Source organism: Schistocerca americana, chromosome 7, assembly GCF_021461395.2.
Source record: "Schistocerca americana isolate TAMUIC-IGC-003095 chromosome 7, iqSchAmer2.1, whole genome shotgun sequence".
NCBI classification, from domain to species: domain Eukaryota; kingdom Metazoa; phylum Arthropoda; class Insecta; order Orthoptera; family Acrididae; genus Schistocerca; species Schistocerca americana.
Window position 1 is genome coordinate 396,790,906 of NC_060125.1, and position 144,179 is coordinate 396,935,084.

The 144,179-nt window shown below is 41.1% G+C and overlaps 1 protein-coding gene across 1 annotated transcript; it reads left to right on the top strand.

Moving 5' to 3' along the window:
* The first annotated feature begins 10,058 nt into the window (after positions 1–10,058).
* Positions 10,059–102,310, top strand: LOC124622547 (myrosinase 1-like). The gene is made up of 11 exons (XM_047148284.1): positions 10,059–10,194; positions 19,453–19,586; positions 33,186–33,320; positions 44,824–44,946; positions 45,027–45,207; positions 58,090–58,184; positions 59,684–59,831; positions 66,499–66,614; positions 90,508–90,642; positions 90,745–90,851; positions 101,981–102,310. Exons 1-11 carry the CDS (start codon positions 10,059–10,061, stop codon positions 102,099–102,101), a joined length of 1,431 nt encoding a protein of 476 aa, XP_047004240.1. The 3' UTR covers positions 102,102–102,310.
* The last annotated feature ends 41,869 nt before the right edge of the window (positions 102,311–144,179 follow it).

The window sequence follows — 144,179 nt, forward strand, 5'->3', positions numbered from 1 at the left end:
TGAGTATCGTGTGGTCATTTCGCAAGTTCAGTTGTTACTTATATGGTCATCATGTAAGAATATTATGCGACCACAAAACGTTGAGTTTTCTCCTATCATTCAATTTGGTTCACCAGGTATTAACCAGATGGTGTCTTACATTGCAAGAACACGATTTTCAGATTGTTTACATTAAGGGTAGTGAAAATATCATAGGAGATGTACTCTCCAGGTTGCCACAAGGACTTCCTGAATTCACCAAGTGTGTAGAACAGGCGAACAATTGCAATATCTATTTAATGAAAGACGTTTGCAAATCGCAAGTACTATCTCGAGATGTGTACAATCATTTGCAGATTGCTAATTGCAGATGAAATGAAGTGAAGCAAATCATTCCAAATCAGCCTACACATAAGATTGCAAAATTTTCATGATTATATAATAATGTTTTACTCCATAGAATTAGTTCCGAGTCTCATGGATGCATGTTTGTATATCGCAGGCGTGTGAAGAAAACCTAATTTGGTATATGCACACTTAGCGTGGGGACATGTGGGAGTAGAAAAGTGCGAACAGAAGACTGCTACGTACCAAGCCTGCACAGACGTGTGCATCAGTTATTAAGAACTCACTACATCTCACAGAGAGTAAATTAGATAAACTCCTCCACAAAGATGACACTGCACCCCATTATAACATGAGGGTGGAGATACCACAGCACTGGAAATTGCAAACCATATCGTCAATTCAAAGGAAGTATCGAGTATATTGTAGCGGTACATAAGATATTTACCAAACATGTACGGCTGTACAGTGCTAAGTCAACAAAAGCAGCACCGATTGTGAAGGGATTACGGGATCATTATTTTCCACGTTTCGGTAAATCAAAAACGGTCCTATCTGATAATGCTGCAAATTTCATAGGTAGAACGCGGCTTAATATCTCATTTCCATTCCGAAGAAATTTAGAGAGTTTAACCAGTTTATAGATACGTACTTACAAAATAGACAGACTAGACGGGTAGAATTTGTAACCCTTTTTGTACAGATTATGAATAGTTTGCCACACCTTTTCACAGGATTCAGTGCAGACGAGCTTATGTTAGGCAAAGAAACAAAATGAATGGGTGAATGCGCTTCCTCAGATTGGAAACAATAGCGTTTCACTACAAGAAAGAATACGTCAAGCAACCGCTTCCTTAAAAAAATGTGCCCAGGGCAGAAAGAATACTTAAGTAGCAAGGCCTCCCTAGAAAATATTCAGTTAGAGCTTTTATTTTGCTCAGCAGCCATCCAAAACTGTCTTTGTTTAAACGCTAAAACCAGAAATGGCAAACAATGTTTAACGGTCCAGTCAAAATTGTCAAAATACCTCATGAATGATTATATTGGCTGGCATGTTCAAGCACAAACAAGATCTACGGATTGTACCACCACCACGATTTGAAAAGATTTATCTAGTAAATATATATGTTCACGCGTTTTGAAAGATCTGTCAGTAACCAGTTCTTGCACAATTATTTTTCATGTATGTATGTGAATATTTTTTTTTGTCCTATACTATTCCGTGTTGTCATAGATTGGCAAGACAGTATTATCTGTAATAGAGCAAATAAATAGTACGTTTTTGTAAATTGTAAATATCGGAGTTTCACGACACGAAGTAATGCAAGGGCGGGACTAAATTCTCTGCAAAAAACTGTGAAAGTGAAATTGCGCGGACTAAACAGCCGTGAAAAACTTACCTTCGAGGTGCAGAACAAACTTTCAGTGAGACTTACATGTGACCGTCTGCTACAGAAGTGTAAACAGTGCAATACTACCTTCGCCAAGCAGTAACGCGAAGAGACAAAAGGATGAAACAGTAAACAGAGTATCCAGATATCGACGAACTGCAGAAAATATAGACACGATTCACAAAACACTCGCCCGTATGCAAACATAATGCTCCCGTAAACGTTCGCCAGTCAATTCTGCCGCCGTCATTACAGAGTGCTACAGAGACTAATAGGTAGCGTGCGGTGTTGAGTGCGTGCTTTAAATTTAAAACTGTTACCGTGTGTGAGTGACCAAACGAACTCTTAACAAGATACTCGTGTGTGCACTGTAAATATTAGGTTAGTGCAACGTATGAACTGTAAACAACGAACTCCTATGGCAGTGAACAAACATCGGTTCGTTCTATGTGGTCTAACTAGCCACAGACATATCCCTCAATAACTTTTGACAAATAAACAATACAAGGTTACTCAAACCTCTAAATAGTAATCGATAAACTAACTTTGAGTGCACATTACCAAGATAAACAGTCAGTCACCAACTACAGTGTTTGCAGGTTAGCGGTTTGTGGTAGGTATCAAACAATTGATATTGATATTTTATCTTTTCCGTAAATAATCTCGGACGCTGGTGGACGAGTTGGCGACATTGTAACTGCTTGTTTCTCGCCAAGGCTGCCGCGAGAGTCAGATGTCACAGCAAACTGACAGCTGAGCTAGTCACGTGTTGGCGAGATGCAGATGTAAACATTCCATTTGAAGGGGGCGAGGCGCCTGCCGCGCCTTAAAGACATGCACAAATACGTGGTCACGGAGCGGTAAAACACAACAGCAGACTTTTATAATTTCTTCTAACAGCGGAACAACGAGTCGACATAGCCCTATATAAATTCACATCGTCGAAATTCTACTGCTGTACATCTACAATCGTCAAACACTAAGACAACAACAAACCTTTATAATTTACAAATCATGGATCACAGCAATCAGTTGTCCTTTTTTACAGGTTTTATTTGGTAAATCTAGATCTCGGCTAGTGCCTAGCCATTAGCAACACACTGTATCATAGTATCAGTACATGTCAGATCCCTGTTGTTCGGGCGCCTGTCACAGTTCTTTTAGGACAACTATATCTACCAGCAGAACGAGTTAACACAGTATTGTATAAATTCATATCGTCGAAATTCTCTGGCTTAACATCTACCAGCAGAATAACGACTTAACACAGCATTGTATAAATTCATGACGTCGAAATTCTCTGGCTTCACCCCTACAATGATACATCTACAAGACATCACCAAAGCTTTGTATTTTTTTCCTTTTTCCTTTTTTGGAAATTCGTGGAAAGTTCCTATGGGGTCAAACTACTGAGGACATTGGTCCCTAGGCTCACACACTACTTAGTCTAACTTAACCTAACTTACGCTAAGGATAACACACACACCCATGTCTCTGCCCGTTGATGGGTATTTGTGCTGTCCCCATCATTTCATCGTCATCATCATTCGTGATAGTACATAGTTTAGACTGCAAAAAAATAGCTCTGCGACAAAATTGGGACTTTGTAGAGGCGCTGATGACATTGCAGTTGAGCACCCCACAAACCAAACATCATCTCACACACACACTCATGCCCGACGGAGGACTTGAACTTCCGACGTGGTGCAAGACGCCCTAGACCGGGCGACTACCCTGCGTGAGAGCTTTCTATATCCATCTCATAACGACAACGAGTCTACAAGCATTGTATTAAATGAAAACCATTGAAGTCTACAGAAAGAGACAATAATCAAACAACAAAATTCTGTAAAACATACCAGTTTATGTAAAACCCTGATCCTGTACCATATATTCAATGTACTCTGATTTACTGAATTCCAATATGCATAATTAATATAATGTTTTATTTACCGGTACCTATATATACACTCCTGGAAATTGAAATAAGAACACCGAGAATTCATTGTCCCAGGAAGGGGAAACTTTATTGACACATTCCTGGGGTCAGATACATCACATGATCACACTGACAGAACCACAGGCACATAGACACAGGCAACAGAGCATGCACAATGTCGGCACTAGTACAGTGTATATCCACCTTTCGTAGCAATGCAGGCTGCTATTCTCCCATGGAGACGATCGTAGAGATGCTGGATGTGGTCCTGTGGAACGGCTTGCCATGCCATTTCCACCTGGCGCCTCAGTTGGACCAGCGTTCGTGCTGGACGTGCAGACCGCGTGAGACGACGCTTCATCCAGTCCCAAACATGCTCAATGGGGGACAGATCCGGAGATCTTGCTGGCCAGGGTAGTTGACTTACACCTTCTAGAGCACGTTGGGTGGCACGGGATACATGCGGACGTGCATTGTCCTGTTGGAACAGCAAGTTCCCTTGCCGGTCTAGGAATGGTAGAACGATGGGTTCGATGACGGTTTGGATGTACCGTGCACTATTCAGTGTCCCCTCGACGATCACCAGTGGTGTACGGCCAGTGTAGGAGATCGCTCCCCACACCATGATGCCGGGTGTTGGCCCTGTGTACCTCGGTCGTATGCAGTCCTGATTGTGGCGCTCACCTGCACGGCGCCAAACACGCATACGACCATCATTGGCACCAAGGCAGAAGCGACTCTCATCGCTGAAGACGACACGTCTCCATTCGTCCCTCCATTCACGCCTGTCGCGACACCACTGGAGGCGGGCTGCACGATGTTGGGGCGTGAGCGGAAGACGGCCTAACGGTGTGCGGGACCGTAGCCCAGCTTCATGGAGACGGTTGCGAATGGTCCTCGCCGATACCCCAGCAGCAACAGTGTCCCTACTTTGCTGGGAAGTGGCGATGCGGTCCCCTACGGCACTGCGTAGGATCCTACGGTCTTGGCGTGCATCCGTGCGTCGCTGCGGTCCGGTCCCAGGTCGACGGGCACGTGCACCTTCCGCCGACCACTGGCGACAACATCGATGTACTGTGGAGACCTCACGCCCCACGTGTTGAGCAATTCGGCGGTACGTCCACCCGGCCTCCCGCATGCCCACTATACGCCCTCGCTCAAAGTCCGTCAACTGCACATACGGTTCACGTCCACGCTGTCGCGGCATGCTACCAGTGTTAAAGACTGCGATGGAGCTCCGTATGCCACGGCAAACTGGCTGACACTGACGGCGGCGGTGCACAAATGCTGCGCAGCTAGCGCCATTCGACGGCCAACACCGCGGTTCCTGGTGTGTCCGCTGTGCCGTGCGTGTGATCATTGCTTGTACAGCCCTCTCGCAGTGTCCGGAGCAAGTATGGTGGGTCTGACACACCGGTGTCAATGTGTTCTTTTTTCCATTTCCAGGAGTGTATGTATATGTAAACACTTTTTTGATTGACATTTTTGTGAATGTATTGAAACAGCAGTTTGTGAATTCAAACAATTTTAATTACTGAAACATCTACGTCATGCTCTGCAAGCCACCTAATGGTGTGTGGCGGAGGGTATTTTCGGTACCACTACATGATTCCTCCAACCCTGTTCCACTCGCGAATAGTGCGTGGGAAGAATGATTGTCAGTAAGCCTCTGTATTGGCTTTAATTTCTCGAATTTTCTCCTCGTGGTCAATACGCGAGATGGATGTGGGGGGGGAAGTAATATTCTGTCCGACTTCTCCGGAAAAGTGCTGTCCCGAAGTTTCAATAGCAAATCTCTCCATGATGCACAACGCCTCTCCTGTAACGTCTCCCAGTGGAGTTTGTTTAGCAGATCCGTAACGCTCTCTTGCCAGCTAAACGATCCGGTGACGAAACGTGCCGCCCTTCGGTGGATCTTCTCTATCTCCTCCATCATTCCTACCTGATAGGGATCCAAAATAGATGAATAATTCTCAAGAATAGGGTTAACACGCGCCTTATAAGCCACTTCTTTCGTGGATGAGTTACATTTCCGTAATGCTCATCCGATGATTCTGAGTCTTGTGTGTGCTTTTCCCACTATCTGTATCACATGGTCATTCCACTTAAGGTCCCTCTGCGTAGTTATGCCTAGATATTTTACGACAGACGCTGTCGTCAGCTGTTTGTCATTAACAGTGTAGCTGTACAGTAGTGCATTTCTTTCCTTATATATGCGCAATATGTTAGGTTTATTTACGTTCTGTCTCAACTGCCAGAGCTTGCACCATTCATAAATTCTCTGCAGGTCGTTCTGCAAATTCTTACTATCTTCTGGCGTTTCTACTTTGGTATGGACAACTGCATCATCCGGGAATAGCCTTAAAGGGCATCCGCGCTTTCTACTAGATCATTCATATATAGAGTTAACGGCAACCATACAGTGCTATCCTCCAAACGTATGTTCTCAGAAATTTCTTCGTCAATTCAGACCTAAGATTGATATTAGCAGTCTACTGTTGGACAGAAACAGTCTTTATGACAATGCTAGTGAGTCTTTTATATCCTCCTTGCCGCGTCCGCCATGGGTTATTAGGGTGAATAATATATAATGCTGAATATGTAACAGAATTCCTAAACTGCATCTACTTCTTGACAGTAACGATAGCTATACCTAAAATTATAACGCAGATAGACATAAAATGACTAGGTAACTTTTTATCAACCTTCATTATACTGCATGTAGACACTGCACTTACAAGTTACGCCTTCGATTGCGATCTAAACATGTATGCATAGCTCAATGATATCAGAAGAACTACATGAATACCAATGGTGTCGCAAGGCACTGACTGTATTTTCTGAAAGGTAACAATCTCTTACTTTAACGCAGTACACCTATTTAGAATACAAGATAAAATATGAAAACCATAGTGCATTAATATGAACCAACTTGAGTATAACAACAATAAAAACTTAAGCCGTACAGAACACTTATTTGAAACTCATACCTCTATACCGTTGGTAACACGAGTTCTACGACACCCATGTCAATACCACATGCCGTGTTTCGTAGCGAAAAGTCATGTCTACTTGTATCACTGTTTTTCTACATATCTACGTATAAGTATTGATGTGTCCAAGGCTACATCAGAAATCCCATTTCTCTGTCGGAAGCCTGTTGCTCCGGCTTTCGAGAGATGTTTAGAAGGCAATGAAATTTCAAGTAAAATTTCAATAAATGATCACATACAAAATATTACTCTACGTTGCAGAAAAGTCAATTTTTTATACAGTTTTCATCTTGCATTTAGATTTTAGTCTTGTACTTGTGTTTCCTATACATCACGTAGACACTGCATGCGTTTTCATTCACATTAAACTAGTATTGAATTGTTATTATTGTCACCGACAGCGTTCAGTGCTTGCGATAATGATACTATGCTGTTTCCTAAGTTATGAAATTATTGAATATTTCGTCCCGACAGCGATGTTATTGGTATCCAGTCATATCTATCGATACTTGCTTACGTAAGGTATGTTTATAGGTCTCTGAATACCTGTGTGTGTGTGAGAGAGTGACGGGAGTAGCTGTCGGAGAATGATCCACTGCAAGTGCTGGTTCCGTGCTCTCAGATGATTCAACACATCTGACGGGATGGAGCTATGAACAGCAGATTCAAGGAAGCCGGAAGCAGCACACCTCCATAATTTTCAACACGCAAAAAACGAACCATGAGGTGACTGTGAAACATTTAAGTCGTATCCACATGGACCGAGCATTCCAACGTTGAGCGTGTTGAGCTTCTGACGTCATGGAGTGTAAGAAGCACGTTGGGAAGTATTTCCGAACCTGCCGGAGAATAACTAACACGATAGAGATTTTAAATGTGTGTTTGAACGTTCACCAATGAAATGAGAGAACCCCACCTGTATCACAGGCTCGTCATCCGAGGCATGCGAGAAAGACAGAACGCGGCGCGCACGTCACGAAGTCAGGCCTGAGCTCGCTCGCTCGCTCAACTCAGCAAACAAACTGCATTTCTACACCTGTTAACTAGTGACTAGGTGTGTACGTACAAACTGGAATCCGCCATTATGGAGTCTTACTGTTATTAGTCCTACAATGGTCGGAAGTCCAAAGACCTACTAATAATTTGCTACGACTGTGCTGGGATACAATACAGTTAAAACCAAGCCAAAATGATTGTCAGTTGCAAAAGCCAGCACTTCTTGTACGAAATGAAGACTATTGAGCAGAAGCGACTAAATAATATAAACAAGGCGATATAAAATTTTTATTGTCTAATGATCTTAAATTAAGTTTTGTTGTAGCACTGTTAATCAGTAAGATTTCATAACAGCAGATTGGTGTACAAGTTGCAGTTCTCGTTAGGACGTACACACACAGGTGCGAGTTAACAGGTTTAGGAGCGTATTTTGTCTGCTGAGCTGAGCGAGCGAACGAGTTCAGGCCTACCTTCGTGACGTACGTGCCGCGGCCTGTCTTTCTCGTAGTTCTCGATGCCATCTCTCTTCAGTACAGAGTCACGAGACGCCATATTGGATTTAAAAAAAATGGTTCAAATAGCTCTGAGCACTATGGGACTTAACTTCTAAGGCCATCAGTCCCCGAGAACTTAGAACTACTTAAACCTAACTAACCTAAGGACATCACACTCATCCATGCCCGAGGCAGGATTCGAACCTGCGACCGTAGCGGTCGCGCAGTTCCAGACTGTAGCGCCTAGAACCGCTCGGCTACCCCGGCCGGCACATTGGATTTCAGCTCGAGCCCGTATGTATATAAGCCGTTTATAAGCATCCGCAAATTGAAGATCTCTCGAAAACCCGTCGTTATTTGTGGGATTTGTTGTAATAAAATTTCTGGAAACGTCATATTGGTGATTAAAGAAGTATTGTAACTTGGGTATTGTGAAAGTATGCCGTTTGAAGGCAACGGCGCACTAAGCAAGGCAGTTTTCTTGGTGCAGTTTGTTATAATTGTCACACTACAATTAAAGCTTTCAGGAGATGGAGAGAAGCAAAGTACGGTCGCACAGGACTCCTGGTCCGTAAAGCGCAATGAGGAGCAACGAAAAAGCGCAAGGTAACGCATGGTGTGTTGCGGGTTCGCGCTTCACTGGATCCTAAAATTCTTTTTAGTAGCCTTCAAGTATTGTGATACGTTCTAATACTTTCTTATTAGTTTCGTTGTAGTGTATTCCGTAGTAATCGATGTTATGTGAATATAAGTGCGCTCTTTCTGAGGAGAGAGTTTGTTCGATTGACAGTGTTGGAACAAATATCTATAACTAGTGTCAAAAGAGTAACAGTGCTCCATAAAAATAAAGGTAAATATGATGAACAGCGTAAAGAAACATTACGCAATGTTAAACTGTGCTTATGTTTCGGAAATGAAGTGATAGTGCGACCTCAAGACTAGACGGGAGGAAACGCAGATGCCAATAAATTGTAAGTAATTACTTATTTTCATAAAACAACACTTCGTGAACTGTTTGATAATATAAAAGTAACACATATAATAACAAACTGTATCGTTCTAGAATCCACTGAAGATGCCTTAGAGTAAAAAAAGGGCGAAACGCGCAGCAAGAATAGGCGGTTTTATTTACAAAACAGAAATAATCAGTAAATATTTAATCAAAATGAATGCTAAGTATATTAAACCGATCACGTAGGATAATGGTGTTGTTTACAATTGATTGTTTAGAACTTAAAATAGGTTATTGTAACAAGCATATAAGAATACGCGAACAGTGGCCTCATATCAAATTAATAACCAACTACAGAATATTCTATGTAGCAAAGCAAAGTATGGTCTCGTAGAGCAAGCAGAGAGTTTACAGACACCAATAGAACGTATCAATTAAGTGAATATACCACAGTGATCTCTTCTGTCGAAAGGGCACGAAAATTCCGCTTTAAAAAATCATTTTGTTTCTAATGGGAAAGAAACAGACTTTTCCGTTGTCTCTGAGCGCTTCATGAAAGGCATGATGAGCAGTATTTTCATGGGATAACTCCTGCTGTATCCCTGAAAAAAATCAAAGGTTGAAAATATCTGCCAAACACCAAAACAAATGTGCATGTAGACTGTTGCTAGCGAAATGGGGCGGCAGTCTTACTCTATTCCAATTTTATCACCTATGAATTTTTTTTATCAGGCCCAAGAGCGTCAGGCAAGAGCAGAGTTTTCCAAACGATTTTATAATCACAGAAAACCAATCCGTCTATATCAACAAGGCGAAGTTCAGTACACATCTCATCAGTATTACCCGTTATCTCAGATGTTTCAAGACGAAAAGAAGTCGTTTACATTAGTAATTGCCTCAGTGACTCAGCAGTTCAGAGTACGTATATAAAGTACCTCAGAGACTGGTGAGCGATAAGTGCCCGTCGAAATGTTGGCAGCCATCTTCTTTGCAGCTTTGGTGGCTGTCGGCTCCACGCAATCGACAGATAACAAGTTCCCGGATGGCTTCTTTATGGGATGTGCAACGGCTTCCTACCAGATAGAGGGAGCGTGGAACGAAGATGGTGAGTGCCCATTTTAAAAGCGTAACTCCAACTTCATTAGCACAGCAGTCTGAAAACTTTAACGTAATGAAATGCGTAATGAAATGCACTCGTTTACTCTTTACGAAGAGAAAGTCCTTATTTCGAGAAGTAGCTTGTACACAGATAATTCTTGATAAAGGCGGAGTTTCTTTCCTGACGTCATCTGAAAATGAAAGTATAACTACTATATTTTTACAACAAAACATCGCAAAATAGGTAATGTATTCAATTTTAAGACTTGGCTGTGCTTTTAAACCATTTCAACATTTTCTACCAAAAGGAAACCTGAGACTGAATTTCAGAGAAATTCTCATATTCAAGTAACTCTGGTACGACACGTTTTCAGCACAACCAATAATTTTTGCAGGAGCCGTAAGTGATTAGCAGTTGATAATTCTTGGAGACGTTTCGGACATGATTGGACGGTCTGGCTGTCTGAAATTTCTGATTGTTAGTAACGGTTATAAATAAATCAGAGCTACTACAATTAACACGTACTTAAGTGACATGCAAGTGTACTCAACAGCGATCGCCATTATGTGGCTGGGAAGGTCACCTAATGCTTGGATCTTCCTGTTAAGATCTGTCAAAAGAACTGCAAACGAAACAGCAAGTTCTAGTAAACCTCTTCAAAGTCAATAGCGAAATGTAATCACTTGAATAATATGCAACACGGAAGTACAAGATTTCGGGGAACTGGTTGAATCTCTTCATTGCTATAAAAGTGACGCGAAGATGTGTGGAAACACATCCAGAAATATGGCCTACATGGAAAGATACCCTCTTATATAGAAAACTTTAGGTCCATGAAATCGTATAATAATTCTATCCGACTATGCCCACTAAGAGCACTGACTTAATTTCTTGAGTTTCTGAATGTTTATTTAATATCTAAGAGCCACAGTCCGTGCGTTTCCGTTGGCGTCGGAAAGTAATCCGATTTTGTGACATATTACAAGTTCCTTAACAAGGGTGGATTATGTAGTTTCACCGAGTGCTTTGGTTGTTAGGTTCTTGAATCTCTGTGTATTAATCTAATTTAATAGACACAGTTCCTGCGTTTTCGTCAGGGTCTACAATAGAGATCCGCAGCACGTGCCGATAGTCCGTTTATCTGCACAGTGGCTCCAGGAACACTATTCGCAGTTTAAACACCCTCGCTGGCCACCAAACTCCCCTGACATTAAAATTTTTGAGCATATCTGGGATGCCTGGCATCCCGCTGTGCAGAAGAGATCTTCATCCCCTCGTTCCAGCATTACTTCAAACATTATTCGAGTCAATGCCACCTCGTGTTGCGGCACTTCTGCGTGCTTGCGGCAGTCCTACACGATTTGAGGCAGGTGTAATAGTTCCTTTGGCTCTTCAGTGTATGATAGAATAAGAATGATGTATTATCGTATGTATATGGTAGAATGAAAGAAGAAGACAATCTTACTTTGCACAGTGTATTAGTAAGGGACATAAAATGGAAACAAGGCTGAACACCCTAAACGTATCATGTTCTGATAATCACGTGGCCTAACCTTTAACACGATGTGAGCATGTTTGACCCGGTCTGTCACCTAGACTTACTATTTAGAAACCTCAGAGTTAAAAGACACAAACGATTATATTACACATGACGTATTGAGGTGGTAGCCTTTTTTTGCAAAACCAAGGGGTGACTTTACTTCTATCCTGCAAACTCCAGCAAAGATTGTGAACGCAGCGTACAGCTTACGACGGTTATTTGGTACACCTACACAGGGTGGTCAGGAACAAGCTGAAAAGCTCGTAAGAGTACTGCAGGGCAGGTTGTACTAACTGTTAAGAAGAAAATTCTATATGTTGCACACTTTCCAAGATAATTAGTATTGAAGTAAGCCAATCAGGCTGGTGCGTGCGCAAATTGAAGCGGCCCGCCAGAGACAATGTCGCCAAATGTTTTTTAGTTTGGTGGCCTATATCTCAGCAAAATGGTTCGCTAGATACAATTAGCGTAGATTATAGCCCTGCACGAGGCCGCGCAGTATTTGGCTCGGGTTCGACCCTTACTACAGTCATCTCTAACTACAGTCCGGGTTCCCGGGTTAGATTCCCGGCGGGGTCAGGGATTTTCTCTGCCTCGTGATGACTGAGTGTTGTGTGATGTCCTTAGGTCAATTAGGTTTAAGTAGTTCTAAGTTCTAGGGGACTGATGACCATAGATGTTAAGTCCCATAGTACTCAGAGCCATTTGAACCATTAATGCCCAAAAAATCGGAAAAAATTTACCAAGAAACGAATCGCCAGAGCCTTCATTCCAATTTGAATGAATTTTGTATCATGCTTACAAACTTATGGGCAACGGCCTTGCCGCAGTGGTTACACCGGTTCAGGTGACATCACAGAAGTTAAGCGCTGTCGGCTGTGGTCGGCACTTGGATGGGTGACCATCCAGGCCGCCATGCTTTGTTGTCATTTTTCCGGCTGCACTCAACCTCGTGATGCCAATTGAGGAGCTACTCGACCGAATAGTAGCGGCTTCGGTCAACAATACATCTTACGACAGCGAGAGCGGTGTGCAGACCCACGCCCCTCCTATCCGCATACTCGATGAGGATGACACGGCGGTCGGATGGTCCCGGTAGGTCACTCGTGGCCTGAAGATGGAGTGAGTGCTTACAAACTTACGAGAAACTGAGTTTTTATATAGAAAATGGTTTGCATAGAAAGATTTCAGTGAATGCGTACTGTGCGAGACTGTTCGTTCATAGTCGACTTTTCGTCTGCTCCAGAAATGCATACGTAGAAGCTAACAACGTCGAAGGTATAGATGAAGCAGCAGTTTCATGCTAATCTAAAGCGAAGTGTGAAGGTAATGATGTCACATCATGCAATTCTATCAGTGGGAGTCGTGGCGTGCTCCTTTAACCCACTCTACTGGCACACCTCGTGTGGGAGTTTCTGAGGTTAGGAAAGCCGAACTCTCAAATCGTCAGGAAACCGAAGGAATGGAGTAATGATGATGCCTCGGCAAACCGAAGCCAATCATGTGTCTACGGAGTCAGTTCTCTTTCAGTTTACACTATCTGATCACGACTACCCGGACACGCCTATGTAATGCGGAAGTATTCACTAGATGTGGCACCTGCCAGTAAAAAAGTGGCGTGGGTACTGTATTTTTGGAAGACATACAAAAACGGCAAAATTAGACGGTTAGGAGAGCTCAGTGACTTCCGAATGTGACCAGTCACTGGATGAAAACTGAGTAAAAGTCCGCCAGAGATATTTTTGTTTTTTATTTTTTTATTTTTTTATTTGGCCTTTGAGTGTGTACTCAATTTAGCCATCGGCAACACATAGTGACAGTGTACACATAATAGAATAAACAAATACAGAAATGCATATTTACAAGAATAAAAAGCTTAACTATTACAGTTTTGTACATAATGTTTTAAAAAATTGAATTGAATTGAAATGGAAAATAATTAAATGTGTCTTGGCTTACAATTCACACGACTTCTGAAATATCTTCATCAGCAAGACATATTTATAATTTATGCACACCATTAAAACCTACAGATTATAACCAGTGCTCTTGATTAAGTTAACTATCACTTTATATAGACGAATGTCTTTAGTATACAAAAGAGAAGAAGCTGATTGAGGAAGATGGCAGCCCATACTCAGCAATGTCTTCAGAAACACCAACCGTTCACGGTCAAATTTGGGGCCCATAAATAAGATGTGGTTGACATCAGCTTCCGACTCAGGATCACACTGACATGCTGGTGAACTGTAAACGTTGATCCGACGTAGATGTTGTGGGAAAGAGGCATGATTGAAGCGGAGTCTTATGATGGTCAGAGATACTTTATCAATTTAAAGGTGCCATACCGATTGTTGGTTTTGTGACTGTGAAGTGGAATGTCGAAGAAACAACCACATTTAAACCAAGACCAGGGATACCTCATTTCACGACGGACAGGGAAGGTGAAGGACTGCGGAACGTTGTTGAGAAAAAAATTGGTTGAAGTCAGCCGAAGAAATCACACGTGAGGTCCAAAGCGCTACCGGAATTCAGCTAGCACAAATACAGTGCGCAGCGACTTAAATATATAGTGTGCAACTGTCGAGCAGCTCTTCATAAGACAAACGTATCTGTCGTCAGTGATAAGAGACGCTTGAGGTGGTGTAAAGAGGGACGCCTCTGGACAGCGGCTGATTGGATACGAATGATTGTGGGTGATGAATCACGTTATCGCAGTCCGGTGGAAGAGATTGGGTTGTCGAATGTCTGTAGAATGTTGCCTACCATCATGAGAAAGTGCCAATAGTGCCGCACGGAGGAGTTGGTGTTACCGTATGGCAATAATTATAGTGACCGCGGTGAGGTCCTCTTATTGCACTTAGGAAAGAACTAAATGCGGAAGGGTATGAACACATTTCACAGCATTGTGTCCTGCATACATAGAGGAACAGTGTGGAGAGGATAACCGATTTTATCAGTATGACAGTGTAGCGTGTCAGAAAGTAGCGTCTTTGAGGCAACGATTTGTGGTTAATAAGTTCCCTGAGAAGCACTGCCTGCACGGAGACCCGACTTGAGCCAAATGCAACACCTTTGAGATCAGGCCCCTACTGACGTTCATATTGATAGTGTCAGCAGCAGAGTAAATTCCGTTATAAAGACGAAGGAAGAATACCCCCAGTATTAGCCTCCACTATTACTTGTCCGGACACTTTCGTCCATATTGCATATTCGCTGATATCCAATCGACTACGAGCCCCCCCCCCCCCCCCCCCCCCACCTTCCCATGCCGCGCGGGGTAGCCGTGCGGTCTCAGGCGGCTTGTCACGTTTCGCCCGTCTCGCCCCGTCGGAGGTTCGAGTCCTCCCTCGGGCATGGGTATCTGCGTTGTCGTTAGCATGAGTTAGTTTGAGTTAGATTAAGTAGTGAGATAGCTTAGGGACCGAGGACCTCATCAGTTTGGTCTCATAGTCCTTACCACAAGTTTCCAATTACTACCAGCCCAAGTATTGCTAATCGTAGAAGCTAACTTTGTGGATGGTATTGATGGAGCAGCAGTTACACCCTCATCTGAAACAATGAGTGAGAACTATGACGTCAAGTGATATTGCCACTGTATTATCCACTGTAGTACTCGTACGCGGTAGATACAACAGTTAGTAAAATGTAATTCGAAATTTGGTTTCAACACGATAGTGATTTAGAAGGCATGGCTCTATTCGAGGTTGTTTCTTCCCGCCTTTGAAGTGATTTACCCTGCCAGTTACAGGGGGCACTACAGCTCAATGTGGACTCCGGAGCACGGTGCAAACCAAACTTTTTCATAATAATTATAATAATAATATACAGAAGAATGGAAAAGAAAATTGAGGATGCGCTAGATGACGAACAGTTTGGCTTTAGGGAAGGTAAAGGCACCAGAGAGGCAATTCTGACGTTGCGGCTAATAATGGGAGAAAGACTAAAGAAAAATCAAGACACGTTCATAGGATTTGACGATCCGGAAAAAGCGTTCGACAATGGGATATTGAGCAAGATTTTCGAAATTCTGAGAAAAATAGGGGTACGTTATAGGGAGAGACTGCCCATATACAATATGTACAAAAGCCAAGAGGGAACAATAAGAGTGGACGACCAAGAAAAAAGTGCTCGTATTAAAAAGGGTGTCAGACAAGGACGTAGTATTTCGCCCATACTGTTCTATCTCTACATCGAGGAAGCAATGATGGAAATAAAAAAAAAGGTTCAAGGTGAAATTAAAATTCAAGGTGAAACGATATCAGTGATACGATTCTTTAATGACATTCATATCCTGAGTGAAAGTGAAGAAGAATTACATCATCTGCTGAATGGAATGAATAGTCTAATGAGTACAGAGTGTGGATTGATAGTGAATCGAAGAAGGCGAAGGTAATGAGAAGTACTAGAAATGAGAACAGCGAGGAACTTAACCTCAGGATTGATGGTCACGAAGTAGATGAAGTTAAGGAATTCTGCTGCCTAGGCAGTAAAATTACGAGTGAAGGACGGAATAAGGAGGATATCAAAAGCAGACTAGCAATGGCAAAAGGGGCATTCCTGGCTAAGAGAAGTCTACTAATATCAAACATCGGCCTTAATGTGAGGAAGATATTTCTGAGAATGTACGTCTGTAGTACAGCGTTGTATAGTACTGAAACATGGACTGTGGGAAAACCGGAACAGAAGAGAAGCATTTGAGATGTGGTGCTACAGACGAATGTTGAAAATTAGGTGGACTGATAAGGTAAGCAATGAGGAGGTTCTGTGCAGAATCGGAGAGGAAAGTAATATGTGGAAAACACAGATAAGCAGAAGGGACAGGATGATACGGCATCTGCTACGACATGAGGGAATGACTTCCATAGTACTAGAGGGAGCTGTAGAGGGCGGAAACTGTAGAGGAAGACAGTGACTGGAATACATCCAGCAAATAACAGAGGGCGCAGATTGCAAGTGCTATTCTGAGATGAAGGGGTTATCACGGGAGAGGAAATCGTTGCGGGTCGCATCAAACCAGTGAGGAGACTGATGAGCTCGCCTCAAAAAGAAAAAAAAATCCAGAAGTGAATGAAGTGATAAGTGACAGAATATTATTTCTGGATCTACTGAGCATCGAGGACGAGACATAAGGAAGTTCAATCTGTCACTCCACTACTGAGACAGACAGCCATGCAATATCGTTTTTTTTTTTTTTAACTGATTTCTCTTCCTTCAAACTTGATGGTATTTTCAACTGTTGCAATGACTATGTCTTGCATGTTGCCAGTCTATGAGGCATGTTCGACACTGATCCCCAGGACGATTTTTTATAAATTTGGGTGGTGTTGGGTGTGATCAAAGAGGAACTTATTTGCTGCCACACTTTTTGAGTGCTACAAGTTACCTGGTGTTCATTCGAGATGTGTCGCTACCTTTTCTTGAGACTCTCGCCCTTGTTATCCTTGATAAGACGTCCTCTGGAAACAGTGATGCATCAGTGTTTGCTTCGTGCCCCCCACCCTCCCCTCCACCGCCTCGCCGGTGCCAGACTGAAGACATGACGATTGTGGCACCGTTTCCACAAGACGCATATATGCACATCACACTTCGTAGACCATTCAGAGTTTGCCAGTAACCAAGAAGATCTGGCACGACCTCACTAACGGTCACAGCGTTCTTCATTTGCGAGATTATTTGATGTTACTTCAGTGATTAAAAAGTCAAGTCAAATTTACAAGGAAGTTGGCAACAGCAAAAAAATGGCTCTGAGCACTATGGGACTCAACATCTTAGGTCATAAGTCCCCTAGAACTTAGAACTACTTAAACCTAACTAACCTAAGGACATCACACACACCCATGCCCGAGGCAGGATTCGAACCTGCGACCGTAGCAGCCTCGCGGTTCCGGACTGCAGCGCCAGAACCGCACGGCCACCGCGGCCGGCTGGCAACAGCAGCAGTCTGCTTATCCAGTATGATGTTACACCCCTGCTGGGCTTTATGCGTGCACTTTTTCAGTTGGGGAAGGTATCATAAGTGCATTATACCCCGTCTGAGGCATGATGGACCACAAGTGTTGCAACTGATCCTTGATATACTGGAGAGTCGTACTGGAATGGGGCTGACGTCTACGGTGGTCCCATGTATGTTCTATCAAGGGCGGATGTGAAGATCTTGCTGGCCACAGAAGTACCTCAAAATCACACATTCCAAGTGTGGACGAGCATTTTCCTATCGAAAAATGCCACCAAATTACTGTTGTATGAAAGATAATACATGAGGTCGCAGGATGTCTGTGTCGTACCGCTGTGCCTAAAGAGTTCACTACCAGCCATGACCTCAGTTCACACCCGTTGGTCAACCTTCGACGTTAGGAGACCCACAGCTCTGCCTCTCCCAAAACATTGGAAGAATGAGAGCTCTCCCCACGTCTCAGACAGCCTCGCCGACGATTATCATGGGTTACTCCTAACAGCAATTGATCGCTGAACACAATATGCCCCCATTAATCAGCAGTCCACGCTTCCCAGTAACGTCTTTACCCAAAACGATGCCGTTTGTGTTGTTGGTTAATGGCAGCCAATGCATGGTACTATGTTTTTCTGGCCTTGTTGTTGCTTGTCTCCGACCAATGGTGCAGGATGATACAGAATGGTGCAACTAGTCCACTTCTTTTCCATGGATGTTAGGAGCAGTTTCAAAGGGGCTTCATTGCACTTGCTGCAATCTGTTGATCCACTCTTGGGGTGGTCACATGCTTTGACGACGAGTATGACTGTCCACGTGTTCCCACGCTATCCAACACTGGAATACTGTTGCATCCAAATGTCCGCAAATCTGTGTAACTTGACCAGCGGGCCAAATGGAGACCCATATATAGCCCCCTCTTAAACTCTGTCAGTTGCTGATAACGCTATCTCACATTCGTATGTGGCCTCTCCAAGTCCTTAACAGTGATTATTCAATCACCGCCGCTATATGCGCCGCTTATATACTCTACCAGACTTGTTAACTGTTCTAACACGTGAACAACACTAACGCATTCTGATGGCCATCCTATCTGTCACATAAAATTGCAGGTCCTATAATTTTAATACCCACAGCTGGCGTATACATGTATGAAATTACACTGACAGCCGACCATTTCATAAAACTTTGACACATAGGTGACTAAAGTTTTGTGCAACTATTACCGTATCTACAGTATTACACTGATCTGAATCGCAGGTGGTCAAGAAGAAACGGGAATTGGATGTCTAGAGTGTGCAGATGTAGTTTATGAAAAGAGACAATGTATTTAAAAAAGACAACACAATCAGAAATGGTGCTATCGGAAATGAATGAAACACATGCAACGTAATAGAAAGATAGAATAAAGTAGGAGAATGTAAAGAGAACATATACAGAGATCTCATGCTGAAAAATTACTTGTAAACGTAAAGAAATACGAATCACAAGAACAGGACACATTGAAAAATTATGGAAAGTTCGGGCACCGTAATAGGGACTAAATGATCCAAATTAGGAAGAGAAGAAGAAGAGTCAAAGAAAATGTTACATGCTTTTCAGAAATAAAATGACTCAATGTCACTCTCATTTAATTCCGACCTTTTCATTTATTTAGCAGTTGGCTGATCACGTGATCTTCCTATAACTATTGCATGTCATACAACCTCTGAATGTAAATAATCTCTCTTGTGACTTGTAGCAATATTTAAGATGTTGCTTCTATGTTTCTAAGGCAAGGGAGAGAATATCTGGGACCACATGTTTCACGAGCATCCGGAATACGGAACAAACGGCGACAATGGGGACGTGGCCTGTGATTCTTACCACAAGTACAAGGAGGATGTGCAGATGCTGAAGGCTCTAAATGTGAGTAGACTCTGGGACATTTCACTTATTCTTATCCTTATTACATTTACATTTATACTTCACAAACCTCTTTATGGTGAGAAACGAAGAATATCTCTGTTACCACTATAATTTCCACTCATTTCTTTTTCATTCAATGATGGTTCTTTGGAAGAACGAATGTCACTAAATTTCCATATATGTTCTAACATTCCTGATTTTCCAGTCGTGGTCGATTCGTGATATGTTTGTGGAAGTAATACATTATCTGATTTTTCTTGGAACTAACACTCTCGAATTCAAATTGTAAAGCTCTCAGTTCCACGCAACCCACCTGTTGTAGCGCCTGCCTCTCAAGTTGGATCAGCATCTGTATAGCTCTCTAGCTAAAAGAGCCCAAAATGAAACGTGCCGTTATTCTTACAATCGTCGGTATCTACTCTGTCAATCCGAATTGGTAATTGGCCCCGAGTGTCTAGCGGTACTAACGTTCACACTCCGATTAATTATTGATACCTTTCCATTGTAATAGCTACATGCAAGATAAGTTAAGGATTATCCAAAGGGGCATAATAGCGCCGATATTATTCACGAAATTCAAAGTTGATATGGACGAAAGGTCAGTAGGTACTTGTTTTTGGAGGACGCAGTAGTATTTAGAATAGTCTCAATGCTGGAAAGTGTATCGGAATTCAGGAAGTTCTATACAACATTAACGTTTGGTGTAGGGGCTGCAGTTGACCCTCACCGTAAGCAAATATAACTTGTTAAATATGCTTGTACGCATATGTGAAAGAGGAGACAGTGTTCACGACACACAGCTATACCAAATAACGTCGAAAATAATTCGCTATTGCAAATTCTAAAATGGTTGAAATGGCTCTGAGCACTATGGGACTCAACTTCTTAGGTCATCAGTCCCCTAGAACTTAGAACTACTTAAACCTAACTAACCTAAGGACAGCACACAACACCCAGTCATCACGAGGCAGAGAAAATCCCTGACCCCGCCGGGAATCGAACCCGGGAACCCGGGCGTGGGAAGCGAGAACGCTACCGATTGCATGAATTAATACAGCGCACATGACAATTACAATTACGTTGCAAGAAAGGAAAGTAGGAAACCTATACACTGACAGAGTGACAGAGTGATGAAATTTCGGGAATAAATTTGTCTAGGCTACATATTTAAGTGATTAAAATTGCAAGATGACAGGCTTATGTAAGCACGAGATAAGCCATTACAAATGAGAAATATTGAGGCATAAAAAGTCGGTGTAAGCGTCAGAACGTAGAATGCAAACATGCAAACGTGCATGCATTGTATGGCACAGGTGGAGGAGTTAGGTTTGTGGGACAGAGTTCCCTGCCTGTAGCACTTGGTCGGTCAGTACAAGGACGGTTAATGCTGTTTGTGAATGGTGCTGGATTTGGCGTCCGATGATAATCTATATTTGCTCGATTGGAGACAGATCTGGTGGTCGAGTAGGCCATGAATACATGTCAACACTCTGTAGATCATGGTAGGTTACAACAGTGACATGTGGACGACCGTTATCCAGATGGAAAGTACCCCCTAGAATGCCATTCAGGGATGGCTTCATAACCGGCAGAATTAACAGACTGACGTATACATTTGCATTGAGTGGGCTTTGGAATGCCACGAGAATGCTGCTGCTGTCATACGAAATCGCATCCCAGACGATAACTGCAGTTGTAGGTTCAGTGTGTCTGGCACGCTGATTCGTTGGTCACAGGCCCTCAACTGGTCTCCTTGTAAACAACACACTGCCATCAGCTGACATCGAGACAGAACCAGCTTTCATCAGAAAACACAACAGAGCTCCACCCAGCCCTCCAGTGACCTCTCACTCGACACCACTGAAGTAGCAAATGGCGGCGGTTTGGGTTAAGTGGATTGCACGCTACAGGGCGTCTGGCTCGCAGCTGTCCTCGGAGTAACCTATTTGTAACAGTTCGTTGTTTCACTGTAGTGCCACCTGCTGCCCAGATTGCTGCTGAATATGCAGTGCGACACGCTTAAGGCAAACGCTGAACACGTTGCTCTTCCCTCTCGGCAGTGCCACGTGGCCGTACGGAGCCCTGTCTTCTTGCGACCGTACATCCCCGTGACCACCGCTGCCACCAATCATGTACAGTGCGCACTTTGCTGCCAAGTCTTTCTTCAGTATTGCAGTTGGAATGTTCAGCTTCTCGCAGCCCTAGTACACGACACCATTCAAACACAACGAGGTACTGACAATGGTGTCTTTGTCACCTTAATGACAATCTTGACTGACATCAGTTCTGCAAATCCAATCTCAAAGGTAACAAACACTCACGATTGTTACAGCGTGCATTTAAAGCAAACGTGATTCCTATTCTCATTGTGGCACTACTAGCGCCACTGTTATGCGACTAGTGCGACATTTGAACAGACAGCATCTTTCAGATGTAGGAACACTCCTAGAAACTTTCGTTCATGTCGCACAACTCTTTCCTGGTGTTGCGATTTTATTCTGTCATGATATGTGGAAGCAGAACATATGCTACCAAATGCAGCTCAGCAAGTGGTTTCGTAAGAGTGAGCTATATGGCCATATCTCTTTAACAAGAGTGAAAATCTGTATATGATAAATAAGTTTGATTTTTGAAAATGTATACATAGATAAACTAACACACAAACACATGAGACAAAGAAATCTGAAGAAGAACAACAGCCCACAGATGCTGCTTTGCTAGATTGTAAATCAACCTGAAAGGAACATGAATACTGACGACAGTGTACACCCATTTACTATATCCAATACAGCAAAAGACACTGTATGTACATGCGTGAAGCACATTGTAAAGGTATCTGAAAGCTGACTCCAAAAAAGATCATTTGTTTATTCAGATCCTTTGTGATACTTTCAGAGTAAGCTTCCACACAACAATCACAATGGAAACAATCTGCCAGTATTTTCTGGAAGGATTTCTAATATGGTTCAGTGTAATTTCGTAGATGAACAAAGATGCTAAAACATTCTACAGGATACATATGCTTTTGGATGAGGTCAGCCTTTAGCAAAATACAGTTTTGTTTTTTATCCCAAACACGTTTCACTGCAGTTTCAGAATCATCAGTGGGCTTTTATTTTATGGCTGACAAACGTAAAGAATGTTCTTCACTGTTTTTGTACATGTAAACATTAGTTTTGAAAATCGTTATTACAGATTTTTCAAGAACACAAAAAATTATGCATTCATACCTTTTTACCATTGGTGTGGTCTTCCTAATGTATTACGTTTTTATAGTGACTGTTCTCTTTTACAGTTTGTCATCTGCAACCATATACAACTTGATGTAGACAAATTATCTAAGCAAAAATTACAATTAATGAACTGTCATGGCTAAGCCTGAAATTAATTACTTCTGTGTGTGTGTGTTTGTGTGTATCTATTTACATTATGTTTCACTTACGTTTTCTTGTTTCCTCATCTTCTTCACTGTGAAGTTCTGTATATTGAACTGTCACTGTGACTGTTTCACTGTTTACCAGCTGTATTAACAAGATGGTGGAGCAAGAAGAGTTGAAGGTGTGACAACAAGGTGGGGGACAGCGGAACAGTTGAAGGTGTTCCTGGCAATTGTTTTGAATCTTTCAGAGGTGTATGTGCCCTTGTGTGAATGTGTGTGTGTGTGTGTGTGTGTGTGTGTGTGTGTGTGTGTGTGTGTGTGTGTGTGTGCGAGAGAGAGAGAGAGAGAGAGAGAGAGAGAGAGAGAAATGGAGAGAGAGAAAGAGAGACAGAGAGAGAGGGAGTGGGTTTGAGGATTTTTCATTATTATTATTATTATTTTGTTTGTTTATTTTTTTAGCTTTGTGTGTGTATATGTCTTTATGTGTATGTGTGTGGTGGTGGCGGTGGTAGGGAGGAGGGGTTCTATAAGTTGGTGTTATATAACAATTCTCTGAGTGCAGAGAACAGAGTTCCATTGCACACGGCTGTGTATTCATTGATTGCTTCTTTTCCTTCAACTATGGCTTTTTATATTTGTCTTCTGGATGAAACACCCAGTCGCATCCAACAACTCCACTAAACGAAGTCCACCCTAAATATAATTCACCATAGAGACATAAAAAGACAAAAGGTTAGATATCCTTGGCCACACAATATACCGACACAACAACCAACACCAATTCTACATGTTCAGGAAAGTGACCACGACTAGCACAGCCATTCACTAACATTCTAATCATCTGATTGCACACAAACTATCTGGTTTCCAGTATACTCGTATGTTACACAGACTGAACAAATCTCCACTCACGGAAAACAGTTATAACAATGAATTAGAGGCAATCTGACAAATAGCTGTAGAGAACGGATATGATGGAAGCACTATGAATAAGCTGAATCACAAAATTGAAACAAAGTTAAAAACAACAAGTGGCTTACTCTCACCACCAACAACAAAGCAGCCCACAGTATAGGCAATATACTCAAAGAACAATATCCCACAAGACTGACAACTCAACACAGAGAAAACTAAGGACAACCAACACAATCACAGACAAACACAACACATCTGGTATTTACCAACTAACTTGTCAGAACTGCAAATCAGTTTAAATAGGACAGACATGCTGAAACTTTGATACCAGATACACAGAACACAGAAGACCATTAAAAAGTAACAGCTGTCATTCCACATTTGCTGAATACCTTATGGACAAGAAATATAGCCCAACAGACATCGATACTGACTTGAAAATTCTCAAATGCTGCAAAAGCCTCCCCCACAAAACTAATAATTGAAGAATATTATCAAATATCAAACACCATAGTTGAAGGAAAATAAGTAATAAATGAATACACAACTCTGTGCAATGGAACTCTGTTTTATGCCAACAAAGAATTACTAGATAACACCAACCTGTCGTACGCCCCCCCCCCCTCCCCGCCAAAACATACTTATATATGCACACACAAAACTGAAAAAAATAATAAAATAATAGTAATAACAACGAAAGATCCTCGAACCTCCCACCTCCCTCTCTCTCTCCATTCTTCACACACACACACACACACACACACACACATACATACACACAAGGGCACATACACTTCTGAAAGATTCAAAACAGCTGCCAAGGACGCCTTAAATAGTTCCATTGTTCACCATCTTGCCTTTACAGATGGTAAACAGTGAAACAGTCACAGTGACAGCTCAATATACATAACTTCACAGTGAAGAAGATAAGAAAAACAGAAAATGTAAGTGATACATACTGTAAATACACACACACACACACACACACACACACACACACACACTTCCACACACGAGTAATTAATTTCAGGCATAGCCGTAACAGTTTCCAAATCGTAATTTTTGCTTAAATAATTTATCTACATTATGTAGTATATAGCTGCAGATAAAAAATTGTGAAAGGAAATAGTCACTATAAAAGCATAATACATCAGGAAAATCACACCAATGGTAAAAAGGTATGGATAGACATTTTTTTGGGTTCTTCAAAAATCTGTAATTACGATTTTTAAAACCAACATTTACATGTATACAAACGGTAAAGAACATTTTCTATGTTTCACAGGCATAAAACAAAAGCCCACTGATGATGCTGTAACTGCAGTGATACATGTTTTTAGTAAAAAACAAAATTGTGTTTTGCTAAAGGCTGACCCCATACAAAAGCATGTGTATAGATAAACGAAACACGGACAAAAGAGCTTCAACCTCAAGATGATTATTCTGCAGAATATTTACTGTAACAAAAACATGGAGTGAAAGGCAAAAACGCTAACATAGTGTCTTATAATTCAATTCCTTTTACATCACAATTTTGTAACATTACTGTGTAGTTGACTCTCAGCACTCGTGTTACTATAGCCCAATTCTATCTTACGTTGTGGCACTTACTGAAGTACAAAATACGGAATAAGCAAACTGCCTAAGTTTGTTCACTATGTACCAGGTATTTTTTGGTGGTGCAACCTCTGTTCTTCGTTAGATCCAAGATTCTTTTCTTCGGCCTCCTTCAGATCCGTATTGTGATTCTGAATTGCTTTCTTCACATATTTCTAATACACTTTGTAAAATGTGGAGCTCTTGCCTCCGTTTGTTCCACACTTCCAAAGCTTCTATGAATTCGATGTCAAGAAGCCGTCGTTGTATATTTTATTTAAGTCATTACAAACTATTCATTCCAAACTCATTCTCTGTTTGACAATTCATTAGTGTCTCCCAGAAGGACTACAAATCCAGTCGCTTCTAATTTGCAACGGCGAGCATGATTTGACATGAATCCTCTTCAGTTTTGGTACTCTGAATTATCCGTGCACGCTTCCCGGACAGCCCCAAACTTCCATATGGCTCGTAATACCTACATGCATTCGTTAGACTGTCTAATGAGTTCCTTAGACAGGATGAAATGGTTAACGTGGCCGAAGAGGTTAAGACGACCGCTTGCGATACGAAGGAAATCCAGATTCGAGTCCAGGTCCAGCACGATTTTTCGAAAGTCAGTGTTGGGTAACTGATTTATACCCAGCACACATGATGACCAGGAATACATAGTCAGCAAATTATTTTCGAAATAATTAAATATAAATAGGTGAAAAGACCCTGTATAGTAGACATTCCACGATTCGTCAAAAATTAGGAACTTACCTGCTCGTGTATGTAACGAGGAGCGCGCTTGCTTGCGAGAGAGGCATATGAGCGACACGCAGATGCAAGCAGCGGATTAACGGTCGTGGACTGGTACACCGGCCAGACTGACTTCTGGGCTGGTTCACAAATTTCACCTGAAAGAATACGATACACAAGCCGTTAAAATATAGCAGGCACAACGAAGTTTACACAGTTCACTCCCTTAGGTTACGTTCAAGAGTGTGGGCATTCGACACCGAAGCTAACTAATAAAATAAAATTTGGTAAGGGTTGGGAAGTTTGACCCTGCGCTATACGGTAGAAACACTATGGAAAATAAAGAAATAGTCTTCGGAGCTACATTAAAGTTATTATAGAGAAAGCATATGCCACACTGAGATTCCTTGGAAAAAACCCAAAGATATAAGCTGAAAGTAAAAACTTGTAGCACCAAGAAGGAATTTTGCGACATAAACTTAAGGTGGTAGACGTGTATCTACAAATCTACATCTGAAAGATGACGTCTATACAGATTTAGTGCCGGTAGCACTACTAGGAGGATTCAAGTAAGTTTTGCTTTAAATACACATTCTAACGGTAGTGAACATTAGTTATCTCTGAGATTGTGCGTGATTGGTGAGTTGACGCTAGTCCAGAATACGTTTAAGGAGACAAAGACCCCAATATCAACACATCACTGAGTTTCAACGACATCGTGAAGCAGGACTAGGAGAAGTCAGATGTTCGTTCTGCGATATTAAAGAAAGGCTTGGCGGGACTGTTACCACTGTGCATGATATGTGGCAGTGGTGATCAAGTGCAAGTACGTTCGCCATAAGACCGGGCTCCAGAAAGCCATGTGGCACAATCGAGAGGGGAGACCAGCGTGTTCGGTGTATTCCTCTTGAGCAGCGTACTACATTTGCAGAAGCAAACTGAGTAGCAGTTCGTATCTCATTGGACAACGATCTGTTACAAAGCGGTACTTTAAGGACAGCTCTGAGACAGACGCCCCCTGGTGCGCATTCCAATAAACCAAAACCACGTCCGTGAATGACATTCATTTGCGTATTCAGTGGTGTCGAACGGTAGTTCGTTGGAGGGCAGTATGGAGGTCTGTCGTGTTTCCTGACGAAAACTCGTTCTGTCTTGGTACCGTGTTGGTCGTGTGTTGATTAGAAGGAGCCCAGTTGAAGGCCTGCAACCAAATCGTCTGCGAGCTAGACACACAGGACCTACACTTGGAGTTATGTCTAGGATGCCATTTCATATGACAGCAGGAGCACTCTTGTAGTCACCTCACGCAAGCTGACTGCAAAATTGTACGTCAGCCTGTTGATTCAACCTGATGTGCTGCCATTCACGAACAACATTTCAATTGTGGTTTCCCAACAGAATAATGATCGCCCAAATACCGCTGTCGTAACCCAACAGGATCTACAGAGCGTCGACGTGTTGCCTTTGTATACTTGATCACCAGATCTGTCTCCAGTCGAGCATGTGTGGTACGTCACCTGTCACCAACTCCAGCACCTTCCCCAAACAGCGATAACTGTCCATGTATTGACCTACCAAGTCCAACAGGCATGGAACGCCGTCCCTCAAACTTACATCCGACATCTGTACAGCTCAATACATGGTACTTTTACACCTTTTCATTCAACATTCTGCCGGTTTTACCGGTTATTGAAGTACGAGCATTTTACATTGGCAATGGCTTTTCTTGCACTTAGATTAACCTGTGGTCTTGAGATACTAATTATTATACCTACAAGTTACCAAAACAAATGTATTCCCTAAATTTCGTTACCCTGTATTAATTGTTTTTTGGTATTGCGTTTTTTCCATTGGTGTATGAGTTATATGAAAGATATCTTCCTGGTCTCCAGTCTAAAGATTGGTTTGATGAAACTCTCCACGTAAGTCTACCTTCGGCAACTCTCTTCATGCAAGCACACTTATTGCACCGTAAGTCCATCTGAACCTGCTTACAGTACTCTAACTTTGGTCTCCGTTTCCAAAGGCCTCCCTGCCCACCTCACACGTACACACAAAGGGTGTACACGAGAAACCCCGAAACATCCGATTCTCAAATACCGTTCACCTGTCTAAGACCACAACTAGCGAAGATTAGTAGCTGAGAAAGAGATATCGAAGGAAGCGCGAAGAGTTTGGGCAGAGGTTCCTTTGCCCATGTCATGAAGTGCCAATATCGGACGGTACAGACGTTGTATACAACATAGAGCTTAACAGTTAAACGTTCTTGTGTTCATTCCAAGAAGGGGTAGGCTAAATATTTATTGTCTTTCACATACATTTTGCGAGAAAATAACAGTTGCTATTCCCGTGCTCAATTCGGCGACAGGAAAAAAGGAAAATGGTAGCGACAACGAAGAAGTGCAAGTTGGTTCAAATGGCTCTGAGCACTATGGGACTTAACATCTATGGTCATCAGTCCCCTAGAACTTAGAACTACTTAAACCTAACTAACCTAAGGACATCACACAACACCCAGCCATCACGAGGCAGAGAAAATCCCTGACCCCGCCGGGAATCGAACCCGGGAATCCGGGTGTGGGAAGCGAGAACGCTACCGCACGACCACGAGATGCGGGCGAAGTGCAAGTGTTGCGGGGTAAAGATGTAGGTGAACTTTCGAAGTTCATTTTTATGTAGTCCCCAGTTAAAGTAAAACTGAGACCAAACGTCATATTACGTATGTAACTGAACGAGACATCTCGGCCGCGCTGGGTAGCCGCGTGGTCTAAGGCGCTTTTCAAGGTTCGCGCAGCTGCCCCCGTCGGAGGCTCGAGTCCTCTCTCGGGCATTGCTGTATATGTTGTCTTTATCGTAAGTTTAAGTTAGGTTAAGTGGTGTCCAGGCCTAGGGGCCGATGACATCAGCAGCTTGGTCCCATAGTACCTTACCACAAATTTACAAACTTTTTTTGAGGCCTCACTATGTGAAGCGCAACTAAATAACAATATAACAGTATTAAGTATGACAATAGCCAGTTCACGTACATCATACACATGTATACCTATTAGTTCTAAGGATGAAGTTACTGCTCATTTTTTTACTTTCCTTCGAACACAAAAAGATAAGGAGTTTTCCTCTTTCTTCGGTGTTATTTGTTAACCGTGTGAATCGCTTGCTTAGTGTTAGCGACCTCTAGTACCACCTAAGTGTGTGGAATATGTAGACTATGCAAATGACCGGGTTATTGGTGTAAGGCTGAAAGGAGCACAAAAAGATTTACTGATTGTCCAGGTGTATATGCCAACTTCAGAACATGATGACCAAATTGTAGAGGAAACGTACAATGTAATAGAGAGAATAATGGACGGAAATAAAAAATGCTGCAAAATAGTAATGGGAGACTGGAACGCCATTGTGGGAGAAGGGAAAGAGGGAAACATAGTAGGCAGTCATGGTCTTGGAAAGAGAAATGACAGAGGTGAATGGTTAATTGACTTCTGCAGGGAAAGGCAGCTGATAGTGGCAAACAGATGGTTCAAGAACCATAAGAGGAGGCTCTACACTTGGAAATCACCAGGGGATAAATATAGAAACCAAATCGATTTTATACTGGTAGAAGAAAGATACAGGAATGGAATCAAGAAGGTGCACACATTACCAGGTGCAGATATTAATAGTGACCACAACTTACTTATGGCAGAAATAGAAATAAGAATGAAAAAACTGAAAAAGGCGACAATGGTGAAGAAATGGGATCTAGAGAAGATAAGGTCCAACAAAGAACAAATTACAGAAATGCTGTCTCGGGACTTTCTAAACACATTACGAGACAAAGAAGCACCTGATAATGCCAACGAGTACTGGAATATGCTGAAAGAAGGAATCATTAAAGCAGGACAGCAAAATATAGGATTTGTAAAAGGGAAAAGGTCAAAAAAACCATGGGTCACACAAGAAATGATTTCCAAGATGGAGGAGAGAAGAAAATTGAAAAACAAGAACACTAAAGATGCAAGAAAGATATACCGAAGGTTAAATAACGAACTGCGAAGAGAAACAGAGCAGGCTAGGAAAAAATGGCTGAAAGAGGAATGTGATGAAATTGAAGAACTGTACAGGAAAGGAAGATACGACTTACTATACAACAGAGTAAAGACTATGACATGGGTACAAAACAGAGCAGGAAGTGCTACTATGGAAATTTTGAGTAAAGACGAAGAGGTAGTGTATAAAGATCGTGACGATGTCCTCCAGAGATGGGAAGAATATATAAAAGAGCTATATGACACAAATAGCAATCCAGAAACTCTGGAACTTGAATCACACAACAGTGTAAGTGATGAAGAGAAAGGACCGACCATCATAATGGAAGAAGTAAAGTCTGCTATTGCTGCAATGAAAAATGGCAAAGCAGTAGGTACAGATACAATACCGGGAGAAATACTAAAATGCTTGAACCACAATGGAATAAGAGAAATATTGAGGTTATGTAATAAAATATATGACAGTGGTGAATGGCCTGAGGACTTTTTGACAACAGTAATGATTCCATTGCCGAAAAAACAAGGAACCAAGAAATGCAGCGAGCACAGGACAATCAGCCTCATTTCACATGCAGCCAAAGTGATGTTAAGAATAATTAATAAAAGACTTGAATAAGTAATAGAGGAGAATCTCGGCGAGGAGCAGTTTGGCTTTAGACGGAATACGGGCACCAGAGATGCAATAGGGCTCCTACGAATCTTAGGAGAAAGGTTTATTGAAAAAGGAAGAGACCTATATATGTGCTTCATCGATTTAGAAAAGGCATTTGACAATGTGGTTGGGACAAGCTGGCGACTATTATGAGGGAAAAGAGAGTGGACTGGAAAACCAGAAGACTTATAAACTCATTGTACCTTAACCAAAAAGTTTCAGTTAAAGTGAGAGGAGAAAGTACGAACTGGATCAGACTGGGGAAAGGAGTAAGACAAGGATGCTGTTTATCACCTACTCTTTTCAACCTGTACTTGGAAAATATGATTGACCAATGCTCATTAGATGACAAAGGAGTACAAATTGGAGGAAGAAGAGTAGGGTGCTTGAGATTTGCTGATGACATGGTCCTTCTAGCCACAGGGTAAAAAGATTTACAGGATTTGGTGGACACCATTGCAACTAACGGAAAAAAATATGGAATGAAAATTAACACAAATAAAACAAAAGTATTGGCAATAGGAGGAAATAAGGAACTAAAAATTGTGCTGAATGGAGAAAAACTAGAACAGGTGCAAAATTTTAAGTATCTTGGAAGCAGGATAGACACCGACTGGAAGTGCACCACAGAAATTAAAACAAGGATAGCAACGGCAAAAGAGGCATTTTATAAGAAAAGGAGAATCTTCTGCAGCGGTATGGACAGAGAACTCAGAAAGAGACTCATAAAATGTCTTGTATGGAGTGTTCTTCTATATGGCGCTGAAACATGGACTATGAGGAAAAAAGACAGAGAAAGGCTGGAGGCTTTTGAGATCTGGACATGGCGGAAGATGGAAGGAATAAGTTGGATGGACAGAGTAAAAAATGAAGAGGTACTGAGAAGAGTGGGAGAGAAAAGGCAGTTACTAGATGTAATAAAGAGAAGAAAAAGAAATTGGATTGGGCATATATTAAGAAAGAATGATGGACTGATAAAAACAGTTTTAGAAGGTTCTGTAGAAGGGAAAAGAAAGCGAGGAAGGAAGAGATTCCAGATACTGGATGACATGATGGACGGTACAACATACAGCAGCCTTAAGAAGGAAGCAATGGATCGCAGAAAATGGAGAGGCAAAGGACCTGCTAATATAGCAGATAACTGATGATGATTATGAGTACTGTGTCAGGGTGTTGTGAACTTCAGTTCAAACTGAAGAAACAGGGAGACTGACAGTGTCGGCACATAGTCCAGTTCTCTCATACGCAGCCTCACATCCGATGGATGGATGACCTTTAACTGTTTATTGCACTGCCTTGCACATCTGTTCAGTTTTAACCGAATTTTCTCTGCTGTCAGTCAGAAATTCAGATTGCAGATTACATTGCTGATATGAACTGGCGCAGATAGGTACTGGTAAATGTGACTATACACTCACAATTTTGAGGATCTGCAAAATTAGAGAAAAAAACACTTTCCAGAAAACCATTAGGTGAAACATCTTTAAACATTTTCCGATATTCCTTGTCCAATACTACACATAAACAAATTATTACTGGTCATTTGTAAAAAGGTGCGGAATAAGGGTTCATTGGTCCCCTGTTCTGCTCAACGAGACACTGAGAATCAATTTAGCCATATTTGAAAGTTAGCACATCGCCCTCCGTCAACTGCTCAATGGTGATAAATATTTCTCCTCCTCCCGTCAGAATTCGAAGCACTGTCCCCAAGGTGAAAGCAGCTTCCATGATATACATTTTTGCCTGGCAATGAAAGCGGTTAGCTTGAATCCTGAGGATGTAGAACAGTTTCATCGCCTTATTGTGATTGGCAGTGCACGTGAGACGGTAATGTACGTTTACCATGAGCAAACTTTAATGCAATGTCGTTCCACGAAATCGAAATTATTTGGTAGTGGCTACACAATATAAGGTGGCCCTTATGGACAACATATAACTCTCTGTACATCGGACCATACTCTGGGAGAAAACCTCTAACTATCTGTGGATCTCCTTCGATCTGCCGAATGACCGTAGCTTAATTTTTTACGGTAAGTGGTTCTGGAAAGTACTTTCTAATTAAGCTTTGTGGATTAGATGCCAAATGGGTCTCGTGTGGTATAGAAAACTATCTGTGAAAAACTGTTGTGTGTAAGAACATTATGGATATTTACCCGGATTTGGGGAAAATAGCCATCTTGACAAGAACTCGCAATGAAACAGTTGTGTCCGGCCCTCTCTGATTGTTGCTCAAGTGATGAACGTTCTTTATCTCAAACATTTCTTTATCTCAAACTGTTCTGAATCAGGTGGACGTGTACCGCTTCTCTATCTCCTGGCCTCGCATCTTGCCGACTGGAGATGTGGACATTATTAACCAGCCGGGCATCGACTACTACAATAACCTCATCAACGAACTCCTCGACAACGGCATCGAACCCATGGTAAGTGAAACAGCAGCTATTAATACTTTATCCAAACGCTATTGTGACCACTAAATGACAATCACTTTCCGAAAACATGAATTAAGAAAATATTCACTGGATTTGTTGAATCCCAACCTTTATTGAGAGTTTCAGGAAGACCGATTACATTTCACTAGACTATATCTTCTTTGTCAATGAAAGTGTAAGGAATTCGTTAATTTGGCTTCTTCACAAGACGACGAGGTTCTTATTTTCAAAATGACCATCCGTTTTTCGCAAGGGTACACCTTTTACGTGCATGCAGATAAAAATATGGGGAACTTTACACAATTACGTTGAGGAACGACATTTTCGTTTATCTTTAACAAATGGTCTGTCTGCCCTTACCAGAAGACAGTCAAAATCATACTAAAATTTCGCTAGATATTTGGAGTTATTGCACTGTTTGCAACTTCTAAAACCACCCAAAGTTGTGACAACGGTTCGTGCATTGCTAGAGGCTTTCAAAAACCGCTAAAAACCACGTAACAGGGGATCATGGAATCCTAGAGGCCAATGATTTAATGGGAGGCCTGTACACCCCTTACAGCCCATCAGTCATTGAGGCAACAGAGTGGTAAGGAATGCTCTTACATCCAGCTGACAGTACAGTGATATTTTATCTTGCTAATATTTGAATTTTTTGGCCTGTTCTCGCAAAATCAGATCTCCAAGTAATCGAGATGTGTGATTCAAACACACACTTTTCACGGAAAAAAAGACAATGGACCGTAGATCGTGTCTCGGAAATGACGCAAAACACATACAGCTTTACACCGACTCTCTCAAGCTCAATAATGTATGTGGCTTGTTTGTCCCATTGTCCCATATTCTCATATTGTGGCGGTTTACTTTATCTCTTAAATGGAAAGTAGCTTCCAATCTACCATGCACACATCCAAAAAGAGTTTATAAACCTCTACACGTTGTTAATTTTCCCTATTATCAAGGCCTACTAGTAATTAAATGCTGTACGTTTTGAAGAGTAGACGTCACCGCTCAAGACGGCAGACACGTGACTGGTGCGTAACAGCCGATTGACGCGACAAATAGTCTTCTGTGGAGTACAGACAACAGGAACTAAATACAGGAACTTCCATCGTCAAATGCTTTGCACTGTTTGCTTTGCAGTGCCGGACACTCGGTGAAAAACCCGCCGCGTATATGTAACCTTATTACATCTCTTGAAAACGAGAATGCTAAACGACTTTTATTGCCCCGTTATCACTTTGGCGCCGCTGAGACTCCACCGCCAACTACACGAACCTAGAGCTACACCTGGGTTCAAAGTAAACACTCAGTTGGGATGTATAGATTAAAATGTACCTCAAGCGGTGTCTCCATTCATGTGGAAGATACAAGTGCTCTGAAAGTAGGCTACCAGTATTTTTGTGAAAACCGAAATACCACTAAAGCATTTTGTCAGAATGGTAGAATTTGCTCCACATTTAATCTACGGTATACGAAGAAAATAATATGTGTACACCACTGGTTTGTCACTTATTGATCCGTGAATGCGATTGAATGAGGGACTACTGTATTAACAGTGATGCAAAACACGTTGTTCCGTATATCGGTGCTTGTCACAGCGAATTTTCGCAATCTTTCTGAATTCTGAAAGGGCCATGAATCACACTGACGGTAATTTTATACTTTGTACCATTAAACCTCCATTGATATTGATAGAGGCGAGATATAGATGAAATTAGCACGAGCATAGCAAAAAGGTTTGGATCATTGCGTGTCTAAAATCCCGAACTTTACAGTGCAATAAAATAATGTTACATGTTGAATATCAGTAGTTGGCGCAGTTGTTATACGCTACTAAAGCAGCCTCTACTTGTAAATGCACTGGGCTAAACTAGTTTTCACCTTGTCCCTCAGAAATGAGGAAGCTACAAATGGTTCAAATGGCTTTGAGCACTATGGGACTTAACTTCTGAGGTCACCAGTCCCCTAGAACTATTTAAACCTACCTAACCTAAGGACATCACACACATCCATGCCCGAGGCAGGATTCGGACCTGCGACCGTAGCGGTCGCGCTGTTCCAGACTGTAGCGCTTAGAACCGCTCGGCCACTCCGGCCGGCAATGAGGAAGCTAAATGACAGCTGTTGGACAAGTACTGCAAAAATGCGATATCAATGACGAAATGGCGTTAAATGCATGGGACCACATTCCCAAAAAAACTAGCACATATAATTCATAGAATGAAATCCTGGAAGAAACTCTGTGGACGAGAGGTCACCAGTACTACAATGTACAGTCTGTTCCTGTCAACAGTTGGTTTTTTTTATTGAACTTCTAGTAGACTATATCTAGAGCCCGTCATAACAATGCGTTTCCGTCACGGAAACCTCCCCAGCCACCATACACTATTACTAGCAATAATCCTCGCAATCCCATGGTGGAAGGGGGGTGTGGGGGGACGGGGATACTCTATGCTGGCCACTTGAAAATATTGTAATCTACTCAGTTAGTTTACCTTTTAGAAACTTGAAAAAAATTTCTTGTTGAATTCCTCTACGAGTTAAATAAATGTTTTCAGTTAAACTATACCCCAAATGTAAGTCTCCGTATCAGATGTCAATTTTCCCTAAGAATAACGTAGGTACAGGGCCTTACTTACATGTCAATATCTCTCTATAATTCAGAGAGGAAAATCCAATAAAAATGAACGAAAATAGCATTTTTTTTATTTTTTCTGGTGTTCGGGAGGTCAGTAGCACGTATTAATGGAAGTGCGTAAATATTATTAGGAACGCGCTGAGAGGTATTTTCAGGTTCTGGATCCTGCTGATGCATGAGTCCTTCTCTAAAAGGTATGTGGTAGGTATAATTCAACGTTAACGATTTTTGACATTTTTTTAGTGTGAGTATACAGAAAGAACCCCCTTCCCCCTTGGTAATGCATGTTATGGAAAATACTTTGCTGTTAATAGTTTTAATACAACGCCTCGTAGAACCGTCATGAGCTTCGTAAGAGATTATAAACGCACATATAACTGAGTGTATTAATACAGTTCGTGTATTAATACGCTTCGTCTGCAAACCGCGCCGGCCGCGATGGTCTCGCGGTTCTAGGCGCTCAGTCCGGAGCCGCGCGACTGCTACGGTCGCAGGTTCGAATCCTGCCTCGGGCATGGATGTGTGTGATGTCCTTAGGTTAGTTAGGTTTAAGTAGTTCTAAGTTCTAGGGGACTGATGACCTCAGAAGTTAAGTCCCATAGTGCTCAGATCCATTTGAACCATTTTTTGCAAACTGCGAAACGAGAAGCCCAGTCCTTATTATCTCTACTCGTCTGCACCTTTCATATCAGCTAAGATGTAGTGCACAGACAGCTTCAAGGAGCTTTTACCATCGTAAAAAATTAATAAATTAGCAATTAATAAAAGCAACGCAAGAAATGAACGCGAACTGATTTGTGTAACTTATTGCAAACTGCACTAAACTTTTACGCGTGAAGTAAGTACTTCGTGATCCTATAAGACACTTACAGCGGCTTTTCGGGAAGGCCATTCAACCTACCAGGCATACCGTTCGCTCTTCAGTTCGCAGACAAACTGAAGTCGGGATGGTCGTTAACTTTAGCTAATTAATGGAACGAGCAATGTTTGAACACTAGTAACATTAATGTTAGTTTCTGCTTTTCTAAAGCAATGAAAAATATACATTGGTATGTACTTAGTAAATAATCTTTTATTTTTATGCTAATACCGCTGGACAACATTTTACTTCACAACAAGAAACAGGAAGGTACTTTCGTGATGTGGTTTCTCTTGTTGTTCATACATCTACTATACAGTTTAATAGTCGGCGTGAAAAGTAGCAGCCATCTCCATAATATCAGTAGGAAAGCATTTTATAGGAATCGTAAAAAGGGTTGACGAGATTTAATGCCAATACGTCTTTAGTTTTAAACTTCGTGGCAGATTAAAACAGTTTGTTTGAGCGAGACGAACTCGGGGCCTTTGCCTTTGATGGCTAAGTGCTCTATCTACTGAAATACCCAAGCACAGCTCACGACTTGTTCTGACAGCTTTATATCCGCCCATAGTTCATAGCATTCCTTCCAAACTTTACAGAAGCTCTCCTGCGACACTTTGCAAAACTAGTACTTCTAGACGAAAGGATATTACGGAGTCGTGTCTTAGGCACAGCCTGAGGAATGTTTCCAGAATGAAAGTTTCACCCTGCAGCGCAATGTGCATTGATATGGAACTTTATGTGAAATTAAAACTGTGTTCTGGATCTAGACTCGAACTTGGGACCTTCAATGTATTTTTAGAATGAGGTTTTGTGTAAATAATACGTTCCTTTCTGAAATGTGCTACAGTAACTTTTTTCAAGTACTTGATTCTAACCAATCTTTTAAACTCAATGTTTTTCAAAATTGGGTGTAATTTAATATGAAAAGTAAACAGAATAAATAAACTAAATTAGAAACTTACTAGTAAGTCAAAACTTTTATGACCTACGCTGACAGCGAGATTGGAGCTCACTTGCTGGCGTTAAGGGCGAGTGATGTGGTAAGGGAAGTTTGTAATCGGAAACATTCCAGGGATGATACGGGACACAAATGGAGGAATCCACGAACGTCAGATGCTTTCACAAGGGCCTGTTTGCTATAGCCCGACGCCTGAAAACAATTTGGGAAATGACGTAGCCGCTCAGCTGCTCTTGTGCTACTGACATGAGCAGCTACAGGGAGTGGTTAAAAGAGGATGAAACCATGACACGAGAAGTTGTGGGACGTCCACTCCTCATCAGAGAAGTTGGAGGTCTGAGGTTTGCTGTCAGGAGAGGCGGCAATCTGCGGCAGACCTGTCAACACAGTACACTGCTTGTGTAGACACATGCGCTCCGTAGCACAGCATTATTGAACATGTGTTACTCTGATGACGACCCCTTCGTGCTCGTTAGTTACAGTTTTAGTTTGCAAGTGATCATCGAGGCTGGACCGTGGGTCAATGGAAGCGTGTCGCGTGGACGGAAGAACAAGGTCTCCTGTTCCACCAGTACACCTTCGCCGTTTTCCAGGTGAACGGCTCCTTGAAACATGCTTCTTGATTCGTGCGCAGCCCGGTGGGCGCAATTTTATGGTAAGGGGGACATTCTCCTGGGCTTGCAAGGGACCTGTAGTAGCAATCTAAAGCACTATGAGGGCGGTGGCATATTGCAGGAAGATAACTGTCCGTGTCGCAAGGGAATGTAAGTTTCACTCCGTGCAGCAATATATTTAGTGATTATAAATGTTTAATAACTTCTGACTACTAACGACCATACCGAGCGAGGTGGCTCAGTGGTTAGCACACTGGACTCGCATTCTGGAGGACGACGGTTCAATCCCGCGACCGGCCATCCTGATTTAGGTTTTCCCTGATTTCCCTAAATCACTCCAGGCAAATGCCGGGATGGTTCCTGTGAAAGGGCATGGCCGACTTCCTTCCCCGTCCTTCATTAATCCGATGAGACCGATAACCTCGCTGTCTGATCTCCTTCCCCCAACAACCAACCAACTAATGGCCGTGTTCAGCCGTATCAAGACCACAGAGATGTAGCACGTTCACAGCGATGCAACACCTTTGTCACGTTGTGGTAAGAACTGTACGTGGCTACCGAGATGCACTTTGGTTGCCTCTGAACTATACCCTCACGTTGTCCATCAGGTGTGTTTTGTACAACAACGTCTGCCATCGTATAACCAGGCGATAATGTAGCAATATCACACCATAACAAATCAAGGTTTCGCAGTATTTTTACCCCTTATTTCATCAGTCATCTAAAAGAACCGTATCTTCGTATCGCGGAATCAGCAGCTGTAATACAAATTATGTGCGTTGAAGGTGGTTGGGAGAAAGGATAGGAAAGGGAAGGAAACATCGGTATTAGCTGCATAGGTACTTTACGCTGATTCAGCGGCGCCGTGTGAAAATGTGTGGTGGAGCAGAATTCGAGTAGTGGTCCGGCATTCATTTTCACTCGGCGTTACTGAATCAGCATAAAGTCTCGATGCAACTGACATCGATCGTTCCATCACTTTCCTTTCCTTTGTGCTCCCTCCATCTTTATTTCACACAATCAAATTCGTATCTGCTGTCTGCACCATGCTGTGTTTCGCTTAAGTATATGTATTTACGCTCTCTGAAATCATGAAGGTACAAGAGATGAAATACAGTGAGCGAAAAGTTATTTATATTTGTACAAAAACCAGAGTGCAGTTATAAGAGTCGATGGACCATGAGACGGATCATTAGTTGAGAAGGGAGTGAAACAATGTTGTTGTGTCTACTCGGTGTTATTCAAACTATTCATTGAGCAAGCAGTAATGGAAACCAATTGGAAATTTGGAAAGGGAATTAACATTCAGGGTGTAGAAAGAAAAGGCCAGTTGTATTGTATCCCTCTGAGGGAAAGCAAAGGACAAGGAGAAACATCAGAACGGAACAGAAAGTGTCTCGAGAAGACGTTATTAGATGAGTATCAACATAAGCAAAACAATGTTAATAGTATGAAGTCGAACAGAGACAGCTGATGCTGAGGGTATTGGATTAGAAAATGAGTCACTAAAACTAGTGAATAGTATTGTTATTTCTGAAGAAAATTTATCGGCGATGGTGAAAATGAAGACTGTATAAAAGGAAGAATTGCAGTGGGATGAAAGGTGTTTCTGTGGCAAGAGAGATTTATTTAGATAAAATGTAGATCTAAGTGTTATTAACTTTTTAGAATGGAGCGGAGCGTTGTACGAAAGTGAAAAGTGGATGACAAGCAGTTCAAATAACTGGAGAACTGCTGCTTTTGAAATGTAAAGCTACAGAAGAACACTGAAAATTACATAGACTGAAAGAAACAGAGCAAAATTGCTCCTATCGAAGCACGAAAAAGGTGATTAGACTCTTGTTTATTAAAATAATCTGACTAAAACTGGGATACTAGCTGCCTCTTTGTAGCCTCATCAGTAGCTTCAAAAATTTTCGCAAATTTGTTGGCATGCGAAACACTTGCTCTCTTTTCAACATTTAGCTCATTTCACACTCCCACAAAATGCCCTAACTGTAACTCGCTTACGCCGTCTTGTCCATCGGTGTAAGTCTGTTATGTGTTTTCCCTTTTTTTTTTTTGGAGGTTGGGGGGGGGGGGGGGGGGGGGGGGGGGGTTCATCAGTCTCCTCACTGGTTTGATGCGGCCCGCCACGATTTCCTCTCCCGTGATAACCTCTTCATCTCAGAGTAGCATTTGCAACCTACGCCCTCAGCTATTTGGTGGATATATTCCAATCTCTGTCTTCCTCTACAGTATATGCCTTCAACAACTCCTTCTAGTACCTATGGGCGAAATATCACACCCCTCTCTTACCCTCTTTTTAATCGGAGCACTTCGTTCTTGGTCGTACTCCCTGTTGGCTCTTGTACAAATTGTACATTACCCGTCTCTCCCTAGAGCTTACCCCTATTTTTCTCAAAATTTCGAACATCTTGCACCATTTTAAGTTGTCGAACGCTTTCCCAGCTCGACAAATGCCATGAAAGTGTCCTGATTTTTCTTTAGTCTTTCTTCCATTATGATCCACAACGTCAGAATTGCCTCTATGATGCCTTTACCTTTTCTAAGGCCAAACTGATCGTCATCTAGCGTATCCTCAATTTTCTTTTCCATCCGTTTGTATGTAATTCTTGTCAGCAAATTAGATCCATGAGCTGTTAAGTATTTTGTGCAACAGCTTTCGCACCTGTCAGCCCTTGCAGTCTTCGGAATTCTGTGGATGATATTTTTCCAAAAGTCAGATGGTATGTCGCCAGATTCATACACTCTACGCACCAACGTGAATAATAGTTCTGCTGTCACTTTCCCCAGCGATTTTAGAAGTTCTAATGGAATGTTATCTATCACTTCTGCCTTATTTGAACTTGAGACCTCCAAAGCTCTCTTATATTGTTACTCTAATACTGGATCCCCTACTTCTCTAAATCTATTCCTATTTCATCTTCTATCACATCAGGAAACTCGTTCCCCTCATCGAGACCTTCAGTGCCCTCTTTTTCGATTTCTTCACATTTTTCATGCAGGAGTCTCATCTTAGCTTTCTGCATTTCCTATTTATTACATTCCTCGGCAACTTGTGTTTCTGTTTTCCTGAACTTCCCTAAATATTTTTGTACTACCTTCTTTCATCGATCAGCTGAAGTCAACTATGGTTTCTTCGTAGTTATCTTCTTTGTACCTTTTTTTTGTTTCCAACTTCGGTGATAGCCCTTTTTAGAGATGACTATTCCTCTTCAACTGTACTGCCTGCTGGGCTGTTCCTTATTGCTGTATCTGTAGCCGTGGAGAACTTCAAGCGTGTCTCGTTACCCATTGTACTTCTGTATCCCACTTCTTTGCGCATCGACTCTTCGTGACTAATTCCTTGAACTCAGCCCACGCTTCATGACTACTACAGTGCGAGGTGAGTCTGTAGCTGCTCCTTGATACGCCTTACATTCCAGTATCTGACTTCGGAATCTCTGTCTGACCATGATGTAATCGAATTGTAATATTCCTGTATTACCCAGTCGTTTACAAGCATATTTCCTCCTTTGGTGATTCTAGCGTGTTTGTTATTAATATTTGAAATTTATTACAGAACTCAATTAGTTTTTCTTCTTCCTCATCCTTTGCCCAAAGTCCATATTCTTCTATAACCTTTTCCTCTTCTCCTTCCCCTACAGCTGCATTCCAGTCCATAATGACTATTAGATTTTCACCTCCCTTTATATACTGTATACCCTTTCAATATCCTCATATACTTTCCCTACCTCTTTATCTTTAGTTTGCGGCGTTGGCACGTATACCTGAACTATCGTCGTCGGTCTTGGTTTGCTGTCGATTATGATGAGGACAACACTATCACGGAACTGTTCACTATAACACACTCTTTGTCCTACATTTCTATTTACAACAAATCCTACTCCCGTTACATCATTTCCTGCTGCTGTTGATATTACGCTTTATTCATCTGGCCAGAAATCCTTGACTTTTTTCCATTTCTCCGCACTGACGCCTACTACATCTAGATTGAGCCTTTTATTTCCCTTTTCAGATTTTCTAGCTTCCCTACCCCATTCAAGCATCTGACATTCGACGCCCCGACTTGTATAACGCTATCCCATCGTTGAATAGTTAATATTTTTCTCATCGTCATTTACCCCTAGGGAGTCCCATCCCGGAAATCCGAATGGGGGACTATTCGGGAAAATTTTGCCAATAGAGAGGTCATCAGAACACTTTGTCAATTACGGGCTCATTTCTTTGGATATATGTTACGTTTCATTAATGCAGTGGTTTCTATTGCCTTCGGCATCCTCATGCCGCTGGTCATTGCTGATTCTTCCGCCTCTAGGGGCAGTTTCCCAGCCCAACGACAAGAGGGTGTCCTGAACCTCTGTCAGCTCCTCCACTCTCTTTGACAAAGCCATTGACTGAATGAGGGTGAGTTCATATGCCGGAAGTCTTCGGTCGCCAAAGCTGATTATTAATCGAAATATAAGCGGCGTCGGGTTTCGAACCCGAGACCAAGGACCATTGATTATTAATCAAAGACGCTATCCCTAAACCACGGACACATCCTCCCATACCTATCCATTTTCAACTGCCCCTTTGGTCATGGCAACTCATTGTTGTTATCTCTTTGTGGCTCTCCAGCTGTCTGTATCCAGTGTCACAGGCAAAGTCGCCTTCGTTCTGTTCTACTACTGAAGCCTCCTCTCCCTTTCATTGTCTCCCTCTTGTTCTCTCTTACTGCTACTCATTCATTCCTTTCCACTGCTGCTTCCCCTTCACACTGTAACGATCTCTCTCTTCATCGTTGTCATTATCAGAGACTCTTATTGTCACTGGCTATCACTCTCTCCATCTCTTTATTCCTGTCCCAGTAGCATTATCTCCTTCACTCTTTTCCTAACACGCTTCTCTCACTATGTTCCACTTCCACTATGTCCTTCAACTTCAATAAGACATCCACTATCTACTATCGTCCAATATTATTTCTTCTCCATCTCTTTCCCATAGCCACTGTCTCCCTCTCTTTCAGAATAAAAAAAAAAAGAGTGAGTAGTTACCCATGCCAATGTCTGTGGGAAAATTTTTAAAGCTGCTGAGGGAAGTAGAACGAGGCAGCTGTTCCTCCACTTTTCAAAGTCTTTTATTAAAACTGAGCGTATTTGCTTTTTTTGTGCTCTGATAGGAGCATTTTTCCATTGGTTCCCTTCTTTTCCCTGCTACATCGTGGTGTGTCACTCACACCAACTTAATTTTTAATTTTTACTTGCATATTTTACTTGTACGAATGGGGTACATTTGAACCGCGGTATCTAGTAAGAGTATAATGGTTGCTGACGGCGAGAAAATGGTGAACAAATATTTTTGGGGGCATTCTGAGCAACCACCCATGAACTTAGGCAACTGCTTCATTGATTTATTAGTTCACTCATTAATTCGTTCAGGAGTATACCATTTACTTTGATTAAATTAAAATACAGAGATTTGAAGAATATTTCAATGTTGTTCGAGACTGGTTGTCAGGACTATATAACTTAGCCATACTGGGATCATCGGCTGGGTTTTGGTCTGCTGATGACGGCAAAAGATAATAAGAAACCTTTATTTGTGGGCTCTCAGTGGAACTGTCCATGAGCTAATGGTTCCTCCATAAGCCCTATCAAGCCCATCGTAGACCAAATCAAATGCATAAAGAACCAGCCCATTTGCTCCATTTGCCTAAGCAGGAGGAAGTGTTGCTGAGGGATGTAGGATAGCGACACTACGACGATCCTTCTGTTCGGCATGAAAATGATCGCTAGCCAAAGGGCTATCGAAACCACTTGACCCTACCTTTTTATCACCAATAGGATCGGACGTATGAGTACCGGAACTCGCGTTTTTATGCGCGGCGTTTTGGAACATATTTGGTAAGCATGCTGTGTCATGCATACCTGTAGCAAATGAGGAGGTACTGAATCGAATGTATGAGGAAAAGAATAGGTGGCACAACTTGACTGAAAGAAAGGATCGAATGGCTGTGTCATCCCCGAATGATCAGAAGAATGGAAGAAAGTGTGTGAGCATGGAAAATGTTGAGAAAGTCCAACGTCTGAATACAGTAAGCGGATTCAAGTTGATGTAGGTATCAGAGGATATGTAGAGATGAAAGGGCCCGCTCAGACCAGAATGGCACGGATAGCTGCACCATACTAGTGACTGCACTGAACAGTAAGAAAACCACAACATATATTTATTCTATTCGGTTTTGGTATGTAACACATATGTGATATGATATTGGCTGCGTGGGACCTGCATAATTCCTCAACAGATAGGAAATATTAATGGTAATGAGATAAAGTTCCATTTGTCCATGAGATAAAGTTCCATTCCAGGGGAGATATTTCTTCACTACGCTTGTACACGTTACTCTTTCACTAACAAATATGCATCTGGTGCAGGTGACAATGTACCACTGGGATCTGCCACAAGCGCTGCAGTACATTGGCGGCTGGACCAACGGCCTGATGGCAGACTACTTCGTGGAGTACGCCAGGGTGCTGTTTGACAATTTCGGCGACAGGGTGAGTACTAGCAGGTCGCCTTTGAACTTTAGCGTCGCTTCATGTCCTCAGTGCCCGTTTGACCTGACGAGGGCCCGCAGGTGAAGTGGTGGATCACTTTCAACGAGCCGGAGGCGTTCGTGCGGGGCTACGCGAACGAAGGCTGGGCGCCCTCGCAGCCTGCGCCTGGCATCGGCGACTACCTGGCGGCGCACACCCTGCTCAAGGCGCACGGGCGCGTCTACCGGCTGTACGACCAGCAGTACAGGGCCGCGCAGAACGGTGAGGCGGCGCGTGGCGCACAGCTCACTGCCTCGCACTCCCTTTCAATAGTTTTGACAAAAAAAAACCTTCAAATACGCTTCCTGATTCAATGAGGTGCAATGTTTTACTTATTTTTCACAACTTCTTTCCCTAGACGACCTGGGTTCTCATTTGGAAGCACTTTTTGTCTTGCCTTCATATTTCAATGAAAATATTCAGGTCTTTTGAGTTGCTATCAGCGAGAGCGTGAATGGAGAGACAAAAAGGACAAAGATAAATTTTGGGAGGATGACCGTCGGCCTTGGAGGAAAGCAGACGTATTAAGAAAGATATTAAATCTTATAGACACATTTTTGAGCCGCGTTTCGCGAAAGCTTCAGTCGTAAAGTTAACGGGAGCCGGAACAATCCATCTCCTCCATGTTAATTTTAGCAAATAGAAGGAATATTTTTTCTAAAATCATTAAACATATGGCTCTGAAATTTGGACTACATGTTCAGTGAATATTTCTCTACAAAGTTATAATTCCATGTTAAGGAATATTTATTGGTTTTTGTTTTACACTTTTTTTTAAACAGATGCTTATTTTTTCTCTAAAATTATGAACTTCTGTTTCTATAACTCTTAAATTATACAATATTTTTTTACAAATTGTTATAAAGTGAAGGAAAAGCAGTAAACCACATATAAATTTCTACAAATTATAAATTTCATTGATATGCTGTTAGCAGTTTTTGAGAAAATGTTCCTCAAAAATGAAAATTTTAAAGTTATGGGAAATGGCCTCTGAAGTTTTTTAATACATTCCTGCCCCATATGATGGATTATCAGCGTCCTCTTCATTTTCCAGTGTTAGTTTCCTTTTCACTGGTCTTTACTTCCCTTTTGCTGCATGTTGTACGCTTCTGTCTCTTCTTCCTGCACCTCTTAGTCTCTCTTCATCAATTAGGCGCATTGTGGAAAGGGTGTTGTGTCCTGGTTGGAAACCTAAACGTTTCAGCACTTCACATTTGATAATGTTTACTTCATTATATGTTACCGCTGCGTCATACACTCCAAAATGTAATGATTTTATCCGTACAAACACTCTTTTGGGAATCCTAATCCAAATTAAATTATTTACACTTTCATTTGGATTTTGTGTTTTGCTGTGTAAACACTTTTCCAATAAGTCTGGCTGTGATAAATCTCTTAATATGGACTTAATTACATCAATTACAGTATTTGGCAAACTGCTTTTGTAGGCACATTCCATTCCTGATTGGTACTTACACCATGAGTCATCACCTGTGGGGCACAGTGCATGTTGTGGGTGCTTATTATTTTATGCAGTATGAAAAAAATAATGCCCATTGTGCTCTCGTTATATGCTCAATGCTTCTTGTATTTTCCCTAATTGCACACCCATCATACTTCTGCAATCTATCAATTGCTTCATCTGTCAATCTTCCTCTTCCTCCAAGAGTCTTACAATCACTAAGCTTCTTGGATCCTAATGTCTGCTTTAGTTTGTGCAAGTGAGCCCCCATGCACTTCTGCACATGTCCAATGCACTCCTGTTTCTTAATGTGAATTTGATGCCCATAAGGTTTGAGTTCATCTACAGCTTTATACCCTTTAGAATCACCATCTCCTAGATAGTTAGTGTATCGTACATTATACCACTCCTGTGATCTGGAAAAAATTGCTTTCGCTCGCTCTACTTACATCACTCCACTCGTGCTAAGAAAATTTGCTTCACAACTTTCGCTATGCCCTTCCTTGATTTTGCCCTTACATCTATAATGTTTTAAGACAATAGCAACATCAATTACTTTGCAACTGTGTCCACTGGTAGCTGCCACAACTCCATTTAGAGATTTATGACCTCTATGTTGCCATGATCCATCTAAAGCAACAGTTAAATCTCCACATTTTCCATTATCTGTCACCGCTTTTTAAACTGCTTTCTTCATTGCTGCTTGAGCAACATCTCCAGCAGAAAATCTCACGGATTCATTATAAAATCCAAACTTGGTTGGTGATTTTGGCAAGTTCATAATTCCACATAACGTTCTCCCTGCAGCACTACCCTTGCCAATGCAACGCAAGCCATACACTAGCCTAACATTTATATCATACACCTTCTTTCCACTATTACCCCTACGAGGAATACTGTAACAATTAGAAAACGAAACTTCCGCAGCACATTTGTTACACTTCAATAACATTTTACATGCCAAATCAATGTGTGAAGTTATTTTCAATTCCATTTCTCTTTCTTAGCACGTTTGGCATAATACATTATGTCTCGAAATATTAGATAGCAAAGAAACGTTAATTATTTCATTCACATCATTACTGTCACTTTGATAGTTTTCAAATTTTTCTTTGCTGTCACACAGTTTATTGCTGGAAGAAGTTCTATCACATTCATTTCGAGTAGTTGGTGAAGCAGTCTGAGCAGCACCTCCCTTCGAAACAACAAAAGATTTCTTCTTCCACTCATTGTGCCTTTTCTTAAGCAATTGATTGCTGAAACGGGGCATATTGATATCCACAAACCAAATACGTAAAACAGGTACGAGCAAAATGCGGCAAATACGCAAAATTGAACAGCTAAATAACACAAAGAAATCTCCATATGTCAACACACACGGCATAGCGTTTATGTTTACCAATATGAACAGTCACTTGTCACAGAGATAAAGCCATACGAAGTTGAAAACCAAACACTGTCTAATTCCACAAAGTCACCCTGCTTGCAGCTAGCGAGCAGTGCCATCAAAGGTGACACACCAAGTCACTACAACCGTTTACGCTGTGCATCAAATTTGCAGCGATAAAAATCACACTTAGAATTCACTTAGAAGGGTGAAACTTGATTTGTTTTATTCAGAAAACTCCAAATAACTTTATAATGAAAAATAAGCAGAAAACGTTAATTTTGTAATTTTCATCATTCTGGCTCCCCTTAACAAGTTATTAACATGGATTATATTGTCAGTGTTTGCGCTTTTATATGTTAATAGTTTCAAAATATAGTTCTACAACTATCAAAGATATGTCGTGTCCATTTTAGTGTAATGTAACTCTTGTGCTTTTTAGTGATGTAGGTCGTAAGTCGTTTCTGGATGTAGGTAAAGACAAGGCATCGCATGTTACTGTTCCAATTTACTGAACATCAAAAGAAGAACACAGCATATTCATTAAAATGAAAATCGTAAAAATGACGAAATTAGAATTACATGAATTTAAATAAACTCAGCCTCTAACACTGTTTATTAAAGAACTAATTTAGAAACTCAATAAAATTTAACTGAGAGGAAAATAATCAATACCCAAATAATATCTAAGTATATTTAGATCAGCATAAGAACAAACACAAATCATAGTAATAAATATGGCCAGAAACAACAAGTAATGAACCAACAATTGTTTAATAAACTTAGAGAGATAAAAAGTCATAAATAAATATTTTACATAAAAGAATCAAAGAAACGACTACCATAGGGACGAATTATTGAAACTAAAATAGAAAGACACAAAGCCCCTTCACAAACAAAAAACAGTTAAAAAATAAACATAGTCAAATTCAATAGAGAAAATAATTATTAATATAAATAAAGAAAGTACAATCTACTTCAATATCAATAAAACTATCAATAAATGTTTACATTTTTGAGAAGAAACCTAAACGCCAGCAAAATAAACCAATAAAGAAATATTTCTCATTTATCAGTCCTATATAAAGCGCTATTTTATTGGACGACTCTCACTGACAGTCCATCGAACTGTTCATCATTGCACAACAATGAATACAAGCGCTATGCGAACATAAGAAATAATTTCAGAGATAGTTCTAGATAAGCTGCTGTATCATCGTATCCAAGCAGATTCTAGATTCCGCGAAGAAGACCACCAGTGGAAATATTCCGCTTAGCTTGACTGAATTCAGGTTTAATAATTTTACATTGAGCTATATAAATGGGGACCTTCCTAAGATGACACTGATAGCTGTACTCAGTATGTTTATGTAGGTAGGTGTTTTATCTGATTCCTGACTGGTACAGGTTTAGATTTCCCTTCAATTTTAATTAAAGTTTATTACTTTGTTATACCACTTGTTAAGTGTCAGACATGAACAGAATTTAAGCGCTACGCCCTTGGGAGTAACAGGTTATTAAATAAACTAATTCTCAGATATAGTTTATTAGCTCTTTGTTTACGGATAGGGTAAGGTAGTTACGGTTTAAGGGGCGGTCAAAAGTTTCGAAGGCCGTCGAATCCAGAATCCTTATGCCAAATGGTCAAAATCTCCGTTAGAATTAAGGAAATCATACCAATGATGCACTGGGATGAGGATACCCATTTGATAAAACACCATATTCTGCTGTGTGAAGAGGTCCGTAACTACCTGCTCCAAATACTTATCTGACAGTACTTGTCCACCTGTCAAGGCCTTTTTTGAGGGACCAGGGGTGCGATAGTAGCAGTGGGAGAGGCAAGGACCAGTTCCTAGCACTTGGGCTGTAATGGATGAAGCTGGCCTGCCAGATCGATCGGCGCCTTGTTTCGAAACACGACCAGCGCCGAACTTGGCGCACCAATCCACAGCGATGACTTTCGACAGAGGTGCTGCCCCAGCTTGGTTGTATATGCACTGGAGCATTTTTCATTCTCCGGTGTTTCTCGTTGAACAGCCAAGAAAGGAATGGCAGTACGTTTGCCCTCTTTTGACGAATATGGTAATAACGACGCTGTAGCTCTCGTTTATGGATTCATTACACCAAAACAATAAAGGCATCTAAAGGGATCATCTTAAGTGATACGAGCACTTGTTCGTATTCGATGCTATTAAACACATCTGTTCTATTGCAAGATCATTGCTTTTCATATTTTGGGAGGAGGTAGTATGGACCAAAAATAAGAAAAAAGCATGGGCTCTAAAATGGATTCCTTAGGACATACGAGCATTTGTGTAGCAAAAGAGATGTATTTCACACTGGTGACAACGAACAAGTGCTCATAGTTCAGCGCGTGTTTAGCAGACTTCTTGTTTTGGTTAACACTTCTTCCTCATAAAATATGGAAAGTAAGGCCTTGCAGTAAATAAGGTCAATATCATAGTACAGAAGATGAATAAGACTGCATACCCTTTTAAGGTATGCCTTTTAAAGTCCCTTTTCATTAGACATGTTTTATATATTTCTGTGTGAAGAACCTGTCCCTAAGGTATGTCGCTGTTTTCGTGGGATACACTGTGTACGTGCATCGAAGTCGGTCTAAGTTGCACATGCACTGCAGCAACGCCCTCAAACGGAAACTATTTGGTCGCCCCTAATAAGTAAAATTTTTCGGAATACACTAAGTAAGTAATGGTAAGACATGAGTTTTGGTAGGATATTCGGTGAACTGATGAAACAAATCTTAAACAACACAACATCCAAGTTTAGGTTCAGAGGAAAGTTTTCGTATGCTCGCAATGATAAAACCGGAGCCAGAAAGGAAGATGGACTTCTCACATTCCTCTTTAACTGTCGATTAGATGGGGTGATCAGGGAAAGGCGACTATAAACGAGAAGAATTGGTGGAATACGATTGGGGTGTAAGGGAAAAGTAATACGGGTAAATTGTCCAGCATTCACAGACGATATTGTGATATTGTTAGAATTGTTAGAGGAGAAGGTTAATCAACCCAGGCAACTACAGGTACAAGCGGGCAAAGGGGGCCTACAGATCACTATCGAGACGATGCGATATACGGCAAGCTTCAAGGCATCTCTTAGGTGTATGACTATAGGAGGAAGGAATGTTTAGAAGTTGTAAAGATTTAAATACCTAGTAGGATGGATAGAATTTGGGTCGATAGAAAGGAATCGATGAGAGCCCGAACAAACAAAATTAACTTAGCACACAATTATCAAGGAATACCTACATTAAGAAGAATATTTCTATCAGTGATAAACTAAGACTTCCAGAGAGTGAACGGCCCTGAAGCCTTATACACAGCAGAAACCTTTAAACTAGTAAGGACTGAAATATTTACGAAACTAGAACTAATGAACTAATGGAACGGAAAATTATTAAGAGGATATTGACAAATCGAAAACTGGAAGACAGTCAGTTCTGACGACGAGCGAATGGAGAATTGTATATCAACTAGAGAGGATCTCGGATGTCGCCAGGAAAGAAGGAGCATATTCTTCAGACACATCCTAAGAATTGGCCATGGGAGGCTAACACAGAAAATAATACTATTTCTTGTGAACAAGAGAACCAAAATGCGCTCGAGCCGATAGGTGCACAGTGATCTGGAAGGAATGGGGATACATCAGTCAGAAATACACGACAGGATGGTTTTTAAATTAAAAATTCTGGCTTCCACAGCTTTACAGGACATAACTATAGCCAGAACACAATCTATAAGAACAGGAGATGGTTGAAATGGCTCTGAGCACTATGGGACTTAACATCTTAGGTCATCAGTCCCCTAGAACGTAGAACTACTTAAACCTAACTAACCTAAGGACATCACACACATCTATGCCCGAGGCAGGATTCGAACCTGCGACCGTAGCAGTCCTGCGGTTCCGGACTGCAGCGCCTAGAACCGCACGGCCACCGCGGCCGGCAGAACAGGAGAGCGAAGACGGTTGCAATATATGAGAATGAAACAATAATGGGCAAGGAGAAAGACTAAATAAATAAAGCTGTCAGTAATTAAAGTGGTCGTCCGACGTTCAAAACGAAACGAAGAAAAAACTGATACGAGGCACTGTTGTAATATATGGTGGATTACAGACTAAATACTGGGTTTTCTCAGTAAGCTACACGGTATATAATGATGAAGATTTTGGTAAAAACAGGTCACAGTATCATCACTGAGGTCTAGGGCTAGGGTCTACGATCTGTATCAAAGAGTCTTAGTTCCCAGTTTACACCCCATACACTACTTACATTATTAATTAGAATCATTTGCAGTGGCGCCCAGTTACTTTCGTTATAAGTCACACTCATTATGACAACAGTCTAATAAATGCCAAAGGAGTGGACAGGATTTTATATTACCACACTTGGTGTGGGAAACTGTCCTTAGAGGTGTAAGAATCAGGATGATTCCCGAGAAGGCAATGGAAGCCACTACAGCAGGGACTGAAAATGCTTAATCCTCTCTAAATGTGACTTGTGATTGAAGCTTCACGATGAAGCTTCCATTGACTCGAGAGACTGGATTAATGGCTATGCATCTCCAGAAAGGGACTGTAAAAGGTAGTGTGATCTTGGATAAAAGATTGAATAACCAACGAAAGGGTGACATTATACGATTTGGAACGGGTGATGTTAGAAGACTAAATATGACAAGGAAGCTAGAAACCTGAACACGGAAATTCAAAGTCAACCTAGAAGAAGCGGGAACCAGTTAAGTGAACTAACGAGAGGTTAAGGATCTTTTGTTACGTGGAAATTGGGTAATATCAGCAGCAGGAACAAAGTGTGTGGCGGTGGTTACGGTTCATTATGAACATGAAGATCGGCAGAGAGTGAGTTACTATGAACAGCGCAGCGACAAAGTGTATGAGCATACTGAAAGAATAATGCTCTACCTAAAATTCGATAAAAGTATCATAATTATTTGGACTTGAAACACTGTAATTAAGGATGTAACGATAGACAGCGGTACGGAAGAATACGGTCTTGAAGGAGAAGAGAGGCTACTTTAGTTCTTGGTAACAGTAAATACAGGTTACAACACTCTCCAGAGGAAGGGACCTGTACACTCGGCAAGTTACCAGTTGGATTACATGATTGCCAGACTAAAATTCCGATATCACATATTGCACTGTGACGCATATCCAGGAGAAGAAATAGTCTCTGCTCACAATTTTGTAATGGTGTACACTAGGCTGAAGTAGAGGAAACTCGTTCGGAGTAATCAATGCGCAAACACGTGTGATACTGAAGTAGTGAGGAATGATAAAATGCATTTGAAGTTCCCTAAGGCAATAGGTTCTGCGGTAATGACTACCACAATAGGCATTTTAAGAGGAATGGATGTGTCTATATAGAGCAACCACAATAATTGCAAGAACAAACATAGATAAAGTAACGTAGTTTGCAGCGTCCCTAGGGCAACTGAAGAAATACTTCAATCATCAACAAAAGAAGAAAGTACAAAATTGTTTCGCACAGGAATACAGAAATAGAATTCACTTGTAAATGAAGTCAACAGGAAGGGCAGGGAAGTAAAAGCGAAGTGGCTCCAAGAGGAACGTGACGAAATATAAAAGGAAACGATCGCCAGAAGGACATATGTATCATACAGAAAACCTTGTTCAATCCATGTATCGGAAACTTAAAAAAAAAAAAAAAAAAAAAAAAAAATCAGCTGTTGAATGAAAATTCATGTGAGAAGGCTTTCAGTTATAACATCTGCAGATGGTGTTGTTGTCTTCCGAGAAATACATAAATAAAATAAAGAATAAGACCTGTTAGATGGATTGCAAATTCTAATGTGCAAAGAAAGCGCAGTGCAGATAAACAAAAGAAAGAAAGACGAAAACAATGAGCAAAGACATAAATAGGATTAGCAATAAATGTAATATCAAAACTGGTAGCCATATAATATGGAAGGTGATAAAGTTTTCTACTTTCAAAACAAAATAGGACATAATGGATGAAGCAATAATGATATACTAAGCACACTAGAATAGGCAAAAACGCTATTCCGAGCTAACTGAAAACTTCCAGTATCAAACGTAAGCCATAACATGCGAAATTACATCTGGTGTACCGTAGCTTGTCAAACATTCTCAGCTGGCCACTATCATTTCAAGAATACTCTTCGTAATCTGCATAAACTGTTCAAACCATCCGCTTTTATAGCCATTGTAAATTTATTCGACTTGTGCCAAAGACATAAATGTATAGGCCAAAAATAGTTCGAAAGCAGCGAAAACACGAAAATAAATCATTTCAATGAGTAAATGTGAACAAAAAGTTTTATAAAATTCATCTTCAGGTAGCAGAAATATTAAAAAACCATACTATATATGCTACCATCATGGGAAAATTCGCCTGCTGCACATGCAGAGCTATAGACAAGTATGAACAACCCATAAAAGACAACTATAAATTTCACAATACAAAACCACATGATAACAAACACATACATATACACTATTTCTGTCCAAGGGATGACAATTTGACAGATATAAACCAGAAATGGACAGCAGCTCTCAGAACAGAGTTTAAAACACAATGTGGGCTCATCAGTAAATGATAAAAAAAGAATCTCTCGTTATAGAACCCGAATATACTCTCACCACAGAAGAACAAAATACAATAATGTCAACACAGAACTAACATGAGAATTAATAAAAGAAGAAATTAAAAACATAGCAACACAGATTAAAAAAGAAGACAATACACACAAAACTAAAAAAGTCTAAGAAGGAAACTGCAAGCAAAAAATGTTGTTATGGCAAAATCTGACAAAAGCAGAATTGTTATGCTGATAGAAACAGAAGAATATATAGGAAACACACAGGAGTTTGTCACCAAAACCAACATAAAAAGTTAAAATGAATCACAACAAAAAATTTCAAGTATATTTTAGTAACAAACTCGAGAACATAGGAAAACTTTTAGACAAGGATAAAGAGAGACTTGAATAAAAAAATTCTCAGCCAAACAACATGAGATGCCGGTGGACATTCCATTAGGGAAATATTCCTGTCTGTCAAATAGCAAATTTTGAGGCAGCTCCCACATACCTGCAAGGACAACAGATGCAATCACAGTTCACCCATTAATACAAAACAGGAAATGAGGAGGCGATAGGACATACAAGTCAGGTAACAGAAGAAGTGTTATGAAAGTCCCATACAGAGGAAGTTTGCTCCCCATTAAAAGGGAACCAGTATACTAATTGAAGAAAATGTGGACGCCCACAAAGAGTTATACCATGAACAGAATAAAATTGTTACAACCACACTATTGTTACAAAATAATTTTGTGTTAAGTTAGGAATACTACATACAGGAAACAGGGTTTAACCATGTGTTCACCTATTTCAGGAACACTAAACAATATACTCATTAACCACTTAGAGAAAGTAATCACAGAGAAAAACAGATCATGGGTAGAAGCTACCTCAACTACTGGTACAGGAACATAAATGACATAATATCCTTGGTAGATGAATTCCAAAACAAAATACAACAATTACACAAATGCAGTACACATGAACATAATCTTGGCAACAAAAGAAGAAAAAGGAACACAATCTACTTTCTAGACACAACCATAGAAAGGCAATCACAACCACACCCTTGACATATAAAGAAAACCCACAACAGGGGACACAATAATAAATGAAAAAGGAAACCTGAAACCACTTACAGAAACACAAAACAGCTGCATAAGATATAAGTTTAAACAGACTTAATAAAATGTCGCTAAGGATTTCTAACTATCAAACAGCGCTTGCCTCTATTGAACAGATATGACTAAAATAGATACAAAGAAGAAGAACTAGTAAGTAACATTAGCATTAAAGTAAAGACACAAATGATAAACAAACAAATCACATAACCACATACAAGCAGCACAATCTAGAGAAAATTGCATACAACAAACTAACACATAAAATAAATATACATATTAGGTAATATAACCAAAAATTAGGCCATAGTATTGCATACAAAGCAAACAGCTTACTAGAAATTCAATCCTTAAACTAAAATCAAAACGAGGCAATTACAAAGATAAACCAGGATCAATCAGCTCAGTTGCAGGGACTGCGTAATGAATCTACATGCTGGTGATTGGCAAAACATTTGACAAAAGATGTAAGAGCACATCAGTGTATGGAAATACAGTACAAGCCATTCAACATTTGCAGACCACCATACAAAAGAATACCACACAACATATTGTATAGAAAAAGATATAATCATCATAAAACTCAATAAAGACAGACATTCCATCTCCTCCCCTTCCAAGACAACTTTCACACACATAAGGCATTAACAAACAACAACAAATTACTCAATGACGAAATATATATTCGGAACAAGGCACTGTATAAACAACACATTGGAAAAAAAGAACTTAATACCTTTTCCTGTAACTCACTGTCTCATATCATCATTCTCCTTGCCCCCTCCCATCCCGATCCATGTCCCTTTCATTTTACATACAGTTCGTCACCCTTTTCCTTCAACTCACTCTCCATCTCACTATTTTGTACTTACTGTTCACTCATCTCTGCCTCTCATCTCTCCCCTCCCCCCCCCCATCCCACCCAACAGACCCCAAAGCTACATTTCAACTCCTACAACAATATTTAGTTTTCCTTACACATGCAATAAATACATAGTAAAATAACTAAATGAAAATTCTGAACTGCTGGAAAAGAACAATTTTAGGCTGAAGAAAACCTTGTGTTATAGTTGGTAACACTACACAAAAAACACTATAAATATTTCACCTGAAGTCTCAAGTAAACAGTAGTAGTGCTATATTGTGTTGTGTTAGAATTTTTTAAAAATGTGTAGTTCTGCTGTGCCATACGGGAGTAGGCCAGATTCAACAGCGCCAAACGAAGAAAAACCCAAAAATATGCAGGCAGACAGCGTTTAGTGATGTAAGAGAAAAACCAGGCATGAAATACCGTAAGTAAAAATCAACATTCTTGTAACGAAATGGTTTTAGATCTAGAAAGGAAGTAAAATTTGAAATATCATTCGTTACAGAGTATTGACAATGCTTTATTTCAATAAAGCGAAACGCGTATGGTGACAAAAACGAACACTTGTAGCTGCAATGACGAAATTAAAATGCTGTCAATAAAGGTCGAATACAGCTTAGCTTCTTTTCGACCTTAGATTATTAATGGCTGAATACTAGCTCAGATCTTCAAGGATGGAAACACTAATTAGGACCAGTGTTCCAGCTGTCAGTTGAAGTGACTACGGAAACCACGAAAACAAGAGTTAGGGAATGCCCTGAATGCTCTTTTACTCCTGCTCACTGAAAAATAATTTATTTATCTTTGACATGGACCACATTGTGTCGTCATCTTACTCAGTGAAACCACATATGGAAAGGTCATTATTATGTTTATGATTGGAACAATGATGTATGGAACGTATGTGATTTCCTAATCTGAGATGGATGTAAGACCTTCTGAAACAATTTAAACTATGAAATTTATGATTCAGTTATCACTTTTGATTCAGTGAGCTGTTAAATCGATTTATGCTTCAGGCCTTTGTGAGAAGACAGGCCACCATCTTGGCCTTTCCATTACTCCCTCATAGATTTGCCCTGTCCTTATCCATTCCTCTTTTTGATCTGAACACTTATTAGCCTTCACGTTAGCATCAGCTTTATACATGCGGAGGAACACATTCAGGATCGTACAGTTCAGTAACATTATGAATAATGAGACAAAAAAACGCATGGCAAGTGGCTTGTAGTGAAATTATTGATGAAGGTTTACAGTCTACACATTGCAACATAAAAAAGGAATTTATCATTTCATAACCCCACACACATTAATAAAGCCGTTGGTTGCATAAACTTTACAATAATCATGCAAACTTATCATTTGGTGGACAAGGAACCTATTTTTATAAGCATAATTTCGTTAATCATTATCTTGTGATATTATTTCTGGTCTATGTACCGCTAAAAACGCAAAGAAGCATCATAAAAACATGTAAGAAATAGGACAATTTGGATAGTGCATCATGTGATCACAATAGTTCGTCAAACGATGTTACTGTAGCTAATGGAATATTTCTTTAGTCAATATACATCTTGTGAAGAATACATCACAGTCGTATCATTTTTATTGTACATTCATTCAAATACTATGTGAAACGGCCAGGCAATATTCTTTCCGCATTTCAGGCAGTGTTGGAATTACATTGAATATCCAAGGAAGCGAGCCGCTTACGAATTCGACAGAAGACATTGAAGCTGCCGAGAGATACCAGCAATTTGAGGTGAATACAATAAAGAACTTTTATATCTTGTTTCAGAATAGGATGTAACTGTAACTCTCATTGGTTTTAAACACTGCAAGATGAATGACGCCTACTATGTTGTATCGTTTGTGTAACAGTTAAATCGTTTTCTTTTGTTCTTGTGGTCTGATGACCGAAAACTGGATTGATCCACCTTTTCACGCTAGCCGATACCGTGCAGACCTCTTCATTTCTGAACAACTGCCGCAACCTAAATTCTTTTGAGGCAGTTTCACATATTATTCTCCCTCTACTGTTCTTGAGCTTCTACTTCTCATCAAAGCCAAACTACTGATGGTTATAGAGAACAAAGGATGTGTCCTATCTGTCTATCCATCTATTCTTTTATTCAGGTTGTGTCAGAAGTTTCTTATTTGCCAAAGTCGATTAAGTACCTCAACATTAGTAATTTGATCTTCTGATCTAATCTGAAGTATCTTTATACAGAACCACATTTTTAAAACTATTCTGTTCTCTTTTGAATTGCTTGCTGTTCAAATTTCATTCCGTACAATGCTAACCTCTAGTAAGAAACGTTCAGAAGGGAATTCCTTACGCAAAACGCCTCTGCAAATTTGGTGACACATTTCCGTATCTAATTCTCTCTGCATCCACTGCATTAATTCGAGAGAATTTGGTTTCCTTTGTGTTGTTGTTGTTCATCTTGTGACCTCTTTTCAATCTACAATCCAATCCGTGCACCTGCTCTTCCAAGTCCTTTGCTATCTCTCACGGATTTACAATGTCATCGGCAAACATCAGAGCCTTAGTTTCTTCTCCATGAACTCCATGAACCCCATTTCCAGCTGCCCTCTGGTTTCCAGTGTTGCTTATTAAATTTACGCAGGGGATAAGCTGCAACATACTCTCGTGTACTTCTCAACGACAGTGTCCTTCAATACGACTGCGGTGAAGGTTCTATACAAGTTGGAAATAGCGTTTCGCACCCTGTACTGCATCCCCGTTACCATCTGAATTTAATAGCGCTTATTTAAGTCAACATTCTCAAAAGCTTTCTCCTTCATTTTCCAGAACGCAAACTACCCTCATGTCACCAACCAGTTCCTCTGTTCCTGTACAAATACATGTTTTGGACTGTTCATTAATGATTCGATATTCGCACCCGCCCGTCAAGTATTTTTTTGAGTTGGGAATTATTACATTCTTCTTGAAGCCTGGAAGCACTTCATCTGTCTCCTGTATCTTGCTTACCAGAAGAATAGTTTTGTTATTTCTGCGACTCCGAAGAATCTCAATAATTCTGAGGAATGTCGACATCAGATACTTTGTTTCGATTTAGAAAATTCGTGACCTGTCTAGTTTTTCTCACAGTACTTTATCTCCAATCTCAACTTCATTTACTTCCTTTGCCCTTTCTATAATTTTGTCTTCAAGCTTATTTCTCTTATATAGCCCTTCCACCATTCACATTCTAAAAGTGACGTTGTTTGTCAAGGGAAAAATTTTCCATTTTTCAGGCAGGACTCTACGCTCATCCCATCTTCAGTCAAGAGGGCGACTACCCGGCAGTGATGCGTGAGAGAGTAGATGCCAACAGTGAGGAGGAGGGCCGACCTCGTTCGAGGTTGCCGAGTTTCACGCAGGAGGAAGTAGAATACATCAGAGGTGCGGATATGATATATCTTTTCCCAGATCTGTGTGTGGCAGTCTAATGAAGCAATTTTCATTTTAGTAACTTTAATTTCAGCAAATAACTTCACGCCAAAGATTATAGCGTAGAGGAGAAAGCTAGGCTTGTATGTTGAGATGAAACAAGCACAAGTCCAGTACAATTTCATCTATAACTAATTCCACTCATTAAGTGAGGGTAATCTTCAGATTTTGGTTGCCAAGTTCTGAATTTGTTATAAATCATAGAAGACGCAAGGACTTACTTTTTAAGCTCTGTTTTTCAATTTGCTTTTCGGATGGAGGTTTATGCAAGTTCTGAATTTGTTATAAATCATAGAAGACGCAAGGACTTACTTTTTAAGCTCTGTTTTTCAATTTGCTTTTCGGATGGAGGTTTATGCAAGTAATTCAGATACTGAATAGGACTTAACAATATATATCTTGGGCTCTCGACGCGAAAGGTCGGTGTCTTCTTCTAGGCATAACTGTCCAATTTTGGCGAAACAAGAGGGTATTTTAACAATAGCTAATTCTCTTTCTTACGACACGTCGTTTTGGTGGGGTAGCTTGTTTGATTAGTAATCAAAACGTCCTCGGTCCGGAGTACGAAACCCGCACCTGCTTAAATTTTGATTAATAATCAGTATTGGCGACCGAAGACTTCCGGCATAAGAAGTCACCCTCTTTCTGCAAAAGGCCTTGTCAAAGAGGGTGGAGGAGCAGACAGAGGTTTAGGGCATTCTCTTGCCTCTGAAGGCGGAAGCATCAGCAGTGATCATTGGCATGAGGGTGCTGAACGCAATGGAAATCAAAGGATTAAAGACACATAAAGTGTATCCACAGGACACGTGGCCTATAATTGAAAAAGGGTCATGATGATCTCTCAATTGGCAAATGTTTCCGGAATAGTCCCCCATTCAGATTTCCGGAAGGGAACTGCCAAGGGCGAGGTTACCATGAGAAAAAGATAGAATAATCAAGAAAAGCATTCGTTCTACGGGTCGAGGTGTGGAATGTCAGATGCATTAATGTCGTAGGGAAGATAGAAAATATGAAAAGGGAAATTCCAATGCACAATCTAGATATAGTAACGGTCAGTAAAGTGAAATGGAAAGAAGAAAAGGATTTCTCGTCAGATGAGTATAGGCTAATATCAACAGCAGCAGAAAATGATATAAAGGGAGTAGGATTCTGTATGAATAGGAAGGTAGGATGAAGAGTGTGTTACAGTGAAAATTTCAGTGATAGGGTTGTTCTTATCAGAATCCAAAGGGAAACTACACCGACAACGATAGTTCAGGTATAAATTCAGGCGTCCAAAGCTGAAGATGAAGAGATAGAGAAAGTATATGAGAATATTGAAACGGTAACGCAGAATGTAAAGGGAGATGAAAGTGTAATAGTTATGAGGGACTGAAATGCAGTTGTAGGGGAAGGAATGGGAAGAAAGGTTACAGGAGAACATGGGCTTGGGACAAGGAATGAGAGAGAGAAAAAACTAATTAAGTTCTGTAACGAGTTTCAGCTGGTAATAGAGAATACACTGTTCAAGAACCACAAGAGCAGGAGGTATTCTTGGATAAGACCGGGTGATACGGGAAGATTTCAATTAGATTACATCATGGCCAGACAGAGATTCCAAAATCAGATACTGGATTTAAGGCTCAGATCACAATGGTGTAGTGATGAAGAGCAGACTGAAATTCAAGATATTAATCAGGAAGAAACAATATGAATAGAAGTTGGATTCGTAGTGCCCAGAAATGACGAGACACGCTTGAAGTTCTCTTAGACTATAGATAAAGAAATAAGGAATAGCTCAGTACGCATTACATTTGAAGAAGAGTGGACATCTCTAGAAAGGGCAGTCACAGAAGGTGGAACGGAAAACGTGAGTAAAAAGATTGTAACAGAGAAGAAACCATCGCTAACACAAGAAATACTCCAGTAGGTCGTGAAAGAAGGAAGAATAAAAATGTTGAGGGACATTCAGAAACCCGGAAATATAAGTCGCTGAAGAATGGGATAAATAGGAAGTCCAGCGAAGCTAAGACAAAGTGGCTGCATGAAAAGTCTGAAGAACTCGATAAATAAATGGTTGTCGGAAGGACTGACTCAGCACAGAGGAAAATCAAAACAAACTTCGATGACATAAAAAGCAAGTCGTGGTGGGCTAGCACTTGCATGGGTGACCATCCGGTCTGCCGAACGCTGTTGGCAAGCGGGCTGCACTCAGCCCTTGTGAGGCAAACTGAAGAGCTACTTGATTGAGAAGTGGCGGCTCCGGTCTCCTAAAGTGACACAGGGAAGAGCGGTGTGGTGACCACATGCCCCTCCATATCCGCATCCAGTGAAGCCTGTGGGCTGAGGATGACACGGCGGCCGATCGGTACCGTTGGGCCTTTCAATGCCTATTCGGACAGAGTTTAGTTTAACATTAAGAGTGCATCTGGAATCCCACTGTTAAATGCCGAGGAGGGAGTACATTGAATGCATCTATGAGGGGACGATTCGTCTGGAGTCAATTTTGAAGAGATAGGAGATCCGCTATTGGAATAAGATTTTAAGAGAACTTCGAAGGACTTAAGATCACGTAAGACAGCAGAGTTGGAATTCCATCAGAATTTCTAAAATCATTTGGGTAAGTTGCAACAAAGTGTGTATTCACGTTGGTCTGTGGAATGTATGAGTCTGGGGACATACAGGGGTACCATCTGACTTTCGGAAAAATATCATCCACATAATTCTGAAGACTGTAGGGGGTGACAGGTGCGATAATTACCGCACAAAACGCTTAACAGCATATGCATCTAAGTTGATGACAAGACTAAAATACAGAGGAATGGCAAAGAAAATGAGGACGTGCTACATGACGATCAGTTTGGCTTTAGAAGGGGCGAAGGCACCAGATAGGCAATTCTGACGTTGTGGACCATAATGGAAGCAAGACTAATGAAAAATGAAAACATGTTCATAGGATTTGTCAAACTGGAAAAAGCGTTCGACAACTTAAAATTGTTCAAGATATTCGAAATTTTGAGAAAAATAGCGATAAGCTGCAAGGAAAGGAGGGTAATATACAATAAGTAGAAGAGCAAAGAGAGAATAATATGAGTGGACAACCAAGAACGAAGCGCTCGAATTAAAAACGGTGGAACACTGTTCAATCTGAATTTCGAAGAAGCAATGATAGAAATAAGAGAAAGGTTCAGGAATGGATTTATAATTCATGGTGAAAGGACATCAATATTACGATTCGCTGAGGACGTTGCTATCTTGAGTTTAAGTGAAGAAAAATTACAAGATCTGCTGAATGGAATTAATAGTCTAATGAGTACAGAATGTGGATTGAGAGTAAACCGAAGAAAGACGAAAGAATTAAAAGTAGCAGAAATGAGAAAAGTGAGAAACTTAACATCAGGACTGACGGTCACGAAGAAGATGAAGGTAAGGAGTTCTGCTGCCTAGGCAGCAAAATAACAATGGTGGACGGAGCAAGGAGGATATCAAATAGCCCTGGGAAAAAAGGACATTCATGGCCAAGAGAGGCCATCGGCATTGATTTGAGGAAGAAATTTTTGAGAATGTGCGTCTGGAGCACTGCACTGTATGGTACTGAAATATGAACTGTCGGAAAACCGGAACAGTGGAGAATCGACACATTTCAGATGTGGTGCTACAGGCAAATGTTGAAAATTGGGTGGAATGATAAGGTAAGGAATGAGGAGGTTCTGTGCAGAATCGAAGAGTAAGGGAATGTGTGGAATACAATGACAAGGAGAAGGGACAGGATTACAGAATGTCTGTTAAGACATCAGGGAGTGACTTCCTTGGTACCAGAGGAAGCTGTAGAGGGCAAAAGCTGTACAGGAAGACAGATACTGGAATGCATCTAGCAAATAACCGAGGACTTAGGTTCCAAGTGCTACTCCGAGATGAAGAATTGGCCCCGCCCCAAAAAAATGTCCGCTTTTGTCAAGAATGAGGTCAAATGATGTGTGGACCACTCAAACATATTTACGAAGGTCGTGCAATAAATAATATCCCTCATTGTTTTCCTCAGAACATATTTATTGTTAGGAGTCAGAATTTGGTGACAACATACATCAACATGCCTTGTGCGCAACATGCCTTGTGCGTGTCCTATTTTTCTATGTAGTCTCCATCACGTTCGAAGGGCATACACCAACATTGTGGAAGAGGATGTATTCCTTGCTGGTAAAAGCTCTTGTCCTGTAGGTAGCCATGTTTTCACTGCATGACTGCCACTCTCGTCATCTTCAAATTACCTTTCCCATAGAGAATCCTTAAGCGGCTGAAAGAGATGGAAGTCCAAGGATGCCAGGTTTGGACTGTAGGGTGGATGAGGCAATGATGTCCAATGGCGATTTGTCCCCTGGTTCTCAGATTTGTATGTGGGCTTACATTATCATGTTGGAGCAAGATTTCTGCTGGATTCTTGTCCAATCGAACGCAGCGGAAACGGTTCTTGAGTTTATTCAGAGTCTTCACGTATGCCTCTGAATTGATGATTGACCCCCTTGGCATCACATCCACGAGAATGACGCCACCACAATCCCGAAAGACCGCCGCAATAACTTTTCCGAGGGGGTTATCTTGAATTTCTTCTATTGTGGTGAATTAGGATGAAGCCACTCCATGGCCTGCCTTTTTGTTTTCGGCGCAAAGTGGCGCTTCTGCATTCCCCGAAACGATTCATGAGAGAAAGACCTCTCCATCGTTCTCAAAACGCTCCGACAATTCATAAGAAATGTCCTTTCTTTGAATCTTGTGGTCCGCTGTGAGCATTCGTGGAACTCAACGTGAGCACCTCTTTTAATACACGAGAGTCAATATAATTGCAAACGCATTTCCAATACTGACTGACAACTGTAGAGCCAACTGTCGGGTTTTGATGCGCCGGTCGGCACGATTCAGCGTGTCTGGAGCAGTGGCTGTGACAGGAGGTCCCGAGCGTGACTGATCGTGGAGCTCTGTTTCTGCATTTTTGAGATTGTATCTGTCTTTACCCATCGCCCAACAGCATTATCAACTGCAGCATCGCCATACACTGCACACAAACGTGTATGGATGTTCACCACGGTTTCTTTTTCTGCACACAAGAATTCGATAACACGCCGCTGTTTGCAAGTGAGTAGTATTTAGACGCCATTTTAACGGTGTACTACGGCTCTGACATCTGCCAGAACCGTTCCATTGACCGGCGATCAGACCAAACATCAAATGTGAAGCACCAACAAGTACATTTGTCTATGTACATTAATGGTTTGAAAAAATGTGCGGCATTACTTATTGATCGACCCTCGTATTAGTCTTTGCATCTCAAGTTCCATACGTTACGATCTTCCTTGCTGTAGATAAATAGCCCCTTCAGCTCTCTGTTCATCCTCCAGAACAGTTTCATATTTGCTTCTGACATATAATTAGTTAATTTAGACATTGCCTATGGCCGTGTTCTGATGGTAAATGTGACAACACTGCGAGCAATGTTGCTGATATCGGAGCAATTTCGTATATCATAACACTAGAGATGACGATCACCACTTGAAAATTTATTTTACGCTCTTAGATGAATTTTATTTGATTTAGATGTGACCATGGATAATTTTAACTATGTAACTGAAGACAGTTTATAGTTTACTATCAAGTTAGACTTTTATTAATAGTATCTGATGTTAGTTAACGAGAATCGTTCAGTGAAATGGATATTGTACAATACTAACATTAAGGGTAATTTAGGCAAAGGAAAAAGTTGCTTCTAATCAGAACTGTAATGCCTTATATAATGTAAACGATCTGATCGTAAATATCTGGACACTTAGTGCATAATGGGGTCTGTCCATCGTTCCCTTTCAACACAGTTTATATTCTGCTGGGGACGTGTTTGATGATGCCTTTGAATATCTGTAGAGGAATGGCAGACCATTCTCACGAGCCGAAACCAAAGTACTGATTTTGGACACTGGGACCAGGAGAGAGGTTGACTAACTCATAAAAATGGTACGCCATTTGGTTTCCTTCGGGATTCTGATCAGGCCAGTCCATTAACCGAATTTTGTAACTCCGTGGCCAGGCTGTAGCACGAACTGTTCAAAGCTCCACCATTCGCGTGGGGCATACAGCCTACCGAACTGTGAGCGAGGATCAGTAATCAGCACGATCTCATGGGATCTGACATTGCGACCTGTCTGACGGGAGATTCGGAGCAATGAGCACCAAGGGATGGAGTATTAACAGATCACCGCGTGAGACACGCTGTGGTCCATGAGCGGCACCCTCCTTCTTGAAGTCACCGGCCTGAACTACGGCAGCCTGGAGCAGCCACTGCGCTCAGCAGATGCTTCGCCGGCTTGCTAAACCACCAACTGCCGAAGATATGGCTAGGAAGATATGGCAACGAGTTGTGTACGGAGGAATAAATAACATAAAATTTAATTGTATTTCATGGAGTCTAGCGACACCACACAGGTGCCTGGCAAAACAGCAGGGGTTTCCTGCCTAGGAGAGTGGGACCTCTACAATAATTTATCGATATTCAGTATCAGTGCACCAAAACATTTCGTCTTGACGTAATAATTGCTTATTCCAACAGCTTGATATTAAACCAAACGATGGTGTCACACTTGATTAACTGTTGCAGGATCAGCAGACTTCTTCGGGCTGAATCACTACAGAACGTACTACGTTGTGAATGGAGCGAACGCCACCTCGCCCTCGAGAGCCCACGACTCGGGCACAACTGCAGTCAGTAGTGGCGTAAGTTACTGAAATTACCTTCTTGAGCTGAGGCTTCTTCTCATACAGTTTCTCTACTTGATTAGTTTTCACATTTGGAAAGCGAATCAACTGTGGTGTTATCCGACATCAATCATAATCCAAACCTAATGTAATTTCATGCTAATTTAAACGCAATGGACAGCTCAAAACACAGATTTATTTATGTCATACTATGGCACTCCCTGTGATACTACTAATTTTGCAGAGGATGAGATAAGGCAAATGGAACACGCGCAGATGTGGAAAATATCAGAGTTCTCAATTGTAGAAGTAAGTAATACTATCATTCCGTTGCATTTAATGAAAAGGAAACTATAACCGTTTACATAAGAGTGTATGCGTTCCTCTAATATCATAGGCCCTTGGGGAATTTTTCACCTTATTGGTATATGGTTACAGCTAGCTTTTTATATTCTCTATGTAAATACTCGCGATTCTTTTATAACCAACTGCTCACAGTTTCTTTCACGAAGATGTCATGGAAGTGTCTTCAGCGAACAGAAGCACTTCCCTAGAACAGTAAATGCTATAGATGTGTCTCTCTACTACCAATCATGATTTTTTATTTGTAGAATTTTACATTTGCATAAATGAAAGTTTAAAGTTAACTAAATTAAACACTTTAACAGAAGGAACGACACCATGTAACAAATAATTATTACTAGCAAATTCAGAAGAGTAATAAGGAAGTGTTATAAGAAAAAACACGAAACATTTCTTCGAAGCAATATGTGTCACAGATTAAGTTCTTACAGAGTCATATTTTCCAAAAGAGAAGTTATTCTATCATCTTGTACTGTATTCCTCATCGAATATGAAATGTACAGCTTCAGTAAGATAAGTAAACCTAATGGACAGAACGTGGAAATGATTGCATAATGTTACTACTGTGGCTTTTGCTGTCACACTACCGCAGTACGCTTTCTCCAAAAGTGGCGTAGTATGCTCATATTTTACCGTAGTCAAGTGTGCATATTGTTCCAGTATGTTTTCGAGTAATACCTATGACGGACGTCGTAACTTTACTTTTTGACGTTGTTAGTCAAACGATGGTGCTTCGCTGAGCGACTTGTGCGTCTCAAGACTTTGATTTTGTTAACCTTGAGACACTGTACACAGATATCGAGGTTCACAGAACAATGACGTTAATAGGCGGTAAAACTGAAAAATTTGACAATTATAATATACTTTTGATCGATTTCTATCCTTCGAGCAAGTCTTACAAGTGAAATAAGTAGAAAGCAATGGTAATCTTGAGTTGTAGGAAGCAGGTCGTAGAGTCTTCCGTTTAAAATAGCTTCATTTTAGGGTTGTGGCTGCGCTTCACATTTGGCCATTTGCGAAAATAAGAACACAACTTGTAAAACTGTCAATTCGTCTTGTAACACACCAGGGAGGAAAGTGAGTAAATATGCAGCACTTATAAAAGCTACCCTTTGGCACCCGATACTGTACAACACTTCCTGGACGCAGGAACAGGGCTGGATATTTACCGACCGTGTGCCTAAACCCACGTACCTAGTCCTTCCTGCGGCAGTTAATCTGCTGCTCTGTGCATTGCCTGGTATGATGTGTTTTGTAATAACAATTGTCTAGTAGGGAAAGGAGCCATTTCCACCAAACTTACCAATTTGATCTGGCAGAAATGACTGTATTCTGTTAAACACTCGCACAGGGTGGGGCTGCACTGTTCACAGTTAACAACATTCCACAATGCACGTGAGCAGTATTAGTACTCAAAGTACACGTTCGTTGTAATGTACAAGGTTGCTGCCTAAATGATGGCATCCAAAGCAAAAATACGGTGCAAGAACGCAAAATAATCACTGTTCAACGGATGTTTTATCAGTCGACGATTGGCTCAGTTCTTCCAACAGTACTAAACAATTAAATAATTTATAACACGAGCGTGCGTGCGACCGAAACGCGAAGCAGATGCTCCATAAAATTTGGGGTACGATTTGCGAACGAGAAAGTATCCGCGCTCGTGATATTGAGCCAGTCAAAACGATATATGTTTCTTTCACTTAGAACTTGCAATTAGGATCATACCGGTCCACATTATTTTTCCATTACCGTAGCGACGAGGTTCATTGTTATTGTCCGGACACGACACACAAAACCGAGAAACATCACCATGTGGATAAACATTGATACTGCTTCGTGAACACTGAAATTAAACGCACAACTTGGGTGGCAAACATTTTCAATTACCTCACACAAACTTGTAAGATACGTGCTGTAGCTACAGCATCAACACAACATTCCGCCCGCACTCCGCGAAATCTACGCCACGACTGTCCACTGTTGCTCGGCAGAAAGGCGACTACCGATAGTCAACGATATTCTATGCTTCCATTCGCGCACAAGAATGTTTTAGAATGCTATTAGAGAATTACAAAAAACAAACAAAATATGAAACCCCTCTGGAGGTGGTGATTGGGGGGGGGGGGGGGTTGTGGAATACCCAGTCCCACGGTTAGTGTCACGGTCGACTGATTACCGCAAAGCCATACCGTGACGCGCGAACAAATGTCAAGAAGTGTAATATTATAGCACATACAAAGAAATCGTAAACGCTTACAAACCTACCTACAGTGCAACCCACTACAGAAAAACATATATACAATTATAAGATAAAGGAAAATAGAATAGCTTCAGCCTCGTCAAAAAGTTTCGCCTGCTCTAAGACATGTTGATCCAATAGAGACGTGTATCTATCTTTTTTTTACACTCGTCCCCCACTTTCTTTATGGTTGCCTTCAGTCGATCGTTGTCATCCTCCACTTGCTTACTAGCTTCTTCTGGCCGCTGGTTTGGTCAAGCTGCCTGTTAGTTTTGTCAATAGCAGCAGAAAGTTCATTCTTCATTTGCTTAGTAGTTAGGTCAATCTTCCTATTAGTTCGGTCAATCTGCCTATTAGTTTCCTCGAATCCCTTCTTCAGCATACTCATTAATGTTGTGAACGTTACGTTGTTGTGAACGTTACTGCTACACTCCTCTCGTCTGGATGCAGGCACGATTGGTGACGATACAGCACCAGGGCTTCCCATCTCAACCGACAAACTACAATCTCCCATTCCAGAATCTCTCTATTTTCAGTCCTACTAACTTGAACCTTCCTCTCTATAGGACTACTTTCACCTGACGAATCTCCACCTAAATTCCTGATCATCTGTGCTTAATTGATCTCATTAGCTGACATAATGAATAACTTACATCACACAAGCAAGAAAATGGAAAAGTGGGAAGAGAAAAAAAGTTGTAAAGCCTAAATAACACTAACCGTCCTGCACACTAAACAAAAAAAAAACCATAAGTCAATCCCTCCAACGCCGTATTTCGTGCTAAGAAACACAGCAGACACGCAAAGGATCAATGTCACAGAAGTACACTTATATTTAGACAAAAGATTCCCTGCTGATAAAGCATTACATTAGTATATTGCATGGACTGTTACAGCAGGTCTGGGAAATGACATTTAACTTTACTGCACTAACTGACCAGTGTCAAAGTGTAGTGCCGATACGATAAGTTGCCTCCACTGTATTATATCAACACTAGATGCATTCCTTGAGATAATCTAAAAAGACTCCCTAGTGATCTAGTACCCATTAACAGACTATCATGTCAGTTTTACAAGTTGCTTCCACTGTAAACATTTAACACTATTTGCATGAAATTCTGCATTGCCGGTCAGTTACACTAGCGCCAGAAATCGCAGCCCTGCGAAGCCTTACGTTCTTGACTGCCCATTGCCGTGAGCGGATCAGCACTGCCACCTGCTGGCCGGTAGGTGAAATGCAGCAATGGTGTGGTTGTAGTCGTTCGCGTTGCTCATAGGTGCTGCCTATGTCGCAGATGATGCAGCATGCATTAGTAGAATAACTCTCCAACACAGGATCTTTGCACTGCACTCCATAACAGAAAACTAGAATAGCTGCAACTTGAACTCCTTGGTCCGTAGCGCACACAGTCTGTCTGACGTCACACAACAATCCAAAATACGCTGTTTGTAAACGTTATTCATTGTTTCCGTTTTCGAGTAAATCGGCACCTCATCACCGAAGATTACAAGTCCTGCAAACGTACATCGCAATGTCACACGCCCAGGAGGAAAGGGGGTCGATATGCAGTACTTATAAAAGTTAGCCATTAGCACTCGAGACTATGCAACACTTCCTAGACACAAGAACAGGGCTGGATATTTAACGACCGTGTGCCTAATTCCATGTACCTGGTCCTTCCCACGGCAGTTGATTTGCTGCTCTCTGCATTGCCTGCTATGATGTGTTCTGTTATAACTATTGTCTAGCAGGGAGAGGAGCCATTTACACCAACAATACCAAGTTGGTGTGGCAGAATTCACTGTATTCTGTTAAACATTCGCACAGGATGGCACAGCACTGTTCGCAATTAACATCATTCCACAATGCACGTGATCAATATTAGTCCTCAAAATACATGTTCGTTGTAAAGTACAAGGCTGCTGTCTAATTGGTGGCATCCAAAGCAGAAACACGGTGCATAGAACGCATAATAATCACTGTTCAACGGATGTTTTATCAGTCGACGATTGTCACAGTTATTGCAACAGTATTAAACAATTCAGTAACACGAGCGTACGCGTGACCGAACTGCGACGCGAATACTCCATAAAATTTCGGGTACGATGTGCGAACGAGAAAGTACCTGCCCTCGTGATATTGAGGAAGTCAAAACGATATGTGTTACTTTCACATAGAACTTGCAATTAGGATCATACAGATCCACATTATTTTTCCGTAACCGTCGCGACGCGGTTGACTGTTGTTCTGCAGACACGACACACGAAACCGAGAAACATCACCATGTGTATAAACAATGATACTGCTTCGTGAACACTGACATTAAACGCAAAACTTGTGTAGGAAACATTTTCAATTACCTGTAATTATAATGTTTGTTACGAAATGTGCTGCAGCCACGGCGTCAACACAACACTACGCCCACGCTCCACGGAAGCTATGCCACGACTGTTGCCCTGCGCTCGGCAGAGAGGCGACTATCGATAGTAAACGATACGATTCTATGCCTACAGTCTTTAACCAAATGAACCCACTAATTCATCACGAAGGGTCAAAATACTCATTTTAGTCTAAAAAATTCATCTACCTGCTCTGAAACAATGCACTCAATATCATCAGTGTCGCCTTTAAGTTCCACGCCTTCAGCGTCGTTGAGAGCAATTGTTTTCAAGGGTTTCGGTTCCCAGAAACGACACGGCTGACGAATGCGCGAGCTTCAGCACTAGATTAGCTCAAGAAGCTCAATGCGTATTTTTTGCTTTCGTCTGTCCTCTTCATTGACACTAATAGAGCAGACTTTATCCAAATTATCATTCTCATGCTCATCCCCCAATGCTGCATTGTTTGTAAATTGGGACGCCGGCCGGAGTGGCCGAGCGGTTCTAGGCGCTACAGTCTGGAACCACGCGACCGCTACGGTCGCTGGTTCGAATACTGCCTCGGGCATGGATGTCTGTGATGTCCTTAGGTTAGTTAGATTTAAGTAGTTCTAAGTTCTAGGGGACTGATGACATTAGAAGTTAAGTCCCATAGTGCTCAGAGCCATTTGAGCCATAAATTGGGACACGGATACAGTCAACGGGAAACGTTTGTTCCCTCCAACTGTTGCGTATTCGTCTTAGCTACTAATAGGCAATGATTTCACCAATTACTCAATATTCACTTTGCATTGAAATGTTTCGAGAATGCTATGTCTCAAATTCAACAGAATCAGTAGGAACATACCACAAAAGGGAAGTTGATGAATAAATTGATACTGCGTTACTGTAATGAAATATGAATGAATTATATAGCTTCTGACAGTCATAATCAGGATAGTAAGATATTTAGAACTGAAAAATGAGTGAGATAAGTAGGCAGTTTTAAGATCTTTCAGCTGCGGAAAGAATCAGGTACTATTCGTAATGGCATATACCTGAAATTTTTGTTTTGGTGTTGCCATTTTCCGCATTTCCACTAGTGCAGGCATGTCTGACAAAAGCTGGAAGAGAGTCACAGAGTAAATCTGAAACTAGGCTGGTAGTTCAGTCCAACATGAGTACAACATCTAGCTAACAACTTGTTGAAAGACTGGCTGTAAATTTTAACAGCGAACTCGTACAAGCAGTTTATGTGTGTTAATTTTTATTATTGTAATCACAGATTTAAGGTACTTCTTTGCTAATTATAATGTTTGTTACGAAATAAATCTTGGGTGAGCAGCCTGGTATGAGTGTGCATACGACACAATATTGGCAATCGACCACGTTGCCATCATAAGGGCGCTGATGTAATGACCGGCGGTGGGTCGGCGCCAGGTATATATAGGACAATTCCCCTCCCGCTCCTCCCTCAGGCCTACTGGGTGACAGCGCATACCGCAAGATTGACACCGATCCTACCAAGAGGGTCGAGAGGAAGACTCTGGCGCTTCTCAAGGATTCTGGCTTCCCTGACGAGGTTACCAAGAAGCTACGCCCGAGGGCTGCTGTTCCTCCTAGAATTTACGGACTGCCGAAGGTGTACAAGGTATCGATTCCATTACGTCCCATTGTCAGCAATATTAATGCCCCAACGTATCTTCTTGCCAAGCACCTCAAACAACTGCTTAGCCCTTACGTTGGGAGATGTACACACCATATCCGTAACTCCGTAGATTTCCTGGGACGCATCAAAAACCTTGTGCTTAAGGAATCTGAGCTTCGACGTGGTATCTCTATTCACTAAAGTTCCGTTACAAGAATCCTATGAACTCACCAACCAAAAATTTGACGAAGAGACCACCAACCTTTTCAGACATCTTCTGACATCAACTTACTTCTTATTTGACGGTGAATACTACGAGCAGACAGAAGGAGTAGCCATGGGGAGTCCACTCTCACCCGTTGGCGCAAATATGTACGTGGAACATTTCGAAGAGGAAGCTCTTGAATCAGCACATCTAAAACCCATCTGTTTCTTTAGATACGTGGACGATACCTTCGTTATCTGGCCACATGGAAGAGATAAACTGGTAGACTTCCTCACACATCAGCTTCAGACACGAGAATATTAAGTTCACCATGGAGATCGAAACGGATGGGATGCTGCCTTTCCTAGATGTTTTGATTAGAAGATGAGCTGGGCCACAGCGTGTATAGGAAGAAGAAGCACACTGATTTCTACCTACATGCGGATAGCTGCCACCACCCGGCACAAAAGAATGGCGTGCTCAAAACGCTTGTAGACAGAGCTCACACCATATCCGTCAGGGACAATCTCCAACAAGAACTGAACCATCTGAAGACCGTGTTTCGGAGGAACGGTTACAAGGAAGGGCAAATTCGGAAGGCTCTACATCCCACACCTGCAGCACCGGTGGAAACTGAGGATGAACCTTAGGAGGAGGCGGCCTTGGCTATTAATCCGTTTTGTGGGGCCTTAGCCGGAAAATTGGACGCAGTTTACGTAAACACCAAGTAAAAACAATCTTCCGTCCTCCAAGCAAAACCAAGAACCTTCTTGGTAGTGACAAGGACAACCTTAGTCTACGTAAATCAGGGGTTTATCAGATACCTTGCCAATGCGGGAGTATATACATAGGCCAGTCAATTTCGTACCACTGAGGACCGATGCCGTGAACATCAACGGCACACTAGACTGCAACAGCCCAGTAAGTCGGCAATCGCTGAGCATTGCCTGTCGGAAATCCACAGCATGGATTATGTCCAAACCAAAGTCCTGACACAGGCTTCCAAATACTGGGACTGTGTCATCAAAGAAGCCATAGAGATCAGAGTAATGGAGCCACAACTGAATCATGACAGCGGTTACATCGTTAGCAAGGCGTGGGAACCCGAAGTCACCCTGATTAAGAAGAAAAAGGATTTTTCCCAGAATGTACTGACTTCGGGGGAGGGAAGACTAACGAGATCGGTGCCGGCAGACTCTCCTGAACGAGAATACCCAGGACACAGTACCCAGACGGCGGGAGAACGGAAACTGCACCGGGACCGCGCTCGGGGCGTGGACCGCACCGATTCATAGGAAACGCCTGAGAGAGGAGCGGGAGGGGGATTGTCCTATATATACCTTGCACCAGCCCACCGCTGGTCAGTACATGAGCGCACCTGATGATGACAACGTGGTCGATTGCCGAAATATTGTGTCCTATGCACACTCATACCAGGCTGTTCACCCGAGATTTATTTCGTCATAAAATACGCCTGGAGAAACTGAAGAACCACATCATAATGTTTGTTAATTTTTCGTTGTTATCATTCCGTTGAGGCATATGGACGACTTACTAACAAAGGTTTGAGAAGAATGGTTTATTACTGTGGCAGTGTTATGTAGCACTATGTAGCAAAGATTAACTTTTTGTTCATCTTTATGTTTCAACTGACGGTTCCCTAACTGTATTACATTTATTTTATCTATTGTAACCTCCCCACAGAAATTTAAAAGAACAATATTTAATAGAAATGGAGCCAGCCGTAACCTCCCTAGCAATTAAAATTAATGACAATAAAAAAAATGAGAATCGCAATCTGACTCTGGTGTAAGCTCCCACAAAAAAAATAATGAAAGATAATTCAATGCTAATGAAACTTCAGTGACAATGAAAATTCAATTAAACCGAAATATCGGTCTTTGGCCCTGTGCAAAAAAATCAGAATTGATTTCTTACCTCAGTATAACTGCATGTCAAATTTCTGCTCTTATTGTTGGGCACAGCTTGGAGGAACTGCATTGCAAATAATATATATATATATATTTCTTTTTTGAAATTTAACTGAAACTTTTCTATAAAGGAAATGGAAGGAGATCGTTGGTTCAATTAAAAGGTTCTTTTGTAAAAATTGCTTTGAAATCAAAATTATTATTGGGGCGATTATTGCATAAATTAGTTACAGTTGATTTACATTATTAGCTGAGCATTGCTGATTCATTACCTTGTTTAAAAAGTAATATACCTCGTCCTGAATCTTGACCAGAGTGCCATGTCGACGCCCGCCGACTCCTCACACACAACTGCACTCGACTGCTACTACCGACATACTGCACTGCTCACAGACTGCCCACTGACAGACTGCTCGCAACTGTACTGCCCGACGACTACTGACAGAGTACTGCTCGCAACACTCGCGCGGTCAAGTGCAGACTAACCACGATAAAAGGCTCTCTGGTCAAAGATTTTATCATGCCTCACCATCGCTGCTACGTTACATACGTGTTTCATAACCCTCCACTGGGGGGGGCAAAAATTTGGCAGCGATGGTGAGTCATTTGGACTTGCCATCGCAAGAAATTTTTTTTTAATTAATCAATTTTTTTACAATTTACAGAATATTCAAACGTAGTACATAAATTAAATGTGGTGCACACGCACCGAGTACAAAATATATCAGACAAAGACAAAATGTGAGTACAAAACATAGTAGCAAATCACAAAACTGTATATACAAATTATTTGACAGATAACAGAGTGCACACGCACTGAAAAAATGCTGTAGCATTTTCAGAACAAATGAACAGAGTGGCAAAAAAAATCATGTTGACAAGTGACATGAGTGCACATGCACTGCAGTTGAGAACATATCAGCAAATGACGAAATGTATATACAATGAGTAACAAATGACATAAGTGCATACGCACGGAAGTATTGAACATATCAGGAAATCACAAAAGGTTTACAGAATGAGTACAAATCATATTGAAAAATGAGAAAAGTGCACAGGCACTGAAGTTCAGTAGAAATCATATTAACACATAACATAAGTGCACATGCACTGTAGTTCAGAACATATCACCAAAATAAAAATGTATATACAATATAAAAGACAAGAGTGCACATATACAGTACTTCAGAACAAATCGAAAAAATGTCTTTATCATTTTCACAACAAATAAACATAATGGCAAAAAAAAAATCATGTCGACAAGTGACATAAGTGTACTCGCACTGGAGTTCAGCGAATCGAAAAAAAAATGTATAGCCATGAACATAAATGATGTTAACAAAAAAATGATTTTCATTATTAGGATAGGAAAGGGAAGGATTGCATCATGGTTGTAGCACTTTAGATTGCACACAGCTGTTCTGAAAGTCCATATCTTCCCACAGAAGTACAACACCAAGTGATACAATTTGAAGTTCATTTCCCATCAGAATTTATCAGCGTAGCCAAGACACTGAACTGTCGTAGTAATGTTCCATGTTCTCATTTTGGCAGTACACTAGGTACACCAAACAGTGGGACCATAATAACGTCTTCATCGCTCACGGTGGTGGACAGCATGTCGTGTCAACACCACGCTCTTACAAGGCACACCAACGTAGAATTAGTGCAAAAACCAAATATAGTGCTCCATGATCATGAGGATGGACAGGACAAATGGACATTGCAGTAATTCAGGGTAGTTAGCTCATAAGGTGAAGGACATTAAGCCACATAATATTGAGAATTACAGTAGTAGTTTGAGGCATTCATAGCCCAGTTATTGAACATTTCTGTACCAAGTATGTAGTATTACAGAATAATGTTCATAAAATTAAATTATTGGCATCATAGGTAATCGTATTACAATAAACATGGCAGTCCTTGGCCAGTTACAAAGCATATTTAGTATGACAGAATAATGTTCATCAGAAGTCTTAATTGAAAAGGAGAGTCAATTATTGGCCTAGCATTAACATAATACATTGAGTGATACAAATTATTGCCACTCATTGGCCATTTACCAAAACGTGAAAAGTCAACATTGAAAACCAGATCTAATTAATGGCATAATTAATAACATAATTCATTTAGTGACATTAATTATTGGCACTCAGTGCCCAGTTATAGGACATGAAAAATCATCATTGAAAACAGGAGCTAATTAATGGCATAATTAAGAACATAATTCATTTAGTGACATTAATTATTGGCACTCAGTGGCCAGTTAGCAAAATATGAAAAGTCATAATTCATTTAGTTATATTAATTATTGGCACTCAGTGGCCAGCAAGTATTGAATAGTATAAAACATTGTTCATCATCTAGTGTTATTCAGATCATTAAGAAGTCATTATTAAAAATCAGTTAATTACAGTCATAGCATTAATAATCATGGGCATTATAAGTAGTCTCATTACAATAAACAGTGGCAGTTATTAGCCAGTTACAAAGCATTATTTTATATATATATATTTTTTTTGTATCATTAAGAAGTCATTACTGAAGTGACATACTATTCAGAGTTGATCATTATTATTCAGAACTCTTTTAAACTGGTATCATTATGTGGGACTGGGAATACATTTTTTTGTTAGCAATGCATTGCGTTGGGATCGATAATTAATTGCTGAGGCATAACAATATTTGCCTTTGACCTATTGCTGCAAATGAGGATAGGTAACGTCATTCGTCATGAGTCAGCTGTAGCAAGGTTATGTAACAAAACAGTATATGTGATCACATTTATAAAAGATAGACACAAATGGATAAAAAAATAAAAATGCAAGTACTAGAACAGGTATAATAAGTAACAGGTTTAGTATGTATCATGAAAAGCTTCTCCTGGAAAAAATACAAAATGGATTATTGAGCTGAAAGAAGAAACGCATACTATGCTGAAAAGTAGTGAACTTCGAATTAACAGGTAGTGAAATGTGTATAAAAATGTGTTCCATAGCTGTCCTTTCCAAAACTTTCCGTCATCCTACTATGCAATATAACACCTGCTGTCAAAACAAACTGCAACAAATACTTAAATAACTACATAGCCTAAATATAACTTCAACATTATCCTCATCTGTAAAGAAAAAAACTTTATCATCCATCACTTCATCATCCACATTATCATAACTTCATTATTATCATCACCTGTAAAGAAAAACTTCATTATTCATAATAGCATATCCTTCATCATTATTCATCAGCATTCATTATCATCTGCAAAAAATCACTTCATTACTCATTACACAACTATTCCTTATCTCTAGCATATTTCATCACTAGAACTAAGATGTGTAGTTCTGTCTGACAGCCTGCATCAATCACCTTGTATTCTGAAAGAAAAAATTAGTTAAGACTGCTATTCTACGATGAGTATAGTATATTCTTGTTAATGCTTGTTAATCCTGATCCATTTACTCTTCCTCATAAAGTTATTGCATCTTCTTTCGTTTATTCCGTAGGTGAAATTCCCATTCTGTTGAATTTATTTCTTACACGCATCATTTCTTTCTGACATTGATGAACAAAGATTAATGTCTTGCATTTAAATCATATACCCACTAAGTAATGACTGGTTTATGGTGACATAATTAACCATACAGCATAACATGACAGAAAACGTAATATGTGAAGACATTGACAGTGTTCAGATGCAAAAATGTACACAGAATAATATAATGCAGCAGTAAAAAAAAAAAAAAATGTAAAACAGTCACGATGTTGAGATATCATAGGGCATAAAAATGTCAAAGTCAACTGGTGTGTGTTATATCTTAGCTATTTCACAATGCATACGAACAAAACATGAAAAAATCGTATATATATATAAGAAACAAAAAATGTGATGTTCGTTGTGTTCAGCTTGTATGTAGTGTAGTTAATAGAGGCGAGAATTAAAGCCTTTAATGGAGAAAAAATGTAATGAAATTAACATGTCATTAGATAACATTGCATAATTAGTCATAAAATACGTAAGTGTCTCTGAAAAAAAAATGTGCACAGTTTGATATATAACGACAAGAAAAGCGACCTGCTAACCTTACCTTGCCGGGCACTTGCCAAGAAAAATACGATAATCATCAATAATTAGTCATGTGAATATAATTGCATTAGTAAGTGGCATCATAGTGTGTTGAATCATACAGTGTCTTCATTCATTAAAGGGTTTAATATTTGACCAATGGTGGTTGCCTTTCGATTTACTGGTTCTCAAAGTTTCGACGAGTACAACATTGGGGTGAGGGATGCTGCGAATCCGATATGAACCTGCGTATAGAAGTTCAAATTTACTGCACTTACCTTTTAGTTTGCTGGATAAATAGTGTGTACGTACTAATATTTTCTGTCCAACGTGAAAGTCGCGGAGTGTACAAACCTGTTTTTGCTGTCTTCTCCGGCGCTCTGCGGCACGTTTGATGTTGTTCAGCGCAATGTCAATTATTTCATGGTGTCGTAGGCGACGACATTTAGGGAAGTTTACTAATTCTTTAATTTTGTTTGGTGGTTCAACGTTTTTCAGTATAACAGACGGAGATAGCATAGTGGATTCATTTGGAATGGAATTAATTACATCTTGGAATGAGAGTATGTGTGTATCCCAATTAATATGTCTTTTGTGGCAGTATATTCGGCACAGCTTACCAATTTCTTTCATTAATCTTTCACAGGGGTTCGAAGAACCATGGTACTTGGATATATAAATCGGAGAAATGTTTCTAGCTCGTAACATACGTGTCCATATAGCAGAACGAAATTGTGATCCATTGTCAGAAATTACTTTCATCACATGCCCTACATGAAATAGAAAATGTTTTACAAATGCTTTCGAAACAGTTTTAGCAGTAGCTTTGCGTAACGGAGTGAAGGTAACAAATTTTGAAGTGAGTTCAACAGCGACAAATATGTAGCAAAAACCTCTGTTAGTTGTCGGAATAGGACCAAAAATGTCTACAGCGGCCATATGTCTTAATTTAACAGGTACAATGGGATATAAAGGAGGAATATGTGAAGTGGTGTCACATTTAGCTTTCTGGCAAATTTTACAAGACGCTAAAACTCGTCGTATACGTTTCTCCATGTTGGTAAAATAACAGTTCTGTCTCAGTATGAGAAAACATTTTCGTGCTCCGTAATGTGCGTAACTTAAATGAGTGTACCAAATTAATTTGTTAACCAGTTCGTCAGGAATGCATAATAACCAATTGTTGCTCTCAGGATGAGAGCGGCGAAACAGAATGTCATTGCGTACAGTGTAATGGTTTCTAATCGTAACATTATTCCTATCTTGCCAAAGGTGTTTAATTTCTTTCCACACGTTGTCTTTATTTTGTTCTTGTGCTATGTCCTGTAATGACGATGAAATAAAGTTTTCAAATGCAACTTGCTGAATGTACATGACACTGAAATTTGCTTTGCAGAAGTTGGTTGCTACGTCTTGCTGATTGTTGCTGAGAGAACGCGATATTGCGTCTGCTATAACATTTTGTTTGCCGGGAATGTGAACTATTGTAAAATTAAATTCCTGCAAATAAAGTTTCCATCTACTTAATCTGTCGTGAGTAAATTTAGCCGAAAGTAAAAATTGTATCGCTCTGTGGTCTGTGTAGACGGTGGTATGTCTGCCATAAAGAAAGTGCCTAAATCTCGTGAAAGCCCATACAACACATAACGTTTCCAATTCTGTAACGGAGTAATTTCGTTCAGCAGGTAACAGAATGCGACTTGCAAATGCGATGTTTTTAATTACTGTAGAGCCATCTTCTTCAATTTCCTGGAAAATGTGTACGCCTAAAGCGGTATTGGAACTGTCGGTGGCAATGGAAAAATTTCTGGTAAGATCTGGGTGCGATAAAAGTGGTGCATTCAACAAAGCATGCTTCAGGTTCATGAACTCAGAATGTGCTTGCTTATCCCAAGACCAAATAGTGTTTTTACCTGTTAATTGGCATAATCTAGGTGTGTCTAAAGCAGAATGATGAATAAATTTACGAAAAAAGTTAATTAAGCCCAAAAAACTGCGTAATTGTTTCTTCGTCGTAGGAACAGTAATGTCACGTAGAGCTTTAACTTTTTCCGGATCAGGTGCAATGCCTTCTGCTGAAATTACGTGTCCAAGAAATTTAATAGAAGTTTTGCCAAAGTGCGATTTACTAAGGTTAACTGTGAGTCCTTGTGCATGAAAAGTTTGTAACAGATGTTCAAGAATCATATTGTGTTCAGACCAGTTAGCTTCTGCAATAAGAATGTCGTCTACGTACGTTGTAATTCTGTCTTTAAGTTCTGTCGAAAGTATTGTGTTCAGTCCGCCAATAAAAGCTGCAGAAGAAATAGTTAAGCCGAATGGTAATTTGCAAAATTGATAACAGTCGCCAAAACAGAGAAAAGCTGTGTATTTTCTGCAATTCGGATGAAGTTGAATTTGCCAATATCCCGATTTCAAATCTAGTGTGGAATAAATAGCAGTACCATGAAATTTCTGTAAAAGTTCCTCTAAAGTCTGTGGTCGATCTGTTTCATTAATAATAATGTCATTAATGTGACGTGAATCAAGTAGAAGGCGAAGTGAGCCATCTTTTTTCTTAACAATATGTAGCGGGTTTATGTACGGACTAACTGCTGGTTCTATAATTCCTTGGTCAAGCATATCCTGCAATTCTTTCTTAACTTGTTCTCTATGGATATACGGAATGGGATAATGCTTAGCTTTAAATGTATCGTGCTGTTTGACTTGAAATTCATACATAAAGCCGGACATAGTACCAGGAATGTTGTCGAAAACTGGAGCTTGCTGTAAAAGAATTTTATGTAACTGCATGCGTTCGTCGTCTGTATTTGCACTGCTTTGTTTAACTTTATCAGAAATCATTTGCATTACATCGTAGTCAGCTTCGTCTGGAGTATTATAGTTATGTACGTACGTATCCGTGAACAATGTGGGATTACAGTCCATGTTACGAGATACGGAAATGACCTCTGTGCGATTAATTGTTTGTTCTTCCGCAGATAGTGAGTGCTGAAATTCTATAGCAAATTGTATATTTTCATCCTTCAACATTAAATAAGAATTCTGAAAATCAATAACTGCGTCGTGTTGTATCAGAAAATTAGTACCTAAAATGACGTCTGTTGTCAATAAAGGAACAATCCAAAAATTTGAGTGGAAAGTATGACCTCCTATACAAAATGATAAATGCGTCTGTAATTTAACGTCTACTCCTTTACTCGATACTGCTCCTTTCACTTTTGTTTTGCCTAAAGGTAATGTCGGATAGGTATTCTCTTTGTTACACTCGTTAAAAGTTTCTTCATTTATTACTGATATAGGTGATCCGGAATCAATTACTGCTGAGAATTTCGATGAACCAATTTTAATTTCGATAACAGGGTGTGAAATAGATTTCTGAACAAATGGTCTTTCCTGCAAGAGAGTGTCTCTGATATCGTCAAAAGTAATTACATTTTCGTGAACAACATTTTGCGTGTCAAAGGTAGTGCTTGTGTTATTGGAAGATGCGTCCTGTGCAGTATCTAGTCAGATTCTATCTGACGTGTTATTATTATTAGGAGGATTCTGTGGCATTTCTACTATTCAAATAGTAGAAATGCCACAGAATCCTCCTAATAATAATAACACGTCAGATAGAATCTGACTAGATACTGCACAGGACGCATCTTCCAATAACACAAGCACTACCTTTGACACGCAAAATGTTGTTCACGAAAATGTAATTACTTTTGACGATATCAGAGACACTCTCTTGCAGGAAAGACCATTTGTTCAGAAATCTATTTCACACCCTGTTATCGAAATTAAAATTGGTTCATCGAAATTCTCAGCAGTAATTGATTCCGGATCACCTATATCAGTAATAAATGAAGAAACTTTTAACGAGTGTAACAAAGAGAATACCTGTTCTATTACTTCTTCCAGACGTATTACGTTCTGGATGGTACCTACTGTCGGGTTCATTCATGAGAATATGCTGTTGCTGATCATTTTGTTGCTGGTAGGACCGACTGTTATTAAACGTATGTTGGTAATTATGCTCATTGTTTTTACGTCTGACGTGAAAGTCATTCCTATGCGGTGCATTGCGATAGGAATTGAAATACTGTCTTCTTTGTACGTAGTTGTTTCCTTGCTGCCGTGCGTTACTATTTGTTGGATCTGGGACTATACGTGCACGCGGCGGAACATTAAAGCCTGGTTGACCTTGTGCATTCCATTGTTGGTTAGGTATGCTAACCGGCTGGTTTTGATGTTGTTGTTGTGAAACACCTCTATTGTTACTAAAGTGTGGTTCCTGTTGCTGAAAATTTTGACGGTATTGATAATTAGAATTTTGGCTGTTATTAAAGTTTTGGTAGTTGTCGTTCCTAAAGCGCCTGTTACTTTTCCTATTGAAATTACGTCCCTGATCATAATTACTGTAAGTTTGTTGACCTTGGTTATTATACGAAAAGTTTTTGTTTACAAAAGAATAATCAGATTGCTGCACTTCTAAAAGCTGTAACAAATCTCTGAATGCTGAAATATTTTCTTTTTGCTGACCTGTTAAAAGTGACACTCTTAATGACCGTGGTAATTTAGAGATACATAATTGAATAAGTGCAGATTCACTGTACGGTTCACTTAAGTACTGGTTTTGTTGGACCATATGCTCAAAAAATTGCGTGACACTGGGAAAATTTGTGTTCTCATGATTTGGTAAGCTAATTAACTGGTCTTTAATTCCGCGCTGTGTCGTCTTCGACCAATACGCTGACAGAAATGCATTCTGGAATTCTTCTACCGAATAGCATTGTCTTGCGATCGGTCTCATACGAGTTGCCGGTTCGCCTTCCAAAAAACTGCAAATAAATTCAAGTTTATGCGTAACGGGCCAAGTCGGTGGAAGAGCAAAGCTAAATTGTTGAATCCAATCTAGCGGGTGAATCTGTGTTCTGTCGTTTTTAAACACTTTAAACTTTCTCACTGACAGAAATTGTTTGTAATCAAAACTATCGTCTCTGTGTGATGGAACAGGTTCAGGATTGTAAGAGAATCTGTTGAACTGTGGTTGTTCGGAATCAAAGTCCCGTACTCTGTGTAGATTACCCAAATTATATGCGCTGCGTGAGTCTGACAAATGTTCGAAAGGTGGCGTCTGCTGTGGTGTGTTATTAACTGAAATATTTTTCATCTCTGTTACTTCTTGCTGTAAACTTGACAGTTTTCTACGCAACGTGTTATTAGATGAATCGATCTCATTAATAGTCTGCTGTAAATTTTGAAATTCAGGTGTTTGGTTAAATGAAACCGGTGCAGTATCGTCTGATTTATTGTCATTAGTATTTTCGATAACATCAATACGACTGGCCAATTCATCACATTTTTCAGTCAGTATTTTAACCTGATCATCGGTTTTAGCATCAGACGCATTAATCTGTTTTTGCAACTTACGTGTAGTTTCGCTCAGTTTTTTAACATCAGCTTTGATGACATCGCAATCCTGTGTTAGTTCTAATTGTTCGAATCTGTCTGTCACTGTTTGAATATTTACTGTGTGTGTATCTGTTTTTGATTTAAGATCAGAAATTTCATGACGTAATTCCGCATTCAACTGTTCGATGGTATTAATTTTGTCGGGCACTGTAGTAATATTATTGTCTACATACGTCTTCGCTTTCGCGAACATTTTACGTTTGTCTTCTTGTCTTTGAGCAGTGATTGTTTCCATTACTTGTCGTTTTACTTTGTTTTGATCCTGAATAAATTTACGGAAACGCGTATCACTGTTTTCTATATGGTGATTAAGACGTTCGTTAATTTGAGAGTTCTGTTGCTCGAATTTCGCGTCTATCTTTTCATCCATTGTGCGCGAAAGTTCTGCTGTCATTGTTTTAAACTCGTCGCGTAATTGTGTAGCCTTTTCAGAGCATTGTTTAGCGACTGTACTAATTTCTGCTCTAAGCGTTTCTGTTGCGGCTGTTTGCATTTCCCTTAATTCTTGCGCAACAGACCTAATTTCTTCGCTACTTTTCTTTGAACAAGCCTCAATTTCCACGCGCAACTGTTCCTTAGTGTCATGACACTGCGCGGCAACTGCTCTAATTTGTTCACAAAGCTGTCTGGAATTGTAGTCTAATTTTTCATTTAACTGTCTGTTCTGTTCCCTAAGTTGTTTGAAATCTTCACTCTGTTGTCTGACCTGTTCACTAAGTTGTTGTTTGAGATCTTCTTTCAGTTGTTTGGAATTGTTATCTAGTTTTTCATTAAATTGTTTAAAAAATCCCATAATTAGATCCAACCCAAAATTAGCATTTCTATTCTCTGTGCTGTTTGATGGTGGATCTGGAATTGTCTCGCTTTCTGTAACCATTTGGTTATTCTGAGATTTACAAAAAGGTTTGCCAGTCGAATGTACACTGTCGGTCACTATTTCGGAATTAGATAAATCCGTCCTACTTTGTGTAATCTGTTCATTTTCATTAGACAAATTTGTCTGTTCGTCACGTGAATTTAGTAAACCGGTTGTGTTAAGCTGGGCAGCGCTCATTACAATAGTGCTCCCCACGTCATCAATTGTCGTCAAATCAACACATGACACAATCGAGTTCGTTTGTTCATCATTAAGGTCTACATCATTATTAATTGTTGGAACGCACTGATTGTCAGTGAACGCAGGATTGTCATCATTACACTGCGTGTCACAATTACTATCGGTCACGTTGTTTAAGTCGGTAATTTCGTTCATAATACCTCGCCATACACTATTCACAGTCTTTCGCGGCATTTTTACAATAGTCAAAATTATTCACAAAATAAATAAGCACAATGCAAAAGCAACACACAAATACAACAGAGCAACGAATTGCCGTTGATCTGTGGAAAGAAAGTTACAAAATTAGTAAAAGCGTAGCGCCAAATCCTAATTATACTTAAGCAAATAAAAGCAGATATCTGACTGTTTTTCAAAAGATTCTCAACGAAATACGATCCTGGACTGGGTGTCGCCAAGTGTAACCTCCCCACAGAAATTTAAAAGAACAATATTTAATAGAAATGGAGCCAGGCGTAACCTCCCTAGCAATTAAAATTAATGACAATAAAAAAAATGAGAATCGCAATCTGACTCTGGTGTAAGCTCCCACAAAAAAATAATGAAAGATAATTCAGTGCTAATGAAACTTCAGTGACAATGAAAATTCAATTAAACCGAAATATCGGTCTTTGGCCCTGTGCAAAAAAATCAGAATTAATTTCTTACCTCAGTATGACTGCATGTCAAATTTCTGCTCTTATTGTTGGGCACAGCTTGGAGGAACTGCATTGCAAATAATATATATATATATATATATATATATATATATATATATGTATATATATATATTTTTTTTTTTGAAATTTAACTGAAACTTTTCTATAAAGGAAATGGAAGGAGATCGTTGGTTCAATTAAAAGGTTCTTTTGTAAAAATTGCTTTGAAATCAAAATTATTATTGGGGCGATTATTGCATAAATTAGTTACAGTTGATTTACATTATTAGCTGAGCATTGCTGATTCATTACCTTGTTTAAAAAGTAATATACCTCGTCCTGAATCTTGACCAGAGTGCCATGTCGACGCCCGCCGACTCCTCACACACAACTGCACTCGACTGCTACTACCGACATACTGCACTGCTCACAGACTGCCCACTGACAGACTGCTCGCAACTGTACTGCCCGACGACTACTGACAGAGTACTGCTCGCAACACTCGCGCGGTCAAGCGCAGACTAACCACGATAAAAGGCTCTCTGGTCAAAGATTTTATCATGCCTCACCATCGCTGGTACGTTACATACGTGTTTCACTATATATCTATGTTTACTGAAGTAAAGGTGTGCAGGACTAACTTTGCACCTACTTTTACCCTCATCAAAACTTTCTGGAGGTGGTTGCAGACACTTAATTTAGTGATGTCGCTCCACTGCGATTTGTAACAAATCGCCATATGTTCCCTACTTGACTCTGGCGGCTGACAGACGACTGTTCGAATGCACGTCTGTTGTTTACAATTATTAGTTCAAGCTGCCAGGAATAAAACCAGACTCGGAACTTCGTGGAAGGGCGGTATATTCTTGGCGCTCGTTTAGACAAATTCAAAGACAACAGGGGAGCGTACACGGAAGAGTAAGGGGATTACCAACCAGAAGATATACTGAATTTTGAACATATATATCAAGGACAGAATGACGAAAACATGATGGGAGACTACATCTGGGAGTTGGTTCGCGAAAGTGCTAAACCTCGAAAAGCTACTCACATGTAATGCACACGCTCCACATTTAATAGCTTGTATAGATCAAATTTAATATGAATTCTGTTTTTTAACTTACATTGTGGAACAGAAAATGTAACTTACGAATTTTACTGGCTTGAGATACGTAACTTTCAAAATATTACTGGAAGATTCATAAAAACAAAGTCTGAGGCGAATAATTCGTATTTTCCACACTTCTGAGACGTAAGAAGTGAGAAAGTTCCATTTCCAGCTCAACGAGAAAAACGCTATTAAGTAGTGTGATAATTCTTTTCCTAATTAGTGACGGGAAGTAATAGGGTGATGAGAAATCGCTCATGACAAAAAGCTGTTTCATCATGCTCGCAGAAATCAGACCACAAAATTCAAAAACCAAAATCAAGGTCATATAAATAACACAAAACAAATATAATAGAATGACATAACTCTACGTATTAAGTGCGGAAACCGGCAGTTGCCGTACGGTTTCAGGAATCATCTTTACTCCTTTTGTGGTGTCTACAGAATAACAGAGGCTTGTTTTACACAGAGGTTTTAGTTAAATAAAACTCATTGCTGTAAGAGAACTGAAATTTCTAAGGTTAACGGTATTTTCTGTATGTATTTGAATAAAAAGTCAGATTTTTCAGCCAGAGCTAAGGCTGAAGTCTATATTGAAATTTTCGTTGCTCTCAGGACACATAAACGAACTTCCACAGTATATTACGACCAACTTCAGTGACAAGTCACATTTTGCAAACAAATGTTAGTTAGGATACGATTCTCATTAACGATAACCTAATATAAAGCTGTAATCACTCTATTAGTTTTTTTCTGAGAACACTGTGCTCAAGTTATTACATAATAAAATTTTAACTCTGCTTTATTTTTTATTTAATTTTTGTTCCCCACCGTTATGTTGCTAACAGGATGCCAAATGCTTCTTTCGCAAAAATTGCACGTGGTAAACTGGAAAAACATAATTACTAACTGTTAGCCAGAGGTGTTCTCCAAGGAAACAGGATGCTGTCAAATGCGACTGCTTCCTGGAACTTAGGATTCTCCTATGGAAAAAACGATTAATTCAATAAGTGTTCTGTGAACTACAGAACGAATACTCTTGGCATTCCATTCCATTACATACGTAAAAGAACGCATCAAGATAATTTATAGAACTTGAGAGTGACAGGGGAGATGAAAAATGCTCGTATTTCATTTCACACAAACAAACAAAGAAGAATCGGTAGTTTGGTGGCAATTTGCAAGTAAAAACTCTTATAAGTCGGTTCGTATTTTGTGTAATAAAGAAATAATAGTACTGGTCGAAAATTTGCTTCAAAAGAGGTTAATTTCTACATTTGTTCGGTTTGTTGCTAACACTACCTATGCCACATTACTATTAATAGGGTAGCCAGCTTCCTACTCTTCCCACAGCAGCAAAGTAATCCTCTTTTTCAGTCTTTCCCCAGAAAACCCACATCTTTTCCACCTGGCTAAGATATGGCCTTGTCTTGAAGACCTTTGTGACATGATCGATAATGATATCCATTTAAAAGTTAAAGATGAATAAAGGGAATAGGAATAAAACTCACTTTCTTAAGCTTGATTCCATATATGGTTCCTAATATTTGCTGTCCCACATCTCTCACGTGACTACTACTAACAGCAGTGCTGTCCTCTTCTATACTTCCTATGAAAACGTCACTTTAGTACAGATAGCCAACTGGCTCTTTTCAACACTTACTTTTATTGATGATTCTCACATGTGAATCTGTCACAAATCACTGTTTCCCACTCAACTGCCTTCCCCCAATGAAGCCGTCTGTGACAAGAGCAGCACTGCACACCAGAACTAACTAAGGCAGCTTAATAACGTAGAGTTTATGTTTGGTTAGAAACAACCACGAAAACTGGGTTAATTAATGAAAGCAGATTTTTTAAACGACAGCTAACATTTAAATTAGACAAAAGTAGCGTGTATAGTTGTTTAGCAACAAGATAAATACAGCGTAGTTACGTAGAAATTCATCAACCTCTGAACGACAAAGGAAAATATAATTCAGATATTAAAATTCTAAATTATCCACCTATTCAGGGTATTATGTGTGCGCTAAAAACGAAATCTCTTTTAGTGTTATACTTTGTAATTATGAAAAATAGTTTGAATTGTGCAAAATGAAATGAAGACGCGGTCACTCAGTCGGAGATCGTTTCCTTAAGAGAAGGTATCGAAATGTCCTGACGACGAAAATTTCAATGTTTTGCTTGGAGTGAAGGTGCTGCTACGTTCTTGAAGTTATTCCTAAAAAGTGATTTTAAATACTATGGTCACTGCTGTACACAAACTGCCAACAAGGATTATTGTGGCATTGTGATGAGGCGCATATGTCCAAGAATTTAACAAATTTAAATTACTACAAATGAGGAGTAAAACCAATTTTGACGGTTGGTAAGGCTGACTATTTGTGTATTCTGTGTACTTTTAATCTGTACCCAACAACACCAGTCGCTACAACAAGAATTCACTACCACAGCTGTACAATCAATTATTGTACGTTGCAATCCACGTATAAAGTGATCCATTAAATCGCTTTTCTCTCTGTTGATAACTGTTCCTACATTGTAAATGGTGGGCTCCATATCTAGATAATAATATTGCGCGGGAATTCTTGAAGTGACCTAATTTTTTACTAGGTCAATATACATGCTTCAACGAAGAATATTTGATCATAAGTATGTCATAAACAGCAAACCCTCGAGAAAGGAAAATGAAATACAATATTTTTGGTTTAGCAATTAATATTTGTAATTTCCCCTTTTTAGTATTTCATAATTATACATTGTCATATGTTTCAGTTTTATTCTTGGGGCTTCCGGAATTTACTGAACTGGATTGTGAACGAATATCCCGGCTATCGCATTATTGTGACTGAAAACGGAATCGGAAACACCGGTGGTCTAAATGACACAGATAGGATACAATATTACACGGTAAGTACCTCACAACGTCCTGTTGCTAAGATTCTCTTGGCACTTATTAGACTCTATTCCTGACGTGTCTTGTATAAAGAAGAAACCAAACATCAATTTCAGGATTATCTAACAGCTCTCCTGCAAGCCGTGAATATTGATGGAGTGCCAGTAATTGGTTACACTGCATGGAGTCTCATGGACAACCTAGAATGGACATCCGGATTCACGTAAGTCATTCTCAATTATGGAACATTTTTAAATTCCCACGTTAATCGAAGTGAATTAGTTTTGCACTCTCATTACACTTTCTTTCATGAGCAACGCAATTATACATATCACTTAATCTCTTCAGAAACCGGCCAGCGTAGCCGAGAGCGCTAACGCCCTGCTTCCTGGACTCGGATAGGCGAGCCGGCACCGGATTGAATCCGCCCGGCGGACTAACGACGAGGGCCGGTGTGCCAGGCAGCCTGGATGTGGTTTTTAGGCGGTTTTCCACATTCAACTAGGTGAATACCGGGCTGGTCATCACGTGCCGCCTCAGTTACACGACTCGCAGACATTTGAAACACGTTCGTACCCTTCCATGGATTACACTAGACGCAGACTGTTGGGTACACGCAAAATCCGGTTAACCATAACAGCAGACCCCGCAAGTCGGGATTAATGCTTGGAAAAAGAGTTAATCTCTTCCAAAACTGTGTTTAGGGTTGATTTCTGAAGTAAGGGATATTTTTTATTAAGCAGCGAATAAGCGTTCCAAAGTGCTATTTACAGCAAAGTAAGCTCACCGGACAAAAGTTGGTAATCATTTAAAAGCGTGAAGTTACGCTCCTGAAATTTAACACCTAGATTTGCTTTGGAAGTGAATCCACAATGTCGTGCAGGTACGTCGCATCAAAGTCGAATAAATCACGCAGTTCCACCAAATTGCGGCGGTTCAGACGTCAAGATTTTACCCGCTGTTCCAACTTGGGCCACATATTTTCTGTGGAGTTCAAATCACGTGAGTTTCTATTTCAGTTGAGATGAAATGTAGTGGGGGAGTGTTGAGGAACCCAGACACATGCTTTGCCAATCCGTTGAACTTAGCTGTTGGCGTAGTTACCTGCCTTTCTGAGTAATGGCGTCTGACCAGGTGAGCGACTCCAAATGTTCATTGCATACAATTCTAACGCTAACAGGTAAGGATGGACCTTCATTCACTACCTGCAGCTGTTCCTGTCGGGTTTTGAAGCAATTTTGATTCACAAGCCGTGAAACGAATCTGACGTCGTGTTTCGTTGCCACGTCGGCCACAGCACAGCACGTAGACACGTTGAACAGCCTGCCGCGAAACACCAAGAAATCCAGCAACTTCACACCCCCTTTGGCAATGGGCAAGGCCAAACACGAGTTCCATTTCTACTAGCCCTATTATGTCTTTACAATAACCGCTACTTCCTTATGCTCACGTGTTTTCAGTGCACCAGCGATTGAGCTCGTCTCACTGTCGCTGTCCTGTATGTAAGGTCTTGATGATCAATTTGTGCGTGCGCATCGGGTTGCCAAATTTTTTATCCGGCGAGCTTACGTTTCGCTTAATGGGATGTTGCCGGGTTAATTCATTTCATAAAATGGTCTATGAATCTAGTTCCTTGGTATTTATATGAACATACACTTCTAAACGACTGTTCTGAGAGCACTAAGGAGGAAGTGTGGAACTATACTCTGCAGACCTGTGGATCATCTGCACTGTTAAATATGAAATTGCGAAAAACTTATCGAAGGTAAATTATACTCAGCAGAGTTTCTCACTGGAAGGTTCACCTAATTACGTAACGTGAAGCTCGACGTAGTCATAGCAGAATTCAAGTAGACTGAAAGCACAAGTATCACAACTCAATCTTAAGTTTGCAATTATTTCATTCAGCTACGTAGCCGATGCTACGATGGTGTGTTGACTGGTAATGCTTCCCAAAATTTTAAGTGAACTATGTTAAACATGTTTAAGTAAAGCCAACGTCATTAACATTCGAAACCTGAATTTCTGTTTTCGGCATATTCACCCTGGCGGCAAAGTGGTATCTCCCAGCAAGAGACCGGTTTGTTGATGCCATGTCAGTACAGTCTGTTTGACTTCGTAGACGCAGCCACAACTTCACCTGTGCTTCATCATTATCAAAGCGAAGCCGTCGAATAGACTCTTTAAGTTCTGGAAGCAGATGATAATTGGATGGGTCCAAGTAACTACTCTGTGGAGGATGATCGGCGTCAGTGAACCCATGCGGTCGAATTGTTGCAGATGTCGCAGCGCTTACGTGTGATATGACATTATCATGCTGAAAAAGAGGGTGCTCTGTGTGTGGACGGAATTTTTGAATTCGAAACTCGATTATAGTGCGCTGTTCCTCACTCACCAGCCTAGTTACGATGCACGTCGACATTTTACAGGCTACAAACTGTAGTCCCCTAGGGGAAGAGGATTGCAAATATGTAGACATGAAGAATGTTAATAAAATTATTCTTGTTGACAATGCCTTAAGAGTTTTCATATACAAGAATTTGTTGGCATTACTTTCCAACACGCCCTCTTACTGTGCACTGGTTTTATGCTACCAATTAGTCGGTTCGATTTCGGGTGGTAGAAAAATTTTCACCACCACTATTAGGTGGAGTCAGCAGAGGTTTCATCGTGTGCGGAGAAAGAAAAGCATTCCCTATTTGGTGGCTGCATTATCTAGCAACGTTTCCTATCGAACAATGGGATACCATTTATTATTCTTTTTCTTCCACGAACAAAGTTCTGCTTCAATTTGTAACTGTGTAACATCTGAAAAAATCGTTTCCCTATCCTCAAAAAAGAAATCGTTTCTACTTCTACCACCATTGAACAACCTACCGTGGGATAATTGTGTGCGACCATCTTCCAACCTTGCTCTGTGACCTTACGATTCGTAAGGTTCAATTTGCTCAATCATCTCGATGACAATGAATGAACAGTTTAGTACAGACCTATAACTTACTCAAACATTCCGAGATATTGCATCGTGGTCGAATTAAATACTAGGCGCAGCGCACTGCGCTGCCATGTTATGCCCTTTTCCTTCAGATCAAACGTATTAGCGTGTTTTTGCTGCCCCTGGAGCCTTTACACAGTCTCGTACTACCTGCTTGCAAATCATATTCCACAGCAGTGGACCGATCTGTTTCTCTCCTTCTGCAGTTGTCCGTTCAGTCGGTTTTCTACGATATTCTCACAGAGAAGCTAAAGACATATTTAAAAAAGCTGATAATTTTAACAAGACGGACAATGGCGTAACACGTAGTGGTATCTGAATTTCGTTCCTAAAAGCTGTGAGCCACTATTCCACCGTAGCAACCGGCAACACCCAAAGCGCAAAGTTCTCAAAACATATTACGTCACAAATGGTTCAAATGGCTCTGAGTACTATGGGACTTAACATCTGTGGTCATCAGTCCCCTAGAACTTAGAACTACTTAAACCTAACTAACCCAAGGACATCATACACATCCATGCCCGAGGCAGGATTCGAACGTGTGACCGTAGCAGTCCCGCGGTTCCGGACTGAGCGCCTAGAACCACGAGACCACCGCGGCCGGCTATAACGTCACACCTTTGCGTGGGAGCACAGAAGTTTTACTGCCGTCAGTAGCGAGGCAGAGTGTGGGCAGCACATTGATGGAATCAACAACCCGCCCCGCGTGCCCTGTGCCCCTCCCTTGAAGATGTCTGCAGAGGGGCTCAAAATGGCTCTGAGTACTATGGGACTTAACTGCTGAGGTCATCAGTCCGCTATAACTTAGAACTACTTTAACCTAACTAACCTAACGACATCACAAACATCCATGCCCGAGGCAGGATTCGAATCTGCGACCGTAGTGGTCGTGCGGTTCTAGACTGTAGTGCCTAGAACCACTCGGTCACCTGCAGAGGGGGATGAAACGCTGATCCATGAAAGTCCCTTAACCACGGAACGAGAACCCATAGTACTTTAATATGTGTGACGTTTCGCACAACCTAAGTTTATATTTTACAGTCAGACGTACCTTCGCATTCCGCAAGGAAGTGCTTACGATAGCTGAAAAATGAATACAGACAAATCCTAAAAGAGTGTGTACTTGTCAAAACTACTACTTTGAGATAGAAATAAGGCTAAGATCCGGTGAAAAGCCGAAATGAACATTTCAGTTAGTAGTGGTTACATTCAAAGACCAATCAATGTGAGTTCATGATCGTTCTTTTTACTTCTCAACAAGTTTTGTATTTCGTTTCTGCAAGGGTCCTAGGCTTATACTTCCAGCATAAACTTTCCTGTTATGAACTGCACGTCGATTTACGTCGACTATGTCAAGCAAGCAGAAACTTCTCACAGCGAAAGGACGCAGTTAAAGGTTGAAAACCAGTATCGCAGAGATACACTACGACAAATATTTGGAGTCGTGCTAGCCTCTAGCTCAGATAAATTTGAAGAACATCACTCTGATTCCTTTTGTTATAATGGAAAAACACAGTGGCGTCTTCGAAACTTCGACAAATAAATACTAGGTGATGCGAGAACTCTGATTTTCTTTGCGACTCCCACGTAACATAATCACAATTTTAACTGCACGCTGTCCTCCTTCAGAAACTGTCTGTACAAACATTGTAAGGATCTGGTAGTGCATTTTTGTGTTAATCAAGGATGCTTTTAGGTCTTCAGAAATATGAAAAATTCTCCAGTCCCTTCGTATTATTCCGCAAATGGTTTATGCAGTCAACCGCTTTATTACAGGGTGTAACAAAATGAAATAGGTAAATTTTAAGGGGTTGTAGATGTTGTATTGAGGAATAAACTAACGTTAGAGGCACAGCCTGGATGATGGACCAATCTGGCGTTGTAGCTCGGCTTTGCTATGTCGGTACTGTAGTGGACTGAATATGAGGGGAAACGAACGCCATTATATTTCCCGAGGTCATGCAGCTTTACTGTATTTCTCGATGATGACGTCGTCGTATTGTGTTAAATACTAGCGAGGTAAAAAATCCCTCATTCGTAATACCGGAGAACGGGCAGGGTGGAGGGGTGAGGAGACTGGTCACGAGAACATTGGCACTTTATACAAAAAGAAATCTAGGTATATACGGCAAGAGAAATGGATGTGATATAGTTCTGTGGAGTGGGAATTAGTGAAGTGCGATAGCATAAAGAACCGGACATAACGTCAGACGAGTGTAGGCTTATCAACACAAATACAATTAATAATAATAAGGTCTAACAATGAACAAGAAAATAAGAAACGCGTTTACTAGGATGAGCTGTATAGTGAACCTACTATCGCAGTCCACATCGACGTGAAGACAATATCTACCGCAGTAGTACAAGCATATGTGCGTACTAGCTCCCACACCGCTAAAGAAATCAAAAGAAAATATAATGAGGTGAGAGAACTTATTCAGTTAGTGGAGACGAAGATTCAATTGTTATGGTGCATTGGAATTTGGTAATGGGAAAAAATACACTGACTGTGGTAAGGAGTAAAAGGGAAAGCCGCCTGGAAGAATTTTGCCGGAACCACTGCTTAATCATTGCAGATACTTGGTTTAAGAATTATGGATGGATGTTGTACACTTGGAAGACACGGAAGAGGTGTGGAAATACTCGAAGGTTTGAGACAGATGAAATGTGGTAAGACAGCGACTCCGAAACTGCCAAACGATTGTAGGGCAGAAGTGGATTTTGACCATAATTAACTACAAAGCCAAATTGAAGAAACTGTATGAAGTTACGGAATTGAGGAGATGAGACCTGGATAAATTAAAAGAGATAATGGTTGTTGTGAATTTCAAACAGAGCATTAGGCAGAAAGATGAAATTGTGAATCCAGCAGTCAAATAGACCAATAAATAAAGCCCAGTATAAATCCCTCTATAACAGAGGAGATACTGCATTTCATCGACGAAAGGACGAAGTATACAAATGCAGCAAATAAGCAGGCAAAAAGGCAAACGAGTAAATGAAGTATCGGTCCATCCTTTTACAAGCACGCTGCTATCGTTTTGCTTTTGTACCCAAACATGTTTCGCTACTCACTCTAAGCGAACAGTAAAACACACACACACACACACACACACACACACACACAGAAAGAGACTGATAGACAGAGAGAGAGATAATGAAAACAAACGGAACATTGTCAAAGTTCGTGGCGTCGAACCAAAAGAAAACAGTAAACAAACGACACCCGGAAGATCGTCAAGAATGCAAGTTTGGTGCAGTGAAACGTGTGTCAAAGTCACAGCATTATCGTGAAACCCAGTATTCACAAACGAGCCGGAAACAACGCTGAGCAAACACTGTTAAAATACGAAATATGGCGAATGACTAAAAAAACACACCGAATACTTGCCCATACCGAAGCTTCACAAAATTTTCGCTGATGCCCACAGGTCCCAATAAATACACACAAACATCAAAACACGGGCTACACGCAAAGAAAACCCAGCCACCGATCACGACAAGCCTCTTACAGCAATATTAAGGAGAAAGAGTGGTATATACCACGATTTTTACCGGAATATGTAGTTTGAATGTTGGATCATACATAAAAATTCGATGCAGACGATATCCTGACATCCCTAATGTTTGCACATGACATGGGTGCTAATTTAGTCCTGTGGTTTATTTAGGGTGGCAGCCACAGAACACACACAGTGTAAAGTAGAAGGTAAAGTACATACGTAATTTAAGGATCAAAAATTTCGATGTTACATATTTATTAACATAAATATAAACCTTATATATTTCAGAAAAAATAAAAGGAAAAACCCATCTAGGATGCAACAACTGTGGTGAATTATGTTTTAGGATTAGGGGACCAATACTTAATTCATTATTACTCACTGAAAGCAACGGAACTGATCTCAAAATCCCAAAATGATAAAAATGAATACTGGCGTCCAAAAGATGAGATCGAATGGATGTGCAGAATGCTAAAGCAACAAATTCTACAACAAAAATGCAGAGCTGTAGAAGCAACCATGATCCTGGGAAAGACAGATATGGGCTACAGGACAAAAAGAAAAGAACGAAGAGTAGCTACCTGTCCTATGACTATCGTATGAACAGCTTCAATGACTGGCTATTACAAGGCAATGGAGGGCTGGCTAAATTGTAGAAGGAACATACGGTCGGACAACTCAAATGAAAATACCATGAATGAAAAGTTTGGAGAGATTCGAACCCATTTGGAGACATACCAGCAGTCGCTCTTCCCATGATCTAGGGAGGGAGAGGGTGGAGGGCAAGGGTGGAATTGATAGTGGTAGTCAAAGTTCGCTCCATCGGATAACATAAGGTAGGTTGCAGATGAAGTTTCTAGTGGTTGTAGAGTGGTGGCACCAGTAGCGATAGAAGCAGTAGATGTCAGTGGAGGTACAAGGCGGCATGTAAAAGCATACGAGGTGAATTGTATTCTTTTACTGTACCGTAGGCTTAGGTCGGTAGTTAATTAACTGTTGCTGTACAGAAGATCCACAATTACACCACGTACACATGTTATTATCCTCGTCTTTATTTCTGTCTATGCTTTCAGTAAAATAATGTATCGCTTTCATTCTCTGGATGTTAGGCAAAGGGCCTAATCTCATTGCTACCGAGCGCAGTTGAAATGAAGGTAGTTCGCGGCACACCCCTCACAAAAAAGATCTCCGTGCATAACAAGAGTAGCTAAAATTTTTTTAACCCAAAAATAGCTTGCTATAATCATCTTTCAGATTAAACATATTCCGCCACCGGCTTACACCATCTGCACCATTTTTTCTCATGAAGTGGTGACCAGCAGGCTTGCCCACAATAGCAAACCGGCACACAAATTCTACTAGACTATTTCTTGAAAGTTTCGGAAATGGATGAGACTTCGATTTAAATCAGTTACTTACACCGTACTCTTTCTTCAGGCATCGGATACGGTATATATCGATAATCACTTACTGTCATGTACCATATTTCGGGCAGTCTCTACGTCTGCTGTAATTGTAGTGTTCGGACGCCTTACAAACACAGTAGCATCATGAGAAATACTGGCACTTTTGATTCAGGTACCTGTGATATCTATGTCATGGTAATGACGGGTCAGTAGTTTTACTTCTGTAGGAGTTTACTGTAACACACATAAAGAATATTATTTCAGTTTAGTGAAATTCTTTGATGTGGACTGCTCACTTTGGATTAATCCATGTCTACATGAATGACAATATCCAGGGCGTATCAGAAAGAGTCATCCGGTTTAAAAGAATCATAACTACTATGTTATTTGAAATGTGCGCGTGAACAACGTACTGTTGGAAAATTCTAACTCTCGAGTTTTACATGGTTCCCGCTAGGTAGCATCAGTGTGCACCCACTTCAGTTCTAGTAAAAAGGGTGTCGGGACAACAGAAAAAGCAGAAATCCGTTCGCCGTGCAGATCGACAGCTCAACACGTCCCCGATGTCCGTCCGGCGTGTGTTGCGTCCACGTTTACACATGAAACCATACAAAATTCAGCTGTTGCAAGCTCCTCGTGAAGGTGACAAACAACAATGTGTGGAATTCTGTAATTTCCTTCTTGACAAGATGGAGGATTCAGTTTTTTTTCCATGCTTGGACTTTAGTGACGAGGCAACATTCCTTTTCAATGCAAAGGTAAACCGTCATAATGTGAGAATAAGGGGTACGGAACAACCACATGAAGTTGTACAACATGAGAGGGACTGTCCAAAATTCAATGTGTTTTGTGCATTTTCACCGGAAATGGTGTATAGTCTATTTTTCTTTGCTGAGGACAGTGTTACAGAAAACACATACCTCGATATTCTTGAGAGCTTTCTTTTCCCACAGTCGGAATTGATTCGAACGACTTTATTTACTAATAGGATATGGCACCACCACACTGGCATCTGAAAGTGTGGGAATTTTTAAATCAAAGGATAACCGAACGATGGATTGGTCACAACGATCTTACATTACTGGCCCCCAAGGTCACTGGACCTGACTATATGTGATTATACCTCGTGGGGATTTGTAAAAGACTCTGTTTATGTGCCTCCATTACCAATAACAATGAATGAACTGAGACACAAATTAATGAGCAGGAGCTGTGGAAGCTGTAACTCAAGGCATGCTAGCTGCAGTGTGGGAACAATTTGAATACCTCATTGACATATGTGGTGCATCTAAAGGGGGCGTATTGAACACCTACGAAAAGTTATGAAAAAAACTTTTTAACTTTCCCATTCATCAAAAAACAACATTCACTGTATATGTTTATTAGTTTCAGAATTCTAGACTTGCCAACTTTGATGACTTTTTTGATTCATCATGTATATTTAGTACTGTCCCAGAACAGAATGATAACTTCATTACTTTGCATAGTACGGAATTACAGTTAAATATCACTACACGTTTAACTATAGATTTGATACAGAGTCCTAACTAATGAATCTCAACTACGATGATCCTGCTATCAGACTCGGTTATCAAAGAGCAGTACGAGAGGCGCTGCGCTCTGACGTAACTAGACATCCAGCAGCGGCTGCCCACGGAACCTCTTGTGACCGGGTCTGGTAGCGAACGTCCTTAGCTTGTGGTTCCATAACGAGATACCAACGTTACTAGGGGACACAACAGAATTACAGAGATTGGCTGAAAGCGGGCATTGATTTAAATCAATTGGGAAAGTAGCAGATTTGTGCTGGACCGGGATTCGAACTCGATTCTTCTGTTTACTTTGCAGATGCGCTGATAGCTGCGTCATCCCGACACAGTGGTTATTGCAACTGCGTGGACTCCCCTAGCACACCTCCTGTCAGGCAGGAATTCTCAGCCGGCCGCAGTGGCCGAGCGGTTCTAGGCGCTTCAGTCTGGAACCGCGCGATCGCTGCGGTCGCAGGTTCGAATCGTACCTCGGGCATGGATGTGTGTGATGTGCTTAGTCTAGTTAGGTTTAAGTAGTTCTAAGTTATAGGGGACTGATGACCACAGATGTTAAGTACCATAGCGCTCAGAGCCATTTTTGAACGAATTCTCAACCGTTCCATACAGAACTAATGGGTGCCCGTTGCGCATTGTCCTCATTACAGGGCACTCCCCCCCCCCCCCTTTTCCCGTAAGAGTTCGAGCCTGGTATGCATCTGCTCTGAGGAGTTCACTGGCTGTCATCACCCCAGTTATATATTTTTGGTTTCTGTTCTTTCGGATACATCCGGAAGAACATTTTTTTGTTTTGTTTTGCTTCTGAGTCGTCAGTCTCCTGATTGGACCGATGCGGCCCACTACGAATTCCTCTCCCGTGCCAGCCTCTTCATCTCAGAGTAGCACTAGCAACCTACCTCCTCAATTGTTTGCTGGATGTATTCCAATTTCTGTCTTCAAATACAGTTTTTGCCTTCTATAGCTCTGTCTGGTACCGCGGAAGTCATTTTCTGATGTCTTAAGAGACGTTCTATCATCCTTTTCCATCTCCTTGTCAGTGTTTTCCACATATTGCTTTTCTCTCCGATACTGCGCAGAACCTCCTTATTCCATACTTTATCAATCTAACTAACATTCAACATTCTTTTGTAGCACCACATCTAAAATGCTTCGATTCCCTTCTGTTTCGGTTTTCCCACAGTCCATGTTTCACTGTGCTCCAAGCGTACATTCTCAGGAATTCCTTCCTCTGAAGAACAACACCACAGTTGTATTTACTATGTGACACCACTCTTCGGGCGATACCACTCATTGATTTATGCTGCACGCTATAGCAATTCATCCGCGCGAATTAAACTTATACAATACTAATGTAGTAGCTTAACAAATCATATATTCAGAACCTACTCCATAGACAGATATGACACTTGATTTACATAGTTGTACAGCATATATCAACATAAGAGGAAGTCAGAAATTGTTGATATAATATCTCTTTTCAGTCAGGAAAAGGGATTTTATCCTTAATTCGAGTTCCGAGGCCCCGATGTTCTGTGCTTTCATGATTGGTGTGGGAGAAGACTGCGTATGCTTCCACGTACATGTCTGCAATTGAGATTAGCATGTATCTTTCGACATTTGTTGCTCTTTCTACATGGAGCCCTTCGTCAGTATATTGCATATATCAACATTGAAACCGACCATTAATTACCCTGAAAACACTTATAACATACAGTAACCGTTGATTTTCGCAATCGCAGCGTATGTGTCAGTAGTATGTATTAGCTAATATCAATAGGATTCCAAAGATTTTAATATCTTGAGGGTAGCAGTTAGTATATGCCACCCTTTATTTACAGTAGCTGCGCTTAAATATTTGATATTACTAAGAATGCATAATGTAGTTTTCCTTTTTTATGCAGGAAGAAATTCGGATTGTACGAGGTGGACTTCAACAGTCCAAACCGAACGAGAACTCCGAAGGATTCGGCGACATTCATGGCGGATATCTTCCTTAGCAAACAGGTGCCTGAACTGAGCTGATGCTAAAGATACGTCGCCTACAGCTGCATTAACTTTCCTTCTACCGTTAAGTTTGACTATTGGAAATAAACATTATTCATTACTGATGATACAAATAACCCTTCTTTCAAGAATTGTTAAAGTAGTTGTTTAAACGATTGCTCTGTACAAGACAGTAATTATTTGTATATCTGTTTGAATTTTTATAACCATTTGAAGTTTTATAACCACAGGACTTTCACCTAGTTTTTTTTATGAATTTCTCGATAGACAGTCGATCTCTGTACAGCAAACCTTTGTGTTACAAAATTTATTCAAAATAATTAGACTAGCATCACGTTACTGTGTAATAGGTGAAAAAAATGCAGTAAACTGAAACTGTATACATAATCTTAGGCAATACCAGTAAGTACCTCAGAAAGACTGACATTAGAGATGCTCCGTATATTTGTTTACATGTCTTCAGAAATACATTCTAAGCCAGGGGAATAAAAAAATAAAACAAAAGCACCACGAAAGAAATGTTGAAATGGGACAGAAATCTGTGAATGTGGTGTACATGTATAGACAAAAAAACGTCTGTGGCGTCTCCAGACACGTCTTCTCTGGTCGTCGGGGTGCAGATCGAGGAGGGGTTCATCGCTGAAAACAATTTTACTCCAGTCAATGAGAATCCAGGCCGAAGAAATGTGTAGCGATGCACCGGACGGCAGTGGGATAGCAGACTGATTGTCGCCCGTCATACGGACAGACGGGCAGGAGTGATGGGCTGATATGCCATTTCTTTTCGTAGCAGAGCCTCTTCGGTTGTGATCTGCGGCGCCCTTACAGAACAGCGGTGTTCAGACGATATTATGGGCCCCGTTTCGTGGCCCTGCATGGCAAGCCATCCTGGGATTATATTACAGCAAGATAAAGAAATTGAGAACGTTCGGCGTATTATGTGCAGGACCCTCCAACCAGCTCGGGATTTTGACGATCTAACAGGCCATTTGAACAGAACTTTCCACGGTATCCCTCAGGCGGATACCTGTCGGTTGTGACAATCATTGCTAAGCCGAAAAACTGCTTGCATAAGGGCCAGAGGTGAACAAACCGCTATTGGCTTGCTCTGTTTGGGAAACTCTCATCATCCAATATTTTTTGAAATTCCAAGCGTACCAAGATAAAATCAAAGTGAAACAATTTATTTGCGAAAATACGGAATTATTGTATACAATGGGAACTGTTCAGTTCGCCTACCTATCTGTAATTGTGTAAATTTTGATATAGCTTATATTTTTATGTTAACCTCAAATTCTAATGTAGAGCACTACAAAACACGAAAAATGAAAAATGATAATTTTTAAACGCGATTTAGAATCGCATCAGATTACTCCAAAGTTATAAACGGCAGCGAAAACGTAAAAGCTTAAAATCGATTATAAGTAGATCAGCCAAACCATTGCAAATACCTGCTTAATCACGAGTTTATCCAGTTTTGGAACGAAATAGAGGAGCAATTCTGTATGGTATATACTGGGAATGTTCGCGACAGCTTTCCGGAAGTCTGTGACACCAGATATCTAGGGTCCTTCCTGTGAATTACGGGTCGTTGGATTGTGTGCGTGGAGCTGGCGTCCGACACATCCCATATGCGTTCCGACGGGTGCAGATCAGGAGAATCTTGGGATAACATATCAGCATCTGTTCACTATCATATTCATCATAGTACTGTGTGGGTCTGGGCTTGTGACGTGAACAGTTACTCTGCTCGAACAGCACTGCACAAGGGTGTAATCAAATATTCGCTAGTACACAGCACCCCCAACCCCCACCCGTCTGAGCTGCTCCATCTGCACCGACCATCATCAGCATTGGCGTCTACCTGAATTTTAGAACAAAAAACAACTTTCTTTTAGCACTTTTATTTTTAAAATTATGAAAAAGGCTTACTGCTTTGCAGGCTTTTTATTAAATCACCAAAAAATGAGTCAAGAAGTCAGTTGGAGGCAGCTTGTTTCTAACAATATTTTTGGTTAGAATGATGAAGACATTTTGAGGGAATCGCTAATGGTACTTACAGCTACAGTTCAGAAAAGAAAACTGACTATCCACAGTGCAGATAGACAATTGTTACAAAACATACGCATTCTGAACCGTTTCTGTCTCTTGTGACATTTGATTCATCCGCACCCAGAACACTTGTTTAAAACGTGTACACAATACGTTGTAAGTTACGTGACTGCCGGAGATGAAGACATTTTGAGGGAATCGCAAATGGTACTTACAGCTACAGTTCAGAAAAGAAAACTGACTATCCACAGTGCAGATAGACAATTGTTACAAAACATACGCATTCTGAACCGTTTCTGTCTCTTGTGACATTTGATTCATCCGCACCCAGAACATTTGTTTAAAACGTGTACACAATACGTTGTAAGTTACGTGACTGCCGGAGTCCTTACTTCTGAAATGTCCTTACTTCTGAAATGTCAGAAACTGGAAGACTTCAGACTGCTAAGGTTTGTATCTGACGACTGCCCCTACTGTTAGTAGCAACAACAACAATAATAATAATAATTGTACTTAATTTTAAGGTCTTCTACACTCTTCAGCAGTTTCCCTCTGTTCCCATTCGCCAGCTTTCACGACCATTGCAGTCTTCATCTTTCTGAACCCTCTTCCTCATCACTGTAACTATCCCGTTCTCCATGTAAATCTCGGTTGTCCACGCTTCCTCCTTCCTGGAGGTGACCTTTCCAGATTGCTTTAAGCCATTATCCTTGCTCCATTCGTCGTACATGGCCCCTACCATTGAAGATCCCTGTTTTCAGTTCCATGCAAGACTTGTTGTTCCATATCAATTTTCTCCATAATTTCCTCATTTCCTCTTCGTTCTGTCCTGGATATCCTGACTGCCCTGCTTATTCCATCCATCCCTACTGTCTGCAGTCTGCTTCTCACAACAACTTCGAAAATAACCACCGTGTCTGGCCTCTCAAAACACAGTGACCTGTCTCTAACATGTTAATGAAGAACAGAGCTATAAAAATATGTTTGCCTTCAAAGCAACTAAAAAAAAAAAAAAACAGCAGCAGTAAACGTGCCTGCACATCCGCACTAAAGCGCCAAAGAAACAGGTATAGGCATACGTATACAAATACAGAGACATGTAAACAGGCAGAATACGGAGATGCGGTCAGTAACGCTAATATAGGACAAGTATCTGACGCCGTTCTTAGATCGGTTACTGCTGCTACAATGGAAGGTTATCCAGATTTAGGTGAGTTTGAACTTATAGTCGGCGCACGAGCGATGAGACACAGCATCTCCGAGGTAGTGATGAAGTGGGGATTCTCCTGAACGACCATTTCACGAATGTACCGTGAGTATCAGGAATCCGGTAAAACATCAAATCTCCGACATCGCTGCAGCCGGAAAAAGATCCTGCAAGAACGGGACCAACGAGGACTGTAGAGAATCGTTCAGCGTGACAAGTTCAATCCTCCTTCAAATTGCAGCAGATTTCAATGCTGTGTCATCAACAAGTGTCAGCGTGTAAACCGTTAAACGAAACATCATCGATATGGGCTTTCGGAGCCGACGGCCAACTTGTGTACCCTTGATGACTGCACGACACAAATTTTACGCCTCGCCCTGGGGCAGGCAACACCGACATTGGACCGTTGATTGGAAACATGTGGCCTGGTCGGACGAGTCTCGTTTAAAACTAAATTGGATGGATGCATGTGTACGGTTATGGATATTATCTCATGAATCCATGAATCCCGCATTTCAACAGGGGACTGTTCAAGCTGTGTGGGGCGTGTGTAGTTGGAGTGGGACCCCTGATACGTCCAGATACGAATCTGATAGAAGATACGTATATAAGCATCCTGTCTGATCACCTGTTTCCATTCATGTACATTGTGCATACCGACGGGCTTCGGCAATTCCAGCAGGACAATGAATTGCTACACAGTGGCTTCAGGAAAACTCCTGAATTTAAACTATTGCGCTGGCCACCAAACTCACCAGACATTAACATTATTGAGGATGTCTGGGATGCCTCGCAACGTGCTGTTCAGAAGAGGAGATCTCCGCCCCACCCCACCCCTACCCCTCGTGATCTTACTGATTTATGGACAGCCCTGCAGGAGTCATGGTGTCAATTGCAGCCAGCACTACTGCTGACATTAATCGAGTCCATGCCACGTCGGTTTGCGGCACTTCTGCGTGCTCGTGGGGTCTCTACACGATATTAGGCAGGTGAACGAGTTTCTTTGGCGCTTCAGTGTATATGTTTAGAAACCCTGCACCAATAAGCGACAACATAAGTATACAAAACCTGACGGCACTTAGCCAATCGAAAATGACCGTAGATAACTGTCTGACGGCACAATGTACCACTCACTATATAGATTTGAAGAAAATGCTTTGAAACACCTTGAGACTATTAAAGAAGATCAAACGTTGGCGTCTATTAACAACAAAGTTTTAAAATGTTTACGTATCAAACTGTAAAGCTCAACCTTTAGTCGTTCGTGCTGTCCCTTCTGCTACGATGAAAATACCAAAGCAACACGTTGTAATACAGCCAAATCGTCAAATGACAAGAGCTCTACTTGTTGCGTCAGCTGACCTTTAGATAAAACATACAGCACATTCAACAGCGCATAGACAACACGTAATCTCGACGGAGAATTATCTAGGTTAGCAAACATAACACTCCCATGTCAATGCTCGGGTTGGACTGCAAATATAAGTCGAACTTCACTTGACTTGTAGATCACCCTGCGAAAATCTACTTTAATGATACCACTGAACTTCAGTCCACGGTAGCCCTGTGTCAACCACGCAGCATAAACTCTGCATGAGAACAGCTCCCAAAAGACTTACTTTCTCTTGCACTCCTTGGAGGTGACAAGACCTTGAGCTGAACCGCGTACAGCAGTTTAAAGCCTCATCGCGCGATCCCTCCGCTGCCTATCTGGATGCTGTGGCTCGCAAGAGAAATGGCATCGGTGCCCTTGAATATCGATAGCGGAGAGAATCAGCCATAATGTCTCGGCTCTTTAGTGTGTAACGGTTGTTATGGAATTTCAACTTCTTCTCCTCAGTGACAGTCGTAAATTTTTCACATTTGCGAAATGAAACTCTGGTGCTGGATAACATTCAATAGTATGCTGCTTCACCACGTCCGTTTTAATGTCTTTGGAGCCTCCTTAGTATAGTGAACACGAGGTGGTAGCGATGTATTCATTCAATCCCGGGACTGCCCTCCGACAACGGCCGTGTTTCCTCTATCCTATTCTGCATAAATGGTTCAAATGGTTCCGAGCACTATGGGACTTGACATCTGAGGTCATCAGTGCCCTAGAGCTTAGAACTACTTAAATCTAACTAACCTGAGGACATCACACACATCCATGACCGAGGCAGGATTCGAACCTGATACCGCAGCAGTCGAGTGCTTCCGGACTGAAGCGCCTAGAACCGCTCGACCACCGCGGCCGACCTACTCTGCATAGGTACGACACAATTCTTGCACCGGTGAGGACGTAGAGACTGGTAGAACGAAACAGGCGGTTCTGGAGGTAAAAGAATGCGGAGATTACGAAGGTTAGAGCGTAGCAAAGTCGTCTAAAACATATATAATAATCCAGAGAGCAACACAAATAAGAAACGTCAAGCAGACAAGTTCAAATTTCTACTGTTCAATGGTGCGTAACTGTGGTGACATAAGTCATAGAACACCTCTAAATATCGTGGCGTCTGTCCTTTTTACTGCATAGCGTTGCAGATCGACGTGACTTGGACTCAAAAAGTCGTTGGAAGTCGCCTGCAGTAATATTAATCCACGCTGCCTCTATAGCCGTCAATAACTGTGCCCCAAAATATGTTCGATCTGATTCATGTTGGTCGATATGGATGGCTAAGTCATTCTCTCGAATGGTTCAAAATGTTCTTCAAATCAGTTGCGAACAATAGCGGCCCTGTGACATGACATCGTTGTTTGTTTACTTGAAGTCCATGAATGGCTACAAACGGTGTCCATGTAACCAAAAACAACCATTCTCTGTCAATGATCGGTTCAGTTGGACGAGAGGGTCCAGTCCACGCCATGCAAACACAGCCCACTCCGTGCTGACCCACCACAAGCTCGCACAGTACCTTGTTGAAAAATCGATTCCATGGCTTCGTGGGATTTGCGCCACACTCGAACCCTACCATCAGTTCTTACCGACTGAAGTCGGGACTCACGATTCTCCAGTCATCTAGGTTAAAAGCGATATGGTCACGAGCCCAAGACAGGCGCTGCAGGCGATGCGGTGCTGAACGCAATGGCATTCGTGTCGCTCGTCTGATGCCATAGCCCATTAACACAAAATTTCGTCTCTTTGTTCTAACGAATACATTCGTCGAAAGTTCCACAGTGATCAGAGTGGTTATTTCGCACAACGTTGCTTGTCTGTCAACACTCACACCTCTACGTAAATGCCGCTGCTCTCAGTCGTTAAGTGATGGCCATTGGTGAGAGGTAACGCCTGTTATTTTCTATTCGTGCACATTCTTGACACTGTGGATCTCAGAATATTGAATTCCCTAACAATATCCGAAATGTAATGAGCCATGCGTCTAGTTGCTGCTATCATTTCGCGTTCAAAGTCGTGTGGCCATAATTACATCGGGAACCTTTCCACATGAATCACCGGAGTACAAATGACAGCTCCGCCAATGCACTGCCCTTTTATACTTAGTGTACGCGATGCTACCGCCATCTACAAATGTGCATGTCGTTATCACAATACCTTTGTCACCTCCATGTATCGGTTCAGAGATTAGCGAGAGACTGGCCAGTAATAGCCGGGCCACGACATTTAGTGGTGAACAACAGTCAGAGGGCAGCACCGTTTCACCTGCTTGCCGCGTGTGCCGGGCCTCGCGTCGCCTGACGCCGAGTATTTCTGATGTGTTCTCCCTATCTATACTCAGCCTTGGGGCGGAATCCAAATCATCGTCCTACACTGAACTGTTGAGTTCGTCCAGTGAGTGAGGTATGTTCCTCAAAAATCATACTTCAAGATTCGACTGGTACCGATTGTTCTCAAAAGAGAATACGTCATTTCATAGCACTGGTTACGCTGTTACGTTGATTATCTCCGTCTGAAGGTAGGCTTTCAACGGGGTAGGCGGAGTGTGCTCCAGCACTGTCGCATTGAAACATGAACCACTGCCGAAATTTTGAGTATATGACTGGACAACAGGTTGGAGAAACCTTTCTCATTAACTTACAATCTCCAAATTATCCTGTACAGTGAAGACAAGCGTCTGACTTTCGTACATACTTCACGACAAACCATCCCACTGCCCCTCTCCCCACATGATTATTCCGTGGTAGGGCATTCTGTGTTGCACGTAGGCACCAGGCCGCCCCCACACCCTGCTAAGCCGATCATCAGGACCTAAACAAAACTAGCTGTCATCGGAGAAGATTTTATTGTTTGTGTCATCAGTCATCTGACAGGTTTGACGCACCCTGCCATGATTTCATCTGCTCTGTCGAAACTTTAATTTCAGAGTAGCAGTTGCAACCCAAGTCCTAAATTATTTGCTGGATGTATTTTAATTTCTGTCCTCCTCTACATTTTAACTCTCTACAGCTCCCTTTCCCCGCCAATTCTGCGAAGAATCTCCTCATTCCTTACCTTATTAGTGCGCCTACTTTTCAACGGTCTTCTGTAACAGTATGTCTCAAATGTTTCTGTTCTCTTCTGTTCCGGTTTTCCCAAAGTCCATGCCTCACTGCCATACAATGCTGTGCTACAAACTTACGTTGTCAGAAATTTCTTCCTCGAATTACGGCCTAGTTTTGATATGAGTAGACTTGTCTTTTCCAGGAATGCCCTCTTTGCCATTCCTAATCGGTTTTTTTAAGTCCTTGTTTCGTCCGTCATTTGTTATTTTGCTATCTGGATGATTTCTCGCTGTTGTCATTTCAGGCTACTTTCGTTTTCGCACCATTTTCTCTCAGTTCACATTCTGTACTCATTAGACACTTCATCCCATTCAACAGATCCCGCAAATCCTTTTCACTTTCAGTGAGGGTCGCAATAACATTAGCACATCTTAACGCTGATATCCTTTAACTCAGAATTTTAATCCCACACTTGATCCTTCCTTTGATTCCCACACTTCTTCTTTGATATATAGATTGAAGACCAGGCGTGAAAGACTACATCCCTGTCTTATACCCTTTTTGATCGAAGCATTTCGTTCTTAGTCTTCCAGTCTTACTGTTCCCTCTTGATCCTTGCAAAAACATTGTATATTATAAGTATTTCCTTATAGCTCTCCCGTATTTTTCTCAGAATTTCGAACAGCTTACAGCATTTTACAGTGTCGAACGCTTTTTAGAGGTAGACAAATCATATGAACGGGTCTTAATTTTTCTTCAGTCTTGGTTGCGTTATCAATCGCAATGTCAGAACTACCTTTAGTAAAGCCAAACAAAATGTCGTGTAACAGATTGTCAAATATCTTTTGCATTTTCCTGTATATTATTCTAGTTAGCAACTTGTACGAATAACTGTTAGCGATAATTCTCGCATTTTTCGGCACTTGTAACCTCGGGAATTGTGTGAAAGATGTTTTTCCGAAAGCACGATGATATATCGCCAGTCTCATACAGTCTACACACCCACGTGAATAACCGTTTCTTTGCCACTTCTCCCAATGGTTCCAGGAATTCCCGCGGTATATTATCTACCCCTTCTATCTTATTTGTTTTTAAATCAATGAAAGCTCTTCTAAATTCTGAATCTGATGCAGTGTTTCCAATATCTTCCCTGACGACTTCTGTTTTTACTTCCGTCAAGTCATCCCATTCATAGACACCGTGAATTTAATATTTCCACCTATCCGCGCTGTCCTCTACATGTAACAGTGGAATTCCCATTGCATTCTTAATGTCTCTGCCCTCACTTTTAATTTCACCGATGTCTATTTTGATTTATCTATATGCTGAGGTACTCCTTCCGGCAATCATTTTTTTTTGTTGACATCTTCAGATTTTTCATACAGCCATTTCGCATTAGCTTGCATGCAACTGCAATTTATTTGATTACTAACTAAGTTTAATTTCTGTATTCCCACTTTTCCCTCAACATTTCAGTCCTTCCTTTTTTCGTCGATCAGCTGAATTATTGCTTCTGATACACATGCTTCCTACGCAGTTCCCTCCTTGTACCTATCTATGTTTCCCTTTCCAAGTTCTGTGATAGTCGTTTTTAGAGATGTTTGTTCGTTTTCAACTCTCCGCGGTACCTATAGCCTCAGAGAACTTCATGCGTATTTCTACATTCCTTAGCACTACCGTATGCCACTCCCATGCACAATGATTCCTCCTGACTAATCTCGTAACGTTCAGCCTGCTTTTCATCATTACTAAACTGTGATCGGAGTCTATAACTGCTCCTGAGTACATTACAAGCAAATGTCTGTTTCTGGAATCACTACTCTACCGTGATGTAACGTTACTGGAATATCCCTGCACCTCCCGGCCTTTTCGAAGTTTACCTCCTCCTCTTGAGATTCTTAAACGGAATATTCGCTAATAGTATCTGAAATTTATTACAGAACTAGTTAGCTTTGTCCTCTCTCAATCCTACTATCATCCTACTATCTCCCACAACCGTTTCTTCCCCTCCTTCTCCTACATCCGCATTCCAATCCCCACGAATACTAGATTTTCATCTCCCTTTATGTACTGAATTACCCATTCCTCATATCCTTTCTCCATCTCTTGTTAGCTGTCAATTCTGATGGGAACAATCCCATCACTGAACTGCTCTGTAACTCACTCTCTGCCCTACATTCCTATCCATAAAGAGCGCTACTCGCGTCATCTCATTTACTGTTGATGTTGATATTAATCTATTCCCATCTGACCAGAAACCCTTGCGTTTTTTTTTTCACTTCACGCTAGACTGTACATTAGCATTACACTTTTCAGATTGTTCTAGCTTCTCTACCAAGTTCAAAATTCTGACACTCCACGCCCCGACAAGTAGAACGTAACCTTTCGTTCGTTATTGAATCTTTTTCTCCGAGGCAGTCCCCCACTGGAGATGAGAATGGGTTATTAGTCGGTAATCTTTCGTAAATGAGGAGATCATAACGATACTTTTTCAATTGCATACCACATGTCCTGAGATTACACATTGGTCTTTAATGCAGTTGTTGCCATTGCCTTCTGCATCCTCATGCCTTTAATCACTGTTTATTCTTCCACCTTAGGGTCCATTTACCACCCCAAGGGTACGAGTGTGCCCTGAACCTCTATCTGCTCCTCCGCCCTCTTTGACAACCATTAGGAGAATAAGTCTTCGGCCGCCAATGTTGATGATTTTTATTCAAAATATAAGCATTGCGACAGTTAGAACCCGGCATTGAGGACGTTAATCCTCCTAGGCCGCGGAGAAGACAACTCGACGCAATTGGCACAGGTTCACCATGTGATAAAGTTGCATTCTCGCATGGTCGGCACGGCTCAGTTGTCTCCAAGAAGGCAAAGCACAGTTCTGTTGGCTTCCCCCGTGGGGATCCAACGAGCCGTAATCTGTAGATTGTGGTCACCTGGTGCTGCTGTTGTCGGCAGACCATCACTCAAATATAGTTGCAGCGGTTTTGGTCTAGTGACAGCGGTTTAGTGTACGTCATATTGACAGGATTCTTCCCATACCAACTGAAACTCTTGAGGTAACGCGACAATATGCTCACGGCTTACACTTTAAATGTTCCTTCGAGGCACGTTGACACATTGAACAGTGTTCAAACGCCACAATGCTCCTTCCCCTATTGGAGACACAGCGATTTCTATAAACAACAACGACAATTCAGGGCTACATTAGCCTTCATTCAGCTGGTGTTTTTGCGTAGCAAATTATTGTCGTCAAGAGGTATGAAGGTTACGGTTTCTCATAAATAAGACAACGTTCTTTTACTACGCATTTTAAAATACACAGCCTGTCGGAGTAGAAACATGTCAGCTAGTGTTTTGACTTCATCTCAGATGTATTAAGATCGTATTGGTTTCCCCTATTTCGAATGGTACTTCTATATCAAAATTTTTGCTTTACTAGAACTCGGCAGACAGCAGATGTCACTGCATTAAGACGGCAGCAAGCAGGAAGCTGATTCCCTCGGAGGCAGAGACAGCGACCGAACTATATTCTTTGACACAGCTTCGTGCAATGCTGGCGTATATATATATATATATATATATATATATATATATATATATATATATATATATATTTATTCTTGGAGGGAATGCATAGGAAATATTCTTTAAATTGAAATGAATGTTTCTCTTTAAAAGAGTTACTTTATAAAAAAAATTATTATTGGGGCATTTTTTGAACAAATTAATTACAATTAACATACATTGTTAGATATGCGCAATGCTGCTTCTTTGCCTTCAACAACAATACTCATCGTCCAGAGTCCTGACTAGAGTCGCGAGCAGAGCACACAGCCGACGCATGCCGACTCCCGCAGACTACTCCTGTCCACTCGCTACTAAAGCTGACCGACTACTACTGTCGACTCGCGCAGACTAGCGCAGACTCGCGACAAGCAACAACTAACAATAAACTACTCTCTGGTCAGAGATTCTGTCATGCTTCGCCCATCGCCGGCGAAGCATACTCCTTACATAACCCTCCACTGGGGGGGGGGCAAAAATTTGGTAGCGATGGTGAGTCAATTGGACTTGCCATGAGCAACACATTTTTCATAATTAATTAACTTTACAATCACAGAATATATACATATATATATATAGGTGCAGAACATGAAATAAAATATAGTGCACATGCACTGAGTACAGACATATCAAGCAACGACAAAATGTATACACAATGAGTACAAAACATATTAACAAATGTCAAAAGTGCACACGCACTGTAGTTCAGAACATATCAGCAAATCACAAAATGCAATGATCACAAATCATATTAACAAAATGACGAAAGTGCACACGCACTGTAATACAGAACATATCTGGGAATTACAAAAAAAATGTATACGTAATGAGTACAAATGGCATAAAGTGCACACGCACTGTAAAACTCTGTAACATTTTTACAACAAATAAACATAATGAGCACAAATCATATTAACAAATGACAAAAGTGCACACGCACTGAGGTTCAGAACATATCAAATAAAGACAAAATGTATACACAATGAGTACAAAACATATTAACAAATGGCAAAAGTGCACATGCACTGTAAAACTTTTTAGCATTTTTTTACAACAAATAAACATAATAAGTACAAATCATATTGACAAATGACGAAAGTGCACACGCACTGAAGTTTAGAACATATCAGCAAATCACAAAAATGTATATACAATGAATAGAAATCACGTTAACAAAATGACGAAAGTGCACACGCACTGTAATACAGAACATATCTGGGAATCACAAAAAAAATGTATACGTAATGAGTACAAATCATATTAAAAAATGGCATAGAGTGCACACACACTGTATATGTCTTTATCATTTTACAAGAATTAGGAAAGGAATGGGAAGGATTGCGTCATGATTGTAGCACTTTAGGTTACACGCAGCTGCACTGAAAGTCCATATCTTTCTACAGAAGCACAACACCAAGTGAGACAATCTGAAGCTCTTTTCCTTGAAGTATTAATCAGTATAGCCAAGACACTGAAATGTCGTAATAATATTCCATGCTATCATTTTGGTAGTACACTAGGTACACCAAACAGTGGGACCATAATAACATCTCCATCGCTCAAGGTGCTGGACAGCATGTCGTGTCAACACCATGTTCTTGTAAAGTAGACAAACGTAGAATTAGTGCAAAAAAAAATATAGTGCTCCATGATCATGAGGATAGACAGGACAAATGGATATTGCAGTAATTTCTGGTAATTAGGTCAGAAGGTGAAGGACATTAGGTCACATAGTAGTCTTCATTGAGAATTACACTAGTCTAACAACTGATTTGAGTAATTGGTGGCACTCATTGCCTAGTTACTGAACATTTCTGTACCATGTATGTAGTATTACAGAATAATGTTCATAAATTATCTGAATATAGTAATTATTGGCACTTATTGCCCAGTTACAAACCATCAGAAGTCATCATTCAAAACAGAAGCTAATGAATGGCATAGTATTAACATAATTCACTTAATTATAGTAATCATTGGCATCATAGGTCATCTTATTACAGTAATCAGTGGCATTCATTGGCCAGCTACAAAGCATTTTTTTTTGTATTTTTCAGAAGTCATTATTCAAAATGAGTTAATTATTGCCATACCATTTATACATAATTAATCTAATTATAGTAATCATTGGCATCATAGGTCATCTTATTACAGTAATCAGTGGCATTCATTGGCCAGCTACAAACCATTTTTTTTGTATTTTTCAGAAGTCATTATTCAAAATGAGTTAATTACTGCCATACCATTTATACATAATTAATCTAATTATAGTAATCATTGGCATCTTAGGTCCTCTTATTACAATAATCAATGGCATTCATTGACCAGTTACAAAGCATTTTTTTTGTATTCTTCAGAAGTCATTATTGAAAATGAGTTAATTATTGGCATAGCATTTATACATAATTAATCTAATTATAGTAATCATTGGCGTCATAGGTCATCTTATTACAATAATCAGTGGCATTCATTGGCCAGCTACAAAGCATTTTTTTTGTATGTATTATTCAGAAGTCATTATTGAAGTGACATACTATTCAGAGCTGATCAGTATTACTCAGAACTCTCTTAAACTAGTAGCATTATTTGGGACTGGTAATTACTTTGTTTGCTTCTGAGTTATTGCTGCAAATGAAGATGTGTAACATCATTCGTCATGAGTCAGCTGTAGCAAGGTTATGAAACAAGTAGAGTATATGTGATCACATTCATAAACGACATAGGTTTAATAAACAACTATTTATACCACATTAATTTCATGAATAATTTCTCCTGCAAAATATACAAAATGGATTAAAAAACTGAAAGAAGAAACGCATATTATGCTGAAAGTAGTGAACTTCGAATTAACAGGTAGTGAAATGTGTATAAAAATATATATGTTCTCTAGCTGTCCTTTCCAAAACCTTCAGTCATCACACCGTGTGATATAAGACATACTGACAAACCGAACTGCAACAAATACTTAAATAACTACATAGCATCTCTTAACTAACAGTAAATATATAAACTTCATCATTATTTTCATCTGCAAAGAAAACCTTCATTATCCATATCACCATAACTCCATTATTATCATCACTTGTAAAGAAAAACTTCATTATCCATAGCAGCATATTCATCATCATTATTCACCACCATTCATTATCATCTGCAAAAAAAACCACTTCATTATTCATTATACAACTATTCCTTATTTCTAGCATATTTCGTCACTAAAACTAAGATGTGTAATTCTGTCTGAGAGCCTGCATCAATCGCCTCGTATTCTGAAAGAAAAAATTAGTTAAGACTGCTATCATACGATGTGTATAGCATATTCTTGTTAATGCTTGTTAATTCTGATCCATTTACTCTTCATCACGAGGTATTGCATCCTCTTTCGTTCATTCCGAAGGTAAAATTCCCATTTCTGTTTAATTTATTTCGTTTACACGTTATTTCTTTCTGAAAATGATGAACAAGTATTAATGTCTTGCATTTAATTCATATACCCATTAGATAAAAACTGGTTTATAGTAACACAATTGAGCATACAGCATAGCATGACAGAAAACGTAATATGTCAAAAACATCGATAGTGTTCAGAAGCAAAAATGTACACAGTGTATCACAATGTAGCAGCAAAAAAAAAAAAAATGTAATATAGTCACGATGTTTAGCTATCATAAGGCAAAATGTTAAAGTCAACTGGTGTTTTTTATATCTTAAATATTTCATAGTTCATACAAACAAAACAGGAAAACAATCATACATACATAAAAAATGGAAAATATGCACGGTCTAGGGAGTATAACGACAAGAAATGTGATCTTCTTTATGTACAGCTTGTATGTTGTGTAGTTAATAGAGGCGAGAATTGAAGACTTTAATGGAGAGAAAATTTGATAAAATTAATATATCACTAGATGGAATTGCTTAATTATTTGTAAGATACATAACTTTATCTGGAAAATGTGCACTGTCTGATGTATAACGACAACAAAAGCGACCTGCCAACCTTACCTTGCCGGGCACTTGCCAAGAAAAAATACGACAATCATCAGTAAGTAGTCACATAAATACAGGGTGGTCCCGAATTCATGGTACAAACTTTAATGGTAGGTGCAGGACATTGTAACAAGGATATATTGTATAGGAATGTATAGTCCCAGGTGACGCGGTGAGGCGTAAACAGGGGAAATAACGGCCGAAAGGAAAACGAAAGATTTTATTGAAATCGTTGTTGACAAGTGTCATGTTTACAGTAAGTGTTCAAAATTGCGTCCACCATGAGCGATACATGCTTGACAGCGTCGGTGCAGCGATTGGCGTACACGTTCAAAGATGCCTGGTATTTCACGCACACCTGCAGCAGCTACAGATATGCGAGCAACGAGATCCTCATCTGAGTCAACTGGAGTCTCATAAACAAGACTCTTAAGATGTCCCCATAAAAAGTAATCGAGGCAAGAGAAATCAGGAGATCGGGGTGGCCAAGGGACTGGTCCACCACGCCCAATCCATCTAGCACCAAACGTGGCATTCAGGTAATTCCGTACAGCAGTGCTGAAGTGTGCTGGCGCTCCATCGTGCTGAAACCACATGCGGTTACGAATGGCGAGCGGAACATCTTGCAGCAGTTCTGGTAACACTTCTTGCAGAAAAATAAGATAGCTTTCGCCACAGAGTCGCGTGGGTAGTAAGTATGGCCCAATCAAAAAGTCGTTCACAATACCAGCCCACACATTAATACCGAAACGTTGTTGATACGCATGTGGACGCGTTGCATGTGGATTATCTGTTGCCCACACATGGGAATTGTGCGCATTAAAGACACCCTCGCGTGAAAATGTCGCTTCATCTGTAAATAGCACATGACCTACGAAATCCGGCTGCAACGCACATTGCTGCAACAACCACTGGCAGAAGTTCACGCGAAGAGGATAATCTGCCGGATTCAATGCTTGTACTTTTTGAAAATGGAAGGGGTGTAAGCGATTTTCATTTAACACTCTGCATACAGTCTGATGACTCACATGTACGTCACGCGCAACAGTTCTTGTGCTTGACTCGGGTCTATCAGCCACTATGTTCAAGATGCGTTCTTCCAGTCTTGGAGTGCGTACAGCTCTTAATCGACCAGCGTCATGTCTGTTGACGTCGAACGTACCTGTTTCACAAAGTTGACGATTTAACCGTTGAAAAATTCTATGATCCGGCATTCGTCGATTAGGATACTCCGCGCGATACATTCGTAACGCAGCTCTGGCGTTACCATTTGCACGGCCGTACATGTAATGCATGTCTGCTTTTTCTGCATACGTAAAGTCACCCATCGTCTACGGCAGCACAATTGTGAATGGCGCTTGTCCCTACTGCGATACATCATGTTCATCTACTGCCCTCTACCGGCAGTGACACCAACCGATCACTCCATTTCTCTTTCCCCTGTTTGCGCCTCACCGCGTCACCTGCGACTATACATTCCTATACAATAAATCCTTGTTACAATGTCCTGTACCTACCATTAAAGTTTGTACCATGAATTCGGGACCACCCTGTATAATTCCATAAGTGGTCATAAAACGTATCTTTTCATCTGGAAAAATATGCACGGTCTGATGTGTAGCGACAAGAAAAGCGACATACTAACCTTACCTTGTCAGGCACTTGCCAAGAAAAAATTACGATAATCATTAGTAGGTGTTCATGTGAATATAATTGCATAAGCGGTCATAAAATATTAGGAAATGGCATTACAGTGTGATATATCATAAAGTATCTTCATTCAATAAAAGGTTTGACGTTCGACACGTGGTGGTTCCCTTTGGTTTTTCTGGTTCTCAAAGCCCCGACGTGCACCACATTGGGGTGAGGAACGCCGCGAATCCGATATGGACCCGCGTATAGAAGCTCAAACTTACCGCACCTACCCCTCCCTCTACTGGATAAACAGTGTACGCACCAACATCTTCCGTCCAATGTGAAAGTCACGGCGCATACAAACCTGCCCCCGCTGTCCCCTCCGCCGCTCCGCGGCACGCTGGATGCTGTTCAGCGCAACGTCAACCATTTCATGGTGTCGTAGTCGACGAGATGCAGGAAATGTCACTAACTCTTTAATTTTGTTAGGTGGTTCAACATTTCTCAGTATAACAGACGGAGATAGCATAGTAGATTCATTCGGTATGGAATTAATTACATCTTGGAATGAGAGTATGTGTGTGTCCCAATCAATATGTTTTTTATGGCAGTAAATTATACACAGGTTACCAATTTCTTTCATTAATCGTTCACAAGGGTTCGAAAAAGCATGGTACCTGGATATATAGACCGGAGAAATGTTTCTATCTCGTAACATACGTGTCCATATAGCAGATCGAAACTGTGATCCATTGTCGGAAATTACGTTCAACACATACCCTACATGAAATAGAAAATGTTTTACATATGCTTCCGAAACAGTTTTAGCAGTAGCTTTGCGTAACGGAGTGACGGTAACAAATTTTGAAGTGAGTTCAACAGCGACAAAGATGTAGCCTGGGAATTGGACCAAAAATGTCTACAGCGGCCATGTGTCTTAATTTAACAGGTACAATGGGATGTAATGGAGGAATATGTGAAGTCGTATCTGATTTAGCTTTCTGGCAGATTTTACATGACGCTAAAACTCGTCGAACACGTTTCTCCGTGTTGGTAAAATAACAGTTCTGTCTCAGTATAAGAAAACATTTTCTGGCTCCGTAATGTGCGTAACTTAAATGAGTATACCAGATGAATTTGTTAACAAGTTCGTCAGGAATGCATAATAACTAATTGTTGCTGTCAGGATGAAAGCGGCGAAACAGAATGTCATTGCGTACAGTGTAAAAGTTTCTAATGGTAACATTACTCCTATCTTGCCTAAGGTGTTTAATTTCTTTTGCACACGTTGTCTATACTCTGCTCTTGTGCTATGTCTTGTAATGACGACGAAATGAAATTTTCAAGTGCAACTTGTTGAATGTACATGACGCTGAATTCGCTTTGCAGAAGTTGGTTGCGATGTCTTGCTGATTGTTGTTAAGAGAACGGGATAGTGCGTCTGCTACAATATTTTGTGTACCGCGAATGTGAACAATTGTAAAATTAAATTCCTGTAAATAAAGTTTCCATCTACTTAATCTGTCGTGTGTAAATTTAGCCGAAAGTAAAAATTGTATCGCTCTATGATCTGTGTAAACGGTAGTGTGTCTTCCATAAAGAAAATGCCTAAATCTGGTAAAAGCCCATACAACACATAATGTTTCAAGTTCTGTAACAGAATAATTTCGTTCAGCAGGTGACAGAATGCGACTTGCAAAAGCGATGTTTTTCATTACTGTACAACCATCTTCTTCAATTTCCTGAAAAATATGTACGCCTAAAGTGGTGTTGGAACTGTCGGTGGCAATGGAAAAATTTCTGGTAAGATCTGGGTGCGACAAAAGTGATGCATTCATAAAGCATGTTTCAAATAACATTCTCATGAACAAGATTCTGCGTGTCAAAAGTATTGTTTGCGTTACTAGAATATGCAACCTGTACTGTATCTGGTCAAATTCTTTCTGACGTGTTATTATTTTCGGGAGGATTCTGTGGCATTTCGACTATTTGAACTGTTCTGTTATTTCTTCCTGACGTATTACGTTCGGGATGATGTCTACTGTCTGGTTCATTCATGATAATATGTTGTTGCTAATGTTCTCGCTGCTGATGCGATCGACTGTCATTAAACGTACGCTGAAAATTGTGCTCATTATTTTTACGTCTGTCATGATAGTCATTTCTATACGGCGCATTGCGACAGGAATTGAAATAGTGTGTTTTCTGTATGTACTGATTTCCTTGTTGCTGTGCGTTACTATTTGTTGGAGCTGAAACTATACGTGCACGCGGCGAAACATTAAAGCTTGGTTGACCTTGTACATTACATTGTTGGTTAGGTATGCTAACTGGCTGGTTTTGATGCTGTTGCAGAGAAAAACCTCTGTTGTTACCAAAATGTGTTTGCTGTTGCTGATAATTTTACATTTACTGATGATTAAAATTTTCTCTGATATTAAAGTTCTCGTGGTTGTCATTTCTTGAGCGTCTAATGAAAAATTGTCGCTTTCGGTAAAACTTGTCTTATCGGGTTTCCTTACTCATTTCTTAATCCTAGGTAGAGCAATAGTTGAAGAGCCGTCTTGATAGATATAAAGGATAGTAGAAGCGAAGGCAGCAGTGCAGAAAACTAAAGATGAAACAGCACTACTACGGCTTGGGGCCCTGTGCACGCTACGGCACATATTCATTAAAGCGTAATGAATCCCCTGAGGTCAATTATGCGCTGCAGATAAATTTTAGTTTTTGCGTTACACGCAATGCCGTTGAAAATTCAGAAGCAAATTGCTGTATCCATGCTAATTCTAATTTCTGCATTACAGGCAATCCTGTTGAAAATACAAAGGCAAATTGTCGTATCCAGTTCAATGCGTGTAGCTGTGCTTTGTCATTTTTAAATACCTTAGATTTTCTTACGGATAAAAATTGCCCGTAATCAACGTTATCGTCACTGAATGTGTGAACAGGTTCAGAATTGCATAAGAATCTTTTGTCTGTGTCTTTCGGATTTTAAGTTATGTAGTTTCTGTAAATTACTTAAGTTATACTGGCTGTACGAGTGTGAGATATGTTCGGAATGTGCCATATGCTGTGACGTGTTATTAACTGAAATATTTTTTATCTCTGTCACTTCTTGCTGTAAAGTTGACAATTTTCTACATAATGTATTATTAGATGAATCTATCTCACTGATTATCTGCTGTAGATTTTGGAATTCAGGTGTTTGATTAAACGAAATCGGTGAAGTATCGTCTGATTTGATGTCATTATTACTTTCAATAACGTCAATACGACTGGCCAATTCATCATATTTTTCAGTCAGTATTTTTACCTGATCATCGTTTTTAGTGTCAGAAGCATTAATTTGTTTTTGTATTTTACGTGTGGTTTCGTTAAATTTTTTAACGTCAGCTTTAATGACATCGGAATCCTGTGTTAGTTCTAATTGTTCGAGTCTGTCGGTCACTGTCTGAAAGTCTACTGTGTGTGTATCTGTTTTTGATTTTAGATCGGAAATTTCATCACGCAATTCGGTGTTCAACTGTTTGATAGTGTTATTTTCGTCTGATACTGTAGCAATATTGTTGTCTACGTATGATTTTGCTTTCGCAAACAATTTACGATTATCTTCCTGTCTCTGTACGGTAACTGTTTCCATGACTTGTCGTTTTACTTTATTTTGTTCCTGTATAAATTTATGGAAACGCGTTTCACTGTTTTGCAGGTGGTGATTAAAACGTTCGTCAATTTGACTATTCTGTTGGTCGAATTTCGCGTCTATTTTTGCATCCAGTGTGAGCGAAAGTTCTACTGTCATTAATTTAAACTCGTCACGTAACTGTGTTGCTTTTTCAGAGCATTGTTTACCGACTGCACTAATTTCGCCTCTAAGTGATTCTGTTGTAGCTGTTTGCATATCCCTTAATTCTTGAGCAACAGATCTAATTTCTTCACTACTTTTCCTAACACAAGCCTCAATTTCCTCACGTAATTGTTCTTTAGTATCATGATACTGCGCGGCAACGGCTGTAATCTATTCACTAAGCTGTCTGGAATTGTTGTCTAATTTTTCATTAAGGTTGTCTTGTTTTTCATTAAGCTGTTTGATCTGTTCACTAAGTTGTTTGGAATTGTTGTCTAATTTTTCATTAAGTTGTTTTTGATTGTTCTCTTGTCTTTCATTCTGTTGTATCGAATTTTCATTAAGTTGTTGTTTGAAATTTTCACTAAATTGTACCAATAATGCCATAACTTGATCCATGCCAATATTACCTACTGTATTCTCTGTGCTGTGTGCTGGTGTACCTGCAATTGTCACGTTTTGTGCAACCATTCGGTCCTCCTGTGATTCTCGAAAAGGTTTCCCAATCGGATGTACACTGTTAGTCACTACCTTGGAATCGAACAAATCTGCCGTACTTTGAGTACACTGTTCATTTTCGTTAGAAAAATTTGTCTGTTCGTTACGTAAATTTTGCAAACCGGGTGTGTCAAGCTGGGCAGCGTTCATTGTAACAGAACGTCCCGCGTCATCAATTGTCGTCAAATTAACAGAGGACACAACTGAATTCGTTTGTTCATCATTAAGATAAAAATCATTATTAGTGGTCGGTACGCACTGATTGTCTGTAAATGGAGGATTGTCATCATTACACTGAGTGTCGCAAATATTATCGATCAAGTTATTAGAATCGGCTATTTCACTCATTGTACATCGCGATGTACTGTTAACAGTTTTTCGCGGCATTTTTCACTAATCAAAATTATTCACAAATGAAACAAAGGCAATGCGAAATGCAACAAACACAAATACAACAAAGAGCAACAAATTGCCGATGATCTGTGGAAGAAAGAGTGACAAATTAGTAAATGCATTGCTCCAGATACAAACTACGTTTAAGCAAATAAGAGCAGATATGTGACTACTTATCAGAAGATTACCAAAGATATATGATCCTGGCCGGATGTCGCCAAGTGTAACCTCTCCGCACGAAATATTGTTAAATAAAAATGCAAAATTCAGCCTAGTGTAACCTCCTCACACAAAAATTAATGAATGAAAATTGACCATGAACCCACAATAATATTAATTAAATAATGAACCATGAACCAAATGTAACCTCTGCTCTTAATTATACATTCTTCGACACAGCTTCGTGCAATGCTGGCGTATATATATACACTCCTGGAAATGGAAAAAAGAACACATTGACACCGGTGTGTCAGACCCACCATACTTGCTCCGGACACTGCGAGAGGGCTGTACCAGCAACGATCACACGCACGGCACAGCGGACACAATAGGAACCGCGGTGTTGGCCGTCGAATGGCGCTAGCTGCGCAGCATTTGTGCACCGCCGCCGTCAGTGTCAGCCAGTTTGGCGTGGCATACGGAGCTCCATCGCAGTCTTTAACACTGGTAGCATGCCGCGACAGCGTGGACGTGAACCGTATGTGCAGTTGACGGACTTTGAGCGAGGGCGTATAGTGGGCATGCGGGAGGCCGGGTGGACGTACGGCCGAATTGCTCAACACGTGGGGCGTGAGGTCTCCACAGTACATCGATGTTGTCGCCAGTGGTCGGCGGAAGGTGCACGTGCCCGTCGACCTCAGACCGGACCGCAGCGACGCACGGATGCACGCCAAGACCGTAGGATCCTACGCAGTGCCGTAGGGGACCGCACCGCCACTTCCCAGCAAATTAGGGACACTGTGGCTCCTGGGGTATCGGCGAGGATCATTCGCAACCGTCTCCATGAAGCTGGTCTACGGCCCCGCACACCGTTAGGCCGTCTTCCGCTCACGCCCCAACATCGTGCAGCCCGCCTCCAGTGGTGTCGCGACAGGCGTGAATGGAGGGACGAATGGAGACGTGTCGTCTTCAGCGATGAGAGTCGCTTCTGCCTTGGTGCCAATGATGGTCGTATGCGTGTCTGGCGCCGTGCAGGTGAGCGCCACAATCAGGACTGCATACGACCGAGGCACACAGGGCCAACACGCGGCATCATGGTGTGGGGAGCGATCTCCTACACTGGCCGTACACCACTGGTGATCGTCGAGGGGACACTGAATAGTGCACGGTACATCCAAACCGTCATCGAACCAATCGTTCTACCATTCCTAGACCGGCAAGGGAACTTGCTGTTCCAACAGGACAATGCACGTCCGCATGTATCCCGTGCCACCCAACGTGCTCTAGAAGGTGTAAGTCAACTACCCTGGCCAGTAAGATCTCCGGATCTGTCCCCTATTGAGCATGTTTGGGACTGGATGAAGCGTCGTCTCACGCGGTCTGCACGTCCAGCACGAACGCTGGTCCAACTGAGGCGCCAGGTGGAAATGGCATGCCAAGCCGTTCCACAGGACTACATCCAGCATCTCTACGATCGTCTCCATGGGAGAATAGCAGCCTGCATTGCTGCGAAAGGTGAATATACACCGTACTAGTGCCGACATTGTGCATGCTCTGTTGCCTGTGTCTAAGTGCCTGTGGTACTGTCAGTGTGATCATGTGATGTATCTGACCCCAGGAATGTGTCAATAAAGTTTCCCCTTCCTGGGACAATGAATTCACCGTGTTCTTATTTCAATTTCCAGGAGTGTGTATATATATATATATATATGCATAGAAAATATTCTTTAAATTGAAATGAATGTTTCTCTTTAAAAGAGTTACTTTATAAAAAAATTATTATTGGGGCATTTTTTGGACAAATTAATTACAATTAACATACATTATTAGATATGCGCAATGCTGCTTCTTTACCTTCTACAACACTATTCATCGTCCAGAGTACTGACCAGAGTCGCGAGCAGAGCACACAGCCGACGCATGCCGACTCCCGCAGACTACTCCTGTCCACTCGCTACTAAAGCTGACCGACTACTACTGTCGACTCGCGCCGACTAGCGCAGACTCGCGACAAACAACAACTAACAATAAACTACTCTCTGGTCAGAGATTCTGTCATGCTTCGCCCATCGCCGGCGAAGCATACTCCTTACAAGGTCTCTCACGTTTTTTGATGAAAGCTAGTTCTGCCTCAGTGCCAGTGACGGCCGTGTGTTTGTTAGAAGGAGGCCAGTTGAGGGTCTGCAAAAGTGCTTTCCGCCTGTTGGACACACTGACCTGCACCTGGAGTTATGGTTTGGGGTGTGAGTTCGTATGACAGGAAGAGCACCGTCATGGTTATCACACGCACTTTCACTGGAAAACTGTACGTCAGTCTTGTGTTTCGAGCTATTGTGCTGCCTTTCATGAATACCATTCAACGGGATTTTTCCCAACAGGACTATTCTCGCCCACATACTGCTGTTGTAACTCACCATGGTCCACAGTGTCGATACACTGTCTTGGCCTGCTCGATCAGCAGATCTGTCATCTGTAGAGATCATATGGAACGTCGTCGGACGATAACTCCAGTGTTATCCACAAACAGGAGCACGTGTACTGACCAACCACTTGCAACAGGCATTGGTCTCCATCCTACATACTGACACCCGGCAACAGTACAACGCATTGCATGCACACTTGCATTCAAAATTCTGGCAGTACATGGATTATTAATGTACCAGCATTTCACATTTACACTTGCTTATCTCGCCCTTACACTTACTTGTGATCTTGCAATATTAAGCAATTAAACATGTTACCTAGACAAACGTGTTCCAGAAACTTCATGACTCCACATTAATTATATTTAGCTGTTGCGATTTTTTTCCATCAGTGTATGTGATAATCGGTGAGGGAACGTACAAGGAATTTGTGGCATCTGATAGTCGGCTTTACCAAGCTTCCGGAGTTTACTAACATTTTCAGAGTAATCGTTTCATAAACCTAAATTGTGGTAGCAAATTAATTCTTCGTAATTGCATTCCGGTAGTCATTTCATATTAATTAACTAGCAGCATCACAAATTACAATCATAGGTCGGCTGCTTGCAGCGTCTGAATTATCCAGAGCGTTTTAAAGGCTGAATTGAAGGAAAATAACTACGAGAACGTCAAAGAGAACAGATAGAAGGAAGTCCTGCGAGATGATTCGGTAAGATAAGTCATGAAAGCATTATGTTAACTAGCGCATGCTAGGGAGATTGGAAATTCGTACTCAGGTAATGTCAACCGGAGATCGTAAGTAGAACTGATAATGATATCGTTAATTACTAGATGATATGATAGTTATTAAATATCATGTATTTTAAATGTATTTCCAGACGTTTGTAAAAGCATTTGGCTAGGGATAAAGTTAATTAATACGAATCTCTTTTCTATTCCTGTGGTGGGTGCGCGAAAGTTTTTGTATGTCTAACGGGACTAGTTCCCCTTAAATAATACTCAGTTAAATTTCAAATTGATGTCCCACAATCACCAAGTGAGCTACAGAAGCGACGACAACGTAACAGGCGCCATACTGGGATATGGATAGTTTAGAAAACCGAGCGTCAGTAGGCTTTGGTCGTAAATACAGTAGTTACGTGTGGGTTTTGCTCCACATGTTGCAATATTTAGTGGCAGAGCTTAGCTGCATCTGTGAAAGCACTATCGTACTTTATTCATTACGTTTGTAATAAGCACACCGGTACACAAAATGACTTTGATCTTTTTTCACATTTCTTTACGGTTATAGGTGTCAAGACGAAACACATATGTACTTAACATAATCTCGAATAGCACATTACTCACACGTTTTTCCTCTGTTATCTTGTCAATTTAAAAATACAGGAAGAAAATTTGTGTAATGTGATCGCTATTAACATTAGTGTGATGTCTCGTTATTGTTGTCTCAAACTGAGGAAACTATTTCCATACGCACGCATCAAACGTATTTCTCCTATTATGCAACAGGCTGTGGTTGGATATTAGCGAGAGTTTTCTGATTTACCATTTAAAAACCGATTTCCAGAACGAACCTGACGTTTTTTGCTGTTCGTTATAACGCATGCGATTTAACACATACACTATAAAATCATCCATAAGTGGTAGTGAAGCATCTCTGCTAAAAAATTCTTTAATCGTCAGTCTTCTGACTGGCTTTATAGGGCCCGCCGCGATTTTCCTATCCTGTGGTAACATTTCCATCTCAGGGTAGCCACTGATCCTCAGTGTTTTCTGGGCGTATTCCAGTCTATGTCATCCTCTACAGTTTTTTCTCCCCACAGCTCCTTGTAGTACCATGGAAGATATTCCCAGGTATCTCACCAGATATCATATAATCCTGTCCCTTCTATTTGTAAGTGTTTTCTGTTAATTATTTACTTCAGCGATTCTGGAGAACTATCTCATTTCTTACGTTATCAGTCCACCGAGTTTTCAACATATTTCTGTAACACCACATCTTAAATGCTTGTGTTCCCTTCCGTTCCAGTTGCTCCACAGTCCATGTTTCACTACCATGAAGTGCTGTGCTCCAAACGTAGATTCTCGCATATTTATTCTTGACAGTGAAGCCCACGATTCATACCAGTAGATTTCTCTCTTGCTATCTTCGGAATTGAGTGGAAGATGTTCCTCCGGAAGTCTGCTGGCGTATCGCCAGTCTCACAGATTCCACAAACGAACGTGAATAGTCGTTTTGTTGCTATTTCTCCCCAATGATTTTAGAAATCGTGGTGGAATGTGATCTATTCCTTTTCCCTTAGTTGATCTTAAGTATTCGAAAGGTCTTATAATGTCTAATACTCGATCCCCTATCTCTTCCCTATGGACTACTGCTTATTCTTCTGTCATGTCACCAGATGAAATCTCCCCCTCGTAGGGGGAGATTTTAATGTACTATTTATAGCCATTCACTCTCTGCCCTAACTTCCCATTCAGAACGAATCCTACTCTCGTTATATTATTTTCTGCTGCTGTTGCTGGTAAACTGTAATCACCTGACGAGAAATCCTTGTCTTCTTTCCATTTCACTTCACTGACCACCACAATATTGTGATTGAGCCATAGAATTTCGCTGTTCAGATTTTCTAGCTTCCCTGGTGTTAAATCCAGCTTGGCCGTCAAATATGATGTGTCTAGGAAACATGCTTTCTCGGATCACTAAACAACATTCAAACAAATCGTATTAATGAGCTTTATTACAAAATGAAGAAATACAATACTTAACTTTGTGTTAGACAGATGTGTTACAAGCAAAGAGCGGCAGACAAAATAAGAAGTCTCTTCAGTATAACAATTCCCAAGTCCGTGTTACATAGACAGTACAAGCAAGTGATTGGTGTTGACACTTTTATACAAGTCACTAGTCTTGACGCTGCTACTTGACTGGGCCGCGACCAGTCGGGTGCGGCTCTTATGCCCTTTCGTGTAGGCGCCGCTGCTGTCGTGTTGTCGTCCTGGAGAGTGGTCGGTCAGCGTGCAATTAGCTGACGGCATCTAACAGCCCTCTCTGTTCTATCGCACCCAACTGGCGTCCCGACGCTTGACTTTACGCCATAACATTCCTCCCACCCCCCACCCCCATCCCCACCCCCCACCCCTCCATTTTCCTGAAGCGACGGCCCATCGTCGTATATGGAGCACGACAACGGCGGGGTAGGCACGAGTGTGGAGGCTCTGATGGACTGGAAGCTGTGGCTGCAGGGGGCATTAGGCTTCCGGTCGTACCCAACCATCCGACCTTCGCTCTGATGGAAACGTTCCCCGTAAACACCCAGAAGGCTGCACGTCCATCTCATGAGGCCCATACCACGATGTAGAAGGCGTCGGCTGCTGCAGGGTTTCCGGGAGGGGAGGGGGGGGGGAGGGGGGAGGGGGGAGGGGGCGCTCCAGCTCCATCGGTTGAACGAGTGGAGGCGGAGAAAGCGCGGTGGCTCCGTCTACATGGGCTCGTCCAGCGGTGTCGTGATGACACCCTCTGCTGTGACAACACTGTCTTCAGGATCCGTGAATCTGGTCTAAGAGATATAGAAGGCTCATCGTGCACATGAGAGTGGCGAATTTGATTGCGATGTCGGCGCTGCAACCCGTCAGGGTCTGAAATGAGATATACTGTATGCATGCGCCAAGTCGACGAAGGACCTCGCCTCGTTCCCACCGCCTGCTGCCGCTAAAAACCCTCAAAAACACAATATCATGCTTCGCGAAGCGATACTTGCGGCCTACATTCGGAGCCGGATGCTGAGGAGAGTGGAGCAGGTGGAGCAGTGTCTGATGGCGGCGGCCGTGAAGCAATTCCGCCGGCTATTGTCCATCTCGTGGATGCGAACAATAGGAGTCGAGAAACAGCTGCAATGCTACGGAGCGAAGTTTGGCCATTTGCTGCTTGAAGATTCTGACAAAACGTTCGGCTTCGCCGTTTGACTGTGGATGGAACGGTCCACTAGTTAGATGCTGTATGCCATTGCGTTGAAGAATGTTTCCACTTCATATGACGTGAACTATGGGCCGTGTCTGACACTATGACTTCAGGAAAACCGTCAAGGAAAAAATAGAGAACAACGCCTGAATTGTACTACGTGACGTCGTCGAGGTCATTAAACTTGCTATTAGTGTCTACCACGATCAAACAACGAGAGTTCCAAAAAGGTCCCGCAAACTCTATGTGCACACGTTGCCATGGTGATTGCGACTTAGGATAAGTAGAGAATTTATGTGGCGGAGTGAACTGATTTCCGCATATGAGTGACACTGTGACGTCACCTGTTCTATTTGGGTGTCCATACCCAACCAAGTACAGTGTCAACGCGCTAGCCGTTTCGTACGAACAATTCCACAGTGTCCTTGGTGAAGCAACTGCAAAACTTCTTTTTGCAAATCTTTGGATATCAAATCACGTGACAATTCACTGTCATTTTGAACAAGAATTACACCTTTCTGTACAGCGAGGCTATGTCGACATGGAAAGTATCGTATCACTATAGAGTTCTTTGTGCTGTGCAATCAGCGAGGCTAAGATTACGAATGTAGTTTAGCAAAACGTTAAGATCCGAATCAGCTTCCGCATGCAATTTCCCTATTGTTCAGAGGAAAGGACTGAAGCAAATCAGAATCCTGAGGATTGATGTGACAACAAGATGCAGCAGAAGGGTCAATGTCTGTATCAGGGCCAATCAGAAGACATGAAAATGCGTCTGCATTACCATATTGAGCTGTCGGACGGTACACAATCTCGTACTGGTATTGAGACAACGACAGAACTCGTCTTTGCAATTTTTGGGAGTTTCATACTGGATCCGTGGCTTAAGCAAGGACTGCAATAGCTTATGATCCTTTACTAAGCAGAATTTTCTGCCATACAAACAGTGGTGGAATTTGGTGACACCATACACAATAGCCAATACCTCTTTCTCTATTTGGGAATAGTTATACTGAGCCTTGGACAACACTTTCGATGTGAAAGCGGAAGGCCCGTCTTCTTTACCAGTTCTGTGCGAAAACACTCCACCGATTCCCAAAGAGGAAGCGTCAACTTGCAACACAACGGGTTTGTGAGGATTAAAGTGAATCAAGCATCGATCACAGAGTAACGCATCGTTAAGTGTTTGAAAAGCTTCTTGGTAAACATATGTCCAAACAAAGGGGACGTTCTTCCGACGCAAACGATGCAATGGAGCTGCGATTTGTGCAGTATTCGGTATGAACCGAATATGATAGTTAATTTTCCTTAAGACAGACTGCAATTCTGTGATATTACGAGAAACTGGCAGGTCATGTATGGATAACAAATGTGGCTGAAGAAGATGTACAGCTTGACTATTTATGACATGACCACGATTCTGCAACTCAGGTTTAAAAAACTCACACTGGTCCGTCCAGTCTACCCCTTAGTCCTACATCACATAACACATGAAACAAAACACGCAAATTTGCAATGTGTTCTTCAGGTGTACGACCTGCTACGACAACATCGTATCCATAGTTTGAACTGTTTGGCACTTAGAGCAGTGAGCCGTTCCAAATACCGTTGGAAAATGGCGGGTGTGGAAGCACTGCCAAAAGGCAAAAGCAAATATTTGAAAAAGCCCAAATGAGTGTTTTCATCACAAACGGTTTGAGATTCTTCATCTAGTGGTATCTGAAGATATGGGTCGCGCAAATCAACTTTGGAAAAGTAGCAAGCAGCTCCTAATCTGTCCATGAGATCATTTGGGCGTGGCAATGGTTAAGTATCAATCACAGTTTGTGGGTTGACTGTAGACAGAGGCGAATGCGACCTGAAGGTTTGGGGAGCAAAACCATTGGACTGCCCACTGACTAGCTTTTATGAGTGCAATAGCTCCGTATCGTGCAATTCTGTCCCATAATGCAATGGAAACAGTTGTGGCCCGCCAATACTTCGGCTGAGCATTGTCATTCATAGTAATATGTGCAACAAAATTCTTAGGCTGGCCTAAACCTTCAGAAAATATTCAAGGAATTCTTTCTGCAAGCTATGACGGGGGCTAATATTCCAGAAGATTTTAACTTCAGTGACAACGGCCATGAAACCCGGAGAATAACACAGCTACACTGTCTTTGGCACTGAATGTAGTCACTGACAACACGTTGTCCTGTATTTGAAAGACAAACTAATAAAGACAAATATGTTCTCACAATCGCATGACTGTAGCTCAGTAAAAGTCACAGTTCGCGTATGCGAGCGAGACATGGCAGGCAAAGTACATTTTCCGAGAACGGGAATGTCTTGTCCAACATGCGTCAAGTGCGTTCTAGTCTTACATACGGGTGGGGAGCCTAATAGTTCATATGTATTACGATTCAGCAATGTAACAGATGTACCTGTATCCAACTGACATGTCACACGTTTTCCACTAACGTGCACGTGAACAAAAAGTTTGTTGGACTGGCGTAGCACTGAAGAAACTGTTCGCTTGCTAGTTTTGCAATTGACTGCAGCAGGCTTTGAACACACTGCGCTGATTACATGGACCTTGTGGCGGGAATTATGTGAGTGGGCAGAATTCTTATGTTTGTTCCGATGCAAACATAGGTATTGAACGTGACCTTTCGTGACACAAGCGTAACACTATGCTAGTCGGGACGGGCAGTCTTGGCGTTTGTGCCATCAACAGCAACGAGGGCGTGACTTAAATGAGTTCGTCTGTTTAGAGATCTGTTTAGGGCGCATGCCACGTGTGGGCTGTTGCTGTCTTCAGGGCATGTCGTAAGCAAAGGACGGCTCAACCCAACAGTTTGGTGGCTGTTCAAATTTATTGGCCGCTATGGCACCTGAATTGTACTGGTCGAGAACTTGCACTGTGTTGAAATGATGGATCCGATTGTTTGGAAATCTGTTCTCCAATTTTGAAATCAGTTACATTCTACACAATCGCATCACAGGACATAACATCTGAACATAAAGCACAACAAGCACATTTCACTTTGCATTTCCTCTTCGTACCCTGCAATTCTCTTACCAAATCGCGATAAGTTTGTTCTGCTCTTTTCTTGCAATTAAAGAATTGGTACCTAGCAGCCACCACATTCACTTAATGGTCACAACATTGAGCTAGAGACCCTACAACGTAATCACATCAAAGTTCTCTCGGAGTGGCGTCAGGGAACAATTTATGAATGAGGCGAGAGACTGCAATTCCTATCGTTTACGAAAAGTAATGTAGTTTCACAGTGCCTGACACTCTGTGAGCAATGATGTGGGATTCATACTGTTTCAAGCACTCGATCCACTCCTCGTCATTTTTACTAAACTGACGAAAATGCGGTATGGCACTCAGAGCCGCTGTTGTCGCCTTCTTGCACTGTACTGGTGGCTTGATTGGCGAAGAGCTGCTGTACAGTGTTTAGCAGCGTGGCGATCTGCTTGGTCTGAGGTTGAAACATCTGTGCCAGCTGCGTTGGATCTATTGGTTGCAGCTGTGGCGCCTGAGCAGGGGGTGGGAGAGGCGGGTTGCTCATTGTGCACGAGACAAATGCAATAAACAGACAAGACAAGCAATAAAAATAAGCGCAAAAGCAGAGGAAGGTTCTGCAAAAACTCCATAAGATACACTGTGGAAACAAGCAAACACACCCCTGCATCGAAAAGGCAAAGTAAAATTAAGGCACTAGCATATCAGAAGAGCCCACGACAAAAGAAAACAGATAATCTGTTGTGGCTGTCAGTTATGGGTTGTTGTGTTGGTCATCGTTCAACCTTCTTGTCGCCCAATATTGAATCGAAACTAGTCCTCAAATATGGCTGTCTAGGAAACCTGCTTGCTCTGATCGCTAAACAACATTCAAACACATCTTATTAATGAGTCTTATCACAAAACGAAAAAAATACAATACTTGGCTTTGTCTTACACAGGGGTGTCGCAAGCAAAGGGCGACAGACAGAATAAGAAATCTCTTCAGTGTAACAATTCCTAGGTCCGTGTTACGTAGACAATACAAGCATGTGATTCGAGTGGACGCTTCTATATAACTCACTAGTCGTGAAGGTACTATTGGACTGGGCTGTGACCACTCGGAGGCGGTAGATATGTTCTCCTTGCATAGGGGCTGCTGCTGTCGCGTTGTCGTCCTGGAGAGGGGTCGGTCAGCGGCCGATTGGCTGACGTCTTCTCACAGCCATCTCTGCTCTCTTGTTCCCGACTTGCGCGTCGGCGCTTGACTTTATGCCTTAACACCTACCGCATTCAAACTTCTGACATTGCACGCCCTGATTTGTAGAACGTAATCCTTTCGTTGGTTATTGAATACTTCTTGATGTTTTTCTCGCCATTGGCTGACATCGCCCAGAGATGTGAAAGGGGGTCTAGTCCGGCATCTTTTGCCAATGGAGAGATTGTCATGAAACTTTTTCAGTTACAGAACACATGTCCTTTGGAGGACACATGTCCTTTGGATACGTATTATGTGTCATTAAAGCACTGTTTTCCGTTGGCTTCTGCTTCGCTATGCCGTTGGCGGGATGAGGGTGAATCTTTCTTTGCCGGGAGTCATCAGCCGGTATTACCGATGACTTTTATAGTTGATATTTAAGCAGTGGTGGGGTTCAAACACGGAATCGAGGTCGTTTTTATTAGTTGTCAAAAGTGATCCCCCTATACCAGCCTTACATTGCTTTAGAGTCACCGAAATTTACAAAACGGAGATTTAATTCTTCATTGTGCTTCTGGGACGATCATTATCAATTTATCGTCACATATACGATTACGTAATTTGCGTTCTAAGCATAAAAAAATTATTTTTTCTCTCATTTCGTGTTCCGTACAACTTAGAGATGGAGAATAGTTTTGTCGTGTTTTTTGAAGTTTCTGTCCACTTAGGAAATTTGTTAGAAACATCTATGTGAATTTTTTCTTCTCAGTACAAAATGGCCATCCTTCTACATTCCGCCCGTATTTTTTCCTAAATCTGTAATCTATATTTGACCTTTACTTTATTTATATTTTGCTTTACTACTCTGTGGGTCGCGTCTGTATCTGGGTTGTCAGCGTAGATGGCTACCATTAGGAATGTCCGGGTTCGATTCTGAGCAATGCCAAAGTTTTTTCATGCAGCTTCCTGATTCCAATTGCGTAGTAGCAGCTATACGGTATAGAAAGTCTGCAAAATGGCAGGCAGAGCAGTGTGCTGTCAATATCTCCCCCCTCCCCACTCCCACTCCCCCCACCACCCCCCACCTCCCACCCCCACCCCTACCCAGAGCGTATCCACATGACGCCGCAAGGCTGAGAATGACATGGCGGCTGGTGAGCAACACATTGGGCCTTCATGGCCTGGAGAGGAGCTCTTTTTCCGTTCTGCATCCATTCTCATCGTTTTAAAAATGATTTGCAATCATCTTTTGAGCATTCAATGTAGACACTCGTACTGAGAAATCCAGTGGAACGCTGGTCAAAGTTTAATTGTCGACGCTTTCTAAGACCATGCAGCCGCATCATTCATCTGACTTACTTCTATATCTAATAACCATTTATGAATAGAAATTTTAATGATTTTAGGCCACCGTCAGTGAAAATTTCCCTTGACTAACTATTCTACCTACTCCATTATTTTTTTCAGCAGTGGGTGAGTGTATATTTATACATTTAAAATACACACCTTCGAGTTTACGCTATAGCGTGTCACTCTGTGTTTATCAGGCATGTAATTAATAGTAAGCTGATGTGCTGCTTTAAACTTGATCACTTATTTTTCTGCTTCAAACAATGTATAGCCCCCAAGAAACGAATGCTGTTTCACAGCCTCTCAAGTTTGAAGAATGTCAATAGAACCACTTAAAATTATTCTCATTGGCAATAACGGTTCTATCACTATAGTGGACGTTTTTATGTGACGGTAGTCGTATTAAACAAATTGCGATGTATCATTTTCGACGTATGAAATGTCGAGCAATGTTACCTTATTTATGGGGTAAATACCATGACAGAAACAAAACTTATATAAAGTGGACTTCAAATTTCGTCAGTTAAAACTGTAGTTGCCACAGTAATAAAAACACAATGTAAATCAAATAAACATTCCGAGGGTTCCATGCATCCATGTACAAAGAAAAAGACACCGCAGCGACCACACCCGTGATCATCAAATACATGTAATATATTTGCGGTCGCAAATATGAATAGCCATCAGCTTTATAATGGAATAACAACCCGTATTTCCCACTTTTCGCGAGCCGTAGCTTTGTCATGACGACACTTCGAATTCATTCCAGCTGAAAACGAGTCTATTGTCTCAACTCAAATCAACCCTGTTGTCTGTATAAATATCTACCATCTGGTATCACAATAAGAGTCGGACAAACTGGTGGTCTCTCACATTAGTTGTTTTTAGCAAAATATCGTTAGAGAAGAAAAGTACACTACAAAAAGCTGTGATGAATGTAGAAATAAAAATAGATTTTGGAACAAAACAAATTTATGTATTTGAATGATTCCGATGAATAATTTGGACCAATGGGCTGACCAAATAAACAAGAAATGTCTCTCCCAAGAAGATGGATATTGCCTTTCAGCTCTCTAAGCACACCACTAATGAGATGTCAATCTCCTTTAACGCGAAAATTAGACACTGTGCAACAGAAATAAAACTACAGGGGCAGTATGTAACAGAGTGCATTCCCACACTTGTAAAAGCGTTCTTGCCCTGTTGAGAGAATTGGTGCCTGCCGACGGCAGCATCAATCTCTGCCAATGGTGTCACTGGAAGCGGTATGAAGGGTTACGGGGTCCGTAAACCTGTCTCCCTGCCTTTGTGGCTTTCTGGACGTTGGGGCCGTTATTCCATGTTGAAATTTCTCCTCAATTATCTTCACGAGGCTCAGTGCACCCACCAAGGAAAAATCCCTGACGGTACAAGCAGGGACTCAAGTCCCTCAGCATAGAAGGCAAACACGCTGACCGTTGAGCTACAGAAGGGAACAGACTTAAAATAGTAGAAATAGAAAAAGTTTGGGAGAAAAGGGAAGAGCACCCTTAGCATGGACGAAAATAGCAGTTGCAAATTAAGAATCATCGAAGAACTCTATGAATAATGCGACAAAATTAATCGAAAAAATTGGCGAGATGCGAGTAGGACTCGCACACTGAGGATTCCGCACAAACTTGACTGTATATACAGACAGTTCACCCATTACGGAAATCGAGAATGTCGACGACTTTTGCCTCTTATCGACACTGATATTGGTTAGATATCGGTCCCAGAGATTCCAAGGCTTTTTGAAAATATTTTAGTTACAATAACATAAAAGGGACATAAAGTTATGCATGAGGATGATGACCATTTCTATAATAGTCATCAGTTCTCGATTCAGACTTGTTGGATCCCAGTTGTAAAAGTCATATATCAGGCAAGGAAAGACATTATTTATCATACGACACGTTTCGGAATGTATCCGTAATCAGATATCCGGGAGCGATTACTGCACATAGATCTGGTGTTTGTTTCTCATACAGCTTGAAACGTCATATCTACGTGCAGCAATCGCTGCTGGTCATCTGATTATAGATAAATTCAGAAAATCGTCAATAAAGTTATCGTTGCCGGATGTATGACTTTTACCTTTGCGACTCAGACAGCTGAATAGAGAACTACTGATTGTTTTAATTTGAAGTTTGACTCAGTTTTTCTTGTGATGTAATTACGAATACTCAATTCTCGTATTTTTTTCTTTACTAATAATGTGAAACCTTCTTTCTTGCGATATTTCATGACTCTAGGTTAACGGGAAACTACCTATCTGATCTGATGAGTCAGTTTGTGAATATTGAGTGCATTGACTTATATGATAGGGTTTGTTATTACGCCAGAGGACCATAGACTGTAGTACGTGATATACATTTCAGCTTGATACGTGTAGCCGTTCCTGAGATAAAACCGGGTCTTAACAGACGGTTACATAGACAGTGTTATAACAAAGGACAAAACATTTTATTTCGTGTGATATAGCTAAGGATTTACATTTTTTTTCTTTTTTTTATGAACTGTGGAACCTTTCTTCATCCCAAGTTGCATGATTATGCTTTTCTGATTTACGTAAATGAACTAGGTGATAATTTGAGCAGCCCCCTCAGATTGTTTGCAGATGATGCTGTAATTTACCGTCTAGTAAAATCATCAGACGGTCAATTACAATTACAAAATGATCTAGAGAGAAGTTCTATATGGTGCGAAAAGTGGCAATTGGCACTAAACAAAGAAAAGAGCGAGACCATCCACATAGGCACCAAAAGAAATCCGATAAATTTTGGGTACACGATAAATAGCACAAATCTAAGGGTTCTAAATTCGACGAAATACCTACGAATTATAATTACGAACAACCTAAATTGGAAAGGGCACATAGATAATATTGTGGGTAAGGCGAAACAAAGACTGCGATTTGTTGACAGAACACTTAGAAGATGCGACAAACCCACTAAAGAGACAGCCTACACTACGCTTGTCCGTCCTCTGCTGGAATACTGTGTGGGATCCTTACCAGGTGGGATTGACGGAGGACATCGAAAAAGTGCAAAGAATGGCAGCTCGTTTCGTGTTATCGCGCAGTAGGGGTGAGAGTGTCATTGATATGATACGCGAGTTGGCGTGGCAGTCACTGAAACAAAGGCGATTTTCTTTGCGGCGAGATCTATTTAAGAAATTTCAACCACCAACTTTCTCTTCCGAATGCGAAAATATTTTGTTGACACCCACCTACGTAGGGATAAATGATCATCATAATAAAATAAGAGAAATTAGAGCTCGAACGGAAAGATATAGGTGTTCCTTTATCGCACGCGACATTCGAGAGTGGAATGGTACAGAAGTAGTATGAAAATGGTTCGATGAACCCTCTGCCAGGCACATAAGTGTGAATTGCAAAGTAACCACTTAGATGTAGATGTAGATGTAGATCTAGCCGTTCCTGAGGAAAAGGAGTCTTACCAGACAAACGAACACGCAGAGAGTGAGATAAGAAATGACAAAAAGTTCTTCTTTTCTGTTAAATAATTACAAATTTACTGTTTTCGGATTTTTTTCAGTTCTATGAAGCCTTCCCTTTTGCCAGATATCATGAGCGTAGGCCGATAGGAAATACCCTTTAGGTTCTGGTGAGTTAGTGCGCGAGTAACAGAATATGTGACATAAATTGCCGTATCTTTTCATTGTATTGACTTAGAAACTTCAACGTTTCACAACGCTAAGGGACCTCAGTATGTGACATAAGTTTCAAATTGATACGCCTGCCCGTTCTTTAGAAAATGGGTTTTTAGTAGTTGGTCGGGCAGACAGGCAGGTAGACAGACATACGGGCAACGAGGCGATCCTGTATGGGTTCCGTTTTTACTGGAAGAGGTGCACATCCTAAAAAGGTAAATGTTATTAACAATGTGGTTTCCAGCGTGGCTACGTCATTTGTTTTATGATCCAAGAACGAACGTTGCAGATCGGAAGTCTTCATTTCATATGAAATTACTCTCAATGTGCTGCACAATAAATTATTTTCAGACATTAAACTATGGGATCTAGTCATAGGTCGCAAATGGGTAGCTCACCGGTAAGCTTGCTGTCTGTGAAAGTACTGATTCCAGGTGTAAGTCGCAGCCCAGAACACATTTTTGATGCACGTGTAAGTTTCAAAAGCGTAGCACTCACCACTGCAGAGTGGTGAAAGGGATTTCTTTCAGACGCCGACCAGACATTGAGATTTGCAATGAAACTGGGGATGACGTGTTAGTTGAAGACAGTGATTTCCATTTGGGGAAATTATGCTGTAACAACTAGTTTTCTAGGCTAATCAGAATGTCTTGGACGTCCATCACGAGAAATATTAGCAAAAACATGCAAAATTGTTGTTCTAATTGAAAATCATACAACGGGAACAAAACAGCTGCCGATACATGGCATCTGAAAGCACTGTGAACACTGTAGCACAAAGATGAAGCCTACCAAGTCGTCCTATGCCTATCTGGAAACCACCCCGCATGCGTTCAATTAAGGTATGTAAGACTTATTTTTCACATTATTCTGTCTCAATGTATGTCTAATAACCTAATTTAAAAAATTAAAAAAGATAAGTTTTTTAATATTTCGAGTCTGAATGGGTTACATGAGCTCAATCTGTATTATTTACCAAGGAAAATATCCAAATGGAATAATTTTTTAGTAGTTGTTTATTTAGACAATCCGTTTCGTGATCTCAGTAATGCCATCTTCAGGACCCTATATGCACCATGTAGAGAAAATCAGATATATAGATATTTGCATATGGAGCCATCTTCTAAAACGAAAGCACAAACAATGAAGCCTAAGGTAGCCTTGACTGTTTGTGTTTTCGTTGCAGAATTCATGGAATCCAGATATAGAGAGCTCAAGACATGTGGCTGTTTGGCAGTTTTACTTGGTAAATATATGACCGGCCGCTGTCCCGGTGCCACAATGGATCAACAGAGATCAAACTGTATTAGGCTGTCAGATGAGCTACAAATTCTTGCTGTACCTGTACGGAAATTGTAGCATCCTCCCCATGGACGCCGCCCTTCCATCAGGAGCATGTCATTCTACGGACAAACTGTACTGTTTGTAAGGTTGACTAGCACACTTGCTGATTAATGTCGCCTGCAAATGGACGAATGAAACGTCAACTCGGCCAGTACCACGGTGCAAGAGTTATTCAAAACAGACGCACGCGGCTGTTTCCCGGCGCCGCTGCCCGTTCGCCCTGAAAAGTGGCGCTGTAAAAACTTGACAAGGGGATTTCGAGAATTAGAGGAGTCGCGCCCGCGTGTAAATATACATATAAATAATACTCCCAGTGCCGGTGGCTGTTCGTTTTAATAGTGGCGCTTTCGAGCGCCGCCTGATGAATGGTCCTGCCGTAAATTCGGCGGCGCGCGGCCGTTAAACGTTTTTGTCCGCCGGCCGGGCACCTGGCGGTCCGCTGGTTTATGTGGGGAACCCACTTCCTGGCGGCAGCGAGCGCCGAACGAAGCGACACTGCGAGGTGCGCGGTGGGAGGCAGGAGGCCGCGGTGAGGAAAATGGGCTCCCGGAACGGCTGTCAGCCCGCCGTGACAGCGTCACGCGGCTACCAGACTTCACACCTTGGTGCCGGTGGAGCACCAGAGGCTGAGCCGAAGCTACGAGACTTCGGGAACGTTGTGCCGTCGACGGAGAAGTAAATCACACCAAGAAGGAGTTGGGAGTCATAAACGAAAGTTGGAGGAGCTATTTCTACATCTGAAAGACATCTATTCCAATTTCGCGCAGTCGCTTAAGAAGTGCTAGTAGCGCTGGTATTTGGATGTAGATCAGGGTTGCTCTAAATACACGCTCTAATGGTCGTCAGCATTTAAATCTTATGGGACTTAACTGCCTCCGCCGGGACCAGCCGCACAATCCATGACTGCAGCGGTTTAGGCCGCTCGACTAATCCCGTTGGGCCGGGAAGTGGTGGATTGATGTTAGATAAGCATGCCTTTAAGGCGACTAAGTATTCATTATCAGCACTTCACTGAGTCTGAACGAGGCAGTGTAGCTGGGCTACGAGGAGCTAGACATTCCTTTTGTCATACTGCAGAAAGACTTGGCAGGAATTTATCCACTATACGTGATTCCTGGCAGTAGCAGTCTCGGGAATTTAAGTTCGCAAGAAGAATGGGCTCCCGACGGCCACGTGGCACTACCGAGAGCGAAAGACTGCCGTGTTTGGTGTACGGATCTGGTGCTCACTACCTCAAGTACAGGAGCAATATGGGCAGCAGTTGGCATCATGGTGACACTAAGAACCGTTTGGATTATTTGAAGCACAGTTTTGAGCCAGACGCTCTGTAGCGTGCATTCCGGCGACCCCAAACCACCACCAATTGCGACTTCAGTTGTGTCGTGCGAGAGCTTATTGGAGAGCCGAGTGTCGGTCTCTTGCGGTTTTTGATGACTGCTGTCTCTGCCTCGGTGCCAGTGGCGGCCGTGTATAGGTTAGAAGGAGATCAGTTGGGGGCCTGCAAACACCCTGTCGGCGTGCTAGACACACTGGACCTACACCTGGAGTTATGTCCTCGGCAGGGATTTCGTATGACAGCAGGAATACTCTCGTGGCTATCCCACGCATCCTGACTGCAAACCGGTACGTCAACCTGGTAATTCGACCTGCTGTCCTGCCATTCGTGAACAGCATTCCTGCCGGCCGCTGTGGACAAACGGTTCTAGGTGCTTCAGTCCGGAACCCTGCTGCTGCTACAGTCGCTGGTTCGAATCCTGCCTCGAGCATGGATGTGTGTGATGTCCTTAGGTTAGTTAGGTTTAAGTAGTGCCAAGTTTAGTGGACTGATGACCTCAGATGTTAAGTCCCTTAGTGCTTAGAGCCATTTGAACCATTTTTGAACAGCATTCCTGGGGGTGTTTTCCAACAGAATAACTCTCTCCCAAGTACCGCTGTTGTAACCCAACATGCTCTACAGTACCGACATGTTGCTGCTCGATGACCTCTTGGAACGAGAGGATATTTGGTGAATAGACTAGCCTGCGCGTTACCCTGTCTCCATCAAGCGTAAGTGGGATGTGTTGATGAGACATTTTGCAGCACATTAGTAGTAGGCCGCTGCCGGTTGTGGGAGTAATTAGCTGATACCTGTATCAGTACTTGTTTATCTGGGGTGTCATTTCATAATGGCAGCTTTATATTATGTTTACACTCCTATTAACATCACCTTTTAAAATAAGGCTTATAAACAAAAAAAACCGGTTCAAATGGCTCTAAGCACTATGGGACTTAACATCTGAGGTCATCAGTCAACTAGACTAACTAACCTATGGACATCACACACATCCATGCCCAAGGCATGACTGTGGGGGACAATGAGAGAGTGATAGTTGATACTAGGATACATAGACTTGAAATGAAAGGGGGTTGATGGCAACAGGTATTGGGAAAAGAAGATGTATGATATGTGGAGAGGAGGAGGAGGAGGAGGAGGAGGGAGCCCTGGGGGTGGGGGGGTAGGAGGGTGCATACGATGGGGGGATTCTTAGTTTGTAAGATGGACAAATGTCACAGCAGAGTTTGTGGTCTGGGTGAGGGAGACGATTGAAATACATAAATAACTTTGACTTTCTTTTCTTTATTGTAATTTCATCCCTCATATGGGCAGGGGAGGACTGGCAGTGGTAGAGACCACCGCTCTTCAGCCAACTGGCTTTACAAATATACAGAAGGTTGATTACATAAAAAAGGGGGATAGATGACAAGAATTAAAACATACACTAAGATGGGGACATGCACTGGCTGACAGTTAAAAGAACACAGTTGGCAAATCAAAGTGCACTTCTGAAAACGGATGGCAAACAAGTTAAAAGTCAGTCACAGGATAAAAATCACACAATGACACCTAACAAACCACTGGAAACGATGGAGCACTCATGAAGGATAAAAAAACCGCTGGTAGAGACCTGTCGAGGGACTTTACGTTGGATAGGAGGGAAAAAGAGGGGAGGAAGGTGCAGTGGTGGGGGGCGGGCTGGGGGGGGGGAGGAAGAGGAAAAAAAGGTGGCAGGAGGCGCACCAAGAAGCAGGAGACAGGCAGGATGGGAGAGGAAGAGGGTATGCAAGACAGGAGGGAATGCAGAGTCACTGAAGGGGAGCATGGGAGAGGGAGGGGTGCAGGAGGGGGAAAGTCACTCAGCTGAAGGGAAGGGGAGGAGAGGGAGCTGTGAGGAGGAGGCAGGAGGAAGGTGGGGCTAGAGTTGTTAGGAGGGGAGATGTCAGGCAAAGCTCATCATCCAGGAGGGGTAAGTGCTTGAAGTTGTGTTGGGAAAGGAGGTGGAGTGTGTGGAGATGAAGAGAAGGTGGGACATAACGGTAAGGGCGCAGCAATG

What these genes read in the sequence shown, in the direction of transcription:
- LOC124622547 (XM_047148284.1), top strand. Translation starts at nt 10,059, where the DNA reads ATGTTGGCAGCCATCTTCTTTGCAGCTTTGGTGGCTGTCGGCTCCACG. An exon ending in CAACTGCAGTCAGTAGTGGC is followed by an intron (nt 66,615 to 90,507) that starts GTAAGTTACTGA and finishes CATATGTTTCAG; the next exon opens with TTTTATTCTTGGGGCTTCCG. An exon ending in ATAGGATACAATATTACACG is followed by an intron (nt 90,643 to 90,744) that starts GTAAGTACCTCA and finishes CATCAATTTCAG; the next exon opens with GATTATCTAACAGCTCTCCT.